General features: G+C 47.6%; 2 protein-coding genes across 11 annotated transcripts; one reads left to right on the forward strand and one right to left on the reverse strand.

Moving 5' to 3' along the window:
• The first annotated feature begins 45,615 nt into the window (after positions 1-45,615).
• Positions 45,616-107,589, forward strand: CIITA (class II major histocompatibility complex transactivator). 6 transcript variants are annotated; one of them, XM_049902882.1, is made up of 20 exons: positions 45,616-45,987; positions 75,859-76,005; positions 76,239-76,334; positions 81,497-81,559; positions 81,721-81,801; positions 84,092-84,136; positions 85,379-85,531; positions 85,940-86,083; positions 87,040-87,204; positions 88,325-88,393; positions 90,748-92,392; positions 93,489-93,647; positions 94,755-94,826; positions 98,843-98,923; positions 99,470-99,562; positions 101,940-102,026; positions 104,998-105,081; positions 105,250-105,333; positions 106,074-106,171; positions 106,700-107,589. In XM_049902882.1, the coding sequence occupies exons 1-19, from the start codon at positions 45,705-45,707 to the stop codon at positions 106,147-106,149; spliced, it is 3,627 nt and encodes a 1,208-aa protein (XP_049758839.1). In that variant the 5' UTR covers positions 45,616-45,704; the 3' UTR covers positions 106,150-106,171; positions 106,700-107,589. The 6 variants fall into 6 exon arrangements, with proteins under 6 accessions (XP_049758839.1, XP_049758840.1, XP_049758841.1 ...); XM_049902883.1 differs by having other exon boundaries at positions 81,724-81,801; XM_049902884.1 differs by lacking the exon at positions 45,616-45,987 and adding an exon at positions 56,122-56,704.
• Positions 107,590-110,003: 2,414 nt separating this feature from the next.
• DEXI (Dexi homolog) lies at positions 110,004-121,577 on the reverse strand. Of its 5 annotated transcripts, none has more exons than XM_049902891.1 (3): positions 120,668-120,819; positions 113,074-113,111; positions 110,004-110,690 (listed from the first exon to the last, which is right to left on the reverse strand). In XM_049902891.1, the coding sequence occupies exons 1-3, from the start codon at positions 120,747-120,749 to the stop codon at positions 110,409-110,411; spliced, it is 402 nt and encodes a 133-aa protein (XP_049758848.1). In that variant the 5' UTR covers positions 120,750-120,819; the 3' UTR covers positions 110,004-110,408. The 5 variants fall into 5 exon arrangements, with proteins under 5 accessions (XP_049758848.1, XP_049758846.1, XP_049758849.1 ...); XM_049902889.1 differs by having other exon boundaries at positions 120,646-120,819; XM_049902892.1 differs by lacking the exons at positions 113,074-113,111; positions 120,668-120,819 and adding an exon at positions 120,832-121,577.
• Positions 121,578-122,642: the final 1,065 nt, after the last annotated feature.

The raw sequence follows: 122,642 nt of genomic DNA on the forward strand, positions 1-122,642 counted from the left end.
GGGCTTGCTTTTTGGAAACCTCCTGGTCTCTGACAACCACCACCTTTCATTCAGCAAACAGTCTGCAGATGAGGCCCAGCCGTCCCTGTTTACCTGGCTCCTAACTCTGTCGCCATCCCAGGCATTTTTTTTTTTTTGGACAAGCCTTGCGCTGTTTGGAGAAGGAGTACTGGTGGCGCAATGGTTAAGTGCTCAGCTGCTAACTGAAAGATCAGCAGTTCAAACCCACAGCGGCTCTCTAAGAGAAAGACCTGGCGATGTGCTCATGTAAAGATTACAGCCTAGAAAACCCGATGGGGCGGTTCTGCTCTGTCACATGGGGACGCCATGAGTTGGAAGTGACTCAACAGCAATGGGTTTGGGTTTGGTGCTGTTTGGGGGGTGGAGAGTGGTCATAATCGGGATATCAGATGAGACACATCCATTTCAGGCAGGCTGGAAATGTGGAGTCTCCCATCTCAGGGCTCCAATCATCAGACCCCAACCTCTGGAAGATGAAAAGGACAACGGCCCAATCCAGCAACAAATGGAGAAAGGCGTGGGGGAGGGGAGCTCGGGTTTAAAGAAATTCTTTCATGTCTGGGTGACATGCATCTGCTTCTTGTGAACCTTGTCAGGATGCTGTTTTGAACAAACTGTGGGCACAAAAGCACCGATGAGACAATCAGGGAACGTGCCCCGAGGAGATGGTAGATAAGATTCCTGGTATTAAGGATTGTCATTGTTTTTTTAGTTATCGTGATGATATCACAGCTTTTAAGAATTGAAATATAGTTCACATGCCATGCAATTCATCTTGTTAAAGTGTACGACTCGGTGATTGTTAATATCAGTATGTTCATAGGATTATACAGTCATCAAACCAGAACCAGTTGCTCTCGGGTCAGTTCTGACTCATGGCGACCCCACTATGTGTGTCAGAGAAAAAGTATGCTCCATAGGGTTTCAATGGCTGATTTTTCAGAAGTAGGTCACTGGGCCTTTCTTCTGAGGTGTTTCTGGGTGGACTTGAACTTCTAACCTTTTGGTTAGCAGCCAACCACATTAACCATTTTCCAAAACATTTTCGTCACCCTAAATAGAAACCGCATACCCACTACCAGTCAGTCACTCCCAATTTCCCCTCCCCCAAGCCCCTGACAACCACTAATCTACTGCCTGTCTTTATGGCTTTGGCTGCTCTGAACGTTGCATAGAAATGGAATCATATAATATTTGTCTTTTTGTATCTGGCCTCTCGCTTGGTGTAATGTTCTTGAGATTCAGCTACGCTGTAGGATGCATCAGTACTGCATTCCTTTTTAGGGCTGAATAACATTCCACTGTGTGGATGTACCACGTTTGGTTTATGCAGTCGTCAGTTGATGGACATTTGGGTCGTTTCCACTTTTTGGCTATTGTGAATAATGCTGATATGAGCATTCGTGTACAAGCTTCGTGTGAACACGTTTTCAGTTTTCTTGGGTATATATCTAGGAGTGGAATTGCTAGTAGCTTTTTTTTTTTTAATAGTTTTTATTGCGCTTTAAGCGAAAGTTTACAAATCAAGTCAGTCTCTCACATAAAAACTTATATACACCTTGCTACATACTCCCAATTACTCTCCCCCTAATGAGACAGCCAGCTCTCTCCCTCCACTCTCTCTTTTCGTGTCCATTTCACCAGCCTCTAACCCCCTCTACCCTCTCATCTCCCCTCCAGGCAGGAGATGCCAACATAGTCTCACGTGTCCACCTGATCCAAGAAGCTCACTCCTCACCAGCATCCCTCTCCAGCCCATTGTCTGTAGCTTTATTTTTTAAGAGTCCTTTATTAACAACTACAACAAAATTAAAAAAAAAAAAATTTTTTTAATGTTGGCAGCATTGGAGGAAATATTGGACAAAGAAGACATAAGATGCACACACACACAAATAAATGAATAAAATGTCAGAAGTCCTTCCTCAGTGGTAATTACTGTGAATGTAAATGGACTAAATGCTCTGAGCAAAAAGCAGAGAGTGGCATAATGAATAAAAATCCAAAGACTCAACTATATGCTGTCTACAAGAGACACATTTTTTTCTTTTCTTTTCTTTTTAATTTATTTATTTTTGTTGTAGTTTAGATGAAGGTTTGCAGAACAGATTAGCTTCTCATTAAACAGTTAGTACACATATTGTTTTATGACATTGGTTAACAACACTAAACATGTCAGCACTCTCCCTTCTTGACCTTGGGTTCCCCGATTACCGGCTTTCCTGTCCCCTCCTGCCCTCTTGTCCTTGCCCCGGGGCTGGCGTATTCCTTTAGTCTCATTTTGTTTTATGGGCCTGTCTAATCTTTGGCTGAAGGGTAAACCTCAGGAGTGACTTCCTTACTGAGCTAAACGGTGTCTGGGGGCCTTACTCTTGGGGTTTCTCCAATCCCTGTCAGGCCAGTAAGTCTTTTTGTGAGTTAGAATTTTGTTCCACATTTTTCTCCAGCTCTTTCCAGGACCTTCTATTGTGATCCCTGTCAGAGCAGTCAGTGGTGGTAGCTGGGCACTATCTAGTTGTACTGGACCCAGTCTGGTAGAGGTGGTGGTAGTTGTGGTCCGTTAGTCCTTTGTACTAATCTTTCCCTTTTGTCTTTAGTTTTCTTCATTCTCCCTTGCTCCTGAAGAGGTGGGGTATCTTAGATGGCCACTCACAGGCTTTTAAGACCCCAAACGCTACTCACCAAAGTAGAATGTAGAACATTTTTTAAAAAAAAACTATGTTATGCCAATTGAGCTAGATGTTCCCCAAGACCATGGTCCCCACAGCCCTTAGCTGAGTAATTCGGTCCCTTATCGAGTTTGGATGTGTCTATGGAGCTTCCATGACCTTACCTTGAACAAGTGGTGCTGGCTTCCCCTTCACCAAAGTTACCACTTGTCTATTTAGTGTTTTTCCATCCTCACCCTTCCTCTCCCTCGGAACCATCAAAGATTGTTTCTTTTTGTGTATAAAACTTTTTAATACAGTAGTGGTCTCATACAATATTTGTCTTTTGTGATTGACTTATTTCACTCAGCATAATGCCCTCCAAATTCATCCATGTTATGAAATGCCTCATAGATTCTTCTCTGTTCTTTATCATTATGTAATACTCCATTGGGTGTATGTACCACAGTTTGTTTATCCGTTCACCTGTTGATGGGCATCTAGGTTGTTGCTATCTTTTTGCTATTGTGAACAATGCTGCAATGAACCCAGGTGTGCATGTCTATTCATATGAAGGCTCTTGTTTACAAGAGACACATTTTAAACAAAGGACATAAATAAGTTGAAAGTGGAAGGATGGGGGAAAAAAAACACTCCTGGCAAATAGTAACCAAAAGAAAGCTGGCATGGTGATTTTAATATCAGACAAAATAGCCTTTAAGTCAAAACATTGTTATAAGAGACAAAGAAGAACATCCTCTCTCTCTCTCTATATATATATATATATTTACAATCTGGATAATTGTTCTTTGAATAAACAGTAAATTCGCTTAAAAAAAAGAGTTCTTTAATAGAGATATGCATTGCAATATTAAGATGAAATGATAAGATGTTGGGGGTTTGTTTCAACATTAGCTGAGAGAAGGGAGTAGGAAAGATGGAGATGTAATGAGGGGCTGCCTATGTTGAGAATTTTGAATCTGGGTGATGGGTACATGGGGGGTTATTATGTGGTTTACTTTTATATATGTTTAAATTTTTCGTTAAAAAGTCTTTTTTAAATGTTGAGGCCCAGTTCAGTGAAGCCTTCCCTGTCCCCTTTGTAACTCTCACCCAGACCCTCTCTCACATCATGAGAGCCACATATGTAATTTTAAATTTCCTAGTAGCCGTAGCTAAAAAAAAAAAGGTGAAATTAATTTTAATAGTTATTTTCTTTAACCCAGCCTGCTCAAAAGATTACCATTTCAACATGCAATCAATATAAAAATTATTAAAAAGGTATTTTTCATTCTGTTTTTCATACTAAGTCTTTGAAGCCCCTTAAGATACATGAGCTATTACACGTATCTCAACTCAGGTCCCTGGGTGGTGCAGACCGGTCATGCTCTCGTTTCTTCTTTTTTTACTTGGCTGTATTTATCTGTCTGCAATTAGAACCTTGGCCCAAAGAGGATAAACACCCCCGGCATCTGGCTAAACACTTTCTCCCCTGTGCCTACCGGAATGTAGCCCTCAGAGTAGGGAGTGAGTGAGTGAAGGAAGAAGCCAGGAAGTGAGCAACACAGCCACTTTTCCCATTTTACAGAGGGGGACATGCCCTATAGGAGTGAGTAGAACTACCCCATAGAGTTTCCAAGGAGCGTCTGGTGGATTCGAAGTGCCAAACTCTTGGTTAGCAGCCATAGCACTTAACCACTACACCACCAGGGCTTCCGTTTGGTTGGTTTTTTTTCTGTAAAGGGCTTAGCAGCATCCTTGGAACAGAGTGGGTTTTACAACTACTGTCACCTCTGCTGCTGTCCCTCTGCTGTCCTCTCCCTGCTGCCTGGCCTCTGAGCTCCGAGCTGTCATCTGTGCTGGATGCTTGCTCCCTGCTTTGGTTGGCCCTGGCCTCGGGGGGAAGGTCTTCGCTGGGCCAGCAGACACTCCTCTATACAAACAAACAAACAAACAAAAAAACCCAAACCCATTGTCTTTGAGTCCATTCTGACTCATAGCAACCCTAGAGAACAGAGTAGAACTGCACCATAGGGTTCCCAAGGCTGTTATCTTTCTGGGAGCTGACTGCAGCTGTTAGGTTTGAACCGCCAGCCTATTGATTAACAGCCAAGCACTTAACCACCAGGGTTCCTGGGCACTCCTCAGGGGGGAAATTCCAGACAGGAGGCAAATAGGACTGCCAAACTTTGATTCCACCCGCCTCGCTGCCTGAGCAATCCGCCCTTGGCCAGGGCCACTGGGGAGCCAGCAAACTGGCCAGAGAAAGTCTGTCAGTTCAAGGGCCAGGACAAGGGCAGAAACACTGGGTAAACAGCAGGGCTGGGCCTTCTTCACAGGAAGCTGATGGTTATCACTCAATGGGCAAGATGCTTCTTGGGACTATGCCCCTTCCTGGGTCCAGTGCAGGTGCTGCCCAGACAGAGAAGAGCATATGGCTGGTCTCTCCATTGCCATGCCTCCACCAGGGGGTCAGCAACCTCCCATCCACATTCTAGGAGGTCCTGCTTGGTCAGGACTTGGGGTTCTTCTCACCTCACCTTCTGACACTCATTGTGCTCTGGCAACGCTGGTCAGACTCTAAAACCAAAAAACCAAACCCATTGCCGCCAAGTTGATTCCGACTCATAGCAACCCTGTAAGACAGAGTAGAACTGCCCCATAGAGTTTCCAAGGAGTATCTGGTGGATCTGAACTGCCAGCCTTTTGGTTAGCAGCCATAGCACTTAACCACTACGCCATCAGGGTTTCCAGGTCAGACTCTAAGTGACCCAGAAACCCCAAACACCTTTCTACCTCAGGGTCTTTGCCTCTGCTGTTTCCCTGCCAGGAGTGCCATTCCCCTCCTGATTTTCTCAGGGCTGAAAATATGATGAGGTCTTCCTCTGTTATGGATTGAATTGTGTCCTTCCCAAAATATGTACTGACACACAATGGAATACTACGCATCGATAAAGAACAGTGACAAATCTGTGAAACATTTCATAACATGGAGGAACCTGGAAGGCATTATGCTGAGCGAAATTAGTCAGAGACAAAAGGACAAATATTGTATAAGACCACTATTATAAGATCTTGAGAAATAGTATAAACTGAGAAGAACACACACTTTTGTGGTTACGAGGCGGGGAGGGAGGGAGGGTGGGAGAGGGTTTTTTACTGATTAATTAGTAGATAAGAACTGCTTTAGGTGAAGGGAAGGACAATACTCAATACATGGAAGGTCAGCTCAACTGGACTGGACCAAAAGCAAAGAAGTTTCCTGGATAAAATGAATGCTTCAAAGGTCAGCAGAGCAAGGGCAGGGGTTTGGGGACCATGGTTTGCGGGGACTTCTAAGTCAATTGGCAAAATAATTCTATTCTGAAAACATTCTGCATCCCACTTTGAAATGTGGCCTCTGGGGTCTTAAATGCTAACAAGCAGTCATCTAAGATGCATCAATTGGTCTCAACCCACCTGGAGCAAAGGAGAATGAAGAACACCAAGGTCACAGGACAACTAAGAGCCCAAGAGACAGAAAGGGCCACATGAACCAGAGACCTACATCATCCTGAGACCAGAAGAACTAGTTGGTGCCCGGCCACAACCAATGACTGCCCTGACAGGGAGCACAACAGAGAACCCCTGAGGGAGCAGGAGATCAGTGGGATACAGACCCCAAATTCTCATAAAAAGACCAGACTTAATGGTCTGACTGAGACTAGAGGAATCCCGGCGGTCATGGTCCCCAAACCTTCTGTTGGCCCAGGACAGGAACCATCCCCGAAGACAACTCATCAGACATGGAAGGGACTGGACAATGGGTTGGAGAGAGATGCTGATGAAGAGCGAGCTACTTGTATCAGGTGGACACTTGAGACTGTGTTGGCATCTCCTGTCTGGAGGGGGGATGGGAGGGTAGAGAGAGTTGGAAGCTGGCAAAATTGTCAGGAAAGGAGAGACTGGAAGGGCTGACTCATTAGGGGGAGAGCAAGTGGGATTATGGAGTAAGGTGTATATAAACTTATATGTGACAGTCTGACTTGATTTATAAACGTTCACTTGAAGCTCAATAAAAGTTAATTAAAAAAAAAAGTTAAACATAGAATTACCATGTGACGCAGCAATCCCAACCCTAGGTATGTCCCCAAGAGTCTGAAAGCAGAGGCTTAACAGATAAATACACACCAATATTCACAGCAGCACACCCACAACAGCCAAAGGTGGAGACAACGCAAGTGTCCATTAACAGATGAATGGATAAACACAATGTGGTCCGTCCATACAATGGAATATTACTCAGCCCTAAAGAGAAATGAAGTTCTGATGCGTGCCACCACACGGATGAACCTTGACAATATGACAGTGAGGAAGTCATTCGGAAAAGGACAAGTATTTTGTAATCCCACTTATATAAAATATCTAGAATAGGCAAGTGTACAGAGAGTGGTTACCAGCAACGGGAGGGAGGGGAAAGGGGGAATCTGCTTAGTGGGCACTGAGCTTCTGTTAAAGGTGACGGAAAAATTTGGAAATGGATAGTGGTAATGGTCGCATAACAAGATGAATGTAATCAATGTCACGGAATTGTACACCTAAAAAAATGTTGAAATAGCATATGTTTTGTTACAGACATATTTACTACAACTAAAAAAAAATTAAAAACTAAAAAACAAACAAACAAAAAAAATATGTACTGAAATCCTGGCCCCTGTACCTGTAAATATGCACCTGTTTGGAAATAGGTGGTTCTTAGTTATGTCCATCAGGCTGTACCTAAATAGAGTGAGTTTAAACCTAATCATGTCTGAGTTATAAAAAGAGCAGAGTAGACACGGACACACACCAGGGAAGGAAGACAGATTCTACATGAGGATCGTCTACAAGCCAAGGGACACTAAGGATTGCAGGCAGACACCAAAAACTAGGAGAGAGGCCCTAGAAGGAATCGACACAACTGAGACCCGGATTTGGACTTTCAGCCTCCAGAACTGTGAGAAAATAAATACCTGTTCTTTAAAGCCACCCATTTGTGGTTATTTCTGTGACAGCAGCACTAGGAGACTAAGATACCCTCCCAGAGGCCTTTCTTGAACCCAGCTCACATCCCACCCAATCACTCAGTCCCTCTCCAGGGACTGGGATTAAGACCACAGCTTGATGTATTTTGTTCTCTTTCTGGAACTTTCCATGACCTCGAATCATCTTGTTTTTCTTTTGGTTTGGCAGTCTTTCTCCTCTCCATCCCTGCACTAGGGTATTCGCCTCATGAGGGCAGGTGCCTCCTCTGTCCAGTTGCCCTCTGAGACCTAGCTCAGTGCTGGGCACCCTGTGGGCATCTGATGAGATCTGGTGAGAGAGTGAGTGAGTGATGAACAACTTTGGGAAATGTGACGGCAGCGAGTCTCTGCCCATTTCACAGACAAGGATGTTAGGGGTCAGGGCAAACAGAGCCTGGATTTCCCATGGGGAGTGTCTGGTCTGAGTCCAGGCCCCCTCCCCCCGCCCCCCACAGGCAGATCTGCTTCCCTTGGCCCCACCCTTCTGCCCTGGGCATGGACTCCAGAGAAGCTGCTGTAACATGACCCGCCTTCTCCCTGGAGGCCAAGCTGCAAGTGGGCAGTGGGGACCACGTTGCCCAGGCTCCAATTCAGAAGCCCTGGCCTCAAGGGGCCTGGGCCCGCCCTGGCTTTGTGAAGGAAAGCCAAGCCATTTCCTGGCTGCCGGCCCAGGAAGGTCCATAGGTCAGCAGGCGGGGAGCCACCACTTACGGGAAATGCTTGGTTTAGAAGAAAGTGTGGCGGGTTTTTTGGCTGGGGACTGGCCCTGGTCCAGGCCTGGTCAGGAAGCCTTATGTCACTTTGTCAGTCAGATGCTTGGTTCCTCCCAGGAGTAGTCTGACCAGAGGTCTGTGAGAACAGGCATCCATCTGCTTCTCCTCCATATTTACAAATAAAACAGTTTGAGGTTTGCAGTCTGTAAAGTACTTTACCCAGTGGCCTGAAATGCAGCCAAGTGTGGTGGCCAAAACAGAGACTCCAGAGGCAGCTTGCCTGCGTTTGATGCACAGCTCCAACCTTTATCAGCTGGGAGGCCTTGGGCCAATTGCTAAACCTCTCTGAGCCTCAGTTCTCTCTGTGAAATGGGGATAATAATGATACCTACTTCAGAGAGTTGCTGGGAGGAATAAATGAGTTAATATATTATCATGTGCTCAGGGCATTGAGTACATATAGTGTTTGCTAAATAAATTATATCGACCCATCAGGCAGAAAGCGAGGTGCACGAGATGCTACCCATTTTATAGATAAGGAAACTGAGGCTCAGAGAGGTTTTTAGGCAAGTGTACACAGCTAAAAGGGGCAGAACCGCCGGTAGATCTCAGGTCTTTTGCCTCCTGTATATAATTCTTCCCACTACACAGAGCTGGAGTAGGCAGTTCCTGCCAGCCTCTTAACCCAGGGTTGCAGAGTGCTCGCCCAAGGCCAAATCTGATCTCAAGACATGTGTGAGTTGGGCCTGCACAGTTAAAAAAAAAAAAGGTAGTGGAGTTAATTGCCAATGTTTAAAAATCAGATGTCCCTTTCTTCTTTTTAAGTCTACATTTCTGGTTTCTTTTGAGAAACTGGAAGTCCAGGTGACACTGAGCCAGTACCCGCCGTGGCGGGAGCTGAGCAGTGGCTGGTTCCAGTTCCCTGCATCCCGTAACCACTTCGCCCATTTACACTCTGTCTGCACATGGTAATTTTGCCATCACTGCTGAAAATCCACTGTCTTAGGGGGGGTCCCCAGAAACAGACCTTGCAAAAAGGATTTGGGTGTATATGATGTATTAGGCCCCTAGAGAGGGATTGGGGAGTTGGGCTACAAGGGCAGGAGCCACACAGCCATGTGATATCAGGAGAAAGTGGGGCATAAAGCCCCGTGCTCCCAGCTGACACATTATCCATTTCTTACCTGCCTTTCTTCTTTCAACATCTGTTTACTGAGCACCTATTATCTGCCAAAGGAGCCCTAGTGGCACAGAGGTTAAATGCTTGGCTGCTAACATTACAACCTTGAAAACCCTATGGGGCAGTTCTACTTTGTCCCAGATGGTCACTATGAGTTGGAATCGACTGGATGCCAATGGGCTTGGGTTTACTGTGTGCCAGGTGCTAGGTATGGGATACTGAGGTGGCAACAAACCCAGCCTGACCCCAAAAGACTCTTACAATGAGTAAGCAGTGCCCACAAGCCACATGGGAAAATCCATGTCCCTCCGTTAGAGTCGTGCCTTCCTTAGGGGAGAGGGCCCCTGCTGATCTATCGTCAGCACCAGGGGCCTGAGCATGGACCCCTGCCCTGCCCCTATGCTTCCCACCTGAGGCCTAGTCCCTCTTTTCAGACATCCCAGGCTTGCAGCAGCCCCTGATGGTCCCCTCATCACAAGGGATTTGGGCCAGGAAAGGTGGCCCAGGTGGGGTGTGGCTGGCTGGTTGGCTGGAATGTCATCTAGGGGGCTTGGGAAACACTTACGGTGACCAAATTTTAGCACCGAAGGTCCTGCATCCCCATAAACTCTTCGGTTCTGGGCAACTTGGACCTCATGTTTTAGCTTCCTAGTGCTGCTTTAATGGAAATACCAGCAGGTGACTTTAAGAGCAGAAGGTAGATGCTCGATACACGTTTGTTGGCTGAACAAAAGGAAAACATTGGCAGCCTTTCCAAAGGGGCCTCTCCCTCACTCCATCTCTGCCCATTACCCTTCTAGAGGGGCTTCTCTTTATACCCCTGGGCTTAAGTTTCATCTAGCTAAACAAATAAAATTAATTTCATTTCCTGTTCTGCTGTATGTGGCAAAGATAACTAGCTGACTCCAATACCTTCTTCCACGGAAAGAGAAGTTTTACCTGGCTCATGGCCCCCCTCAGCTAAAGACTACCTGTCCTGGCTTCCCTGCAGTTAGCATGGTCATGTGGCCACGGTAGTGGAAATGAATTGTGCCACATTGGGGTTATACTTTTCCTATGGTGGAATGCAGTTGTGATGGCAGGAACTTGAGCAGCTATTTTGGATCCTGAGGGGGAGTGTCATGAGTGGGGATGGGTAAGCCACAAAAGAGAGGGAGCCTGGGTTCCCACATTGTGGAGCCCCCTTTTCTGTTCTGGATAGCTTACACTTGCAGTGTTTCATGAGAAGAGAAAGACACTTCTACATTGGTCTCTGTTATAACATACCTATACATACAAATTATGCTTGCTGAAAGTGAAAAGGACTTGAAGCACTTACTAATGAAGACCAAAGACCACAACCTTCAGTATGGATTGCACCTCAACATAAAGAAAACAAAAATCCTCACAACTGGACCAATGAGCAACATCATGATAAATGGAGAAAAGATTGAAGTTGTCAAGGATTTCATTTTACTTGGATCCACAATCAACAGCCATGGAAGCAGCAGTCAAGAAATCAAGAGACGCATTGCACTGGGTAAGTCTGCTACGAAGGACTTCTTTAAAGTGTTGAAAAAAAAAGATGTCACCTTGAAGACTAAGGTGCACCTGACCCAAGCTATGGAATTTTCAGTCATATCATATGCATGTCAAAACCGGGCAATGAATGAGGAAGACCGAAGGAGAATTGACACCTTTGAATTGTGGTGTTGGCAAAAAATATTGAATATACCATGGACTGCCAGAAGAAGGAACAAATCTGTCTTGGACGAAGTACAACCAGAATGCTCCTTAGAAGCAAGGATGGCGAGACTGCATCTTATATACTTCGGACGTGTTTTCAGGGGGGATCAGTCTCTGGAGAAGGACATCATGCTTGGCAGAGTACAGGGTCAGCGGAAAAGAGGAAGACCCTCAATGAGGTGGATTGACACAATGGCTGCAACAATGAGCTCAAGCATAACAACGATTGTGAGGATGGCTTAGGACCTGGCAGTGTTTCGTTCTGTTGCGGATAGGGTCGCTATGAGTCGGAGCCAACTGGACAACACCTAACAACAACAACCTATCTATATCTTATCTCATGTGCTACATCATGTACAAATGGTTAGATGGATATTCATCACTGTGAAGGTTGTGTTTGGGATGGCTTGACTGAAGCTGCAGGCTCTGGACCTATGTTTGAGGAAGCACCTTAATGAGATAAGCAGTCATCTAGCCTCCAGAGAGGCATAGCTGGCAACAGCTAGAGGCTCTCGGGACTGCTGAGCTGGGAAAGGGGCCATCAGAATTAAGATGCTGGAACCATAAAAAGAGCAGTTTCCATATGAGTCGAGATCTGAAAGCCACAAGGGCAGACTTTTTTGTATGGACACATGTTTTCAATTATCTTGGGTATACACCTAGGAGTAAAGTTGCTGGGTCATATGGTAATTGTACATTTAACCTTTTGAGGAACTGCCAGACTGTTTTCCAAAGCCATACTGAGTTTTTCAAACAACTTTTTTTTTTTCATTAACTTTTATTGAGCTTCAAGTGAACGTTTACAAATCAAGTCAGTCTGTCACATATAAGTTTATATACATCTTACTCCCTACTCCCACTTGCTCTCCCCCTAGTGAGTCAGCTCTTCCAGTCTCTCCTTTCCTGACAATTTTGCCAGCTTCCAACTCTCTCTACCCTCCCATCCCCCCTCCAGACAGGAGATGCCAACACAGTCTCAAGTGTCCACCTGATATAATTAGCTCACTCTTCATCAGCATCTCTCTCCTACCCTCTGTCCAGTCCCTTTCATGTCTGATGAGTTGTCTTCGGGGATGGTTCCTGTCCTGGGCCAACAGAAGGTTTGGGGACCATGACCGCCGGGATTCCTCTAGTCTCAGTCAGACCATTAAGTCTGGTCTTTTTATGAGAATTTGGGGTCTGTATCCCACTGATCTCCTGCTCCCTCAGGGGTTCTCTATTGCGCTCACTGTCAGGGCAGTCATCGATTGTGGCCGGGCTCCAACTAGTTCTTCTGGTCTCAGGATGATGTAGGTCTCTGGTTCATGTGGCCCTTTCTGTCTCTTGGGCTCTTAGTTGTCCTGTGACCTTGGTGTTCTTCATTCTCCTTTGCTCCAGGTGGGTTGAGACCAATTGATGCATCTTAGATGGTCACTTGTTAGCATTTAAGACCCCAGAGGCCACATTTCAAAGTGGGATGCAGAATGTTTTCAGAATAGAATTATTTTGCCAATTGACTTAGAAGTCCCCTTAAACCATGGTCACCAAACCCCTGCCCTTGCTCTGCTGACCTTTGAAGCATTCATTTTATCCCAGAAACTTCTTTGCTTTTGGTCCAGTCCAATTGAGCTGACCTTCCATGTATTGAGTGTTGTCTTTCCCTTCACCTAAAGCAGTTCTTATCTACTAATTAATCAGTAAAAAACCCTCTCCCTCCCTCCCTCCCCCCCATGTAACCACAAAAGTATGTGTTCTTCTCAGTTTACACTCAAACAACTTTTTAATGGAAGTATAACATACATGCAGAAAAGTACAAAGTTATAAATGTGCGCCTTAATACATTTTCACAAACTGAGCCGTCCCATGTAGCCAGCACCCAGACCAAGAAACAGGACCTTTGCAGTCCTCCAGAAGTCCCCAGCAGGCCCCCTCCCAGTCACTCCTCCTCAAGGGAAACCATTGTTCTAACTTCTACCACCGCCCATCAGGAGGCTGGGCAGCCCATTGTTCATAAGGGTGACTCCACACCCCTCCCACACAGCAGCCTTCAGCCCTCAACAATCAGAGGTCACCCTTTACGATTGAATTGTCTCCCAAAAATATATGTTGAAATACTAACCCCCGTGCCTGTGCACGTGACCCTGTTTGGAAAGAGGATCTTTGCATATGTAATTAGTTAACAAGAGATCATACTGGAGTAGGGGTGGGGCCTAATCCAATCTGAGCAATATCCTTACAAAAAGAGAAGAAACACAGAGGCAGAGAGAAACCAGCCACGTGACAAGGGAGTGATGCTGCAGCTGTAAGCCAAAGAAGGCCTGGGACTACCAGAAGCTGCGAGAGACAAGCAAAAATCTTCCCACAGAGTCTTCACAGAGAGCATGGCTCAGCTGACACCCTAAATTTGAACTTCTAGCCTCCAGAACTGTGAAACAATAAATATGTTGTTTCAAGCCACCCACTTTGTAGTATTTTGTTTTGCCAGGCCTAGGAAGAGAATAAAACACTCTTCCCTACCCTAGGTCTAACAGTGCCTTCACCTTGCTTCTCAGTTTCTCTCCATTTGTCACAGTGGAAAAAGGTAGGCAAGCTCCAAGAAGGAAGCCGGCCTTGTCTCATCTCCCAGAAAACTTTCGCTGTTTCCCTGCCCTGCAGGAGGAGGCAGGAAGGCCAGGGAGGCTGGGCAGCCTGAGCTGGGGACCCACCAGGAAGGAAATCATACCCTAAGTCCTACAACAGGGCAGCACTCCAGCAGGGAGTCCTCCTCCTTGCAGCGTCTGCACTTTCCTTCCTGCTGGGAGTCTTAGGGGATTTCCAGACATTGCAGAACCAGGGAGACGTTTTCTAGAGTCCTTGGTTTCAGCTCTCCAGCTCCCACACTCAGCCTGAAACTGAAAGCTCAGACATGTGCCAGCCAGGATTGGAGCATGGGCCAGACAGACCAACCTTCACAGCTGTCATTTAGGCTGTGCGTCCTGATCAGGATGCACGTGTGTGTCTCCACTTGTTTGAAGTCAGCACTCACCTGGAGAGGGGATGTCTTAGGTGCAAATTAGACTAGGGATCGGGTCCTCCTGAGCACATTCTCCATAAGTGGGCCTTTTCAGGAATTCTTTTTTTTTTTTAATTTTTATTGTTCTTTAAGTTTACAAATCAAGTCAGCCTCTCATACAAAAATTTATATACACCTTGCTATACACTCCCAGCTGCTCTCCCCCTAATGAGACAGCACACTCCTTTCCACTCTCTATTTTCGTGTCCATTCGGCCAGCTTCTGAGCCCCTCTGCCCACTCATCTCCCATCCAAACAGGAGCCGCCCACACAATCTCATGTGCCTACTTGATTCAAGAAGCTCACTCCTCACCAGTATCATTTTCTATCCCACAGTTCAGTCCAAGCCCTGTCTGAAGAATTGGCTTTGGGAATGGTTCCCTGTCTTGGGCTAACAGAAGGTGTGTGGACCATGACCTTAGGGGTACTTCCAGTCTCAGTCAGACCATTAAGTCTGGTCTTTTTACAAGAATTTGAGGTCTGCGACCCACTGTTCTTCTGTTCCCTCAGGGGTTCTCTGTTGCATTCCCTGGCAGGGCAGTTATCAGTTGTAGCTGGGCACTATCTAGTTCTTCTGGTCTCAGGCTAATGTAGTCTCTGGTTTATGTGGCCCTGTCTCTTCGGCTCATATTTACCTTGTATCTTTGGTGTTCTTCATTCTCCTTTGCTCCAAGTGGGTTGAGACCAATAATTGGATTATTTGTCTTTTTGTAGTTGAGCTTTTGCAGTATCACCTAGATTTTAGAGATCAGACGCTGATTGGAAACGTCATAGCTAAAAATTTTTCCCAGTCTGTAGGTAATCCTTTTACTTTCTTGATGAAGTCTTTGGATGAGCATAAGCGTTTGATTTTTAGGAGCTCCCAGTTACCTAGTTTCTCTTCTAGTGTCTGTGCATTGTTAGTAATGTTTTGTATACTCTTTTTGCCATGTATTAGGGCTCCTGGTGTTGTCCTTATTTCTCCTTCCACAATCTTTATCATTTTAGATTTTATATTTAGGTTTTTATCCATTTTGAGTTCGTTTTTGTGCGTGGTGTGAGGTATGGGTCTTGTTTCATTTTTTTGCAGATGGATATCCAGTTATGCCAGCACCATTCGTTAAAGAGACTGTCTTCCCCATTTAACTGACTTTGGGCCTTCATCAAATATCACCCGCTCATATGTGGATGGATTTATGTCTGGATTCTCAATTCTGTTCCATTGGTCTATGTATCTGTTGTTGTACCAATACCAGGCTGTTTTGACTACTGTGGCAGTATAATAGGTTTTAAAATCAGGTAGGGTGAGGCCTCCCACTTTGTTCTTCTTTTTCAGTAATGCTTTGCTTATCCAGGGCCTCTTTCACTTTCATATGAAGTTGGTGATTTGTTTCTCTATCTCATTAAAAAATACTGTTGGAATTTCGATCAGAATTGCATTGTATCTATAGGTCACTTTTGGTAGAATAGACATTTTTACAATGTTAAGTCTTCCAATCCATGAGCGAGGTATGTATTTCCATTTATGTAGGTCTCTTTTGGTTTCTTGCAGTAGTGTCTTGTAGTTGTCTTTGTATAGGTCTTTTTATGTCTCTGGTAAGATTTATTCCTAAGTGTTTTATCTTCTTGGGGGCTACTATAAATGGTATTGATTTGGTGATCCCTCTTCGATGTTCTTTTTGTTGGCATAGAGGAATCAAACCGATTTTTGTATGTTTGTCTTGTATTCCGATACTCTGCTGAACTCTTCTATTAGTTTCAGTAGTTTTCTGGAGGATTCCTTAGCGTTTTCTGTGTATAAGACCATGTTATCTGCAAATAGAGATACTTTTACTTCTTCCTTCCCGATCTGGATGCCCTTTATTTCTTTATCTAGCCTAATTGCTCTGGCTAGGACTTCCAGCACAATGTTGAGTAAGAGTGGTGATAAAGGGCATCCTTGTCTGGTTCCCGATCTCAAGGGGAATGCTTTCAGACTCTCTCCATTTAGAATAATGTTGGCTGTTGGCTTTGTATAAATGCCCTTTATTACGTTGAGGAATTTTCCTTCAATTCCTATTTTGCCAAGCTTTTATCATGAATGGGTGTTGAACTTTGACAAATGCCTTTTCTGGATCAGTTGATAAGATCATGTGGTTCTTGTCTTTTGTTTTATTTATATGATGGATTACATTAATTGTTTTTCTAATGTTGAACCATCCCTGCATACCTGGTATGAATCCCACTTGGTCATGGTGAATTTTTTTTTTTTTGATATGTTGTTGAATTCTATTGGCTAGAATTTTGTTGAGGATTTTTGCATCTAAGTTCATGAGGGATATAGGTTTGTAATTTTCTTTTCTTGTGGTGTCTTTACCTGGTTTCGGTATCAGGGATACGCTGGCTTTGTAGAATGTGTTTGGGAATATTCTGTCCTTTTCTGTGCTCTGAAATACCTGTAGTATTAGTGGTGTTAACTCTTCTCTGAAAGTTTGGTAGAACTCTGTAGTGAAGCGATCCAGGCCAGAGCTTTTTTTGGGGGGGGGGGGCAGTTTTTAAATTACGTTTTCAATCTCTTCTTTTGTATGGGTTTATTTAGTTGTTCTACCTCTGTATTAGTTTAGGTAGGTAGTGTGTTTCTAGAAATTCATCCATTTCTTCTAGGTTTTCAAATTTGTTACAGTTCAATTTTTCATAGTAATCTGATACAATTCTTTTAATTTCAATTGGGTCTGTTGTGATATCACCCATCTCATTTTTTATTCAGGTTGTTTGCTTCCTGTTCTGTTTTTCTTTTGTCAGTTTGGCCAATGGTTTATCAATGTTGTTAATTTTTTCAGAGAACCAGGTTTTGGTCTTGTTAACTCTTTCAATTGTTTTTCTGTTCTCTATTTCATTTAATTCTGCCCTAATTTTTATTAATTGCTTTCTTCTGGTGCCTGAAGCTTTCTTTTGTTGCTCTCTCTATTTATTTAAGTTGTAGGGATAATTCTTTGATTTTGGCCCTTTCTTTTTGTATGTGTGCATTTATTGATATAAATTGACCTCTGAGCACTGCTTTAGCTGTGTCCCAAAGGTTCTGATAGGAAATGTTTTCATTCTCATTGGACTCTGTGACTTTCTTTATTCCATCTTTAATTTCTTCTATAAGCCAGACGTTTTTGAGCACATTATTGTTCAATTTCCAAGTGTTTCATTGCTTTTTCTGTTATTGATTTCTACTTTTATGGCCTTATGGTCAGAGAAGATGCTTTGTAATATTTTGATGTTTTAGATTCTGCTAAGGCTTGCTTTATGACCTAATAAGTGGTCTATTCTGGAGAATGTTCCATGTGTGCTAGAAAAGAAAGTATACTTGGTTGCTCTTGAGTGGAGTGTTCTGTATATGTCTACGAGGTCAAGTTGGTTGATTGTGGCATTTAGATCTTCCGTGTCTTTTTTGAGCTTCTTTCTGGATGTTCTGTCCTTCACCAAAAGTGGTGTGTTGAAGTCTCCTATTATAATTGTGGAGCTGTCTATCTCACTTTTCAATGCTGTTAGAGTTTGTTTTACGTATCTTGTAGCCCTGTCATTGAATGCATAGATATTTAGTATGGTTATATCCACCTGGGATATTGTCCCTTTAATCATAATATAGTGCCTTCCTTATCCTTTGTGGTGGATTTAACTTTAAAGTCTATTTTGTTGGCCATTAATATTGCCACTCCTGCTCTTTTTAAATTGTTGTTTGCTTGATACATTTTTTTTCGTTCCTTTGAGTTTCTAAGTCTAAGGTGTGTCTCTTGTAGGCAGCATATAGATGGATCGTGTTTTTTTTATCCATTCTCCCACTCTCTGTCTCTTTACTGGTGCATTTAGACCATTTACATTCAACGTAATTATGGATAGGTATGAGTTTAGTGCTGTCATTTTAATGTCTTTTTTTGTGTATTGTTGACAGTTTCTTTTTCCCACTTAATTTTTTGTGCTGAGTAGTTTATCTTCATATATTGTCTTTTCGTCTTATTCATTGTTTTGATTTTGTTTCTGCTGAGTCTTTATTTTTTTCTTATATTTTATTTTGATGAGTAGGATTGTTAGTCTCCTTTGTGGTTACCTTAATATTTCCCCCAATTTTTTTAAGTTTACACGTTACTCTTATTTACTTGTCTTCCTCTCCATATGGAAGATCTTGGACTACATTTCTTAGTCCCTCCCTCTTTATTGTTTTAATGTTGTCTTCTTTTATATAATGACATAGCCGTTTCCCTGTTTTGCACATTTTTTTTATCTTGATTTGTTTTTGTGATTTCCCTGTCTGGGTTGACATTTGGTTGCTCTGTCCTGTGTTCTAGTCTTGGGTTGATATCTGATATTATTGATTTTCTCACCAGAGATCTCCCTTCAGTATTTCTTGTAGTTTTGGTTTGGTTTTTATGAATTCCCTAAACTTCTGTTTATCTGAAAATGTCCTAATTTCACCTTCGTATTTGAGAGACAGTTTTGCTGGACGTATGACTATTGGCTGGCAATTTTTTCCTTCAGTGCTTTATATAAGTTATCCCATTGCCTTCTTGCCTACACAGTTTCTGCGAAGTAGTCCGAGCTTATTCTTATTGACTCTCCTTTGTAGGCGACTTTCCGTTTATCCCTAGCCACTCTTAAAATTCTCTCTTTATCTTTGGTTTTGGCAAGTTTGATTAGAAAATGTCTTGGTGACTTTCTTTTAACATCTACCTTATGTGGAGTTTGATAAGCATCTTGGATAGTTATCTTCTCAGCTTTCATGATACCAGGGAAGTTTTCTGCCAACAAATCCTCAGCAATTCTCTCTGTATTTTCTGTTATCCCTCCCTGCTCTGATACTCCAATCTCATAGGTTATTTCTCTTGATAGAGTCCCACATGATTCTTAGGGTTTCTTCATTTTTTTTTAAGCTTTTTATCTGATTTTTCTTCAAATTTATTGGTGCCAAATATTTTATCTTCAATCTCACCAATTCTAGCTTCCACTTCCACAATTCTGCTTCTCTGGTTTTCTATTGAGTTATTTAATCCTGTAATTTTATTGTTAATCTTCTGAATTTCTGATTGCTGTCTCTGTATGGATTCTTGCAGTTTGTTAAATTTTCTGTTATGTTCTCGAATAGCCTTTTTAATTTCTTCAGCTGCTTTATCTCTGTGTTCCTTGGCTTGTTGTGCGTTTTGCCTGATCTCTTTCCTGACGTTTTCAAAGGTTCTATATATTAATCTTTTGTATTCTGCATCTGGTAATTCCAGGAATGTACCTTCATCCAGAAGATTCCTTGATTCTTTGTTTTGAGAGCTTGTTGAGGCAATCATGATCTGCTTCTTTATGTGATTTTATATTGACTATTGTCTCCGAGCCATCTATAAGTTATTAGTTTATTTTATGTTTGCTTACTGTATTCTAGCTTCTTGCTTTGTTTTGTTTTGTTAAGCCCAAATATGTTGCTTAAGTGAGACAGCTTGATTATTTTTACCTTTGAAGCTCTAGCATCCTGTCACCAAATGGTTAGACCTGTTATCAGGTATATGAGCCTAAGGGTCCATTCGCTTTTCTTGTATGGATTCAGCTCAGGTGTCCAGGTAGTTGGTCATCAACTGTGTGGTACAGGCTCTGTCCTACAGCTTAGAGGGTCGGAGTGATTGGTGTAGGTGCAGGTATCTGGTTGCAACAGGGGATCATGCTCTGAACAAGGTCTGATAACCATCCCCTGAGTGTCTGTGAGGAAAGTGCATCCCTGTTCCCTAGACCGCACAGGTGGGTGGGTTCTTCAGACTGTCCATGAGCACCCAGTGCTTTTGGTTGTAAGGACTGGGAGGTACCAGTTATCCCTGGACCCCAGTCGCAGGTGGCTGGGTAATATGAGTGTAGCCTCCAGTCTTTAGGCCCCTGATGTGGGTAGGTGAGGACCCTGTGTAATAGGCAAAGTGGTGTCAAACGTCAAATACCCACCTCTCCACTGCACCACTGAAACAGTTTCAGTCTGCCAAGGGCCTATTCTCCTGAAATAGGCCCACACAGGTCCGTGCAGGGGGGAAAGGTATTCAAAGTCCATGGACCATTTATGACTGGACAGGAGCCACTTCTGTCCTGAGCTCCCAAGGTTAGTGGAGCTGGCAGATTATCTTTTCCCCCAGTTGTGAATTTATTCCTTCTCCAAGTCCGGGAGAATGTCAGGGCGCTCAGGGTGCTCAGCAGGGCCTATCTCAGGCCCAGGGAAATTCGAAAGCCACTGAAGCCAGCTTGGGGGTGGAGAGTGCGGTAAAATATATACAAGTACTTAGCTTTTGCTGAAAGTGCCGTTATTCTCCGTTTCTGGAGGTGTGAGTAAGCTGTGCAGCTGGCTGTTTCTCCCTGAGGAAAGTGCGGCCGAACACTACCACCGGTCCACCACAGTGGCTCCCTTGAGTGGTACCTGAGGGTTCCTAGCAATTCAGGTCCAGCAACTCCTCTCTGCTTCTGAACCATCTCTCCCTCCCCCTGATGCTCAGTCCATTTTCTAACTTTGTCTTTGATGTTCAGGGCTCCTAGCTTGTCATAAATATAATCGTTTCACTTGTCTTTTGGGGGTCTCTACTGTAAGAGAGATAACTGGAAGCATCTGACTACTCTGCCATCTTGGCCCCACCTTAAAGAATGTTTTAAGAGAAAGCAATGGCAGCACTGTTGTTAAGATTAAAATGAGAAGTCCCAGAGGAAGCAGAGTGCTGGTAGTTTCTGTTGCACCTCCGGGTAGACTCTTCTCCATTCCTCAGCTCTGCAGTTAGAAGGGGAAGAAACTGGGCCCCTGGGTGGTAGAACCAAAAGAGGGAGGGAGCTTGGGTCCCTGAATCAATGCTTTGTTGTTATTTGCTATTGTGGAGTTGGCCCCAACTCATGGCAACTTCATGAATAAAATGCTACCCGGTCCCGGACCATCCCCATGATCATTTGCAGATGGGAGAATATTCTGTAGTGATCCATAGGGTTTTCACTGGCTGATCTTCCAAAGTAGAGTGCCAGGCCTTCCTTCCCAGTGTGTCTTAGTCAGGAAGCTCCACTGAAACCTGTTGAGCATCACAGCAACACACAAGCCTCCTCTGACAGATGGGTGGTGGCTGCCCATGAGATCCGTTGGCCCAGAATTGAACCTGGATCTCCTGCATGGAGACTACATCAACAGGCAGAGGAGGCCTGTGTTGGAACCTAGAAGGCCTCAGTACACACACACATTGCAGAAATAGTCCACACAGGCCTTCTGAAAGTCAGTGACACCACATGATTTAGTTAGGGTAAGTAACACCAGCTGCTGCAACAAACGATCCCCAAGATCTCAGTGGCTCAGTGTAGCAGGAGTTGATTTGTCACTCATGCGAGGTTGAATTGGGCAGCCTCTAAGGTTCAATGGTATAATTCTATCCTCATCCTACAAACCCAGATGGCAGTGGTACTTACTATGGAACATAAATTTCCAGAATCTTTTCCTCTCATCCCTGTTGTTGTTGTTAGGTGCCATCAAGTCAGTTCCCACTCATAGCGACCCTGTGTACAACAGAACGAAACACTGCCCGGTCCTGCACCATTCTCACAATCGTTGTTATGCTCGAGCCCATTGTTGTAGCCACTGTATCAGTCTAGCTCTTTGAGGGTCTTCCTCTTTTTCGCTGACCCTCTACTTTACCAAGCATGATGTTCTTCTCCAGGAACTGATCCCTCCTGATAACATGTCCAAAGTATGTGAGACCAAGTCTTGCCAACCTTGTTTCTAAGAAGAATTCTGGCTATACTTCTTCCAAGACAGATTTGTTTGTTTTTCTGGTAGTCCATGGTATATTCAATATTCTTCACCAACGCCGTAATTCAAAGGTGTCAATTCTTCTTCCTTGATCATCCTTATTCATTGTCCAACTTTCACATGCATATGAGGCAATTGAAAATACTATGGCTTGGGTCAGTCTCACCTTAGTCTTCAAAGTGACATCTTTGCTTTTTAACACTTTAAAGAAATCTTTTGCAGCAGATCTGCCCAATGCAATAAGTCATTTGATTTCCTGGCTGCTGCTTCCATGGATGTTGTTTGTGGATCCAAGTACAATGAAATGCTTGACAACTTCAATATTTTCTCTGTTTATAATGCTGTTGCTTACCGGTCCAGTTGTGAGGATATTTGTGTTCTTTATGCGAGGTGCAATGCATACTGAAGACTGTGGTCTTTGATATTCATCAGTGTGTGCTTCAAGTCCTCTTCACTTTCAGCAAGCAAGGTTGTGTTATCTGCATAATGCAGGTTGTTAACTGGTCTTCCTCCAATCCTGATGCCTCCTTCTTCTTTATATAGTCCAGTTTCTTGGATTGTTTGCTCAGTATACAGATTGAATAAATACAGTGAAAAGGTACAACCCTGATGCACACCTTTGCTGACTTTAAACCTCACAGTATCCCCTTGTTCTCTTCAAAGAACTGCTTCCTGGCCTAGGTACAGGTTCCTCAGGGCACAATTAAGTGTTCTGGAATTCCCATTCTTTTCAGTGTTATCCATAATTTGTTCTGATCCACGCAGTCGGATGCCTTTGAATAGTCAATAAAACACAGGGAAACATCTTTCTAGTATTCTCTGCTTTCAGCCAGGATCCATCTGACATCAGCAATAATGCCTGTCATTCCATGTCCTCTCCTGAATCCAGCTTGAATTTCCGGCAGTTCCCTGTTGAGGTACTGCTGTCATCGCTTTTGAATGATCTTCAACGAAACTTTACTTGTGTGTGATATTAGTGATGTTGTTTGATAATTTCTGCATTCTGTTGGATCACTTTTCTTTGGAATGGGCACAAATATAGATCTTTTCCAGTTGGTTAGCCAGGAAGCTATCTTCCAAATTTCTTAGCATAGACGAGTGAGCAATTCCAGTGCTGCATCTGTTTGTTGAAACATCTCAATCGGTATTCTGTCAATTCCTGGAGTCTTGTTTTTCACCAGTACGTTCAGTGCAGCTTAGACTTCTGCCTTCAGTACCATCAGTTCTTGATCATTAGCTACCTCCTGAAATGGCTGAACATCGACCAATTCTTTTTGGTACGGTAACTCTGTGTATTCATTCTATCTCCTTTGGATGCCTCTTGCGTCCTTCAATATTTTCCCAGTAGAATCCTTCAGTCTTGCAACTCAAGGCTTGAATTTTTTTCTTCAGTTCTTTCAGCTTGAGAAATGCTGAGTGTATTCTTTCCTTTTGGTTTCTATCTCCAAGTCTTTGTCTGTTCCATATCCCCACCCTAATCTCTCAGAAACTAGTGCCCTCTGCTAAAAGGTTGATACGTTAACCCTTCTGAAGAGCAACTTGTTGTTTCTACAGGTTAGGTTCTAATGGTGGAGACAAGGAAAAGAACTTTTAACACGAGCTTTTTCTGCTTAAAAGTCACTCCATTGGGGCCAGTGGCTCTAGCCCTGGCCACACAGGGAAATTACTTAGAGAGCTGTAAAGAAAGTGTTTTTATAGTGATAAAATATATATCACAAAAAATTGCTGTTTCAACCAATTTTAAAAGTGTAATTTAGTGACATTAATCATATTTGTCATGCTGTGCAACCCTCACCATTATGAGAGTTTTAAAAACCAAGCATGGGTACCTTCTCTGCCCCCATGACTGTGATTTAATTGGTCTGGGGTGGAGCCTAAGCATAAGAAATTTTTCAATATCCCAGCTAGAGCTGCTAGATTTAGCAAATAAAAATACAGGATGTACTTTTGCATGTGACATACTTATATTAAAATTTTTCCTTGTGTACCTGAAATTCAAATATAACTGGGCATCTTATATTTTATCTGGCAACCCCAGTCCCAGGTAAGTTAAATGTGCAGTCAGGGTGGAGGACCACGAATTGAAGCAGATGCCTGTCCAGCCTCTGATGAGGGCCTAACCACACCTGAGTCAGGAAGGTTACAGTGACTTGACTCATAGCGTCTTCTCAAATAAAAAGGGAGTTCCCCGTGGCCCAGCACCAAAATGCTATGGTAATAGAAGCACGGTTGAGAGAAAGTAATTCCAATCTCTCCTTGCATCTGTCCAAGGGCATTTGAGGAGATCCAGTTAACTCGACATCACCTGCTCTTAACACTGATCCCCAATGCACAAGCCTCCAAGCCTCTCCCTCTACAAGGTGCTTCTCCGAGTGTAGTCCTCAGACCATCACCTGGGAGCTCATCATAAATGCAGAATCTCAGGCCCCAGCCCAGACCCACTGAATTATAATCTTTATTTTAACAATTCCCAGTGATATGTGTACTGACAGATACTGCTCTTTAAATCATAGGCTCAAACTTGACTGCACAGTAAAATCACCCAGATGCCTGGGTCCCACCCCCAGACAGTCAGATGTAATTGCTTGGCATGTGACCTGGGCATCAGACCTTTTAAACCCTCCCCAGTTGATTCTAATGTGCAGTCATAGGTGAAAACCACAGGTCTAAGTTCATCTTTCTCAGCCTGGACTACTGATATGTTGGGCCTCCTCAAAGTAGAGTCAACCTTAATGACATGGATGGAGTCGAGCTTTCGACACCTTCATTTGCTGATGTGGTATGACTCGAAATGAGAAGAAACAGCTGCAAACATCCGTTAATAATTGGAACTTGGAATGTACAAAGTATGAATCTAGGAAAATTGTCAAAAAAGAAATGGAATGCATAAATATTGATATCCTAGGTATTAGTGAGCTGAAATGGGCTGATACTGGCCATTTTGAATCAGACAATAACATGGTCTACTATGCCAAGAATAACAACTTGGGATTCCATTCGTTGTCAAAAAAAAAAAAAAAAAAAATCTAGATCTATCCTGAAGTACAACACTGTCAGTGATAGGATAATATCTATACACCTACAAAGGAAGACCACTTAATACGGCTATTACTCAAATTTACACACCAACCACTAAGGCCAAAGATGAAGAAATAGAAGATTTTTACCAACTTCTGCAGTCTGGAATTGATTGAACGTCCAATCAGAGTGCATTGATAAGCACTGATGATTGGAATGCAGAAGTTGGAAGAAAGATCGGTAGTTGAAAAACATGACGTTGGTGATAGAAATGATGCTGGAGATCGCATGACAGAATTTTGCAAGACCAACAGCTTCCTCATTGCAAATACCTTTTTTCACCAACATAAATGTTGTCTATACATGTGGACCTCACCAGATGGAATACATAGGAATCAAATCAACTACATCTGTGAAAAGAGACAACGGAAAAGCTCAATATCATCAGTTAGAATAAGGCCAGGGACCGACTGCAGAACAGACCATCAATTGCTCATATGCTGAATAAAATTTGAACAAGTCCATGAGAGCCAAAGTATGACCTTGAGTATATCCCACCTGAATTTAGAGACCATCTCAAGAATAGATTTTAATGTGTTGAACACCAATAACCGAAGACCAGGTGAGTTGTGGAATGACATCAAGGACATCATACATAAAGAAAGCAAGAGGTCATTAAAAAGACAAGAAAGAAAGAAAAGACCAAAATGGATGTCAAAAAAGACTCTGAAACTTGCTTTCGAATGTTGAGTAGCTAAAGCAAATGGAAGAAATGATGAAATAAAAGAGCTGAACAGAAGATTTCAAAGGGTGGCTTGGGAAGACAGAGTAAAGTATTATAATGACATGTGTAAAGACCTGGAGTTAGAAAACCAAAAGGGAAAAACATGCTCAGCATTTCTCAAGCTGAAAGAACTGAAGAAAAAATTCAAGCCTCGAGTTGCAATATTGAAGGATTCTACTGAGAAATTTTTTTTTTTTTTTTTTACTGAGAAAATATTAAATGATGCAGGAAGCATCAAAAGAAGAGGGAAGGAATACACAGTCACTATACCAAAAAGAATTGGTCGATGTTCAGCCATTTCAGGAGGTAGCATATGATCAGGAACCGATGGTACTGAAGGAAGAGGTCAACGCTACACTGAAGGCATTGGTGTAAAACAAGGCTCCAGGAATTGGCAGAATACCAGTTGAGATGTTGCAGCAAATGAATGGAGAGCTGAAAGTACTCACTCATCTATGCCAAGAAATTTGGAAGACAGTTACCTGGCTAACTGACTGGAAGAGATCCATATTTATGCCTCTTTCAAAGAAAAGTGATGAAACAAAATGTGGAAATTATTGAACAATATCATTAATATCACACACAAGTGAAATTTTGTTGAAGATCATTCAAGAGCAGTGACAAAAGCACATCGACAGGGAACTGCCAGAAAGTCAAGCCAGATTCAGGAGATGACGTAGAACAAGGGGCGTTATTACTGACGTCAGATGGATCCTGGCTGAAAGCAGAGGATACCAGAAAGATGTTCCCCTGTGCTTTATTGACTATGCAAAGCCATTCAACTGTGTGTCATAACAAACTATGGATAACATCGCAAAGAATGGGGATTCCAGAACACTTAATTGTGCTCAGGAAACCCTGGTGGCATAGTGGTTAAGTGCTGCTAACCAAAGGGTCAGTAGTTTGAATCCACCAGGCGTTCCTTGGAAACTCTATGGGGCAGTTCTACTCTGTCCTATAGGGTCGCTATGAGTCGGAATCGACTCGACGGCACTGGGTTTGGTTTTGGTTTGGTTTAATTGTGCTCATGAGGAGCCTGTACGTAGATCAATAGGCAGCTGTTCGAACAGAATAAGGGGATACTGCATGGTTTAAAGTCAGGAAAGGTGTGCATCAGGGTTGTATCCTTTCACCATACCTATTCAATCCATATGCTGAGCAAATAATCTGAGAAGCTGGACTGTATGCAGAAGAAGGTGGCATCAGGATTGGAGGAAGACTCATTAACAACCTACATTATGCAGATGACACAACCTTGCTTGCTGAAAGTGAAGAGGACTTGAAGCACTTACTGATGAAGATCAAAGTCCACAGTCTTCAGTATGGATTACACCTCAACATAAAGAAAACAAAAATCCTCACAAGTGGACCAATAAGCAACGTCATGATAAGCAAAGAAAATATTGAAGTTGTCGAGGATTTCATTGTACCTGAATCCACAATCAGTGCCCACGGAGGCAGCAGTCAAGAAATCAAACGATGCATTGCTTTGCGTAAATTTGCTGCAAAAGACATACTCACCTTGAAGTCTAAGGTGTGCCTGAACCAAGCCAAGGTGTTTTCAATCATCTCATATGCATGCAAAAGCTGGACAATGAATAAGGAAGACCAAAGAAGAACTGACGCTTTTGAATTATGGTGTTGGCGAAGAATGTTGATATCGTGAACTACCAAAAGAACGAACCAGTCTTGGAAGAAGTATAGCCAGACTGCTCCTTGGAAGCAAGAATGGTGAGACTACATCTCACATACTTGGTAAAGTAGAGGGTCGGCAAAAAAGAGGAAGGCCCTCAATGAGATGGATTGACACAGTGGCTGCCACAATGGGCTCAAGTATAACAACAATCATGAAAATGGCTCAGGACCAGGCAGTGTTTCATTCTGTTGTACAGAGGGTTGCTGTGAGTTGAAATCAACTCGAGGGCACCTAACAACAACAATTCTTTGTTGTGTGTGTGTGGCGGCAGGGGGCAGGGTGCGGTCTTATACATTGTAGGATGTTTAGCAGCATCCAGGGCCTCTATCCACTAGATGTCAGTTGTTTTAACCAGGCATGTCTCCAGGCATTGCCCAATGTCTCTTAGAAAAGTAACATCAGCCCGCCCCCTCCACCCCGACCCTGCCCCACTGAGAACCACTGTTGTAAATTTTATACCAAATCCCCTCCTCTCACACAACCCAGTGGCTTTTCTGCTTTTTCCCTCTCTCCTTTGTCTGGTAGCTAAATTTTCTCTTTCCTGTAATTGGTACAGCTCTTGGATTCTCTACTGCAGTGGCTCTCAAAGTCTGTTCCCAGGACCAGCAGTGTCTGCCCGTATCACCTGGAAATGTGTTAGAAATTCTCAGATTCTCAGGCCCCACCAGACCTATTGAATCAGAAGCTCTGGGATTGGGGCCCAGCAATCTCTTCAGGGAATTCTGTTGTATGCTAATGTACAACAACCCCGTGGGACAGATATTCTCATCTCCATTTAATAGAGGTGAGAGCTGGGGTTAGAGGAGAGGAGTAAATCACTTAAGGTTACAGGAATGTTAACCTAACTCTACCTGTCTCCCTTTCTTTCCATAATTCTGCTTATAAGGCAAGAGAGCAGCTAGGGCTGAAAACCTGGGCAGGTACACAAGCCAGGTGGCTCCTCCATCCCCTCTCCTGGGGTGGGGGGGGGCTGCGTTTATGGGTCTCCAGGCTTAATCACTTCATCAGCATGATTTATAAAGAAATGACCAAACAATGAGGGAAAGGGAAGGGAGAAAAAAAAAATGGGAGAGGAGATAAAGGCGGACATGAGAAATCAGCATATTTTAGGAAGATATAAGCTAATAGATGGGGATAGACTAACAGAGTTGTTGTTGTTGTTCTTAGCTGACATTGAGCTGGCCCTCCACTCATGACAACCTCATGCACAATGGAATGAAACATTGCCCAGTCCTTCACCACCCCTACGATGGCTGGGGATCAGACCACTGACAGACGAGTGGCGGCTGTGCATGAGGTCCATTGGCCAAGAATTGAACCCAGGTCCCCACGTGGAAGGTGAGAATTCTACCACTGAACCACCTCTGCCTCCAACTAACAGCAGAGAAAGAGGAAGCCTGAGAACAAAAAGGGCATCAGCTGGGTTGTATCTCACATCCCAGAAAGCAGAGTGAAAGGACAGAGATGCAGAAACAGGAGAGGAAAGGTAAGAAATAAGAGGATCCATCCCGAATGCCTGATGTCTGACTAGACAAGGTAGCAGAAAGAGAACTGAGAAAACAGAAGGGAGGAACTTATCCATGAGATAATACAAGAAACTTTCCTGGAACTGAAGGATATAGAGCAGCAGATGAATGGTGGTTTTTAAAATATCTCACTCTGACGAATGAGGTGGAAAGGTTGCCTGTAGATGGTGGGTTTGGCAGCCAAAAGCAACTCTTAGCCTCTCCATAAGAAACTTTTTAGTAGCTATAATAAACTCGAACACCGTCAGGGGCAGAGAGGTGATGCAAATGAGTGAGGCTGGATGTGTAAGGCAATAGGGATTGGTAGAGATTGTGTTTGGTTGTAGAGAATATACCCACCATGAGGACTTTCCCTTTGACATTAAAAAAAATTCCTTTTGCCTGCCAGCCACATCAGGGGGTTGAATTCGCCCCTCAGAATGCCAGTTTGCAGCCCCTGCTGCAGCCCCTTCATTGATTAAAGAATGGTGGGTGATAGATGAGACTTTTTCCTAGGTACGGAAGCAAGCTTTGCTGCAGTTTGGGTGAATTTTTGTCTCTTGTACAGTTCCAATTTGGAGAAGCAGATTAATGCATTTATTTGGAAAGGAGAACTCACCCCTGTGGTTTCTCCATCTTGGGAGGAAGTTCTGTGGGAAAAAAAAAAAAAATCTGTTGTTTTGAAACACTTTCTCCCAAAGTATTTTCAATACTTACTCCCCAGATGGTGTGCGAAGGAGCCCGGCAGAGCTGAGGTTGGGGACCGGAGACTCACAAAGGGCTGAGTCAGCCATCTTCTAACCCCGTCTCAGGGCATCTTCTGAGTCTCTGTAGATGGTCACCATGAGCACTTATTATTACCCACTCTGGAGGTGGCAACTGCAAATAAGCAAGCATTGAGTGCCTGCTGAATGCAGAAACTTTTGGTGGTAGGGGAAAAGAGGAGGCGTGTGAGTTTGCGTTGGTCAAATGCTGGGCTAGAGGTCAGGGGACTTGTGTTCTAATGGTGGCTTTGCAGTCTTTTTCTGTGAGATTGTGAACAAGTGACTTGGCCTCTCTGAGCCTCAGTTTCCTTCTTTGTGCCTTACCTATCTTTAGGGCTGCTGGGAGGTACATGTGAAAACCTGTATGAGTATGCTTTCAAGAGTCACCAAGGCCTGGGAAGCACAGGGTATTGTCATCACTGTTGGGTGAAATCTGAAATCTGAGACTGATTCAAAATTCATGTGCAAGATGAACATCAGCACGCATAAAGTAAAACACCGGAAACAGAATCCCAAAGAGAGGCAGCGAAGCATAGCAGAGAGGCTAGAAATTTGGTTCGAGGTCGGCTCTGCTACTGTGACCTGAATTGCTTCTTGGCTTCCTCACCCATAGATGAGGTCAAGATATCCACCTTGCAGGGTCATTTCAAAACAACCATAATCATAATATATATTTGGGCACATACTACATGTTTTACATACCATCTCTCTTTTAAGCCCTGCAGCAACCCCAAGAGGTAGGAATTTCCACTTCTATTTCACAGATAAGGCTCAGAGAAGTTGGCTAATTTGTCTAAAGTCACACAGCTTGCATATTGTGTACCATTCTGTGAAAATGTTTATGTCAGGCCCTGAGCAAAGCTCCAGTGTTGTCAGCAATCACAAGTGCTACCGCCACCCCAGCAGAATAAGGAAGTGCTGAGCGATGGGGCGGGCCAATCCCGGAGGACTTCCTGGAGGCATGAAGTCAGAGCCTGAAGCTGGATAAGGGCCACTGACAAGTGAAGAGTGGGAGAATTCCAGGTAGGAGGAATGACAGGAGGAAGGGGGGACTGGCAAGCTCTGTGCATGGTCCTGGAAGTAGCTTGTCTCCTACTAGAAGGTCCTGGAGGAGGGGGAGCTGGTGGTGAGTTGAGGTAGTGTTAAAATGTTGAGTGGAAAGAAATTATGAAAGCAACCACAATAGTGTTAACATCTATTGAAGGCTTCCCTGGTGCAGGGGACTTTGCCAAGTGCTTAGCTTCAAGGTACTTAACCTCTCTAAACGTGAGCTTTCTTATCTGAGAACAGAGAAAATTACCACTTATCTCACAGGGCTATTCTGAGGGCTCGACAGTATGTCGTCATTAGCTACCGTTGAGTTTATCCGTCATCTGTTGGTGGACGTTTGGCTTGTTGCCACTTTCTGGCTAATGAGAATAGTGCTGCTCTGAACATACATACACAACTTTTGTGAACATACGTACACAACTTTTGTTTGAACATCTGTTTCTGTTTCTCTTGGGAATATATCTAGGAGTGAACATTTAATAGTTTGAGGACCTGCCAAACTGTTTTCCAAAGTGGCTGCACCATTTTACATTCCCATCGACAATGCCCAAGGGTTACAGTTTCTCCACACCTTCCCTGACACTCGTTACTGTTCGTCTTTTTTGTTATAGCCATCCTAGTGGGGCCCTGGTGACGCGGTGGTTAAGCATTTGGCTACTAACCAAAAGGTGGTAGTTCACATCCACCAGCCACTCCTCGGAAACCCTATGGGCCAGTTCTACTCTGTCCTATGGGGTCGCTATGGGTTGGAATTGACTCCACAGGAACAGGTTTGGTTTGGTTTTTTAGAAGGTGTGAAGTGGTAGGTCATTGTGGTTTTGATTTGCATTCCCCTGGTGACTAACAATGTTGATGTTGAGCATCTTTTCATGTGTGAGTTTGATATATTTGATGCATCTACTAGATGCCCAGATGGAGGTGATGTATAGGCTATTGGGCATGCAAGTCTGGAGTTCATGGTGGAGTTCTGGGATAGAGACACAAATTTGGGAGTTAAGGGCATTAAAAAAAAAAAGTTGCCGTCAAATTCACTCCGACTCATTGCAACCCCATGTGTGTCAGAGTAGAACTGTGCACCATAGGGTTTTCAATGGCTGATTTTTCAGAAGTAGATTGCCAGGCCTTTCCTGCAAACCTTTAGTTAGCAGCCGAGGGTGTTAACTGTTTGCACTACCCAGGGACCCCCAAGGGCATAAAGATGGTATTTGAAGCCATAGGACTGAATGAGATCACCCAGAAAGTGAGTGTGCCTAGAGAAGAGAAGATGTTGAAGGACAGAGCTGTGGGGTACTCTAACTTTTAGAGGTGTAGGTAAGGAAGAGAAGATAGAGGAGGAGGAGCAAACCCAAGTTAGCCAAGTGTTTCCAGCAGAGAGTGAGCGATTGGGCCACGCACTGTCGGTTGGCCAAGTTAGATGTGACCTTGATTTTAACAGCGTGGAGACAATGGCAAACTTAACAAGTGCAACTGGGTGGAGTGGTAGGAGTGAAAGCTTGCTTGATTGGAGTAGGTTTAAGAAAGAAGGGAGGCACAGAATTGGAGACAGGAAATATAGTCAACGCCTTCAAGGAGCTTGACTTTAGAGGGAGCCGAAAAGTGGGGTTGGACCCAGAGGGAGCGCAGACAGAAGCATCTCGGAGGATGGGGTTCTGATCATGGCCCTTTTTAGCTCCCTACTCCACCCTCAGTTGGTATCCAGCATAGGTTTAGCACTAAATGTTTATAAAATAAAACCAAAACTAGAAAGGGCCACATAAATCAGAGACTACATCAGCCTGAGACCAGAAGAACTCTACAACCAAAGACTGCCCTGACAGGGAACACAACAGAGAATCCCTGATGGAGCAGGAGAACAGTGGGACGCAGACCTCAAATTCTCATAAAAAGACTAGATTTAATGGTCTGACTGAGACTAGAGGGACCCTGGAGATCATGGTTCCTGGACCCTGTGCTAGCCCAAGACTGGAACCATTCCCAAAGCCAACTCTTTAAACAGGGATTGGACTGGATTATAAGACAGAAAATGATATTGGTGAGGAGGGAGCTTCTTGGCTTAAGTAGACACATGAGACTATGTGGGCAACTCTTATCTGGAGGCCAGATAAGAAAGCACAGGGGGACAGGAGTTGGTTGGATGGACACAGGGAATTCAGGGTGGAGAGGAGGAGTATGCTGTCTCATTAGGGGGAGAGCAGCTAGGAGTACATAGCAAGGCGCGTATACGTTTTTGTATGAGAGACTGACTTGATTTGTAAACTTCTACTTAAAGCACAATAAATAAAATTAAATAAATAAAAAAAGACCCAAAGCTAAACCCAATGCTGTTGAGTCGATTCCAACTCATAGCGACCCTGTAGGACAGAGTAGAACTGTCCCATAGGGTTTGAGGTGCAAGCCTGTAAATCTTCACGGACGCAGTCTGCCACATCTTTCTCCCGAGGAGAAGCTGGTGGGCTTGAACTGCCAACTTTTTGGTTAGCAGCTGAGCGCTTAACCACTGTGCTATCAGAGCTTCAGTTGTAAAATAAATAATGATTATTACAGCAACACATCACCAGCTCAAATGTTTCCAAAGGTTGTTAAGGAGGCTGAAAGTACAACAAAAGTAGATAAGGAAGTTCTTTGTAAAGTAAGACTCAGTCTTCCCTTGTAAAGTCTGCATCATGTTCGTTGGTAATATAGTTGCATTTTTCTTTCAAAAGACTCAGCTTCACGGCCCGGCACTGTAGTTGGGAGTATAAAAATGGATGCAACCTCTTGGGAAGGCGAATTGTCAACAGCTACCGGCTTTGGGCACCAACATCTAGGAATTTAGTTTACGCTTATACTCTCAGCATAATGTGTAGGATCATTGCAGCGTTGCTTGTAACACAACTGGATCCACATGAATGCCCGTCATTAAGGGAAACTTGTTAAATAAACAGCCATTATCTATTATGTGCATTATTATACAGCTATTTAAAAAAATGAGGGAGAGGTAAATGCACTAGACGACAAATGTGAAAATCAGGTTGCAGGATAGTATCTAGAGAACGATGCTAGAGCATTCCCTCCGTTGCCTCTAGGGAGAAGCACTAAGAGTAGGAGAGAGGTGGCAAGCAGGCTTTATTTTTTATCAGTTTAATGCTCTTCTGTACAGTTTGAAATTTTTACCCAGAAATGTTAACTGCTTTATCTTTATTTGGGGAGGCTTTATTTTTATTATTACTTCATTTATCATTATGAATCAGTGTTTCTTCACCTTCTTGTTTTCTTTAAATAAACTTTTAATTTAAAATAATTTTAGATTTATAGAAAAATAAGATAGTACAAGGAGTCCTCAAGTACCCCATACCCAGTGTGGCACATTTGTCATGATTAGTAAACCAATACTGATACATTATTATTACCTAAAGCACATACTGTATTCACATTTCCCTAGTTTTTACCACATGTCCTTTTTTCTTTTCCCAGGGTGCCATCCAGGAGACCACATTATATTTAGGTCATCAGGTCTCCGTAGGTTCCTCTTAGCTGTAAATTACTTTTTATACTTTCCTAAACTTTTTTATTTTGAAGTAATTATAGCCTCTTGAGAAGTTGTAAAGATAGGATCTAGCCATGTAGTGTGCTGTTTGTCCAGTTCCCCCCAAGGTAACATGTCGTGTAACTACAGTGCAGTCTCAGACCAGGAGGTCGACTTGGCCCAATGAAATTAACGAGATGACAGTTCGTTCTTGGATTTCACCAGTGTTTTCACTGTTGTTGGCTTCCGTTGAGTCATCCCTGCCTCACAGCCACCCCATGAACAATGGAATGAAACACTGTCCAGTCCTGCACCATCCCCATAACTGGTTGCAGATTGAACTGTTGTGATCCATAGGGTTTTCACTGTCTGAAATTTGGAAGTGGATTGCCAGGCCTTTCTTCCTAGTCTGTTTCAGTCTGGAAGCTCCAATGAAACCTGGTCGGCATCATAGCAACATGCAATCCTCTGCTGAATGATGGTGGTGGCAGGGATGGATTACCCAATAAGCAAGGTACACACAGGCTTACTTGTACTTACTTACTAACCTGTAGTGCACAGTTTCACCTGTTTTTCACCACATCTTTCACCCATGTGAAATTGTGCACTACAAGTAGGCCTGTGTGTATCTTGCTTAATGTAACTCCATGCATGCCTTTCTTACTGGTTAATCTACCCCTGGTTGGTGGCTGCACGTGAGATGCATTGGCTGGGAACCAAACCTGGGTCTCCTACATGGAAGATGAAAATTCTACCACTCATCTTTTTAAAAATATTTTTTAAAGCCAGTTACTAATTTAAATAAATATGTGGCCTCACAGCCTCTGGCAGAGTAACACAAGCACTGGAAGAATGTGCTTCCACAGAGCATTTAGACTCTCGGATATTTCCGTGATGATGGTGACTATACCACTCTGCCTGTCTTGCACCAGTGGGTCTGAGGGAGAGGAAGGGAGGCCAGGGAAGCGTAAGGAATCAATGTTGCCACTCCATCTGGAGCTGTTAGTTCCTAGGGGGACAAAGTCAACTCCTAAATCCCCTCACCGAGCCTGAGCCACATGGGGAAGGGCTGATTTTGGTTTCAGGGAAACTTCCAGGGGCCCATGGAGATGGCTTCACCCAACACTGTGTTTCCCCAAACATTGTTGTTGTTGGGTGGCCCCACACGACAGAGTCCCATAGAGTTTCCTAGGCTGTAATCTTTACAGGAGCAGGTTGCCAGGTCTTTCTCCCATGGTGTCACTGGGTGGGTTTGAACCAGCAGCCTTTCAATTGGGAGCCAAGCCCTTAATCACTGTGCCACCAACGCTCCTTGTTCCCCAAACATGTTGTTCTTGTTGTTAGGTGCCATCGAGTCGGTTCCAACTCATAGCAACCTTATGTATAACAGACCTAAACGTTGCTCAGTCCTATGCCATCCTCACAATTGTTGCTATGTTTGAGCCCATTGTTGCAGCCACTGTGTCAGTCCATCTCATTGAAGGTCTTCCTTTTTTGCACTGACCCTCTACTTTACCAAACATGATGTCCTTTTCCAGAGACTGGTCCCTCCTAATAACATGTCCAAAGTAAGTGAGATGAAGTCTTGCCACCCCTGCTTCTGAGGGTACTACCAAACATAACATACCACCCCTGAAATCCCCCAAGCTCACCATACTGATTAAGGAGGCCAGGAAAGGGTATGTAGGCAACTGTCATATGACTGCACTTGCTAAGACAAAACATCTCCTGGAAATTAGATCCTTTGGGTTGGCTTCCCATCACCTGGGGCAACTGTTATTGCAACTGAAACTCAAACAAGGCCACCTCCAGAGGAGACACCATGGGGACCATTCTTCCCAGGCATCAGTTATGCTGGGACCAAATTAGAACAAAGGTCCCTTTGTTCATTTCTTTATTCATTCACTCATTTATTTGTTCATTAAGTCTTTACCAGGTACATAATCTATGTCAGGTCCTATGCTGGGTATTGGAAACAGAGTGACTAATAAGACCCATTGCTGGCCTTTAAGGAACTCAAAGTCTAAGGGGAAAGGTAGGTATTTAAATAAATAACTATAATTCCACGGAAAGATTTAGTGAAAACTCAAGTATTCATTATCTGCCTCCTACACCCCATCCCATGAAGAGATTGCCTAGTGCTGTGGATTGTATTGTGTCCCCCCAAAACGTGTCTCAACTTGGCTGGTCCATGATTTCCAGTGTTGTGTGATTGTCCACCATTTTGTCATCTGATATGATTTTCCCATGTGTTGTAAATCCTACTTCTATGATGTAATTGGTGGGATTAGCTGCAGTTATGTTAATGAGGCAGGACTCAATCTACAAGATTAGGTTGTGTTTCAAGTCAATCTCTTTTGAGATATAAAAGAGAGAAACGAGCAAAGAGATATGAGGACCTCATACCACCAAGAAAGCAGCTCCAGGAGCACAATGCATCCTTTGGGCCCAGGATCCCTGAGCCTGAGAATCTCCTAGATCAGGGGAATATTGATGACAAGGACCTTCTCCTAGAGCTGACAGAGAATGAAAGCCTTCCCCTGGAGCTGGCACCCCGAATTCAAACTCCTAGCCTCCTAGACTGTGAGAGAATAAATTTCTGTTTGTTAAAGCCATCCACTCGTGGTATTTCTGTTATAGCAGGACTAGATGACTAAGACACCTAGGAAAGCAAAAGTCATCATTACAAGAAGATTTTAATTAAGGATTTATAAGTTTAATTTATACGTTTTATTCTCATGCAAACTGCTGAACAGTAGCATCAGGTACCGTGCATCATATCAACAACACCCTTTTTGGGTTGATCAGTCTCTAAGTATTCGCAATCATTCGCAAAGTGAAATTGCCATCTTTGCACAGGTTACAGGATTTCCTGAAGTTGATGTAAGTGATGCTGGAGAGCTATTCCATGCACCTGCAAAGAGACTAGCAAATGAGGATCTGGCAAACTTAAACGAAGAAACAGCTGAAGAAGAGAAAATTGACAAGAAAGCTGGGTAGGTGCTTAGAAGAGAAAAAATTGATTCTGAAAATACCAAAAAGGTCTGTTGGAAAATTGACGGTATCCCCTAAAATTTTTGCAAAAATGACTCTCTGTTAGATCATGATATGAAACTTGTAGAAAAAGATGTCACATCATGCTTTCAAACAAATTTGTCAGGGGAGAAAAATCAACCCAGACTTCACCCTCTATTCATTCAAAGAATTAGTGCATCGCTGCAATTTAATTTTGTTAGCTAATGATAAAATAATTCCATACATTTTAGTTTCATTTTTTTAAAGTAGAGGCTCAATCAAGCTGCACCCCTCACCCCCATATTTACTATAAAATTTTAGTCCCATTTTAACTGGATTCACTTTCAGTTGGCTTTTTTTATACTAATGATTCTCAAAGATCAAGTAGTTCTTGCCAGGGTATTATAGGGCAAAAGATACAGTGACCCCCATGTCCACCCCCCTCCCTGGGCCACTCTTCTGACTCCCACTTCTGGCCCACGCAAGCCTCCACAGATTATGTCATCATCTTTAGACTGCGTGCCAGCCCCCACCCACTCTGTCTCACTCCACCTTCACAGGTCCTGTGAACTCCACATGCCTTGGGGAAACCCAAGAAGAAAAGGCAACAGTCCACATCCCCAGCAGTGGCAAGGGTGACTCAGGTCTGTGGGCTGACATGCAGCGGCCACAGGGATCAGACCTGCCATGCTTACAGGGCCTGTGGACAGGAGCTGGTCTCCTAAGCCTCTCAGGCGGAAGCAGCCGGCCCTGCACACTGTGCTCCCCACCCTCTTCTTTTTCACACCCTCAGCCCGACATCCCTCCCCAGGCTTCTGCCCAGATTCCTGCCCAGGTTCTGTGACTTTCTGTCTCTGGGCCTCACCTGTAAAGTGAGACCAATAATGCCTGCCTTGCAGTATGCTTGGTGAGGATGAGACTATACACAGAACGTACCTGGTGCTCCACTATCCTCACTCCAGACATGGTATCTAATTTTTTAAAATATATTATTATCTTCATCACTGATCTTCAAGCCAGAGGAGCAGGAGATAGAGAGAAGGCGATTGCCCCTTGCTCAGGAGGCTGGTGACCTCAAGGGTGGCCTGAGCCCTAAGCCTTGATGGGGGGTCCTAAGCATGAGTGCTTTGCATCTAACCCAGCTGCATTGCCTCATTTCAGCAGATCCCTGGGCACTCCTTTTCCCCTGCTTCTAGTCCCAGACCACAAGTTTCTCATTCCTAGGTCCCTTACTGCCTGAGAATCAAGACCCCATGTCTTGATTTGTGACAGAACCATGACCAAAACCCCAAACCAAACGCATTGCCTTTTTGTCAATTCTGACTCATGGCGACAGGTAGAACTGCACCATAGGGGTTTCTTGGCTATAATATTTACAGAAACAGATCACCAGGCCTTTCTTCCAAGGCACCTCTGGGCAGACTGGAACCACCAAACTTTCAGTTAGCAGCTGAGTACATTAAACATTTGCACCAGTGTATATACCCATTCCTAAATAATACTTCGCAGACTGCAGTTGGTTTTTCACTCAGTGAGTTTTTGAGCTTTGCATATCAATAGATGTAACTCTAGTACATGGATTTTAACTTTTGTGTAGGATTCAATTATAGGAATAGATTGCAATTTGTGTACCCATTCTACTGTTGATGGACATTTAAGTTCTTGGGTTGTTTTTTATAACCCATGAAATGATTATATTCTTCTATTGATTTTTCTTCATACATGTTAAGTTTCAACTTTCAATGATAAAGTTCAATAAATTTGATTCCTTAATCATAAAACCTTGCTTTACACATTATTTTTCATGTTGCCAAAGCTGACAGCCATGCAAAACATCACAGTGGTTTAATTAACTTCATGCATAATAATATCACACAGAAGGAGGAGGAAGTAATCAAGTAACATATGTCCAAAGATTAAACTGTAGATGTGCACAGTGCATTTGGCACTGTTTATAAATAGTATAATGCCTTCCTCTGAGAGAGAAGTATTCTTAAGCCTTAGACATAAAATATAATAATTTACTGCTAGCACCAAAACCATGTAACTTTGTAATAGTAATTAAAGAATTTTAAGAAATATAGAACACAGCCAGCATTAGAAATGGAATTCAAACCCTCTACTTTTCTTCCCCACCACCTGTCAGTTTGTCATACTGTGGTGGCTTGCATGTTGCTGGAAACTATGCCACCATTATTTCAAATACCAACACTATCACCCATGATGGACAGGTTTCAGTGGAATTTCCAGACTAAGACTAGGAAGAAAGGCCTGGACTTCCAAAAATTAGCCAGTAAAAACCTTACGGATCACAACTGAATATTGTCCAATTTGCTTGCTTTGGGCATGTTATCAGAAAGGATCAATCGCTGGAAGAGGACATCATGTTTGGTGAAGTAGAGGGCCAGCGAGGAGGGCCTCAGTGAGGTGGATTGGTACAGTAGCCACAATGAGGGACCCTAACATGTTGGCAACTGTGAGGATGACGTAGGACTGGGCAGCATTTCATTGTTCTGCTGTACGTGGAGTCTCCATGGGTCAGAGTTGACTCAGTGCAGGGCTTTGAACTGGGTTGTTCTAGTTGGACCCCCCTGCTGAGAATATGCATTTCCATCCCAGATATGCTGAATCAGAATCGATATTTTAACAAGATCCCCAGGTGATTTCCAGAATTTTGTTAAAACATGGATTCTGATTCAGTATATCTGGGTTGAAAATGTAAATTCTTAGCAGGGGGTAGAATCAGAATGAACCAGTTCCAAGCCCTGACTCGATGGCAGCTGTCTATCTATCTACCTACCAGCCTACCTACCTAACAAACTTTTTGCTATGCTCCAAATAGATGCCATCCATAAAGCAGGTTTAATTTGGTAATTTTTACCATTGTGGGGATTGTCAAACAATTTAAAGACAGTATTCTTCAGTACACATGAAAACTAACACTTTTCTTAAAAATTATCAGTTTTTCATGGGAATGCAGTCAAAGCAGGTCCTATTTATCCGTTAACATCTGATGATTCTGGTAGGAATCATAGGTCGCTCAGGAATCATGAACGGCCAATGCCATTAAAGCTGTGGAGATTGTACTAGCAGTTTCACTCACGTGGAGAAAATTCTAGAATGTCTATATCTGAATTCAGAACTCTTAACAACCCGTTTTAAGGTTCTCTTCTGAGGACGATAACAACCTCAAGTCACAGTTTATGGATTTACTTTACGGGTAACACTGTACTATTAGGGAATGGAAGGAGAAAATAGAAGTATAAAGACTCAATTATTAAACATTTAGCAACTTGGACTATATCCCAAAGTGTAATTTAATTGAATAACTTCATTTTAAAAAAAAATTTTTTAACAAACATTAAATCTCTTCTCTTCGATTGGGCCCATTAAGTTTAATTCATTAAGGTCATACATACTCCACAAGGTTTATAAAAGACATTTATGTCTACTCTTGTGTTGATTTTTGTTTTTGATTTTTTTGCTATCACAAATAACACTGCTTCACGTGCCATGATGCAGGTATGTCTTTCCCTCGTGTACCTACTGAGGTGTAGAAACGCTGGGTGCGTACTTCTTCCAGCTTAAGAGATGTTGCCAAATAGTTAACCTAAATGATTGCACCATTCTACACTTTTTCCACCAGAATAGACGACTTCCCGTTTTTCTACATCCTTACTGATACATTTTTATTAATCTGCTAATGCAGGAGAGTTTCTGTTTGGTGCTAGTTTGTCTTTGATGCTTCACTACCACTTGCCAACCTGCCTTTCTCTCAGAGATTGGGCCTTGGGGTCAGAAACTTCAGCAAGCAGTAGGATCTAAGCTTTCATATTATCATCTAATTTTGTGTTTGTTTTCCTGTGGTTGCCTATTATTCTTGCACAGGTGATACTGACTTTTCAATTTTGGTAGAGAGATGGAATTTTCTTTTATAATAAATAAAGGTAAAAAGGTCAGGTTAAAGGAAAATATTAGGTGACTAATAGTACCAATTCATGTGATGATGAGAAAAACCATGCAGGGGACCTGAATGATTGAAGCAGGGAAGGCTGCCCTCCTGATTCATTACAGGCGAAATATCGTCGAGCTCTGAGACTAGTAGGTTCTGCAGCTGGGAAAAACCTCCCCAAGAGCTGCAGCATTTCGGAATTGAAAGAAATCCTGGGGGTTGTGTCGTCTGACTTACTTGTTTCACAGGTGACGAAATTGTGGCCCAGAGAGGGGAAGTGTTCTTGCCTGTGGTGGTACGGTGAGTCAGTGGGGAAAGGGGAGGCTGGCGCCCAGGTTCTTCTGACTTAACATGTGATGAGGAGGTGGTGGCGGGATGATAGGAAAGGGAAATCACTCATACAAGTGACAAAGAAAACCTCCCCTCATCCCTGATTCTGTGTGTTTGGTGTTTCATCGTCAATCTCCCCCAGCTTGGGATGCTCAATGATGCAAGGAGAAAAGTATAAAGACTCAGTAATTAAACCTTCAGCAGCTTGGGCAATATCCCAATGTGTAGTTTATTTGACTGACTTCATCTTAACAAACATTAAACCTCTTTGATTGAGCTCATTAAGTTTAATTCGTTAAAGTCATACATACTTCAGAGTATTTATAAAAAGCCTTTCTCCATTCTTGTGTTGATTTTTATTACATCTATTCTTATGTTGATTCTCTTGGTCTGGTCCCCTCTCAAAAGATGCATTGTATTGGGCAAATCTGCTGCAAAGGACCTCTAAAGTACTTTTGATGTGAGGTACTTAAGAACCCAGTTTCCTTATCCCTCCTCCCAACCCACTCCCACCAGCTCTCCACAGCCATAGCTGAAGATTGTCTGCCGTGTAGTCCATCTGTTACAATTCTCTACTAGCCTCTTTTCTACCTTCTAAGTTTTAAGCTCTTCAAACCTTCCCTTTTGCTCTCACGACTAATTGATGGCATTACCATCTTGTCCAAGAAACTACAGTGTCTTCTAACTCCTAGGGAAAGAAATCTCAGAAATAAAGGATGGAAAAAGCAGAAAAGGTTCCCTCTTCCTCTCTGACTGCAGCAAAGCAGTCACTGTTCTGCATCACAAAGTTAGTTCTGATAAAGTTTAGACCATTCATAAAAGTACCTATATACATCTCTTTCACCATACTTGTTCAATCCGCATACTGAGCAAATAATCCGAGAAGCTGGACTATATGAAGAAGAAGGTGGTATCAGGATTGGAGGAAGACTCATTAACAACCTGCGTTATGCAGGTGACACAACCTTGCTTGCTTAAAGTGAAGAGGACTTGAAGCACTTTCTGATGAAGACTAAATACCACAGCCTTCAGTATGGATTACACCTCAACATAAAGAAGACAAAAATCCTCACAACTGGACGAATAAGCAATGTCATGATGAACAGAGAAAAGGTTGAAGTTGTCAAGGATTTTATTTTACATGGATCCACAATCAACAGCCATGGAAGCAGCAGTCAAGAAATCAAAAGATGCATTGCATTGGGCAAATCTGCTGCAAAAGACCTCTTTAAAGTGTTGGAAAGCAAAGAAGTCACCTTGAAGGCTAAGGTGCGTCTGACCCAAGCCAGGGTGTTTTCAATCGCCTCCTATGCATATGAAATGTGAGTGATGAATAAGGAAGACCAATGAAGAATTGACACCTTTGAATTGTGGTGTTGGAGAAGAATATTGAATATACCATGGACTGCCAAAAAAATGAACAAATCTGTCTTGGAAGAAGTACAGAGAGCATGCTCTTTAGAAGCAAGGGTGGTGAGACTACATCTCACATACTTTGGACATGTTTTCAGGAGGGATCAGACCCTGGAGAAGGACATCAGGCTTGGTAAAGTAGAGAGTCGGGGAAAAAGAGGAAGACCCCCAACAAGATGGATTGACACAGTGGCTGCAACAATGGGCTTAAGCATAACAGTAGCAAGGATGGCGAAGGACCGGGCAGTGTTTCCTTCTGTCGTACATAGGGTTGCTATGAGTCAGAGCTGACTCAATGGTACCTAGCAACTACAACGACAACATTTTCCTGCTGCAATTTCCTATCTTTTCATTTTTATGAGTATATTGTTATGCTTTTTTCATTAATGGTTATAATCACTGCTTTAAAAATCTTAGTTTTTAATTTCTGACTTAACAGGTGATGGGGTGGTGTCAGGTCTTACAAATCTTACTGTAAGACAGTCTTACAAGTGTCTAAGAAAACTTCCCTCATTCCTGATTCTGCGTATCTAATGTCTGGTGTTTCATCCTCAATCACCCCCACCTTGGGATGCTTGGTTATTGATTCTCATGGCCTGGTCCTCAGCCACGGGATTATCTTGGGATCAGTTTCTATTGATTACCTTTTTCTTTTGAGACTGGATCCCTTTTTCCTGTGTCTTCATATTCAGGTAATTTTGGATTGTATACTGGATACTATGAACGATGTGTTGTAGATACTCTGGATTCTATTATAATCCTCAAACACAGTGTTCATTTTTTTTTTTTTTTTTTATTCAGACACTTAACTTTGCTGGAATCAAACTTCAAAGTTCCCCTTCCTCCCCATAATAGCTAGCAGCCCAAATGTCAGTTCAGTTCTTTTAGCCTTAGCTGAACTGCCTGGAGTGTGCCCCATGCATTGAATGCATGGGTCAGAGGTCAGCCAGATATTTGGGCAATTTTTGCACAGAATTTGGGGCTACCCTTCCCTACCTCAAGAAGTTGGTGGGTAGTGCAAATGATTGACTACTAGATGAAAGGTTGGTGGTTTGAACACACCCAGAGGCACCTTGGAAGACAGGCCTGGTAATCTGCTTCCTAAAGGTCACAGTGTTGAAAACCCTACGGAGCAGTTCTACTCTGTACACACGGAGTCACCATGAGTCAGAATCAGCTTGGTGGCAACTAACAACAACAACTCCCTACCTCTCTCCTTTATGGGGCTTATACTCCCACATTCCAGTGGCTGTTGTTGCCCGAAACTCTGTCCTCTGGTTACTCAGGACAGTAAGCCTGTCCTCAGGCTAAACTCATGAACTGAGAAATTCACCAGTGACATTCTCGTCTTCCACGTGCTGACTCCCCTCCAGGATCCGCCTGTTCTGATCACTGTCCAGTGCTTTCAGATAGTTGTTTTCTATATTTTCCCTAGAGTTTATAGTTGTCTTCTGTGGGAGGGTTGGTCCAATAAGCTACTCAGCCATACTGGAAGTAGACATCCTTCTTTGTCTCATTTAAATGAACAATGCAAATGGTCCCATCTGAGAGATGGCAAAGCAGAGGCCAGGAGAGGAAACAAGGTCACGGTGTATTCTAGAAGGGGTAGGTAGAGCAATCAGTTATGGTAGATAAAATAGGTTTGGGAGTTTTTAGGGTAGAATCCTAAAACAGACTGGCTTCTAGTCAAAGCCTCTGTTTTCTTCATTAGTAAATTGGGGGTAATTTTAATAAAGCAAATGTTCATTAAGTGCTTACTAGGTCTACTGCTAAGCCGTTTACATGCTTTATCTTGTTTGATCCTCAAGACAACGCAGTAAGATTGCTTTTGTATTGGGGGGCTGCTTTTGTGTTGGGAGGCTGCTTTTGTGTTGGGGGGCTGCTTTTGTATTGGAGAAGAGATTGAGGATTAATGAGGTTAAGCCCAAGGTCATACAGAGCTGTTGGGTGATTAATCAATAAAATGATAACAATGTCTCCTATTTATTGAACATTTATCATGTTCATAAATGTTGTCTCATTTAATCCTTACAACAGCCCTATGAGGTAAGTACTGTTATTATCATTCCGCTTTTGCAGATAGAGAAATGAAGGCTAAATAAAGTTAAGTAACTTGCTCAAGGTCTCATAACTTGCAAGTGGTGGATCACAGATTTGAACCCAAGCCCACTTGCTTAACCTCTGTGCCCTACTGCCTTCTTGTCGTATGGTGAAACATCTACACAGGCCCAGCGCATCATGGGTCCTCAACAGAGGCAAGGCCCCTTCCTCTTAGTGAACTCTGGATTGGCTGGAATGGAATGGACAGACTGCGGGTTTCTCATGGACTCCTCCAGGGTAGACACATGGGTGGTACCCAGGGAAGAACCACGGGGTCTGATTCACCAGAGAACCCATTTCCATCCGTTCAGCAGGCTCCCCAGCCTGTAACGCAAATGAGGAAATCTTCCTAAGCAGGAATAAACAGCAGAGGTTCCCTTGTCCTGTTTTTCACTTCATGTTTTGGATGCTGCTGGCCGGGTGAGCAGAGATCCCAGGCTCTGGCCCAGGGCAGCTGTCCTGCCTCCAAGTGCTGCCATGATCCGCTTCCAGACCATCCTGACTTGGGTCAGGACCCTGCTCTCCTGCCAGCTGCCCAGCCAGGTACACGCCCTCCTGGACAACCTGCTGGAAGCAGAGCTCCTCTCCAGGGAGTACCACCACGCCCTGCTCCACGAGCCAGATGGTGAGGCTCTGGCCAGGAAGATCTCCTTGACCCTGCTGGAGAAAGGTGACCCGGACTTGGCCTTCCTAGAGTGGACCTGGCGTGGGCTGCAGGTTCCAGCGGCCGAGAGGGTCCCCAGCCACAGGGGCCATGGCGGTAAGTCAGTATCCCCTTTGCTCAGGGGACAACGGCTGGCTCGAGGCGATCTGAGAATATCCCTCCTCTCTGAAAGGGGAGTCAGTGTGATCGTCCCTGTCCCAAGATGGGAAGAGAGTCCTGGACAGGAATCAGGACAGAAACCTCTGGTTGAGCTGGCAGGAGAAGAGAGCACTTGGAGAACCCTGTCTCTGATGCTGGGTGTGCTGGAGGTAGCCAGCATGCTTCCCACACTGCTTAAAGGGGTAACATTCTGCGAGCTTAAGGCTCAGTGCCTGCTCAGTTTACTTTCTGAGGCCTCTCAATTTGCCAGGCACCATGCTAAGTTCGGAGTGTGCAGAGATGGGCAGGTGGGCCCCTGCCTTCAAGAGGCCCACAGTCAAGCAGGGAGATGGATGCAGACACAATCAGTGTAGGTCAAAGGGGAGGAATGGGGGCTTGGAGAGGAGGAGCAGACAGAGCCGGAGAGCAGAGGGCACCACGTGCGAGTGCACATGCACACACACGCATGTGTGTGCATGTGTATGTGTTTGTGCTCACGTGGGCGCATGCGTATGCATGTACGCGCTTGTGTGTGCACGCATATGTGTGCATGTGTGTTTGTCACCACAAGATGAAAATGGAGAGACAGAGGGAGTGAAAGAGGAAGAGGGAAACAGACATAGAAAGAGACAAAGAGACAAAGGGGAGAAAGGGGAGAAGGGAGGGAGGGAAAGAGAAGAAGAGAGAAAAAGATTAGGAACCAGCTCAGAGGAAAAGAGTATCTTATTTTTAAAGAATATTGATGATACTGTATGTCTCTTAAATCAGAAAAGTAAACCTGCACAGGCCCCTGCGTTGCCACTTGTCTTCTTAGCTGCTCACCCATCTGAGGTCCTTCCAGTTACAGAGAGGTTCTCACTTTGTCACAAACCATGGGCTTCCTAAAGACACCGCTTTGTTCTGTCTTATTCTCTTTGCAAATCTTCTATGCCTTTCCTATAATATGACTTAGGATTATAAATTCTAGGCCTTCTTGGTCCCCTTATGGTTTCAGAATTACTTGAAGATTGAGACAATAACAATGGTTAACTTTTATTGATAATTTGTTATTTGTCAGGCACAGAGTTAAGCATAGTCCAGTCTGTCTTATTTAGTCCTCACATGGACCCTCTAAGGCAAGACCTTTTATGGTCTCCATCCTCATTTAACACCTAAAGAAGAAAACGGAGACAGGTCATCCCGGAGTGAAGTGGTAGAGACTGGATTTTGAAGCGGACAAGCTCTTATCCTCAACCTGTCCTTGAGGTGCTAAAAAAGCCTTTTGGTGGCCTTGACTTTGGCACCGGAGTGTTGTAGGTACTTGTCCAACTCTTCTGCCAAGTTTATATTGGGCTGGTTCTTCCTGTGGTTGAATTCTCACCCAGGTGCTTGCCATTGGTCTCTGGAACATACCTTCCACTCTCTCACTCCTAAAAGACCCCTGGGGGAGGGGGAAGAGTCATCTTTACTACCTGGAATGATCTTTCCCAGCTTGTCAATGGAAGTGCAAGCAGCGGGTGTGGGCACGATGAGGGTGCAGATGCCTACCTGGGAAGGGGGATCAGAGCCCACCTCTCTTCCTGAGCCCCTCCATATTCATACTTTTTTTCAGGATCTCAGCCCCTCCCTCCTTCCTCTCTCTGTAAGTGGTAGTTCCTATTATTTAACTCCATTTCCTCCCTGGGGTTGTAATGTTTTTATTTCCCATCCCATATGACTCCAGAAAGTGGAACTGTGCCCATGTAGCATAGTCCTCAGGGAGCTGGGACTACGGCTTCTTCTCCTGGCCCCCTTCCAGTGGAAGACACTGCACGGCTGGACTGAGGACAGCTGGTCAGGCTTCTGCGGGGCCAAAGCGAAGGAGCAACCTCAGTCAATGATGCCTCTGGGCTCCAGAGGGTGAGAAAGAGAAAAGGGAAAGAGAATTGTGTGGCTTGTAAATAAAGGGCCCCAGCTTTCACTTCAGTGGGGGGTTCAGGCTGGGAAATCATCCTCGTGGAGGTTTGTAACCCTCCCAACAATCCTCCAGTGATCTTGGCCCTCGCTATTCAAAACGGTGCACCAGCTCCCATTTCACCCAGAGGAAGAGCTAACTCTGGACCACGGCCCACGAGGCACTTCATGATCTGGCCTCATCACCACTCTGCCCCACCTCTTTCTTCTCTCTGCCTGGCTCTCCATACTCCCCCCATGCTGCCTCCTCCCTGCTCCTCAGACATCTGAATGCTCCTTTGCCTCAGGGGCTCTGCACATGCTGTTCCCACCTCCTAGAGCGCTCTTCCCCAGCCCAACGCCTTACCTCCTTCAGCTCTTGCTCAAGTGCCACCTTCCCAACTAGGCCCACCCTGACCATCCCATTTTGAATTGCAACTCCGCCTCCATACTCTGACTCCCCTTGCTCATACTGGCTTTTTTTTTTTTTCCTACCTTCTGCATATTTTACTTTTGTATTATGTTTATTGTTTCACGTCTAACTCTCCCACTGGAAAATAGCCTCCATGAGGGCAGGGATTTATGTTCTGATCATGGATACATCCCAAATGCCTAGCACAGTTCCTGTACATGGCAGGTGTGCAATACGTATTTGTTCAATGTTGGATGGATGAATGGATAGATGGATGGGTGGATGAGAGGGATGGATGAGAAGGAGTAGAAGAGGATGGACGAATAAAGGGATGAGTAGAAGGGCGGGAGGGTACATGGATGAATAGATGAAAGTGGGGTGGGAGGATAGATTGATGGATGAATGGATAAATGAGGGGCGAATGAGAGGGATGGTGGGAGGGAGGATGGATGGATAGGTGCATGAGTAAAAGGATTAAGGTACTACCATTCAGGTACTTTAAAACTGAGGAAACTGAGGCACAGAGAGGCTAAGTGGCTTGCCTCTGGTTACATGGTAAAGGCTATGGGCCTCATGAGTTCGGATCCACTGCAGTACTTTCTGCCTGGCTGCCTTTTCTAAACAAGCCAAGGGGATACCGTAAACCTGCCAAAAACAAGTTGACACTCTTCAAAACGAAACTACCTTGATGAGTCAGAAGGCACCTTCACATATGGCAGTGCCTCAGGCCCAACTATGCAGAAAACCTATCTCTGGGGATGTGACCTTGGGGGTTTGACTCTGTGCCACCCAGACAGCACATGTGCACCCAGCCCAGGCAAGCTTGGGGGAAGCCTGAGAGTCAAGGTCATTGTCCTGAAAGAGCTCAGCAGCCTCACTGGGAGCCAGAACAAACATTTGGGCAGTCTTCAGTGGACAGTGGGTGACAATGCCTTCAAGGACAGTAAAGGCCAGAGAAGGGAGAGTTAGGATGGGCAGTGATGGGAGGGGAACCAGGCTGGAAGCTGGACAGCAGGGGTGGACTATCCAGTAAGCAAAGTAAGCATGGGCTTTCTTGTGCTTTTTCACTAATCCGTAGTGCACAATTTCACGTGGGTTTCACCACAAGTTTGATACAGGGAGAACAGGTGAAATTGTGCACTGCAGATTAGTAAGTAAGCACAAGTAAGTCTGTGCTTACCTTGCTTAATGGGTAATCCAGCCCTGTCAGGGGCTATAAATTTGAAAAGAGGCATTGATTCATAGCAATATGCCATGGGGTTGGGAGAGAGACAGATGCCAGCCACACCTAGAAACAGGGTCTTTGGTGCGGTGAAAAAATATGAAATTTGGAAAGCATGGTGCTTACCTTTCCTGTTGGTTTGAGGCCATGCCCTGCTACTTACAAACTGTGTGACCCTGGGCACATGACTCAGCCACTCTGAACCTCAGTTTCTTCATCTCTGCCATGGGGGCAATGATATAAATCTCCCCGGGCTATAGGGTTAAATGAGATGGCAGTTGGGAAACTCCAGGGCAGTGGCAGGTGTGGGGTAGGTACCGAATAACCATCAGACAGCGATCAGTGTGTGGGGGACACAGCAGGAAGAATCAGACAAGGGAACATAAATCATAGGTCTGGGGTGCTGAGAAAACAATCATGTCTGCAGCCCCATTGGGGGCCCCAAATAATACCTGTACACTGACTCTATGCAAAACATGGTGATGGGCTCTCAGGTGCCGTGCACACCCAAGAAATGGGCAGTGCCTGAGTGACAATCCTGGCTCCTCCATTCCAAGGGGTATGACTCTGAGCATGTCCTTGGAGCAGCCTGGGCCCTAGCTTCCCCATCTGTAAAGTGGAGGCGATAATAGTACCCAGAGTCACTATGGTGAGGATTCAGTGACATCATCCCATGTAAGGCACATGTATTCGGGGCAAGAGAGCTGGTCCTAGCTCAGCAGCCGTTCGGCTGGCATTTGAGACCACCAGAGACCCGTGGTGAAGGGGAGGAGGGCAGGACCAAGGGTGGAGCAGCAGCCGCCTTGGGTCTGTGAATGGAACGTGGGGCCTGGCCAGGCCTTTTTGGATGCTTTCTCAGAGGCTGAGGGACATCCCTGCTCCGGTTTTATAGTTGATGAAGCCAGCCTTACCCTAGGATCTGAACTCTTTGTCTCAGGTCAGGGTCTAGCCTGACAAAGTCCTCTCACAACTGTGGGGGCTTCATTAGAGTTGCCCTTTCTGGGGTCCCCTGCCACATCCCAGAGGAGGAGGAGGCATTTTGGGGGCATCTTTGGGAAAGACGGGCTCCTTGCAAGCCGGAGGAGCAGGAGCCATGTTGTCTTAGTCTCTTATTGTTGTCTTTGCTCTACTTCACTTCTTGTTTCTGTTTTGCTATGTGATGATTTTGCCTGAGAGGACTCAGTTCTTGGAACCACAGAACAAAGGCTCCATATAGAACGTCACCTGACTTCTTGGAAAGGAGGGGACATGCCACAGGCTCCCCAGCCCTCTGCCTCCAGCTTCCTTCCCCTTTGGCCCTTAGGATGAGGGAAACCAGACTGAGACTGAGGAGGAGGAGGCCTGTTGGTAGAGGCTCCCTCCCTCTAGGCTTCCTTTCCCAAAAACCACTTCCTGTTGGTATCTGGGGAGCTTCCTTTGCCTCTTGGAAGGAGAGATGTTGGCAAGGAGGGCCATTGTCCCTTTACCTTAGGCTGCTTCTCAGCCAGCTCAGACCCATGTCACCTTCACCCCTGGGAGCCACAGAAGAAGTACCTGCACCCGGAAGTTGGCACTTCTCCATGGGTTTCCCCTGGCTGACCACACTTAGTCGGGCACCAAACCTGATACCTGGTACAACCAGGGGCAGTCTCTGTTTTGTGTTTATGTTACCTTGAGGAGTTCACCTGGCTCCTTACCTATGGTCTACTTGTCTATCCAGCCACCAGCCCATCCACCTACCTGCCTGCCTTCAAACCTACCTGATCTACCCATCCTCCTACACACCTACCAGTCTAATTACATCTACTTATCAATTTATCAAGGAGCCCTGGTGGTGTAATGGGTAAGTGCTCAGCTGCTAACTGAAAGGTTGGTGGTTCAAACCCACCCAGTGGCTTCTTGGGAAAAGACCTGGTGATGCTTCTGTAAAGATTAAAAAAAAAAAAAACAGCCTAGAAAACCCTGTGGTGCAGGTCTCCTCTGTCACATGGGGCCACTCTGAGTTGACATCGACTCAACGGCACCTGACAACAACAACATCAGTTTATCAACTTTTCTACTTATCTACCTACCTATGTATGTATGTATCTGTTTATCTGCCTTTCTACCAACTAACCTGCTTGTATGTCTACCTACCAGTTGGCCTAGTTCTCACACACTCTTCTGCCTGCCTACCTAGTTTGGATACGTACCAATTTTATCTACTCACCTACTTCTCTATTTACCGACCCCTTTTCCTTCCTTTCTTACCTCCTCCTTAATCATTTATTTATTTATTTATTTATTAGGGATTATGCGGAAACCGTGGTGGCGTAGTGGTTAAGTGCTATGGCTGCTTACCAAAGGGTTGCAATTCGAATCCTCCAGGCGCTCCTTGAAAACTCTATGCGGCAGTTCTACTCTGTCCTATAGGGTCGCTATGAGTTGGAATCAACTCGACAGCACTGGGGTAGGGATTATGGGGAAACCCTGGTGGTGCCGTGGTTAAGAGCTATGGTTGCTAACCAAAAGGTTGGCAGTTTGAATTCACCAGCTGCTCCTTGGAAACCCTGTGGGGCAGTTCTACTTTGTCTTACAGGGTCGCTGTGAGTCGGAATCAACTCAACAGCAACAGGTTTGGTCTTTTTGGTTTTAGAGATTATGGAAGGAGACCTGGTGGTGCAGTGATTAAGCGCTTGGCTGCTAACTGAAAGGTCAGCGATTCAAACTCACTAGCCGCCCTTTGGGAGAAAGATGTGGCAATCTGCTTCAGTAAAGATTCCCAAAAAAAAAAAAGCTAAACTCACTGCTGTTGAGTTGATTCTAACTCATGGTGACCCCATAGAGCTTCCAAGGCTGTAAATCTCTGTGGAAGGATACTACCACATCTTTCTCCCACGGAGCCACTGGTGGTTTTGAACTGCTGACCTTTTGGTTAGCAGTCAATGGCTTTAACCACTGTACCACCAGGGCTCCTTCTATAAAGATTACAGCCTTGGAAACCCTATGGGGCAGTTCTACCCTGTCCCATAGGGTCACTATGGTTGAAATTGACTCGACAGCAACAGGCTTAGGGATTATGGTGGGGGACATTGATGGTTAAATGGTAAAATTCCTGTCTTCCATGTGGGCGACTAGGTTTGATTCCTAGCCAATCCAGCACATGCACAGCCACCACCCAGCACTCAGTGGAGGCTTGCACATTGCTATGATGCTGAACAGGCTTCAGTGGAGCTTCCAGACTAAGACAGACTAGGAAGAAAGACCTGGCAATCTACTTCTGGAAATCAGCCAATGAAAACTCTATGAATCCACAGCTGATCATGGGATGGCACAGGACTGGGCAGCATTTTGTTCTCTTGTGTGTTGAGTCACCATGAGTCAAGGGTCAACTTGAGGGCAGCTAACAACAACAACAGGGATTATGGTGGTTACACATAAACATAAGACAAACATTTACAACCTAATAAGGGAGGACTGGAAACCCTGGTTGTGTAGTGGTTAAGAGCTATGGCTGCTAACCAAAAGGTCGGCAGTTCAAATCCACCAGGCACTCTTTGGAAACCCTGTGGGGCAGTTCTACTCTGTCCTATAGGGTCACTATGAGTCAGAATTGACTCGACGGCAACAGATTAGGTTTAGTTTTTTAAGGGAGGGCTGTCCATCCATTTGGAATTTTAGGATGCTTTGATCAAACTCCATCCATTCATTCATCCCGTCTTTGAAAGGCTCAGCTTAGCTTTGAAAGGCATTGGGAAGGGGATGTATAAGAAGACAAAGACCTGGTCCCAGACATTAACAACTTCGTGATCTAGTTGGAGGCAACAGGAGCTATACTTATGAAATAAGAAGTTTATGAATTATTGCCAAATATGTGGCAAGTAGTTATATAAAAATGAATAAAGCAGAAGATTATTGTTAGCTGGAAGGGTGACAAGGGTGAGAACTTAGGTCCTCAGGATGGCTAAAATATGGGCTTGATAAGGAGAAGGCAGAGAGCAGTAGTGGGAGAGGCCCAGCTGAGCAAAGGTTCAAAGGTAGGACTGAGCAAGGTCTGTTCTGGGAGAGACTGCCCCAAGGAACGGCAAGTTTTCTAGAATGCTCATCTTTACTTGGAAGATCAAATTCCTTCCCATCTCCCCTCTCTGGGACTTGGCAGGGTACCCCAGGAAGAGCAAATTTTTCTTTTTTAATTGAACTTTAGATGAAGGTTTACAGAGCAAACCAGTTTCTCATTAGACAATTAATACACACATTGTTTTGTGACATTGGTTGCCAATCCCAGGACAAGTCAACACTCTCCCCTTCTCGACCTTGGGTTCCCTATTACCAGCTTTCCTGTCCCCTCCTGCCTTCTCATCCTTGCCTCTGAGCTGGTGTGCCCATTTAGTCTTGCTTTGTTTTATAGGTCTGTCTAATCTTTGGCTAAAGGGTGAAGCTCATGAGTGACCTCATCACTGTTAAAAGGGTGTCTGGGGGCCATACTCTTGGAGTTTCTCCAGTCTCTCAGACCAGTAAGTCTGGTCTTTTTTTGTGTGTTTGAGTTAGAATTTTTTTCTACATTTCTCTCCAGTTCTGTCAAGGACCCTCTGTTGTGGTCCCTGTCAGAGCAGTAGCTGGGCAGCATCTAGTTGTGTTGGACTCAGTCTGATGGAGGCTGTGGTAGTTGTGGCCCATTAGTCCTTCGGACTAATCTTTCCTTTGTGTCTTTGTTTTTCTTCATTCTCCCTTGCTCCAGACGGGGTGGGATCAATGGAGTATCTTAGATGGCCACCCACAGGCTTTTAAGACCCCAGATACTAACCATCAAAGTAGAATGTAGAACATACTCTTTATAAACTATGTTATGGCAATAGAGCTAGCTGTTCCCCAAGACCATGGTACCCACAGCCCCCAGCCCAGTAATTTGGTCTCTCAGGGAGTTTGGGTGTGTCTATGGAGCTTCCATGTCCCATGTCCCATGGTTGTGAGAGCCCTTTGTCATACTAGACCCTGACTTGAGACAAAGAATTCAGATCCCAGGGCAAGGCTGGCTTCCTCAGGAGAGAAGTGACTTTATCCAAAGCAGACCTCATCTCAGGAGAATGGCCACCACCTCTTGGGGGGTTCCTAAGAGGAAGGTGAGCAGAAATCTGGGAAGCACTAATAGGGAGGACTCCTGCCTGCCTTGGCCCCCATTCACTGAGACCCTGAAGCTTCTTCTGTGCCATCCTGCACCCCTCTCCCCATCCCACTGCCTCTGCTGAAGTGGAGACCCTCCTCAGCTCCTGGCTGGGTGCCATCAGGCACACACAGGCTGGTGCATGTCATTGCTCAGCTCAGAAATCTTCTGCCCTGACACAGGCATGGTCAGGTTCAGGGCTTGTGGGGGGAGGGCCAGAGGAAGTCAGGGTGGACATGGAGAGCCCAGGTAGAGGGCTGCTGCTGCCACCAGGTGAGAGATGATGGCAGTGCCTAGGCAGGTGCACACAGGCCTGGCCGACTCTGGCTCCAAGCGCTGTCCTGACAAGAAGCTGACCCAGAACTGTCCTGGCTACCGGTGGCAGGCAGAGGAGGGGAGGCATCTGAGCTGGCTGTCCCTGAGGTCGGGAAGGGACCCCATGAGGCCCAGCCCAGGGACAGCTGAGCAACCAAGGAGCCCTCTCTCTTGACACCAAGTCATGGGAGAATGAGGCTTCTTGGGATTTCTAATATTCATCATGTCTATTTTTCTATTTCGTTAGCCTAACAAGGCAAAGCTTGGTTTCACATTGACTATTGGCACTCTCATTTGTCTGCCTATTCCCTCCCACCACCACCCCCACTCCGGACATCTGAAAATAGTGACTGTTTCAAAATAATCACCATAAAAAGATACCACCATAAAAAGACGGGCAGCATTCGCCTCATTTCACACATGGGAATCTAAGGCCCATGCAAGGGAAATGAGGGGTCCAAGGTCGCACATCTGTTAGCAACAGCAGGGGCTATGCCAGTGCTCTTTCAGTGGGAAATGCGCGCACCCATTGCTCCCCCCACTTCATTCCTTTCGGTAGCACCTTCACAACCGTGGCCTTTCCTGCACACCACCTATACCGTCATTGACAGATTTTTTTCAAGTCACTCACATTCTTTACTCAAAGGAAATTTAGGTCCCACCGTAAATGAACAGGAATGCCACAAACAGAAGGTAACTATGAAGCAGGAAGGCAAACGGTGTTATTAAATTGTAGCCAGACGATGTTCCCACTGAAGGCTCCGAGGCTCAGGGGCTGCTCTGTGTTAAATGGACAGAGCCTGCATTAGAGAGGCGGTCAAGACACAGTAGCACCAAACTGACACTTTCTCCTTGATGCCACTAGGAGGATGGCCAGACTTAAGAAGGCACTCACTTTGTTCCTCTGCCTGTCAGTGTTATTTAATGCCACGTGTGTGTGTTACCCCAAAGCATCTGGCTGTGAGTATTCCATATCTGGGGTAATACTCTTTTATGTGTAGTTTATATTTCAGTCCAATGTCTTGGAATAAAATGATGGGTGATTCACTCACGATATCCCGGGAAATTCAGGGCACTTTGGGGTGGGGGTGGTGGAGGGGAATGGACTCTAAGAAGTCTGCTGGTCCCAAACAGAGGCTCTGTGCTCATCTTGAGGCATTGTGGGGCTGTGGTCCTGGCCCCATCCTGCAGAAGGTGGCAAATAGTGGCAGCTAGTGTCGGTTTGGCTCCATCCTGGTCTCTGTCATTTCAGGAAGGCAGAATGTTGAAGGACCCCTAACAGATAACTCACTATCTTCTGTGTTCACCCAATTTGGTCTATAAAAGGAACTGAAATTAACATCAGAAGCATGGTTTCAGGGAGCAGAGGCAAATTAGAGCACGTCTAGACACAAGAAATCTAACAGCCCCACGTCCCCTTGTAGGGGGAGAGTTTTGTGCTGCTCCCTAGCTGGCTTCATTTGCATGCTGACTTACCCTCGGCGGGCTCCTGGCGTTGTAAGAACTGAGGCTAGAGATGAGGCTGCCTGCTTCTGAACTGGGAATCTGATCCGAGGGCAGACAAGCACCGCCAGGTAGGCTGAGGGCACCAGGAGGGGCTGCCAGACTCCTGAGCCGCTGCCTGGCTGCAGTTCCCACACCATGCGTTGCCTGGCTCCTTGCCCTGCAGGGGGGTCCTACCTGTCCCAGCCCCAAGGTAAGAAGGCTGGATGGAGGAAGTTGGGACTGCAAATGCTTCTTAATTTAGAGTGGGGTCTCGATAGCCCTGCCACCCCAGATAAACAGAGACACCACTCTGAGTTGGGGTACAGGGCAGGGAGGGAGAAGTGTGGTAGTTGGCTATTTCCTTCCACTTGAGGCACCTGGAGTGTGAGAGGGCTTTATCAGCACTGAAGGGTTCTAGAAGCCAGCCCTTCAGAGGGCGTGTTGTTAGCTCTCAGCCTCCATGGCCTGGCTTGGCCAACCACAAGGTCCGTCTCTCTGCCAGGTTCTGCCTTTGGGTAAACAATGAGGGGTGTTCCAGCAGGAGGGCCCTCTACCAGATCCCACTCCATTCCCGGGAAGCAGGGAAACCAAGCTGGCTGGGGACAGCAGGTTGCCTGGGCAAATGCTGCCCCCTCCCCAGTTTCCAAATGGTATCCTTTGAGAAGAAATGGGGAGATCAAGAGAGGAAGAGGGTGAGAGTGCAGCTTAGCACAAATGTCTGGCACTGGCTCTGAAGGCAGCGAGGCAGGTTTGAATCCCAGCTGCCCTGTGACCAGAACTCTGAGTCTGTTTTCCTCCTCTGTAAAATGGGATAAGGGGAAACCCTATATGATGGGATAATGGTGAGGCATCACTGTGATATACCACAGTGCCTGGTACATTATGTTTTTGTTAGGTGCCATCGAGTCGGTTCCAACTCTTAGCAACCCTGGGCACAACAAGAATGAAAGATTGCCTGGTCCTGCGCCATCCTGACAATCGCTGTTATGCTTGAGCCAATTGTTGTAGCCACTGTGTCCATCCATCTCATTGAGGGTCTTCCTCTTTTTCACTGACCCTCTACTTCACCAAGCATAATGTCCTTCTCCAGGGACTGGTCCTTCCTGATGACATGTCCAAACTACATGAGATGAAGTATCATCATCCTCGATTCTAAGGAGCATTCTGGCTGTACTTCTTCCCAGACAGATTTGTTCATTCTTCCCGCAGTCCATGGCATGTTCCATATTGTTTGTCAACACCACAATTCAAAGGCGTCAGTTCTTCTTTGGTCTTCCTTATTCATTGTCCAGCTTTCACATGCATATGAGGCAGTTGAAAATACCATGGCTTGGGTTAGCCCCACAGGAGACTTCAAAGTGACATCTTTGCTTTTTATCACTTTAAAGAAGTCTTTTGCAGCAGATTTACTCAGTGTTTGATTTCTTGACTGTGCTTCCATGGGTGTTGATTGTGGATCCAAGGAAAAGGAAATCCTTGACAACTTCAATATTTTCTCCTTTAATCATGGTGTTGCTTATTAATCCAATTGTGAGTATTACAGGAGTTGAATATCACCAAAGTAGCGAATATTACTGGTATTGCCATTTTGCGTGATTGAGAGGGGTGAGACCCCTTTTCTCAGACTCCCCCAAAACGTGCTGCTTACTTTGAATCCACAGATGGACCACAAGTTTGCTTTCTGCCATTGGATGCAGTGGGCTGTGGCTGGGGGGTGGTGTGAGGGGGAGAGGTCAGAGGTCACCTTGACCCACCCCCTCAATTCCGGATGAGGAAATCCAAACCTGGGAAAGCAAAATGACCTCCCCAGGTCTCCCTGAGCACACCAGGTGTCCTGGACCTCTGGAGGAGGATAGGCACTGCCTGCAGGGCATGTGGTGCTGGGAGCACAGCTGGGTTTCCTTCCTGCCAAGGTCTCCGGGGAATTTTCTCCACCCCGCAATGTTTTCTTTCGAGGAGACCATGGCTCAGGCATCGAGTCTCAGATCCTGTGCCTGCAGGAGTGGTTTGCCACCTTCATGGTTGGGCAGAGAGAAACCGAGAACCACCCAGCAGTGGGACCCAGCTTCCCTGCAAGCCAGGGCTTGTACCCGCCTACTCGCGGGAGTCCTGACTCTGAACCTCGAACCCTCTCCTGGACGCAGGGGCATCTGGGAGAGCCCGGGGGTGTTGGGGTCCAGCGGAAACACTTCTGAGAAAGCACGTGGTGGGCACAGTGGCAAGAGGGCGCTGTAGGCGCTTGCTTGCTCCCCAGCTTGGCCCAGGCTCCGCAGAAGTCAAAGAAAGTGAAAGGGAAAGAACGACGGTCACAGGAGGGTGGAGGTGGAAAGATCAGAAGGCTGGCCGGCCCAGGTTCCCTGAGATCCCAGAGCCGGCGGGAGGGAGAGGCCACCAGCAGCACGCGGGAGCCCGGGAACAGCGGTAGGTGACTAAGGTTCCCTCTGCAGCCCCTAAAACCGAGCTGGAAATCGAGGCTCAGAGACTGGCAGCGACTTGCCCGAGGTCACACAGCAAGGCTGAGTATAGAGGGGAGGGAGTATGTAGCAGTGTAGACCCAGGAAACTCCTCGTTTTCATTATCCCTGGAACACTCCACGCAGGAAACGGGAGCTGTGCTGGAGTGCCCAGAGTGCGGGGGCTGAGGGGAGGTGGCGAGGGAGAGGCGGGCGAGTCCGGCGGGAGCGTCTGCAGAGGGCTTAGGACGCGGACGCAGTTCGCCGAGCAAAGACAACGCCCGGACAAGCCCTCCGTAGAACGCGCGCCCTAGATCCTGCACAGGCCCGCGGAGCGGGGATACTGGCCCACCCTCTATGGGGTACCCTGGAGCAGGGCGGCCCTTCTCTGAGCCTGTTTTCCAGTTGGCTCCTGTGCTCACAAGTCTTTGCGCTCTGACGCTGGAGCCTGGGTGCTGGGCACCCCGTAGAGAGTCCAGTGAGAGGAGGAGGGTGTAGCCAACCTTTAGCCTGCAGGTTGGAGAATTCTCCCCTCTCTTTGGCTATCTAGAGGGGTGGGGGCCTTCCCTGGACAGTCTTTGACCACCTGCATCTCTACCTCACTTTGGGGTCCTGCGTCTAACCCTTTAAGGAGAGAAAATAAGGGGCCCAGAAAGGGGGGCTGGCCTCTGTGGGGTCCCAGAATGCCAGAATTGGAGTTTTTTTTTAAGCTAGCCTTGTCTGGGACCCTAAAAGTTCCCTTAAAGCCCACAGTCCTCCTCTGAGTCCCACAACCCCTATTTCTATCTCAAGTGACACAGGGGAGGGGACAGAAGCCCAGGAGCCCCTCCATCCCCAATGGGGCCAGGAGTTCCTAACTTTGGCAGGAAGTCTTCCCCTTATCCCCTTCCCCAAATTGAAAAAAACACTCCTTGCCAATCAGAAGGGTTAGGAAATCGGTGGTTCCTGTACTTGGGCCTGGTGGGGCTAAAGGGAGAGGGCAGGACACCCCAGTAAATTACCACCTTCCAGACCTCAGGCTCCCCTGGGCAAGGACCTGAGCACAAAGAATCCCACAATGTGCGGTAGAAAATGTCCTCTGAGAAGATGAGCCCAGGGTCCCCGGCTTCCCATTGGTGAGAATCACTTGGGGAGGCTGTTTAGTGTGCAGATTCCCAGGCCCCACCCCCAGACCACATTGGCTAGGCCAGGTGAGGCTCAATCACAGGTCAAACTGCTCTCCAGGTGATACTGATGTCACTGAGAGGCACTAATATGGTCCGATCCCTTTCTTTTCTCCATGTTCCAAATGGGGAAACTGAGTCTCAGGGAGTTTTTTTTTTTTTTTTTTTTTTGCCAGAAGCCACATAATGAGCTGTTGGCAAAGTCAGAATTTGAACCCAGTTTTCCTGAGAGCCCAGGCCAGTGCCTGGGGGGAGGAGGTGTGAGCTTCCACACAGCAGATCCAGGGTGGTTAGAGAGGACCTGCCGAGGCAGCAAAGTTGGTCAGATGGCAGGGGCCCAGTGCCAGCTGGACCCCTGCTCAGTTGCTGGCACTGGCTTTGTGAGATCCCAACACCTGCTAACTTATGAAGGGCAGAATCAGAAAAGTAATGCAAGAACCTCCCCTCGGTACACCAAGCCAAGGCCCTGGGACAGTCCCTGGCAGTCAAAGAAGTGACCCAAAGGAGGGGGAAGCTTCTGAACTTGGCTCTCAGACTGGCCTTCAGTCACCCTGGACAAGCCATTTCACCACTGTGAGGCTCATCTATAAAACAGGTAATATGTGAGCGCCCTTTTTAAGGATCACCTAACACACACGGGCACGTTTTGGAAAACCACCAGGGAAATACACATGTGTGAGGAATAACAATTGTAGACTCTATCTGATGTGATTGTTTAGAAACATCTGAGAGGAAGCATGGGCGGAAGGGAGGTGTCCAAAGTGGTTTCCAAAGACAGTTATCAAAGAGGCATCAGTTGACACTGACGTTACTTCTTAGCTCAAGAGGTGCCCCAGTAGCATAGTGGCTAAAAGCTCAACTGCTAATCAAAAGATTGGCAGTTCAAATCCACCGGCCACTCCTTGGAAACCCTAGGGGGCAGCTCTAATCTGTCTTATAGGGCCACTCTGAGTCAGAATCGACTCAATGGCAATGGGTTTTCTTAGCTCAAGGAGAAAAAGTCTCCAGTTTTGTGTATAAGTATCTTTAACAGCTCTCTAATACTTGAATGGTTTGCTCACAGCTACTGATTGAAAGGTTAGTAGTTCAAATCTCCACCCAGAGGCTTCTCAGAACAAAGCCTGGAGATCTGCTTCCGTAAGATTACAGCCATTGAAAACCTTTCTGAGTGCATCTCTGATACACATGCAATTGCCTTGATTCAGGATCGACTCCATGGCAACGGGATTGTTTCTTTTTTAAATACTTGCCAATGCCACTTTTTAACAAAATGATGGGGCAGTTGATGCTATTTGGATAACATTGTTTTGTTTTCAATGGCAAGTTTTGTTTTGTTTTTTTTCTTCCATTCCAGGTAGTGATAGAACGTTTTCCTTTAAAATAAATATATTTCTTTAACAATTTAGTTTAGAGAAAACACTAAGTATAGAATGACAGAAAAGTGTAAAGGTGGCAGATGACTGCCTGGAGCGTGGGAGACTCCAGGTTAGAGAAAGGATGTAGGCACTACTGTAAAAATCTAGATGGAGTGCTGGGGGTGAGTAGATCAAGGGAGGGCAGCAGGAGCAGCTGAGAGACTTTGGGACGGAAAAAATAAAGAGGAGAGGAAGTGTCCAGTTTGATTCTGGGGTTTCCAGCTGAGAAGTGGAAGGCTGGTAGAACTGGGGGGTCTGGAAAGTTCAGTGGAGGGGAAGCAGGGAACTTGGGTTGTAGACCTCTCAGTGTTGAAGAGACGCCGCGCAAGCTAAGGGCAATGTCCTCTTGGCAAGTGGAACCTCATGCAACTTGGGAGTTAAACCTATGTTATTTCTCAGAATCACTGTGGGGCAAGTGTGTGCATGGGGCGGGGGGAACATGGGAGGGAGCAACTCATTTAAAACTACAGATTCCCAGGGGGCATAGTGAGGGTAAGGAGCACCCAGGGGTGATCTCTAAATTTGACCTCCCCCCCATTTCAAGATGAATATAGCAGCAAAACGTGAACAGAAACACCTTCCCCCCTTTTGTCCAGCTGCCTCAGTCAGGGGCCTTTCATATTTGTGGCGCCTCGTCTGGCACCCCCTTGGGCTTGTGCTTGGGGCAAGTGCCCCCCTCGCCACCGCCCCCCCCCCCCCACCTCTGGATGTCTGCTGTGCTTGAGGAAGGATGCTGGGCTGTACCGGGTTAATAGAAACTGCTCAGTGGCATGCACACACCCCCTTAAGTGGCACCCAGGACACCTGCCATACCTTTGATACACCTCTGCAGATTTCTGGGGCCAGCCCCAGACTTACTGAATCAGAACCAATGAGGGTGAGGAGGCCCAGGATGCTTCGGGTTTAACACCCTCCCCAGGTTGTTCTGATCATGGCCAAGCCTGCCAGCCACAGGTGCGTTGTCCAGGGCCCACTGTCCGAACCCAGCAGGCAGGGTCTGCGTGTCCTTCATCTGGGCAGAGGGCCTAGTGCTGTGTTAGTTCATGCTGGGGGGTCAGGACTGGGGCTCAGGGGCCTGGCTTTGCTAACTGCAGCTGCAGGCTCCTCATTCCCCCCCACCCTACCCCAGCTTTTGGCTCAGGTTCCCTTCCAGGAAAGAGAAACTTGGATTCCTTTCTAAGCCATTAACTGTAGATGAGAATGTTGGGGCATGCAGAGGGAAGGCCACCTGGAACTGGGAGAAGCAGGCAAGCTGGGAAGGGGCTCTCATCCCAACCTTGCATTCTAGATCAGGGCTGAAGTCACCCTTCTTCCCTGGCCACCAGACCCCAACTCCCATTGACTTTGCCATTTATAGGTATACTTGCAAGCCTGGGCTGTCTCATTTGATTTCAAGACTTTCCAAGTTGCTATGAGGTGGGCATCCTTCATTGGAGTCCAGAGAGTATAGGTGGCTTGCCCAAGGTCTCAGAGGGGGTCTCTGTGGTCCTTTTGTGATGTTCGGTATGACTCTCAGGCTCCACTTGGAGAAAATCAAAACCAAATTGTCTCAGGTTGGATTTCCTGGGAAGCAGGCTCTGAGATGGAGGTTTGCACACGGAAAGGTCACTGAGGAGATTCATAAGATCAATACCACGTGGGGGACATGGGGGTGGAACAAAGGCAGGACTGGGCAGAGTGGGGAGTTGGGCTCTTGAAGTCACAACAAAAAAGGCTTCAATGAATCCCATGGGAGCTCAGCAGCTAGCTGGGATGGACTGCAGGGCTGTCCTAAGTTGAGATAAGGAGAGCACATCTTTGTACCTTTGTACCCCAGGTATTCACTTGGGCCACGCCTAGAGAAAGAGTGGGACCTTGGATAAGGTGGCTGGCTTTTATTGTTGTTGTTAGATGCTATCAAGTTGATTCCTATGTGACAGAGTAGAACTGCCCCATAGGTTTTTGTTTTTTATATAATCTTTATGGAAACACATCACCAGGTCTTTCTCCCGTGGAGCTGCTGGGTGGGTTCTAACTGCCAATCTTTCAATTAGTAGCAGAGCACTTGACCATTGCACTGTCAGGGCTTCTTTAGGTGGCTGACTTTGCTGAGGGCAATTCATAGAGATGTTGAGCAGTAAGCTGCCAGCAGGTGGAGGATGAGGGGCTAACTTAGGCGGCAAGCCACAGTATCCACTACGCAAGTTGAAATGCTCAAATCAGAGAGAGCATCTGAGGCCATGGACCTAAGCTGTCATCTGCACCTGTGTTTTTAAACTGGACTCTGTGCAGCCCCTTTTGGGGAGGAGAGGTTCTGAGTCTCAAATCCCCTTCAAGTGACAGCTCTGTCTATACCTGTCTTGGGATTTGGGGTCCTTGTAAAATTTCATTTGGAAGCCACTGCCCCAATATGACCCTTTTGTTTAACAGATGAGGACACTGGGGACCAGAAAGGGAAAAGGGCTTGCCCAGGGTCACATAGCCTGTCCCACACAGAGCAGGGCCCAGATCTCAGGTCTTGACTCCCAGCCCTGTGTTTCTTTCGTCCCACTGGACTGTTGTGAATTCAGCCACTTCTCTGAGAATCTCTGTGGATTGGAACCAATCTTGCTTCCATTTCCAGCTTCCCTACTCTGAGGCTCCTTTTTCCTGTCACATGCTGGTTGCTGCAAGCCCATGGGGGCTAGGGAACTGTGAAGGAGATGCCAAAGTTCTTTTTTTTTTTTTTAATTTTTATTGTGCTTTAAGCGAAAGTTTACAAATCAAGTCAGTCTCTCATACAAAAATTTATATACACCTTGCTATATACTCCTAGTTGCTCTCCCCCTAATGAGACAGCACACTTCTTCCCTCCACTTTCTGTTTTCGTGTCCATTCAGCCAGCTTCTGACTCCCTCCGCTCTCTCATCTTCCCTCCAGACAGGAGCTGCCCACATAGTCTAATGTGTCTACTTGACCCAAGAAGCTCACCCTTCACCAGTATCACTTTCTATCCCATAGTCCAGTCCAATCCCTCTCTGGGGCTTTGGGAATGGTTCCTGTCTTAGACTAACAGAAGGTCTGGAGACCATGACCTCTGGGGTCCTTCTAGTCTCAGTCAGACCATTAAGTCTGGTCTTTTTACAAGAATTTGAGGTCTGCATCCCACTGCTCACCTGCTCCCTCAGGGGTTCTGTGTTGTGTTCCCTGTCAGGGCAGTCATCGGTTGTAGCCGGGCACCATCTAGTTCTTCTGGCCTCAGGCTGATGTAGTCTCTGGTTTATGTAGATCCTAAGATTCTTGAGGGTGCTGGAACTGTGGAGGGCGAGGCTGGGCAACAGGCTGGTCACAGTAGAGATCAACTCTCTGTGTCCTATAGCTCCAGACAGCTCTTCTCTTTGACCTTTCGGCCTGCGCTGGCCCCAGAGCTGGGAGGGCACGCCCAACACCACAGATGCTGCAACTCCAGAGCCTTCTGCTCCTTCCCATGTGGAACTGGCCAGTTCGGGTTTTCAGGCTACTCCCCTCCAAGTCCTTCTTTAGGAAAAGACCCTCCTCTGGGTTTCAGTTTTCCATCGCAGGGCCCCCACTTAACCATCCATCCCAAACCATCATCTTTCTCGCAGGCCAGAGTGTAAAGAGACCTTAGAGGGCCTCCAAACCCAAATGCCTAAGGGGCCATAAGTATGTAAGATGAAGCCAGGGAGAAGGCAAATGGGAGGGGTGGGGCCCCTGGCAGCTATCAATTATCTACTCTATGTAGATACCTTGTGAATTTAATTTACACGCACACACACCTTCCAACCTCCCTGCTTTGAGAAGTGACCAGAGGCTCAACTGCCTTTCAGCTCCACGAGCTGTTCAGTGTTGCCATGTTCTTCAGTTTTCCCTCTGTCTCGGGACCTAATCAAGCCCCTCCAGGAGGTGAAAGTCTTGAGTGGAACCAGTAGTTTTCACAAGTCCTCTGTCTCATTTTCCTGGGACACCAACGCTGGGCAGGCAAATGGCAGGAGAGCAAGGGGCCTCCTCCTTTGCAGATGGTACCTTCCCCAAGGACTTCTCTAAGTCCCGCACCTTCTCATCTCCGCCTCCAGGACCCTGGGCTCTCAGGCACAGATGAGCTTGTCTCCAGACAGCCTAGAGGGTGGCAAGAACACAGGTGTGGAAGGCATTCCACCGACAGTTCCCATTTGAGCATCTCTGGGTACCAGGCTCTATGAGGCACTCCACCCCACGAAGCCTCCTGTCTTGTTTTCTTTTAAACCTCTGGAGCAGAGAAGTGGGTTAACTTCATACTTTGGTTCTTAGTATACTATGATCTTTGTTCCACATGAGTCACCTCTCCCTCTCCCTCTCTTTTTTTTTATTTTATTGTATTTTTAGTGAAAGTTTACACAGCAAATTTGGTCCTCGTTTAACAATTTCTATACATACAGTTCAGTGACATTGGTTACATTCTTCATAATATATTAACATTCTCATTGTTTCCATTCTGGTTGTTCCGTTTCCGTGAATCTAGCTTCCATGTCCCTCCTGACCTTCTCATCTTTGGTCTAGGGTAAATGTTTACTGTTTGGTTTCATTTAGATGATTATTTAGAGTAGCACAGTACTCACGGGTGATATTACTTATTTTATGGGCCAAACTGTCATTTGGCTGAAAGGTGATCTCTGGGTGTAGTTTCAGTTCCAAGTTTAAAGGGTATCCTAGGGTGATAATCTCAGGCATTCATCTGGTCTCTACCAGTCCAGTAAATCTAGCCTTTTTTTTTTTTTTTTTGTAATTTGAGTTTTGTTCTACATTTTTCTCCCATTCTATCTGGGACCATCTGTTAATCCCTGGTCAGAATGGTCAGTAGTGGTACCTGGGCACCATCTAGTTCTCCTGGTCTCAAGGTTGGTGAGGCCATTGTTTGTATAGATTGTTAGTTCGGTAGTCTAGTTTCTTCTCTGAGTCTTTGGTTTCTGTAACAATGGTGTGGGTGCAGTGTCTGACCTCCTCCAACCCCACAAGGGGGAAGAAGAACCATGATCAACAGCACAAGGCTGGCTCCCACTCTGCCATCTTTACTAATTCTGACACCAACTATCCCTCACACAGCACTGCTGGGTTCAATAATTCATTTCAATGGCCACACAGAACTCAAAGACTGTACTAACAATTATAGGGTTTATTATAAGGGAAGTAACAGCTACAATTCAGGCTCCAGAACACTTGGGATACAGTTCTTTCATCAGGACAGCCTCTTCCCAACCGTGCTCGCAGGCATGCTTCTCCCTGGCCCTAGGACTCTTCCCCAAGGCACTTAGCTTTCTCTCTCCATGGGCCGGAAAGCCCACTGTGCTGTCTTCTGCTGCCAGGTCTCTCCTGCCGCCATTTCTCACCATCTTCAGGGTTACAGCTTGGTGCTTGTCTCTCCCTAGTTTCCTGTTTCCAGGAGCGTCTCAGCATAGGGATCCCAGGTCTAAAGGATATACTCTCTGCTCCTGGCTGTTCTTGCTTGGTGGTGGTAGGATCTTCCTCTTTGCTCTGGAATTGGCTCTTTTTTAAGGCACAACTAAGTGACCATCTCCCTTGGTAGGCCACAATTACCCTATCACACAGTCCCACCCAGTCACCTGGGTGGGAGTTACAAGACCATGGCTAGAAAGGCCACACACAAAATTAGTCAATTGCACTATAGCTTCCGTGTTTCTCTTTTGTTCTGGATGAGTAGAGACCAATAGTTGTATCTTAGATGGCCACTCTCAAGCTTTTAAGACCTCGGACGCTATTTATAAAACTAGGATGTAGAACGTTGTCTTTATGGACTATACTGTGCCAATTGATAAATTTGCCCCATGAGACTATGGTCCTAGCCCCTAATCCCAGTAAACCAATCCTGTGAGGTGTTTGATTATGTCTAGGAAATATCCATAACTGTGCCCCCTATGTGCTTTGTTCTATATCTGAATATATAGAGGCATCTCTCTTAATTTTCCTCTCCCCTTTCTTTGTTCCCCCTCCTGGGCACCTGTTCTAGTGCATGGAGTCCTTGCATGGTGCAAACGGTTAACACACTCAGTTGCTAATGGAAAGGTTGGAGGTTTGAGTCCACCCAGAGGTGCCTTAGAAGAAAGGCCGGAGATTCTACTTCCCAAGAAATGAGCCACTGAAAACCCTATGGAGTACAGTTCTACTCTGGCACGTGCGGGGTCACCATGAGTTAGAGTTAACTCAATGGCAGCTGGTGCTGGTACTTGTGCTCTAAGGCATTTAGGATGGATCCTTTTGTTTGTATGTGTTCTTGTAAAACACATCTTGATTTTTCATGTGCATGAATGTCACTGTGCACATCCAGAATTGTGCTGAAAGAGCTCATTCTGTTTCTTACCTTTTCGCTGTGCACTGTTATTAAGACCCACCCACGCTGCGAGGTATGCCCTTGGTCAGTTGCGTCTAATCACTGCCTTGTTCTCCACGGAGTGCTGCTGCTCCTTTTTTACCTGTCCACCCACACTCCCCCCACCCAGCGATGGGCACCCCGGTGGTCTCCAGCTGCCTGTCAGCACAAATAACAGTGAGCATCTTCAGGTGGAAGATGTGGGAGCATTTCTTTGGGTTGTGAATATCCAGGAACTGAATGGCTGAGTTATAGGATCTATACATCGTCAGGTATTCTAGTTGGTCCCAGGATGCTCTTGAGAGTGCTTGCATCAGTCTACACTCCCACCAACCATGCATAAGGGCTCCTGAATCCCCATATCCCCACCCACATTCGGCATTTCCCAGCTTTCTAATTTTCACAAGTTGTAAAGTGATACCTTGCTGTTTTAATTTGGGGACATACTTTTTCTGGGGTGGATAACTTTAGGCAAGTCACAGTAATTCAATGAGGCATGTGCTATACCAACCAAAGGTGGTAGGTACTACAGCTCAGAGAGGTTGAGTAATTCACATGAGGTCACAGGTTTTGTGTAGGACTGGGATTTGAACCCAGAGCCCCCACTCTTAACCACTACATGATTATCATGTTTTGTCTGTCTCCTAAAACACCATCTGGGTCTAGATTACAAGCTCCTTGGGCAGTGAGTGCTTTTTAAACCTCTCTGAGTCCCCTGGAGAACTGAGCCCAGTGTCTTTCTTGTAGGAAGTGCTTGGTAAATCATTGTTTTAAAGATGTGGAGGAAAAAAGTGGAAGAGGTCTTTTAGAGTTTATCTGGGAGACTTCAGGGTGCAAGAGAAAAAGGGGAACCTGCTTGCTGCGTTGTCCCCAAAGGATGTGATGGGGGCTGGTCATGGCAGATAAGTGTTCCTGGGCCCCTGGCTTCCTGCCGTCATCTGGCCACCAGAAGCAGCTTGTCATGAGGTTGGAGAGCAGGTTGGCATTGGGGAGCTTTGGGGGAAAGGGACAGGGGAGAGGTTGGTAGGCAATGAGGAATCCAGAATCCCAAAATGCCTCAACCTCAATGGTCTCTCGCACCCAGCTGGTGAAACTGAGGCTCAGAAGGGTAAAGAGATTTACTCAAAGTCAAAGGCAGAGCTGGAACTCAAACCCATGTCTCTATACACACGGTTCAGTGATTTTCCAGTATATCCTCAGGAGGAGGAGAAGTTCATAGTCAACAAGTAGGGAGATATTCCTTCTGCTCTCTTCCACAGTGCGGAATAGGACAGGAACTCCTTCCTCCCTCTCAGCACCTCCTCAGACCCTCAGGGATATCACTCCCCTTTTCTGGGAGAAAAGCACTGGAAAAACACCCTACCCTCAGTGTCATCATCTGTAAAATGGGTATGATTGTACCAATCTCAGAGTTGCTGTGAAGATTGAAACAAGGTAATAAATACAGGGCATCAGCACAGTGCCAGCCAGGAAATAACCTCCACAGAAGAGGTAGAGTGTTATGTTGGCTCACAGAAGAGCTCTGAGATAGAACAATCCAGCAGCACTCGATTTCTCTCAGGGGAGAGAGAAATGAATTTTTCTTCAGAAACCAGTTTGGTATGTGTGTTCTTTTTAAAACCCACAGGGTAGTGTGAAGTAGGAATGGAAACAAACCCCAAAAGGGACTTTTGGTGACAAAAAAAAAATTAGGAACTTTTTTCTCAAGTTGGATGTGGAAGGTGGTGGCCCAGGGGGAAGGGCAGATTCAAAGAGGACCTTCTAAAAATACTGCCCTTCTATCAAAAGGACACACACCATTCTTCTGTGTTCCCCATACATCTCCTCAAAAGGAGACATCGTCTTGTTGCCCACGCCTTCCCTTTCTGGGCGCAGGCACCTCCACAGATGGACTGCTGGGTGCCTGGCAGCCAAGAGCTTTGGTGTCAGGCAGTTGGGTCAAATCCCAGCTCCTTCCTCACCTCTCTGAGCCTGTTTCTCCGACTGGAAAATGGGAATATAAATAGCTAACAGCTACGTTAGACTGACCTGCTGCTGTCAAGTTGATTCCAACTCATAGCAACCCTATAGGACAGAGTAGAACCGCTTCACAGGATTTCCAAGGAGCGGCTGGTAGATTCCAACTGCCGATCTCTTGATTAGCAGTCGAGCTCTTACAGAGTACTCCGTAGAAGCAAGGATGGTGAGACTTTGTCTTAAGTACTTTGGACATGTTACCAGGAGAGACCCATCTCTTAAGAAGGACACCATGCTTGTTAGAGAGTCAGCAAAAAAGAGGAAGACCTTCAAGAGATAGATTGACACAGTGGCTGCAACAACGGGCTCAAACATAACAAGGATTGTGAGGATGGCGCAAGTGGGGTAGTGTTTTGTTCTGTTGTACATAGGGTTGCTGTGAACCTGAGCGGACTCAACGGCACCTAACAACAACATTAGACTAAAAGGGATGATGTCTATAAATGATGTCACTGGGCTTCGGATACAAAGTGAGCACCTAGAATTCTAGTTACGTCTTCATTGATTTGAGGGAGACAGCCACCACATGCAGGTCCATGCTGAAGGCTAGGGACAGTGAGCTAGATGGACAGTCCCTGCCCTTATAACAGAGTGGCTGGCCTGTTATGATCTGCCCCGTGTTGGGGCAGCCGAAGGGGACTCTATCCTCTGCAGTTGAGTGATCAGGGTCATCTTTGCTCCCAGGCCCCTCTGGAATTGGAGGTGGGGGAAAGAGTCCAATTAAGGGGCCTTTGAAGTATCTCCTAGGGGTCCCTGGGTGGCGCAAACAGTTCTCACTTGACTGCTAATTGAAAGGCTGGCAGTTCGAACCCACCCAATGGTGCTGGGGAAGAAAGGCCTGGCAACCTGCTTCTGTAAAGATGACAGCCAAGAAAACCCTATGGAGCAGTTCTACTCTGTAACACATTGAGTCGCCATCAGTCGGAACCGGCTCACAGACAACAGATTTGGACTTATCTCCTAAGCATCTGTAGACACAGAAAACACAATGCTAGGAACCCTGGGAGATCCCAGGCCAAGATCCACTTAGATCACACACATGGGGGCAGCTGCGCCATTGTGGGAAGATCTAGATTGGGAGTGTCATCTCAGGCCTGAGTCCCACCTCTGATGCACCCTAACGTAAGGGGCTCCCATTGACTGTGGGCCTCCCTTTCACCTGGTGCATCACGCGTACGCCCTCCTCACCTTTTGATGGTCCTACGAGGTAGGCTTCATTATCCTGATCTAACGATGGGAAAACCAATTCTCAGAGATGTTAAGGCTGTGAATCCTCACAGCCAGGATTTAAACTCAAGCTCCCAAATTAGGTGCCCTCGGATGAGCCATCTCACTGAGGCACTACCAAATGGGCATAATAATATCGTCTGATTGCACAGAGACAGAAAGTAGATTGTGGTTACCAGAGGCTGGGGGAACCTTTGCTTAACGGGCACAGAGTTTCTGTTCGGGGCGAGGTGAAGCTTTTGGAAATAAATGGTAGTGATGGTTACACAGCAGGGTGAAAGTGGTCCATGCCATTGAATTGTACACTAAAAAGGGTTAAAATGGCACATTTTATGCTCTATATATTTTACCACAATAAAAAAAAAACTTGTATGCAAATTTCATAATGGCTTTATCCATAAGGACCAAACATAAGAAACGCCCCAAATATAAATCAGCAGGTAAGGGAAATGGGCATAATACTCCATCCTGCCTTCTTCCTCGGGCTCACTGTGGGCTCAGGTGGGGGGATGGGGGCAGAAGCCCATTGTGAGCTGCAAATTCCTGTCTACCTGAGAGGAAGTGCGTGAGGCACAGGCTTCAGCCCCACGGAAGCAGGAAGGGAGGTGCTGAGAGGTGATTTCTCCTGGTCCAGGTTGAGCCAATGACACAGACCTCAGACCCTCAGACCCTTCTCAGTGGTGGTAATGGGGTACCCAGACCATCCAAGTCTCCTTACTGGCATCAGGGGCTTTCTTGTTCTTACAAGGTCTGTGGGGCCTCCTTACACAAAAGAACAGAAATCTTGGCTTCATAATGTGATGACTCAGGAGGGAATGGAAGAGAAAAGATCCATTTGTCAGCCTCACAGAGGTAAGAGGCAAATTAATAATAATAGCAATATGGCTACCACCCATATTGTGTTTGCCATGTGTTGGGTGCTGTTCTAAGCTACCATCCATTAGGTGCTTATTAAGTACCCTTCCCCTCTTCTAAGAGGTCTACATGAATTAGTTCACCTACTCCTTACAAGGAGCCCTGGTGGCGCAGTGGTTAAACATTCAGCTGCTAACTAAAAGGTTGGCTGTTCAAATCCACCACCTGCTGCTTGGAAACCCTATGGGGCAGTTCTACTCTGTTGTTTAGGGTCTCTATGAGTTGGAATTGACTCGACAATAATGGGTTTTTGTTTTTTTTTTTGTTTTGTATTCCTTAAAACAAACCAAAACCTCTTGCCGTTGAGTCAATTCTGACTCATAGTGACCCTAAAGGACAGAATAGAACTGCCACCTAGGGTTTCCAAACAGTGGCTGGTATATCTGAACTGCCAACCTTTTGATTAACAGCCGATCCCTTAACCACCGAGCCACCAGGGCTCCTTGGCAATCCTTACAAGTTATCAATTATTGTCATTCCCATTTTACAGATGAGAAAACTGAGGCTCAGAGAGGTAGAAAAAAGAAAAGATCTTGCCCCAGATTGTGGTGAGTTAGTAGGTAGGGACGGTTTCAGAGTCAGGCAATGTGATTCCAAAGGTCACAGGAGTTGCCTTCTTTCCCTTCTGTCTGTATATTTCCCTGACTCCATGATTAACTACATTTGCAATGTTGTCCAAAGTTCAAAGCTGAGCCTGCAATAAGTGAGGCTATAGCTAAACTTCCTTGGGCCTCTCCCCACTGCACCTCGCACAATGCCTCATCTGTGATAGAACCAGGTCCCTGTTTCTGGGCCTGGGCAGGAAGGACAGTTCTTCATTTGAATGGAAACATTTTTCTTGGAAGGCAACAGCACTGGACTGGGAGGCTTGGGCTGAGGGATTTGGTGCAGGCTTAGCCACCAATAGGCTGTGGAGTCTTGTACAAGTCACATCCCCATTCAGGGCCCCAGTCTTCTCATCTGTAAAATGCAGGATGTTGTGTCTGATAAACATGAAGGTCCCTTGCACGTCTGATGACCCATGAGAAAACTGAGAGTTTTGGTAACTTGTCCAAGGTCACAGAACCCATTCATAGAAGAGCTAGAGTCAGTCCTGAGCTGTTGCCAGCAGATCTCACTGCCTGGGAAAAGAGGCAGACTAGGGTCACCATGGGTTGGAATCGACTTGACAGCAGCTAACAACAACAGCTACAATGTAGGCTTTCAATAAACACTGTAGGCTGGATAGGCGATGTTTTCTCACCACCCTGGAGAGAGCAGTAGGTGGTGAGACAAGGTATTGGGAAAAGTGGAGTCCCCTTCCCCACTCCAGCCTTGGCCACACTCCAAGAAAAGGACGATGGCCACATCTTTTAGTTCTGCTTCCTCCAGTCATGGGTGGCTGGGCCCATGCTGCAAGCCTGTTATGTTTGAGCGCCTTCGGCCCTCACCCCAACCTGTCATGAAGAGGCAGCCCCAACCAGGGCCCCGCATGGCATTGGGAGGTTCTTTCTCAGTGATGTCTGGGTCTGTGTTGAGACCCTTCGTAGGTGGTGAAAGGTGTCGGTGCATGAAATGAAAACGAGCAGCTGGAAAGGGGTGGGGAGCTGTGTGATGGTCTCCCACGGTCATGCCCCCCCTCTGCCCTTGCCCACTTCAGCTCCTTTCACTTCTGGGCCCAGGTCAGGGCACTCAGAAGCTGCCTCAGGTCCTCTGTCCTTCAAGGCCAGCTCTCCTCTCACTTCCTCCAAAAATCTTTCTCTGATCTCTTTCAGTGTTTCTCTGGGATGAGTTAAATGGTGACCCCCAAAACATTCACATAAATCCTGAGGACCTCTGAGTGTGAACTTACTTGGAAAAAGTCTTTGCAGATGTAATAAACTTAAGGACTTGAGATGTGATCATCCTGGACTATATGGGTAGGCCCTAAGTCAAATGACAAGTGTTTTTATAAGAGAAAGACAGAGGGATATCTGAGACCCAGAGAAGGGAAGGTGATGTGATCAGGGAGGCAAAGACTGGAGTGATGTGACCACAAACCGGGGAACACCAAGAAGCCATCATAAGCTGGAACAGGCAAGGAAAGATTCCCCCCTAGAGCCTCTAGAGGGAGTGCAGCCCTGCCAACATCTTGATTTCTGATTTCCGGCCTCCAGAACTCTGAGAGAATAGATTTATGTTGTCTGAAGCCACCCAGTTTGTAGTACTTTGTTCCAGTAGCCCCAGAATATACCATGGAATCAGAGTACCTGACCCAGGGAACAGGAAAGGGCATGGGAGCCACACAGATGAGACTTCAAATCTACCCGGCACCCGCCTCATGGTATTTGAGAAGGCTGCTTAGCTTTTCTGAGCCTCAGGTTCCTCATCTGCAAAATGGACACAAGTATGCCTACCTTTTGGGGTCAGATTTTTGTTTTATAACAGCTTTATTGAGATATAACTCACATACCATAAATTTACCCACTTAAAGTACACCAAAAAAAATTTTTTTTTCTTTTAAAGTACACAGTTCTGTGGTTTTCAGTATTTTCAGAGAATTGTGCAACTTCCCCCACAATCAGTTTTGCAAATTTGCATCACCCCCTACAAAAAATCCCTTTACCCAGTAGCAGTCACTCCCCGTTCTCTCTCACAACACCCTACCCTGGCCCTAGGCAAACACTAATCTACTTTCTGTCTTTATGGATTTGACTATTATGAACATTATATGTAAATGGAATCATCCAAGATGTGGTCCTTTGTGACTGGCTTATTTCATTAGGCATAATGTTTTCAAAGGAGCATGTGTTAGTACTTTATACCCTTTTATGGCTGAATAATATGCCATTGCATGGATAGACTACATTTTGTTTATCGATTCATCCATTGATGGACATTTAGGTTGTTTCCACATTTTGACTATTATGAATAATGCTTCTATGAACATTTGTGTACAAGTTTTTGTGTGAACATATCTGGGGTTATTTTGAACATTAACTGAGGTAGCATCTAAAGTATTTGATATGCCATTCAACAAAGGTAATGATGATTATCAGATGGCTGGGGGGATCTTGGAAACCCTGGTGCTGTAGTGGTTAAGATCTACAGCTGCTAACCAAAAAGTCGACAGTTCGAATCCACCAAGCACTCCTTGGAAATTCTATGGGGCAATTCTACTCTGTCCTATAGGGTTGTTATGAGTTGGAATTGACTCAAAGGCAATGTGTGTGGGGGGGGGATCTTAGAATCTTCACTAACCCCTTCAATTTACAGATTAGGAAACTGAGGCACAGAGAGAGAGGGGCACAGACTTGCTCAGGGTCACCCAAGGTAATAGAACATAACATAAATGCAGGTCTTTCAGACAGACTGTCCAGATTCAGATCCTAGTTCCACTTGGACCTGGGTTACCTTGTGTAAATCACCTCACCTCTCTGAACCTCAGCCTTCTTGAATGTAAAATGAGGATAGTAATAGTACCTGCTTTTCATCTCGTTTATGTGAAGATTAAAGGTGCCAGCCCATGTGCCTGGCACACAGTAGGTACATAATAAACTTTAGCTGTTACGTGGTAGAGCCAGAAGAGGAACCCAGGTCTCCTGATTCCCAGGTGTGAGATCTCTTGAATCTGTACTCCCTGACTTCCTTCTCTGTATCATGGGCATCCTTCCAATGTGATTGTAAGTTCCTTGGAGGAGAGAAATGAGGCTTCTTCTCCTCGCTGCCCTGAGCGTGTATGAGCTGAACAAACACCTTTGTTCCCCTTCTTTGCTCTCGCCCCTGGCTCTCACCAGCGTGGCTGGGAACTGTTGTTAGGTGTTGTTTTTCCGCATCTTTCCAACCTCATGAGATGGCTGAGCATGTTTTCCCCTCCAGGCAGTGGGCAGTGTGCCGCCATGGAGTTGGGACCTCTCCAAGGTGGGTACCTGGAGCTTCTCAACAGCAACGCCGACCCCTTGCAGCTCTACCACCTCTATGACCAGAAGGATCTGGCTGGAGAAGAAGAGATTGATCTCTGTTCAGGTGGGCCCCCTCCCTTTGGCCCCTCCCGGCTTCATTCCCACCCCTCAGCGGCCTTAGAGACGGTCAGCTCCAGGGGAAGTACAGAGTTCTGTCAGCACCACAGACAGCTCCTGACTGCGCATGGCTCTTTCTCAATAGGGACCCCTCCCAGCCCCCATCCTGCCTCTCCCTCCGTTCCCACCAGCCTTCTTTCCAGATCCTTCTTGCTTCATCCAAAGACCTTTTCCTCCCAGAGCCCGACACGGATACCATCAACTGTGACCAGTTCAGCAGGCTGTTGCGGGAGATGGAAGGTGATGAAGAGACCAGGGAGGCTTATGCCAATATTGGTGAGGAAACATCTGCCCAGGGCAGTTGAGGGAAGGGGGTTCTTTTCTTTTTTGTTAACCTTCATTCACTGAGCCAAAGTAGGCCCCTCCTTCAGAAATCAGGGCAAGGGAATGTTGAGCAAGAGCTAGAAGAACAGAGACTCCAGGGAAGAAGGGAGCTTGAGCATAAACCAAAACCAAACCAGTCGATTCCAGCTCATAGCAACCCCATAAGACAAGACAGAGTAAAACTGCCCCATAGGGTTTCTAAGGCTGTAATCTTTATGCAAGCAGACTGCCACATCTTTCTCCCGGGGAGCAGCTGGTGGATTCTAACCACAGACCTTTTGGTTAGCAGGTGAGCACTTAACCACTGTGCCTCCAGGGCTCCTTAGATTGAGCATAGTGAAAGAAATAGGCCCCTTCACTAATGACCCCAGGCAAACAACATATCATTTTACTATCCTCTGCCTATTTCTATACCGTTTTCTGTTTCTTGCTCCCCTTTCCTTCCTTCCCACAAAGCCCCAAATAAACACCCCTGTCTTTCTCCCCAGCTCCTAAGCCAAACTACTACAGGATTTGTAATAACGACCATTTACTGGGCATTTAAGAAAAACCTGTTGCTATCAAGTCCATTTCAATTCATGGTTGCCCTGTGGTTACAGTGTGCTGATCACTATACATGCATTATCTCATTGACTCTTAACAACAACAGAGGAAGCAGATGCTAGCAGCAGCCTCATTTTACAGATGAGGAAGTTAAGGTTCAGCAAAGAAAATCCACTCACCCAAGTTTACATTACACATAGCAAGTGGCAGGTCTGAAAGTCTAGCCTAGGTCTTTCTCAACTCAAAGCTCTTGTTTACAACCACAAAAAGGAAAGTATCTGGGGAATGGGGAGGTTTGCTAAGGCTTAAGCTGACCAGCTGGTTTTCAGTTTTAAAAGATAGCTACAGCTTTTAGACAAGGGCAGAACCCCTTGAGGAGAGGTCATTTTTTTGGGGGGGATGGTTACTACTACCTCATACAGAGACATTGTTGGATTAGAAAAGGTGCCCCCTTCTTGTGGGGGATACAGGTCCCAACAGGATGTACAAGTTGGCCAGCAAAGTACAGGCTGGATTTTTCTGCCCCTACTTGCCCTGTTAGTTGGGCATCCTTGTGCAGTGAACAACCTATGCAGCTGTTCTTTGTGGCCCATTCCCTGGCAACCCAGGAACCACATCATTCAGAAGGCCTGTGCTGTGTGCGAATGTGGCCAGTCTTTCCCCAGCCCACATCTATTCCAGCATCACACAACGGCACGGAAGGGAGAACAACAGCTACTGTGTGTCTCAGAAATTGTGGAACCGAGAGCCAGCCTGCTTCCTTCCCTTATGGGAATTTACTTGGGGGAAGCAGAAGTGTTTTGGAACCTAAGGCATTCACATTTCCTTGCACCTGGAGGCAGTAATTAAGGATTTAGGCATTGCTTGGGATTTGGGGGCTTTTTATTTTTTTTTCCTTAAGGTCATCTCCATAGAGAGTAGAAGCTGCATAAGCAAGTGGAGGGAGGCCCTTCATCAAAATCTGTGGGTTTTCTCTGTGCTCCTAGAAGGCCAAGCACTGGCCTGGGCATGCAGTCTTTTGCAGTGTCCTGAACTATTTATTACCTTGGCTTCCATAAGTGTAAAATGGGAATAATAATCACACCTGCCTCTGGGATGGTTGTGAGAATTGAGAAAGATACTGTGTGAAGCATTTAAAACAGGAATTTGCACAGAGTAAGCATTCAATAAGTGTTGGGTATAATCTTTACCATCATTACCATCATCATCATCACTGTCATCACTCCATTTCTCAGCTCAGAAGCCATCCATGGCTCCCCATTGCCTATAAGATCAAGTCCTAAATTTTTCTAGCATGAAACTTCTACTGTAGTAGTCTCCTGTCCCTCAGAGTTTTCCAAAGACACTGTGAAAACACCTTTCCTTGTTCTGTCCTCATTACCCAGAAAGCCCTCTGCTCTCTACCTCTCACTTTCTGCCCCACCTTTCAAGGCCTCGCTCCAGGGCCCTTTTCCCTGGGAAGCCCTCCCTGATTGGCCATAACTCTCTGCTCTGACCTCTTGCCATGATAACTGTCTTCCCACTGGCTCCTAGCCCTGTACCACTTCATATAATTAGCCACTATTTACTGAGTAAGGAGCCCTGGTGGTGCAACAGTTAAGCACTCAGCTGCTAACTGAAAGGTCAGTGGTTTGAACCCACCTAGTGGCTCCGCAGGAGAAAAGACCTGGCAGTCTGCTTCCATAAAGATTATAGCCTTGGGAAACCCTATGCAGCAGTTCTACTCTGTCACATAGGATTGCCATGAGTCAGAATTGACTCAATGGCACACAACAACAACAATGTATTGAGTACCTACTGTTTTGGATGCTTTGTATGCAGGGCCTCTAACCATCATCCATCCTTGGGCAGAAGGTATTATTTATCTTCATTTCACAGATGAGGAAACAGGGGCCCAGAGAGGTTAAGTAACTAACCCAACATTGCACAGCTAATAGGGCTAGTGGGGGGGGGGTAGAGCTGGAATTTGAATTCAAACCCCATGCTGACTCTACGACTCTGCCTCTTGATATTTTATAGTAATAGATAAGTTCTCATGGGTACATACCCCATTCCTTCAGTCAGATTAAATCCATGAAAGCCATCCACCTATGGATAGCTAATCTTTGACAAAGGGCCAAAATCCATTAAATGGGGGAAGAGATAGTCTCTTTAACAAATGATGCTGGCAAAACTGGGTATCCATCTGCAGAAAAAATGAAACAGGATCCATACCTCACACCATGAGTAAAAACTAACTCAAGATGGATCAAAGACCTAGATATAAAACCTAAAACTGTAAAGATCATAGAAGAAAAAAATAGGGGCAAACCAAGGGGCCCTAATTTATGGTGTAAATAGACTATCAAACACGACTAAAAATGCAGAAACAGCAGAAGATAAACTAGACAACTGGGACCTCCTAAAAGATATTAAACACTTATACACATCAAAAGACTTCTCCAAAAGAGTAAAAAGAGAACCTACAGACTGGGAAAAAAAAATTGGCAGCGACATATCTGACAAGGGACTAATCTCTAAAATTTATAGAAAGCTTTAATCACAAAAAGAAAAACAATTCAATTAAAAAATGATCAAAACACATGAGTAGACGTTTCACCAAAGACATTCCAGTGGCCAAGAAATACATGAAGAGATGCTGGTGATCATTAAAACTACAATGAGATACCATTTCACCCTGGCAATATTGGCAATGATTAAAAAAACAGAAAACAATAAACGTTGGCGAGGATATGGGGAGATTGGAACTCTCATACACTGCTGGTGGGATTGTAAAATGCTACAACCACTGTGGAAAATGGTATGGCACTTCCTCAAAAAGTTAGAAATAGAAATACCATATGATTCAGCAATCCCACTACTAGGAATATATCTTAGAGAAATAAGAGCTGTGACACAAATAGATAACATGCACACCCATGTTCACTGCAGCATTATTCACAATAGCAAAAGATGGTAACAACGTAAGTGTCCATCAACAGATGAATGGATAAACAAACTGTGGTACATACACACGTGGAATACTATGCAACGTTAAAGAATAACGATGAATCTGCAAAACATCTCACAACATGAATGAACCTGGAGGACATTATGCTGGGCAAAATAAGTCAGTCACAAAAGGACAAATACCGTATGAGACCACTGTTATAAAAAGTCAAGAAAAGGTTTACACACAGAAAGAAACATTCTTTGATAGTTACCAGGGAAGGGAGGGAAAATCACTAACTAGGTAGTAGACACGTATTAACTCAGGTGAAGGGAAAGACAACACGCAATATGGGGAAGTCAGCACAACATGACCAAGACAAAGGAAGACACTAAGAGGTACGCGTGAGTGTAAGGCAACAATGGTAAATACTATTATATACGCAATCTTGCAGTAACGGTAATAACAAACAATAATTTATGAGTGGATACATAGGTAGATTTCGAAGGTGAACAGATGTGGGATGGTGTATGCACACCCATGAGCATATATAAGTTTGGCAGAGCATATTTCTACATAAGCATTTATATGTGCTGCAAAGATATCCATGTATACAGTAGAGCACGCAGGGGGCGCAGTTATGAAAACTTCTTAGCCATAAGCAAACACCTCAAGCAAATGAGTCGCTGGGCTTGAGGGCTTAGGACCATAGTCTCAGGGGACATCTAGGTCAATTGGCATAACATATTCCATACAGACAATGTTCTATGTCCTCCTTTCGTGAGTAACAATTGGGGTCTTAAAAGTTTGCAAGTGACCATCTAAGATAGAACTATTGAACTCTTCCCATCTGGAACAAAGAAGAGTGAAGAAAATCAGAGTCTCAAGGAAACAGTCCAAAGGACTAATGGACCACATGAACCACAGCCTCCACTAGCCTCAGACCAGAAGAACTAGATGGTGCCCAGCTACCACTACCAACCACTCTGATCAGGATCACAATAGAAGGTCCTGGACAGAGCAGGAGAAAAGTGTAGAACAAAATTCAAATTCATAATCAAGACCAGACTTACTGGTCTGATAGTGACTGGTGAAACCCCTGAAACGATGGCCCTTAGACACCCTTGAACCTGGAACTGAACCTACTCCCAGAGGTCACCTTTCAGCCAAACAAGAAACAGGCCTATAAAGTGAGCAATAGCACCCGTGAGGAAGGTGTACCTCAGAAGAGCCAACCATATGAGACCAGAAGGGCAGCATTTGCCCAAATACAAAGCTCAGAAGGCAGAAAAGGGTAGGAAAGATCGGCAAATGGAAATCGGGAACCCAGAGGAAGGGGGTAGAGTGCTGTCACATTGAGGAAATTGCAACTAATGTCACGAAACAAAATGTGTATACATTGTTGAATGGGAAACTAATTCTGTAACCATTCACCCTAACCACAATAAAATATTAAAAAAAAAAAAAAAGTCAACATTCATTCATTATTTGATCATCCATTCATTCCATAAACACTTAATGAGCCCCCACTGTGTGCCAGGCCTGGAGGTCCACAGCCCCCTGGTGCCTAGTCCAAGCCTGGCACACAACAGGACTTTAGTAAGATCTCAGTGATTGACTGTGCTTTGCCTTGTCTGGGCAGCGGAACTGGACCAGTACGTGTTTCAGGACTCCCAGCTGGAGGGCCCAACCAAAGACATTTTCAGTAAGTTGGGATTTTCTTGGCTCAGCCTGCATTTCCTTCCTTCTTCCTTGGGAAGTTCCATAATACCAATTGCCACCCCACCATGGGTGATCAGACCCCTTCTCCCCGACCTTGGACTTCTGTTGATGGTGGGTGTTTGTCTTTCTGGCTTTTCTCCAAAGTAGAGCACATGGGATCAGAAGAAGTGGGCAGTGACAGCGTGGAAGCACCGGCGGAAGCAGGGCAGAAAAGTCACAAAAGACGTGAGTGAGCAGCCACCAAGGGCAGGGGCAGCCTGCTGCCCCCTCCATGATCCAGCCTTCGCCCTGCTTGGGACCTGGTCCTTCCTTGGCTCCCAGTTGCTTCCCTCATTAAGTCTGGGTTTGGGTGCTCCTGCTACCCCTCCTTGTACTGCTGCCCCCGTGTGCAGTGAAAGTTACCAGAAAGGAAGCAGATGGCCCAGGTGCAAATGGCCACTCTCCGGTGGGTTTCTCTCCCTGGCTGTTTAGATTGCCATTTCCGAAAGGACCTCTGGGTTCTGGCTTCTCCTTCATGCTTAGTCATCACCCCCGTATTTGGGAATGTTCTCTTCAAGCACTGGTTCTGGAGGCAGTAAGAACTGGGTTTGAATCCTGGATGTGTTGTGTATGGTCTGTCTGTGTGGCCTTGGGCAAGTTTCTGAGCCTCCTATGCAGTCTCCCTTACCTTCTTAGTCTGTCCTCTCCTGGCAACCAACATGAGCTTTCAAAATGCAAATCAGGTCATTTCACTGCCCTGAAAACCACATCCCACAAGGGCCTGCAGGACCTGGCCCTGACCACCTCTCCAAACTCACCAGGTGTTATGCCCCTTCCTGCTCATCACACTCCAGCCACACTGGCTTCTTTCCATTCCTGCAGTCTACATCCCTTTTCCAGCCTCAGGGCCTTTGCACTTGCTGTTTACTTTGCCTGGAATGTCCTTCCTCCAGATCTTCCCATGGCTGGCTCTTTCTCATCTTTTAGGTCTTCACTAAAATGTCACCTATTCCTGGAGGCCTTCCCTGTCTACCCTTTCCACATACCTTACCTCCCTCATTCTCACATTGTTTGTGCCTGTCCTAGACCTCAGCACTTGTCTCAATCTGGACTTATTTCTTACTTTTTACTCAGTTCCCCTGCTGTGAGAACAGAGACCTTATCTTTCTTACTCATCACTGTATCCCCAGCTCCCAGCATAGTGCCTGGCAAGTAGTAGCGCCTCAATCAATATTTGTTGAATGAAAGCATCTGTAAAATGGGGATAGCAGTTAATCAAATGCTTACTATGTGCCGGCCTTCTGTAAGCCCTGTAGTTATTTATTTGTTTATTTTACTTATTTCTAAACTGGTAGTATAGGTGCACAGTATAAAAAAATCAAAAGTACAAACAATATTCAGTGAAAAAAAAAATCTCTTTCCCACATCTTCCCTCTCTGGAGACAAACATGGTTACCAATTTCCTCTGTGCCTTGTCAGAAATAGCCTGTTCATCTACAAGCCAGCTCTTTTTGGCCCCCTCACAAATGGCCACATTTTACTCTCACACTCTTCTGGCGCTTTGCTCTCTTCGTGTAACATGCTTGGGAAGTCATTCCCCTATCACTGGTGGGGAATACAGGATCCAGAGACTTCCTCTCTCTCTCTTTTTTTTTTTTTATTTGATATCTTCCCCAACCTTTCATTATGAAAATCTTCCAACATACAGAAAAGGTGGAAGAATTGCGCTATGAACACCTGTACACCCACCACTGCAACTAATGTTTAGTTCCACTTGCTTTATCACTTACCTGTCCATTTGTCCAACCTTCTATCCATCTGTCTATCCATCCACCCGTCCACCTGTCCACTCACCCACCCGTCCATCCATCCGTCCGTCCATCCGTCCATCCACCCACCTGCCCACCCACCTACCCACCTACTCACCCACCCACCCACTTTATTTTTGGTACATTTCAAAGTAAATTGCAGACACCATACACTTTCCCATTGTTACTCAGCATATTTGCTCTTTTTGAGGCCTGTGTGGGATTTGGTATTTCATTGAGTGAATGAACCATTATTCCCATAACCAGCCCCTTGCTGAGGGACACAGAGATGTTTCCTGTTGATATGCTAAGTGTTGATACTCACTTGCTGATTCCCAATGTGTTCCTGTGAAGTAGGAATCACCATGTCCATTTCACAGCTGAGGGAACATCGCAGATGACTCTCAGAGATGCTAGGTTGCAAAGTCACATAGCTAGGAAGGGATTCAAAAGCAGATTTTTTTTTTTTTTAAACTCTAACTGTGTTTTGTCCCCTTTGTGGCTCTGCCTCTTTTGGGTCCTTACTGTGCTGGGTACTTCGAGGTGGGTTTGGGCTCAAGCAGACAAGCAGGGGCTGGAGATGGTCAGAAGAAGGGGAGGAAATAAGACCCCCAAGGCCACATCCCAGCCCTTTTAGTGAAGTCCATGCAGCCTGCTGCAGTGTGTGGGCCACCTGGATCCTTGGACCACCCCTCCCTGGGGTGCTGACCAGTGTGTTCTCTCTGCAGCTTTCCCAGAGGAGCTGCCTGTGGACCCGAAGCACAGGAAGATAGGTGAGCAGGGAGGGCAGCCCAGGGAGATTCTGAGCCAGAAAACATGGGGCCTTCTCAGACAATTACAAACTAGCATTTGAAAGCCAAGGCTCAGAGAGATAAATTCATTTACTCAAGATCACACAGCAAGTGAGAGGTGGAGCTGGGATTTGAACCCAGATCTTCAGGATTCCACAGTGAGTGCTCTGCAGCTTGAGGGCTGCTGGGAGGTCTAGCCTCTCTCCTAAAACCCTTCTTCCTAATTTGGAGTCAGCTGAGACACCTCTCGGCCCTCCCCCCTCCCATCCCATGGCATACTTCTCCTTTCAGAGGCTGCAGCCACCTGGGGTCAGCTGGCCACCAGCCCCTCCCACCTTCCTCAGATCCCCATGCCTGAGCAAGCCTCTTCCCCAAGCTGTCCAGAGCAAGCCTCTTCCCTGAAGCTGACCATTTCCCCACACCAGATGCTTCTTCCCCCTCCTCTCCTCCCACCCAGTTGTTATTGTAAAGGTGGAGAGACTACCCCATGTATGGAGCAGACTGAGGAGTGAGAGGCTCAGAGTCTGATGGAGGAGGCCTAGTCCTTGCCTTCTGGAAGTTCCCAACTGATGGGGGAGACAGGGTCCCTGCCCATGAAGACTCCAGGATGATGGAGAAGTGGTCCTTGTGCTCAGGAAGCTCCCAATCTGAAGGGGAAGACAGGAGCCCTACTCTCCAAGGTCCCCAGTCTGGTGGGGGGGATGGGTGCCATGTGCTCCAGTTGCCCTCTTAGATGGAATGTGCCTTACCCTCTTATATCTCCCCATCAGATGGGGGAGATAAGCCCCTGCCCAAGTCTAATGGGGACACAATGTGTCCCCTGCCCTTCTTTCGGCAGAGCCTGGCTGCTTGGAGGGGTCAGTGACTGGCTGGGGAAGGTAGTAGGACCTGGAGCCCACAGTCCACTCTCAGGCTCTGGCCCAGCTCCAGCTCTCCACCTGGGGCTTCCAGGACCTACCCATCCTGCTTATCTGATGAGGGAGACAGGAGCCCTACTCTGTAAGGTCTCCAATCTGATGAGGGAGACAGGTGAGTCCTGATGAGGGACCCCAGGTGAGTCCTCAGGCCCCATTGCAGAAGAAGGCTGGTGGCTGCCTGGCACAGAGCAGCTGCTGATCAAAGCAGCTTCAGCTGAGGAGACAGAAGTTTCCCTCCACCACCAGGGGTTAGCCACACAGCTCCTAGGATCTTACCCAGCCTCCAACTCGGCTCCTTCCTCCACAGCTGAGTCCACCTCTAGACCCACAGTGATTGGCAGCTTCCTGGTGGGGCTGGGGAGCGACTCCTCGGCCTTGTCCTGCCTGCGGTTGCCTCTTATGCTCAACCAGGAGCCAGCACCCGACCCGACCTGGCTGGAAGAGACTGTCCAGATGCCTGGTATGTTACGGGGCTTCAAGAGGTGGGCTTCCTGCCAGAGGTCACTGAGGAGCTGGAGCTGAGACAGGACCATCCTGCCTCCATCAGCAAGCCCACCTCTGTCCCAGCAGGTGTCATATTCAGGGCCCCCATCAGCTCAGCCCATGCCAGAGACATAGCAGGGAACCCCCACCACTTAGGGGCTACCCACCAGCCCTGTTCATCGGTCAACTATTAATTGAGTAACCTACTCTGTACCAGATACTCTGCTAGGTGTTAGGCACCCCACCACGGGCAACACAGACACAGCAGCTGCTATGGGGGAAGTTAGAGCCCCACGGGGAGCCGGACATGAATGATCATCACAAAACACAATTATAAACATAGGTGCTACGGAAGCCCCCAGCTCACAGCCTTTGTCTCTTGCAGTGCCCCCTTCCAGGCCCTTGTTCAGCTGCCTGAATCTCCCTGCTGGACCCATCCAGATCATCCCCACCATCCCGACTCTGCCCCAGGGGCTCTGTCAGATCTCAGGGGCTGGGGCTGGGGTCTCCAGCATACTCATCTACCACGGTGAGTGTGCGAGGCCCGTCTCCCTGCATCACTCGCTATCTCCGTCCTCCCCCCACCCCCGCATTTGGCAGTCATATCCTAGGGCCTTGTCATACCCCACCCCCCTCAGCACACCCCTCTCTTTTCCCCGTTTCCCAAAAATCAAAGCAGAGGAAGAGAGTTCCCCCCGATGGTGTGGGTGAGTGGCCCACCGAGTAGCTCTGTGGCCTTCCATGAGTCACTTTCCCCTGTGACCTTTAGTTTTTCTTTATTTTTCTCTCTGTCTCTCTTTTAAATCTTATTGTATTTTTAAGTTAGGAAATTAACAATGCTCATTAACAAGCCAAGCACTAAGAGATGCATACGAGTTAACTGAGTGTCCACCTCATGCCTTTAGCAGCTGGTGTGAATAGTCTGGTGTGCATCTTTGCACAGCTTTCTCTGAACTGACCTGTTCCCTGGTCTGTAAAATGAGATTAAGTGGTCCCTGCTGACCTGCCACACCAAGGGGTTGTGAATTGTATGGGGAAAGGCTAGTTTGGGCTCTCAGGGATGGGAGGGGATGAGGTCAGGTGTGTTTCCACTCAACTCCAGGAGCATGTTTTGAAGGTGGCGTGCTAGTTTCTGTATAATGCATTGGGGTCCCAGAGGCAAGAGAGCAGTTCCTGACTTTGAAGAAAATGAGTGCTGACCACACAGCAGGAAGGATGCTGCAGTAACAGCAGCCCTAAGCTCCCCTATGAGCTAGGCACTGCTATTATGTCCATTTCTCAGATGTGGAAACTGAGGCTCTGGGAGCTAGATGTAACTCCAGAGCTGTTTCCTTGGCTGCATGCTGAAATGTCTTCCTTTGGAAGCTCCCCTCACCTTTACCCAGGCTTTCCAAACTGCGTGGCCTGCTTTGGGGTGGGTGTGACCCAAGTGGGTTCCTAGACGGACACCTGGTTGTTCTTATACTCTTCTCCCTCCCAACATAGGCGAGTTGCCCCAGGCCAGCCAAGCGCCCCCTTCCAGCAACCCAGCTGTCCACAGCCTCCCGAAGTCCCCCGATCGGCCTGGCTCCACCAGCCCCTTTGCCCCATCTGCCGCCGACCTGCCTGGCATGCCCGAACCAGCCCTGACCTCCCGCACAAACAGGACAGGTAGGAACTTCAGCCCGTGAGAATTACTAGAAGCAGAACTGAGGCTCTGAGGGGAGGAATTGCCTCAGACAAGGCCCACAAACAGAGCTGCCTGCAGGGACAGTCAGGCCATGTTCATGGGTAAAACCAGGCAGGGGGAGTCTCTAGAGAGTGGAGGACATGGAGGGGGACCAGGAGAAGACTTGGAGAATCCGTGCCCGGCCCAAGTAGGGTCACCAGCCTCAGCTGTTTGGTGCCCTGCCAGAAGGTGGGCCCAGCTTGGCCAGATCCAATTTGTCAGGAGAATCTGGATATCAGAATTTTTCAACAGATATTGCAATTTTTTAAACATTAGTGAAATCCTTAAAAGTACAGCTGGCCAAAAAGTGGAAACAACTGAAGTGCCAATCAATAGATGAATGGAAAAACAAAATGTGGTCTAGACGTATAATGGAGTATTACTCAGCCACAAAGAGAAATGAAGTCCTGATACATGCTGTGACATGGATGAACCTTGAAAACATCATGCCGAGTGAAAGAAGCCAGACACAGAAGGCCAAATACTGTATGATTGCACTTATGGGAAATATCTAGAATAGGGTAACGCATAGAGAGCAGAGTTTGTTAGTGGTTACCAGGGACTGGGGGAGGGGAGAAAGGGAGTTATTGCTGAAGGGATACAGAGCTTCTGTTTGGGGAGATGAAAAGCATTTGGAAATGGATGGTGCTGATGATCACATGGCATGGTGAATGTAATTAATGCCACTGAAATGCATACTTAATGGTTAAAATGGAAAATTGTACTGTATATATATACACACACACATAGATACATTTTATACATATATATATATGTATACATATATATATATGTACATAGATATAAAACTATAACTTTAAAAAAAAAGTACTGTTGGCCAAGAAAGATGTCTTTGAGCCAGATCCTGCCTTGGGCCACCATCTTACAACCTCTGTTGTGGGGAGGCTCAGTTCGTGTGGGTTCTGCCCTGGGCTGGCTGATTTACCGAAGCTCGGAAGTCTGAACGCCACAGAAGGAGGGAGTCCCTGGGGGTGCCCCAGAGGGAGGGTGTCTCCAGGGGCACCCTCACTCCGACTTTGACACCAGCTTCTTTATATCCAGAGGACAAACTGTTCCCCACCCAATGCCCAGCAGATCTTGAGGTCTCCGGCAAGATTCCAAAACGGTCTGGTGAGTGGTGACGTGATCCCTCTGCTCCACTGGGTGGGAGCCTGGAGGCAGAAGCCCAAGTCTGGCTGTGCTTCACCCCTTCATTAACTCGACATTTACTCAGTCCCTTATTTGTTGGCTCACTCATCCATTCATTCACTAACTCATTTGTTTACTCCACCACTTAAGCATTTATTCCATCACTCACTTTTTTAATTGTTCTTATTTCTATTTATTTTTCAAAAATTTTAATATAATTTTATTTTGTTGTTGTGGGTGAGAATATACACAACAAAACATACATCAATTCAGCAGTTTCTACACATACTACTTAGTGACATTAACTTTGAGTTGTATAACTATTCTCACCCTCCTTTTCTGAGTTGTTCCTCCCATTAACATAAATTCACTGCCCCCTACAGTTTCTATCTAATCTTTCCAGTTGCTGTTGTCAGTTTGATCCCATACAGATAGTTCTTAAAAGAGCATAATGCTCAAGGCAGACATTTTTTTTTACTAGTTCAGCTAAACTATTACTTAGTTTTAAGAAGACTTCTGGGATATTTTTGACTTAAGGTTTAAAGATGATCTCAGGGCAATAGTTTCAGGAGTTCACTCAAACTTCATGGTTTCAGGAAGCCTGGAGTCCATGAGAATTTGAAATTCTGTTCTACATTTTCCCCCTTTTGATCAGGATTCTTCTATAGAGCCTTTGACCAAAATGTTCAATGATGGTAGCTGGGTATCACCCAGGTCTTCTGGTCTCATGGCAAAGGAGACAGTTGTTCACGGAAGCAATTAGCCACATATTCCACATCCTCCTTCTATTCTTGATTCTCCTTCTATCTCTGTAACAACAGAGGCAAATGAGACCAATTGTTGTGTCTTGGATGACCGCTTGCAAGCTTTTAAGACCCCAGGCACTACACATTGAAGTAGGAGGTAGGACAGAGGCACTAAACATTCTGTTAGGCCAATTAACTGAAATCCCCCATGAAACCATAACTCTAAACCTCCAAAACAAGAAACCAAATTCCATGAGGTTTTTGGTTTTACATAGCAGCCTTAGCAGCTACTCTTTTTTTTTTTTTTTTTGTCGTTGTAAATATATCTCACATAGTCCATCACTCATGGAAGTAATCAAGCCCATCTAGGTGTTGACATGTAGTTTGTGAGGCTGAGAGACTGAATGAGGGAAGAGTGGGCGACTGAGTGAGTAGGTGAATGAAGTTGATGGGTATGGGAGAAGGGTAGAAATAAAAGAGTATATAAGAGAAAGGCTGAATTACTAAGTGCTTACTCTGTGCAAGGTACTACTCTTGTTATTATCGTTAGTCACTCTCAAGTTGACGCCAGCTCATGGTAACCCCATATGTGCAGAGTACAGCTGTGTTCCATAGAGTTTTCAAGGCTGTGAACTTTTGGAAGCAAATCACCGGGCCTCTCTTCTGAGACTCCTCTGAGTGGTTTGAACCACCATCCTTTTGGCTAATAGTTGGATGCTTAAACATTTGTGCCACTTAGGGGCTCTGGTACTACTCTGAGCACTTAAAAAAAAAAAAAAAGCAGTTGCTATTGAGTTGATTCTGACACATGGTGGCCCATGTGTGTTAGAATAAAACTGTGCTTTGCAGGGTTTTCAGTGGCTAACTTTTTGGACATAAATTGCCAGACCTTTTTTCTGAGATGTCTCTGGGTTGACTCAAATCTCCAACCTTTTAGTTCACACCGAGTGCTTAACCATTTGTATCACCCAGGGATGCCTCAAGCACTTTAGATGTATTGAATCGTTGAAGTTACTAATGACCCTATGAAGAAGGCACTATTACTATCCCCATTTTACAGATGAAGAAACTGAGGCATAGTGGGGTACATAGCTTGCTCAAGATTACACTACTGCTATGTTACTGAATAAATAAAGGAATAAGTAAAGGAGTAAAAGAAGCGCATAGATAAATGAAGAAGAACAAAACCCATTGCCATCAAGTCAAACTCCAACTCATAGTGACCCTGTAGGACAGAGTAGAACTGGCCCACAGAGTTCCCAAGGCTGTAATATTTACGGAAGCAGACTGCCACATCTTTCTCCCACGGAGCAGCTGGTAGGTTTGAACTACTGACTTTTTGGTTAATAGCTGAGCACTTAACCATTGTACCACCAGGGCTCCTTAAATGAGGAAGAAGATGGGTGAATGAATGGCTGTGGGAATGAATGAATGCATGAGCAATTGTGTAGATGACTGAATGAGGCAGTCAAGGAAGAAGGCAGTAGAGGAAGACTGCATGGGGAATGGATGAAGAAGTAACAGTGGCAGGGTTGCCCTCATGGTGGGCATCCTATCACTCAGCACCCCCCTACCCCCTGGCCATTGCAGAGGCGGTGGAGCGCTTCTGCCACTTGCTGCGGGACCGGTACCTGTCTGAGCCCGCAGGCCTGGATGGCATCCTGGTGGAGGTGGAGCTGGTGCGGGCGCGGCTAGAGAGGAGCAGCAACAAGGGCCAAGAGAGGGAGCTGGCCACCCAGGACTGGTCAGAGCGGCAGCGGGCCCGCGAGGGTCTGGCGGAGGTGCTATTGGCTGCTGGTGACCACCGACGGCGGCGTGAGACACAGGTGATTGCCGTGCTGGGGAAGGCAGGGCAGGGTAAGAGCTGCTGGGCCCGGGCTGTGAGCCGGGCCTGGGCCCGTGGCCAACTGCCACAGTACGACTTCGTCTTCTACCTGCCCTGCCCCTGTTTGGACCATCCGGGGGACACCTACCGCCTGCAGGATCTGCTCTTCTCCCTGGGCCCACAGCCATCACCCACGGACGAGGAGGTCTTCCGTCACATTTTGAGGTGGCCCGACCGTGTGCTGCTCATCCTGGATGCCTTTGAGGAACTTGAAGCCCAAGACAGCTTCCTGCACAGTGCATGTGGCCCCCCGCCCACAGAACCCCGCTCCCTTCGGGGGCTGCTGGCCGGCCTCTTCCAGCGCAAGCTGCTCCGGGGCTGCACGCTGCTGCTCACCGCCCGGCCCCGGGGCCGCCTTGCCCAGAGCCTGGCCAAGGCCGACAGCCTGTTTGAGATGGCCGGCTTCTCCGCTGAACAGGCTGAGGCCTACGTGATGGGCTACTTTGAACGTTCAGCTGAGCACCAAGAAAGGGCCCTGAAGCTCATCCGTGGCCAGTCGTTCCTCTTCAGCCACAGCCACAGCCCCACACTGTGCCAGGCAGTGTGCCGGCTCTGTGAGGCCCTGGTGGGGCTGGACGAGAGGGCCCAGCTGCCCTCCACGCTCACAGAGGTCTTTGTTAGTCTGCTAAGCCCGGCTGCCCAGGATGGACCCCCAGGGGCCCTGATGAAGCTGGCCAAGCTAGCCTGGGAGCTGGGCCGAGGGCACCGCAGCACCCTGGAGGAGGCCCAGCTCCCGTCGGCGGAGGTCAAGGCCTGGGCCATGGTGAAAGGCCTGGTTCAAGCCTGCCCGGGGGCTCCGGGGGCCGAGCTGGCCTTCTCCAGCTTCCTGCTGCAGTGCTTCCTGGGAGCCGTGTGGCTGGCGCTGAGCAGTGAAATCAAGGACAAGGAGCTGCCACAGTATTTGGCGTTGACCCCACGCAAGAAACGGCCTTATGACAACTGGCTGGAGGGCGTGCCATGCTTCCTGGCTGGGCTGATCTTCCAGCCGTACTCCCACTGCCTGGGAGCCCTGGCTGGGCCGGCAGCAGCCACGCAGGTAGACAGGAAGCAGAAGGTGCTCATGCGGTACCTGAAGCGGCTACAGCCTGGGACATTGCCGGCCGGGCGGCTGCTGGAGCTGCTGCACTGCGTCCACGAGGCAAGGGATGCTGGGCTCTGGCAGCACGTGGTGTGTGGGCTCCCAGCCCACCTCTCCTTCCTGGGCACCCGGCTCACACCCTCTGACACCCACATGCTGGGCAGGGCCTTGGAGGCGGCTGGCCGTGACTTCTCCCTGGACCTCCGCAGTACTGGCATTGACCCCCCTGGACTGCAGAGCCTCGTGGGACTCAGCTGTGTCTCCCGTTTCAGGTGGGGGCAGGAGAGGGGCTCCTTTGGGTCAAGCACTTACTGTGGTCTTGATGCTGTACGTAGTGTTTGCTCTACGGGGTTTCGCTTAGTATATGTAGCAGGAGCAGGGGGAGGGGCAGAACTGATTTCTCCCATTTTTAAAAGGTGGAAGCTGAGGCTCAGAAAGGGTCAGTAGTTTGTCCAAGGCCAAACAGCCAGAAGAGGCAGCATGATTTACTCAACCAATCTTGGAAGTCCTGCTATGTGCCAGGAATGCCTCAGGTGGCACAAATGGTTTGCGCTTGACTACTAACCTAAAGGTGGAGGCTGAAACTCACCCAGCAGCTCCAAAGAAGAGAGGCCTGGTGATCTGCTTCCATAGAGACTGCAGCCAAGAAAACCCTACTGAGCAGTTCTACTTTGTAACACAGGAGTCGCCATGAGTTAGAATCATGTTGATGGCAATGGGTTTTTTTGTTTACATGCCAGGCACTAGGCCATGTCTAGACTCTAAGACTGATCTGGATTCAAATGCATTTTCTTCTCTCTGTCCTGTGAGCAAGCCACCATTTCTCATGCTTGCATTAAAGTCACAGCCTCCGTTTGGCCTCCCTGCCTCCATTCTCTCCTTCACTTCACTTTCCAGTCAGCCACCAGAGCAGTCTTCCCTGGACTCAGATCTGATCAGATCCCTCCTCTGCTTACAACCCTTCAGGTCACTCTACCACACTCAGGATGAAGTTACTTAATTCCTGAATTTGGCTCATTTAAGTCCTTCAGTAATCTGCATAATCACTAAACCCTAAACTCCAAAGAATCCCTCCTGTCTTCCTCCCAGACATACTTTACTCAAGCTGTAAGGTTCTACACAATTGTCGTGGTTCCAACAAGAATTTAGCTCTGAGCTTCCTGATGGTCAAAGTAAAAAGGGAAACAGAGCCACTGCAAGAGTTGAGCAAAAGGAGGAATCAGTAAGGGCTAGAGTGATCATAGAAGGCTTTCTGGAGAAGGTAGGGGTTGGGCTGAGGAAGGAAAGCATTTGACTAGGTAGGGAGGTCCCTTCATGAAGTGGTTTTGCCCAGTCGTGGTGCCTGGGTCTGAGACCCTCCCTCCACAGGGCTGGCCTGAGTGACACGGTGGGGCTGTGGGAGTCCCTGCAGCAGCGTGGGGAGGCCAAGCTACTCCAGGCAGCAGAGGAGAAGTTCACCATCGAGCCTTTCAAGGCTATGTCCCTGAAGGACGTGGAAGACCTGGGCAACCTCGTGCGGATCCAGAGGTGAGGGGGAGATGGATGAGGGGTATTGCTCCTCCCTGCCTTGCAGGTTGAAGGAGTGCAGGACCGAAAGTCAAGTTTGTCCTCAGCACTTTCAGCGCCTCCTCCCGTTGGTGACACCCTGTGCCCTCCCCCTGGGCAACGGTGACTCAGAACCTCTCACTGCAGTGGGCCACCCAAGCAGAGACCCCAGGACTTAAAGCTTTGTCCTACAGCCAAGGAGAAACTGTCTTAGTTTCTTAGGACTGCCATAACAAACACCACAAAGTGGGTGGCTTAAAACAACAGAAATTTTTGTCTCTCAGTTCTGGAGGTCAGCAGGCTGAATTCAAGGAGTCGGCAGGGCCACGTTCCCTCAGAAGGCTCTAGAGGGAGATCCTTCCTTGCCTCTTCCTAGCTTCTGGTGGTTCCTGGCAGTCCCTGGTGTTCCTTGGCCCATGTCTGCCTCTGTCTTCACATGGCCTTCTTTCCTGTATGCATATCTGTGTGTTCTCTCTTCTTATGAGGACACACCAGTCACTGGGTTTGAAGCCTACCCTACTCTAGTGTGACCTTATGTTAACTGATAACATCTTCAGAGACCCTATTTCCAAACAAGGTCACGTTCATGGACACCAGAGGTTAGGGCTTAAACATATCTTTTTGGGAGACACAATTCAACCAAAACTGAAGCTGTCCCCTGCTAGGAGTTAATAAGGCTGCCTTCTGCATCTAGTGACAGAAGCCGCACCTCTAGCCAGCCTTTGAGGAAGCAAGGACCAGTTCTGCCCCATTTTACAGATGGTAGAGATAAGGTCCAGGGCGCAGAAGAAACTTGAGCACAGAACAGGCTGTCTCGCTCATTACTTCACCACACATTTGAGCACCTACTATGTGCCCTCTGGGCTAGGTGCTGGTGCCTGCTCTGAGACTCTTTTCCACAAAACACATAGTCATCCCTGAATAATGTCTTTGTCCTGAGATATTTCTTTTCAGCAGGGCAGCAACAGCCCCTAGGACAGTACTCCTTTCGGGTAATTCTGGCCCCAGAGGCAGGTATCATGGAGAGATAGGTAGAGGCTCAGCACAGGTAAAGAGCCTGCTCCCCCTAACATCACCTCTTCTCTCTAGGACAAGGAGTCCCACAGAAGATGCTGCTGGGGAACTTCCTGCTGTCCGGGACCTAAAGAAGCTGGAGTTTGCGTAAGCAAAGGGGTGGTTTTTCTTCAGTGCTAACTCAGCTTGAGCTGCCAGAAGGGAGATGGGTCCTTAGAATCATTCGTACCCTCTAGCCAGCTTCCAGCAGCTGGGGATGGCTGGTCCGAACTACTGGTGGAGTTTTTTGGGTGGACACTACCTGGCCTATTTGCTGGTTAACATGCACATTTGCTTATTCATTCACTCATTGTGGGTAGTTATTGAGCACGTACTCTGTGCGAAGCTCCAGAATGACCAAGGCCCCTGTCCTCAAGGAGCTTACAGTCTAGCGTAAATAGACAGTTACCAGCTACTGTGATGAGTGGCAGGATGCATGAGGGTTGTAGAGCTCAGACTTGAGGGAGGCTAGGGGAGCTTCCTGGAGGAGGTGGTATCTGCATTGAACTTTGGCAAACAAGTCTGAGTGAGCCAGGTGGGGAGGCCATCAGGGGAAGAGGGGAAAAGATTTTCCAGGAATTGTCATCTTCCAGGGGTAGGAGAGGGCCCAGTGTGGCTCCTGCCCACGACCTCCCTTAGGAGGATGTAGCCGTGACCACCATTTGAGTCCTTTTCCCTGGTCTGCTCACAGACTGCACAATACCCGCTCTGCCTGAGCTTGCTCATTTCCAGACATACTTTATCTGAGCTAAGGTCCTACCTGATTGTAACAGTGCAACCAAGAATTTAGCACTGAGTTTTCTGGTAGCCAAAGCAAAAAGGGAAACAAACCACTGAGAGCTGAGAGACAGGAGGAACAAACAGGGGCTGGAGTGGTCAAGAAAGGCCAAGGGTTGAACTCCCCAGAGGAGCATAACAGCCCTGGTCAATACCACCTTCTAAACCCCAGATGTCTGGCCCACCCCAGGCCTTGGTTCTCAACCCTGGTTGCACATCAGATTTATTGATGCTTTGAACATGCAAACTCTCAGATCTCACTCTCTACCCAGGGGCCCAGACCAAGGAATCTCCCCCAGTTTGGAGAACCCATTTGAAATTTTGATGTACGGCTAGGGTAACCAACCATTTTGGCTTGTCCAGGACTGTCCTGATTTTAGCACTGAAAGTCTCACAGCCCAGAAAGCCCCTCAGTCCCAGGCAAACCAGGATGGTTAGCCACCCTAGTGCAACCAGGGCTGGGTGTTGCCATCCTTGGCAGTGCTGCCAGGGTGACAGAAATGGAGATTCAGTGAGCACTTGGTAGCCCAGCTGCACCTAGGCCACTGCCAAGGGGTAGTCCATGGGCACAGGGTCTGTGAGGGAGCAGCACTAATTATCATTATACTTAGGTCTGTCTGTCCGAACAAAGCCTTTCCACTTGCAAAGCACTTTCACCTCTATTGTCTCTCATGATCCTTTCTGGGGGCATTGTTATCTCTCCATTGTACAGATGCAGACACTGAGGCCTGGAGACTTTGAGTCATTTGTCGAAAGTCAGAGAAGTCAGATCAACTGAGCCCCAACAAAGGAAAATGCTAAATTAATGTTTGGTCCTAAATTAGTGTTGAGGTATAAAGTTTTCTAATGATGAGTGCATTTACACACACACACACACACACACACACATTTTAGATGTATGTGTGTATATATACGTATAACGTATACATACATTTAAAACACAAATACATACATGTATACAAATATACATACATGCTAAAGCTGGAACCTGTGTAAAGTAGAAACCTGTCAGAGAAGGACAACTCAAATTTTATTTTCCACTAAAACAAGCAATAGAAAAGTGGTAAGACTACACTCTGTCAAAGGTGGAAATCTTTTGAGATCTGGAAAAACAAGGCAGTCTCATTGAGTTCCAGCTCTTACAGGTTTCGCCGTATGTGTGTATGTATGTGTATGTGTGCATAGTGGTTAAGAGCTATGGCTGCTGACCAAAAGGTTGGCAGTTAAATCTACCAGCTGCTCCCTGGAAACCTTATGGGACAGTTCTGCTCTGAACTATAGGGTCACTATGAGTTGGAGTCGACTTAACAGCAACGAGTTTGGGTTTTTTTTGTATATGTACATACATATATGCACATATATATGTAGGAACCCTGGTGGCATAGTGGTTAAGAGCTATGGCTGCTAACCAAAAGGTTGGCAGTTCAAATCCACCAGGCACTCCTTGGAAACCATATGGGGCAGTTCTACCCTGTGTGTGTGTATATATATATATATACACACACACACACACATACACACACACATATATATACGTGCATATAGAGAGAGAGAGAGAGAGCCCTAGTGGTGCAGTCAAAGTGCTTGGCTGCTAACCAAAATGTTGGCAGTTCGAAATCCACCAACCACTCCAGGGGAGAAAGATGTGGCAGTCTGCTTCCATAAAGATTTATAGCCTTGGAAACCCTATAAGGCAATGGCAGTGTGTTTTGTTTGATATATATATATGTATAGAACCCTGGTGGCACAGTGGTTAAGAGCTCGGCTGCTAACCAAAAAGGTCAGCAGTTCGAATCCACCAGCCGCTCCTTGGAAACCATCTGGGGCAGTTCTACTGTGTCCTGTAGGGTTGCTGTGAGTCCAAATCAATGCAACAGCAACAGGGGTGGTTTTGGTTTTTTATGTATACATGTGTATATGTATTCATATACAAATATTTATGTATAATCACATTAATCTCAAGAGCTGCTCTGGGAGACAGTCATTATCTTACCCATGTTACGAATGGAAAAGCTGAGGCCCAGTGAGGTTAAGTGATTGGTCCAAGGCCACCAGGGGAGCTGATCACTGCTGCCCTGTCCCCCAGAAGCCTCAGAAAAGGCCAGGCGTCTCTTGTTTTGAACAGAGATAAGGTGCCTTATTTGTGCAGAGGTAAAAATATTGCTGAAAGAGGAAATGTGTGAAAACCATCACCGAAGGCCCCTCCTGGCTATGAATTATTTTCAGCATAAAAAGCCCCTAGTTCAGGGCCGGAACTATGCTCTGGGGAACAGCAGCTGTGAGTGGAACAGCCTAGAAGCAGGAAACCAGCCACTTGTGGGCAGGAAGCCCTGCAAAGATTCCGAGGAAGGAAGGAAGGAAGGAAATGCTATTTTGGTGTCTCCTCTGGCAGTCACTGTGCAGGGCACCTCATAGGCCTCATCCTACCCAGCAGATTGGGCCACTCAGCTGCTCAGAGGCCTTGCAGTGGATCCCCTTGTATGCAGGACTCTTCCTGCAATAGCCCCCATTTACCTCCTCAACCTTATCCATTGTACTCCATGAGGCCCACCCCAGCCCAGCCACAGGGGCCTCCTTGCTGCTTTGCACCCTCACCAGGCTTGATCCTGCTGCAGGGCCTTTGTGCTGGCTGTGGCTTTGCCTGGAACGTTTTTTCCCCAGACATCTACACAGCCCATGCCCTCACCTCCTTGGGGTCTTTACTCTAATGTCATCTTGGTGAGGCCTGTTCGGCAAGTACAATCTGTACTCCCTCTCTTTTCTCCATGTTGCCCTCTTGCTATCTGACACACCAGATAGTTTACCATTTCTTTGATGACCTGTCTTCCCCACTGGAATATCAGCTCCATGAGGGTATTTTTGTCCGTTTTGCTCACAGCTGTCTCCACAGGGCCTGGCACCTAATAGGGAAGCAATACCTATTTGATGAATGAATTTCTTAACGCTTCCAACAACCTCATAAGTTTGGGCTAAATATTCGAGGAGGCAGAGACTCAGGTGAAGGGATTTGCCCTCAGCCCCAGAGGAAGTCCAAGGCAGAGCCAGGATTCAAATGCTTGCGTGTGCTGGGAGGAGAGAGAATTGGGTCCCCTCTCACATATGAAAACCGGGGAGCCTCCAGCTGGGAGCTCAGCTGGCTGCTTGAGGGGCTTTGTGAAACCTGCCCTGAAGGGAAGGGACAGTGGCCCCACCAGATGGAGGTGGTGGGGGATAAGGGCTGGGAAGATAGGTAAGGGGAGGAACCTCGGACCAGGCCTGGCTTTTGTGTCCTGGTCTCCATCCACGCTGGGGCAGAATTGAGGGGCCATGACTGTTTCAGGGTCTCACCCCTGCTCTTTGTTTCCTAGGCTGGGCCCTGTCTCAGGCCCTCAGGCTTTCCCCAAACTGGTGATGATCCTCACAGCCTTTTCTTCCCTCCAGCACCTGGAGTGAGTATAGACCCTGGACTGGTGTTCCTCCTTGCCCTGACCTTGGGCTTTGACATCCCCAACCCTGCTCCCAAGGCACATGCAGAGAGAAGGCCCTTCTCTCTGTCCCTTTCTCTTTCCTCTGCTGCTTCCCCAGTGTGGCACGAGTCACCCCATGACCCCACTGCAGGGAAGGGACAGTAGATGGGAACCACCAGTAATAAAAACATTTGGACCCTTGCCCTCTGTGGCCTCCCTTGCTGCTCCCAGCAACCCCATCAGGGAGGTGGGGTAGGGGGCGTGCCCCCCTTTACAAGTGAGGAAATTGAGGCTCAAAGGGGTCCAGGAAGTTGCCCAAATTCACAGGGCTCCTAAGGACAAATCAGGGGGTCAACCCCACCAGGAGCAGAACCTCGTCCCCCAGCTCTCTGACTGGTGCCCTGGAGCCAGCTGTTAGCCTACAGTGTAAACAGGGCTGGAGGGACAGAGGGGTCCGGTGTCAGGGGAGGAGGGGTCAGGTAACCTCCTGGACACTGGCTGATGGCCCCCATCTGATTCCATCTGCAGCCTGGACTCACTGAGTGAGAACAAGATTGGGGACAAAGGTGTGGCACAGCTCTCCACCACCTTCCCTCAGCTCAAGGCTCTGGAAACGCTCAAGTAAGTGGACCAGGCCTGCCCTTCCTGCTGCATCTGAACCCCAAAGCCCAGCTGGCTTTTTTTATTTTTTCATTCACTTATCTATTGAGTCATTCATCCACTCAATCAATCATTCACTCATTTAGTCACTCATCTATTTGTTACAGGGCAGGGCTTCCCAGCTCGGGACTAAGCTCCGCTTAGGTTCTTACTTTCTTCTGACTAAGAGTGACCAGGAGAGGCTCAGTGGTTCTACGTGAACAAAGGTTTATTAGGGACAGAAAGGAAGTAAAAGCCTCGCAAGGGAGAGAGGGAGAGGGGTTTCACCTACGCTAGCCTCCAGTCTCTCACTGGACAAAGGATTCCCTAGGGCTTATAAAAGTTTTTAGATGGGAAAAAGGTATTATCTTTATTCATTAGATGGGTGGAGATTTCTAGGAGAAGGGGAGGGATTATGAAAATCAAACACGCATATAGTTAGAATTCAAGATGGACTTCCTCGCAGAGGTTGCTGGAACCAAGATGGAGTCTGTCACAAAGGCTGCTGGGAAGTTGAACAGAAATTATTCTGGGATGCTATATATGTGTGATGCCTCTGGGTCTTGGTCCGAGCCCCAGCGAGGGGTCCCTGCTCGTGTTTGTCTCATGTGGAAGATCATTCATAGGCCACGTTGACCTTTACTGCGCACGCTCTGCACCTGGCGAGGCCTTGAAAAACAACTCAGGAAGGTTATCAGTAATTTATAGCTGGTCAAGCACACAGGGCCTTGAAATGTAGCCCCTTATCTTGTCTAAGCCCCTAGTTTGTTAATTGCAAGTAGTTCTCAGGTGCCAGCAGCAAAAGCTATATGATGGTCTGCACTTAGGGTTAGATTTAATTTTAGCTGGTTGAGCACACAGGGCCTTGAAATGTAGTTCTTACTTAATTCAGCCATATTCACTCATTTAATCATTTTGCTCATTCATTCATCCAACCAGTGAGTGGTTACTCATTCAGTCACTTCATTTGTTTAATGATTCAATGATTTAGTCATCCAGTGACTCATGTTCAATCATTTAATAAACAACAGGCACCGTTCTAGGCCCTGGAGAGCCAGCTTTGAACAAAACAAAGCCCCTGACTTCAGAGATCTTAAATTTTAGTGAGGAGAGACAATCAACAAGCAAACGAATGAATCTGTAATTATAAAGTATACGGTAATAAAGATAAACAATGTTTACTGGCAGAAAATTACATGTGTGGGTGAAACAGGAGAGGTAGATTGGGATGTGGAAGTAAAACACTCTTGTCAAAGCAGTACATTTGAATTTTTTTTAAATGTCCTGGGCTTTGGCAAGTTGAAGATGAATAAGATAAAGGAGGATCAACAGGATATTTTATTGAACCTAGAGAGTACCATCAAAATCTGACCACATTTCCTTTCATAACCGTGGTAAGGAGGCCCCAGAATTCACCAGAATTCACTGAGCAATTTCCTTGATTGTAGGACACTGAGACATCTCTAGTGTTTTATACTGTTCCAGGTAACACTGTGAACAAACTGGACTTCCCTCCCTCACTCCTTCTTTCCTTCCTTCCTTCCTCCTTACCTTCCTCCCTTTCTCCCTCCTCCTTCCTTCCTTTCTCTCTCTCTTTTCCCCCAGGATTAGGCAACATTTCATCCTGTACACATAAGGTTTAAGGAGCCCTGGTGGTGCAATGGCTAAGCAGTTGGCTGCTAACAAAAAGGTTGGCAGCTGCATGGGAGAAAGACCTGGCTATCTACTTCCGTAAAGATTTACAGCCTAGAAAACCCTATGGGGGCAGTTCTACTCTGTCACACGGGGTTGCTATGGGTAAAAATCAACTCCATGGAACCTAACAACAACAACAACATACATAAATTGCTATGAGTCTGAGCTGACTTGATAGCACCTAACAACGACAAAGTATTTATTGAGCACCTACTATGTGCTTGGCACTGCTATAGGCACGGGGTACAGCAATGAACAAAACAGACCGACTCCTCTCCTCATGGAGCCCACGGTCTGAGCAGGGAGAGAGGCCTTCTAAAACACCACGAGCACTTGTTTAATTACAGTGTGGAAAGTGGTCCACAGGGAAGAGAGGGAGTGCTATGAAATCATAAAAAGGGTGGAGAGGGGAGAGCCAGTCCCCTCTCTGCACCCTTGCCCTGGCATCCCACTCTGCCGCAGGAGTTAGTCCACGGCACCATTCCTGTTTCCTTACCCATGGCTCTCACTGAGGCCGATTGTAATGTAGTACTTGGTGCAATGGGTCACCCTGTGTGGAAAGGAGTGCCCACAGCAGGCCTCATTCAAGCCCAGGGTGGATGGATGCCTGAGGGGGAGAGGATCCAAGTTGGGTCCTGACCCCTTTCCTGCTGTGTCCTGGCAGCCTTTCCCAGAACAACATCACTGACGTGGGTGCCTGCAAGCTTGCTGAAGCCCTGCCCTCACTGGCTGCATCCCTCCTCAGGCTGAGGTGAGTGGGTCTGGTCATGGGGTCAGGTGCTGAGCTGGTGGGCTAGGGGTGCAAAGTCCGACACTGGGAGCCTAGAAGCAACACTACAGGTGGTACCACGGCATTGCTCCATTCCTTACAGGGAGCCATCTACCAAGAATCCATTGTGAATACCACTCACCTGGGGTTGCACAACACAATGTTCTGAACATGACCTTGGGGAAAACAGCATTTGACAAGTCCTGGGCAAGTTGCTTCCTCTTTCCATGCCTCTGTTTTCTCATCTGGAAAATGGGAACCATCCCAATACCCTCCTCAGAGAGTTAAATCAGGCTCCCGTGTAAAACGCTTGGCCTAGCCCTAGCCCTGGTGTACAATAAATATCAGCCCTCTTCCCCCAGGGGAGCCCTGGTGGAACAGTGGGTTAGATGTTCGGCTGCTAACTCAAAGGTGGGCAGTTCAAATCCCCCAGCTGCTCCTTGGAAACCCAATGGGGCAGTTCTACTCCTTCCAATAAGGTCGCTTTGAGTTGGAATGGACTTGATGACAACGGGTTTTTTTTTGGTTTCTTTAAAAAAAAAAAAAAAATTTTTTTTCAAATTTTTTCTGGAGTCCATAGCTGGCTTCTGAAAAGCTGACTCTAGTCACTCACGCTTGAGTAAGTCCTTACACTGCCACCTTCTGGTGGGCCCTGGGGTAGCACCTCTTGCTTTTGGGTATTTTACTTCTAGCTCAGCCCCTGGTGGTACCAAGACTCAGGACTTGCCCAATGCCTCATGGCTAATGAGGGGCCAAGCTTGGTCCAGAGCCCAAGTTGTTCAACTCAGCTTGCCAGCTCTCCTCCCTCCCCAAACTGGGGGAAACATTCCTCCCCTCCCTCCAACCCTCACCACTGGCCTAGGATAGCTGGAGTCTCAGGGAGAAGGCATCTAGTCCATCTAGTTATTGAGTCACCCATCATTTATCCTTCCAACCAGGGCCAGGACATGCAGCTGTACAGGTTGTGTACTGCACAGCTCGTAATTTATGTGATTGGCATCCTGAGAGTTGTGCAGGACATCCAATATTTAACACTCACCACGGCCCGGAATCTATGCTGGGAACTACGATACAGCTATGAGTAAGACAGAGGTGGTTCCTGCTTTCGAGTTTCTCGTATATAAGCAAGTAAATATATGCATAAGTAGAAGATTTTACTGTAGTGATTCATGCTGGGAAGGAAACCAAAGAGGGCCCAGGGGAGTACGGTGGGAAGTATCACATTCACTAGGGAGCTTGGGCACCTCTGAGGAGGCGATTCTTTTGTGAGACCCAGAAAGTGAAGAGGAGCTGGCTGTGGGAAGCTCTCCAGGAAAAGCATTCTAGGGAGAGGGAACAGCAGGTGCAAAGACCCTGAGGTAGAAAAGAGTTTGGTTCTTTGAGGGCCAGAAGGGCTGTGGTGGCTGGCATGTAGTGAATGAGGGACAGAAGACAGGAGGGGAGGTGGGAGAGGCCAGTAGAGGCCAAATCATGCAGGGGATCCTCGTAGGGCAGGGGGAGCTTTTGGAGGTTGTTTTTTTAGCGTGCGGAGAAGCAGGTGGGGCAATTTACACTTATGAAAACATTTCCTGGAACCTAAGACGCCATCATCCGTTGTAAGACACCTTTATTTTGCATGCCATCAAGAGAACAAAAAGCTGCTAATTAAACTATGACACTCCACTGGTTACAAGACACATCCTGGTCCTGCTGATACTAAAGTGTGAATAATGTGCTTCTGGGCATCAGCGGAATAGGCTAAGATTACTCTCCCTGTGAGGTGGAGGTAGAGCCTCCTGCATTCTAAGACCCACCCCAGGAAGAGACAGCGAATCCCCTGCCTGGTTCCTGCCCGGGTTTATCCTGGATCCACTTTGCTGCAGTGCAGACCTGCTACTTTTACAAGCACCCTGGCAGGCCATGGAGCCCAGTGGCCCTGAGGCTGTCACACACCAGATCAGAACAGTGGTGGCAGGCCCAGCACCTGGCCTGTTAACAGAATGCTGGTCGTGAGCATTCAGCCTGCTCGGCACCAACAACGCCCTCATGCTATTTTTGATGCTGCTAATGATGGCTGTGTGTACATTGCAGAAGCCCGAGCTGGCCCAGTGACTCAAGATCCTTACTTCCCTACCGCAAATGCTGGTCACGTCTTAGGGCAGAGTCTCACAAATAGCCCTGTGTGGTGGTCATTATCTAAGCACGTTTAACTCATTCCACGTGCTGGGCCCTGTTCCAGGTGCTTTACCAGCATGAACTTGTTTACTCCAACCCACAATTTACTCTATGGTTGTTGTTAGGTGTTGTCGAGCCAATTCTGACTTATAGCCACCTTACGTGACCCAGTAGAACTATCCCATAGGGTTTCCTAGGCCCTGGTGGCACAGTGGTTAAGCACTTGACTGCTGACCAAAAGGACAGCGACTCAAATCCAGCAGCTGCTCCCCAGTAGAAAGATACGGTGGAGTGATCCAGTAAAGATTATAGCTTTGGAAACCTTACAGGGCAGTTCTGCTCTGTCCTATAGGGTCGCTATGAGTTGGACTTGGCTGGACAGCAATGGGGAATCTTTATGGAAGCAGATCACCAGGTCTTTCTCCCAAGGAGCCACTGGGTATGTTCTAACTGCCAACATTTTGATTAGCAGCTAAGCACTCAGCTGTTGCACCACCAAGGCTCCTTCCCACAATTACTCTATTATCCCCATTTTATGGATGAGCAAACTGAGACACAGAGGAGTTAAGTGACTTGCCCAAGGTGACATAGGCAGGAAGTAGCAGAACAGGGATGTGAACCTGGGAAGTTGTCCTCCCAAGAGCTTCCATACTCTCAGCCGTTCCTCTCAGTCCTGCTACTTCCCTGGACTCACTGCATGACCATGGTGAAGCCTTGGCTGCCCCTTCTGTAAAATGGGGACAGTAATCCTGGTTGGGCGTGGATCCCTAGTCCCTCTGCTAATCTCTGTTTCCGGCAGCCTGTACAATAACTGCATCTGCGATGTGGGAGCCAAGAGCCTGGCCCACGTGCTTCCTGACATGGTGTCCCTCCGGGTGCTGGAGTGAGTATGGCAGCCTGGGCAGTGGGTGGCAGGGGCCCAGGGTTTGGGGAGGCCAGGGGTTCCCCACTGGGCTGGGGTCAAGTTGTCATGCCTGGGCATGTTGGCCTTGGTCTGGGGCTGGATGGTCTCCAGGGCCAGCCCAGGCCCAGGATGGATTTCTCTCTCCAGTGTCCAGTACAACAAGTTCACGGCTGCTGGGGCCCAGCAGCTCACTGCCAGCCTGAAGAAGTGCCCTCATGTGGAGACGTTGGCGTAAGTCTTGGCAGCCCTGGCACATGGAGAGCTACCCTCTCTCCAGGCGTTCAGGTCATTGTGCTGCCCCTGAGTTCTAATCCTGCTCCACCCCTCACCTACGTGTGACCCTGGGCATGCAGATACTTCACCTCACTGACCCCTGGATCTTCATCTGTAAAATGGGGGTGAATATAACATCTACCCCCAAGCAGTTTTGTGACGTTTAAATTAGTCAGGACACCTAACAGTGTCTGGCACATGAAAATGTTCAGTAAATGCTATATTAGGTTGAACCATATGAAATTGCCTGTATCCAATCATTTTGACCTACAAAATTGGCAGTTTTGTATAGTTCAAACTAGTTTATTGTTGTTGTTATTTTTACTATTATTACTATTAAGCCTCCATGAAGTCTCATGGTCTAATGGTACTATACACTCTTTCAAAGCATGTTCATCTTCATAATAACTTGCATCTTCTAAGATAATAAGGAGGGTCATATAAGACCCATTTTACAGATGGAAGAATAAGGCACAGATATGTTAACTAACTCTGTTGAGGCCACACAGCAAACCAGCAGTGGAAACAGATCTAGAGAAAGGGGTTTCCAGGCTGAGGTTTCCACTTTTCCCACAACCCCGCCCCGGTCTGCTTCCTGATAGGTGGAACGTTCCCGGGGTCCTAGGCTGGGTGGGAGGAGGGACTTGGGGCAGGTTGCACCCTGGCCTCTGCCTCGCATCCCCCATCTGCCCTTGCAGGATGTGGACACCCACCATCCCATTTGGTGTCCAGGAGCACCTACAGCAGCTGGACTCACGGATCAGCCTTCGGTGACCTCAGCTGAGCCTCGGACAAGGTAACTGGGTTGGGCCCAGGAGGGAGAAAGGCTGCCCCCCACCTCAGGTCAGTGTCTCTGGGAAGGCAGGGCATCAGGTGGGTGCTGGGTGATACCATCAGGGACCTCCCCCGTCTTCATGCTGGGCTTGGAGGAATGGCATAACGACTTTGAGGACTTGGGTCCTGGGAATCGTCCCTGTGGTCAGGCTTGGAGACTGGAGGGAGGACAGGATGAATCAGGCCGTCCATGTCCCACAGCTCTTAGTATTGGGAAACTCTTCCTTCGGGGACTTCCGAGGCATTCTTGCTGCCTTCTGAGCCTGTGCTGGCTGGCCCTGATGTCCCCGGGTTCATCCTCATAGCAACATGCTCTCTAAGTTTCCTGCCTCTCCCTGTGCAATGACTGCCCACCCTTGCCATGCTCCCCCCAGTCCTCCCCCCACATGCCGGATGGCCCCGCCCCGCATGCCCACTGTTTTCTCCACCCTGACCTTGAACAACATGCTCCCTGCTTCCTGGCTCACCTCCCTCTCTTGACTTCCCACAGCATGTTCCGAGGTCACTGACCACTCTGCACCTTGGACTGATTGGCTGTGGACACAGCTCTCCTCCGGCGTCTCCCACACGCCTTGGTGTCCTGGCGTCCAGGCTCAGGGCTGACCCCAGCCCCACTGCTGAGTGAGCCATGTCCTGCTCTGCTGACAGGCCCTAGCCGGCTCCAGGCTCCTTTTGGGCCTAGACTGATGCCAGGCTCACCACTGAGGCTGCCTGCTCAGCAGCTGTGCGGCCAGGCCAGAGAGAGGGCCCAAGGCAACAAACTCTTGCCTCCCCAGGCCGGTGCCCGCTGGGGAGGAAGCATCTCTCCAAGCAGACACCCTGACAGGGTGTGCCTGGAGCTCTGGAAGCAGCAGAGGGCAGCCTAGCCTGCCAGTTCCCCGAGCCCTGACATGATGCGCCGGGATCCACGGCAGCTGGTTTCTGTCGGTGGGACTCAGTTTTGCACTTTGTTTGCCAGAGGCCAAAGCCAGGCCTGGCCAGCTGCACTTGGCCTTGGCAGGAAACAGCTAATGATACACTAATGGGGGCGAGGAGGAGACTGGTACCATATCTGCCTTTTTGCCTTTGTATCCTGTCTTTTTTCACTACATTATAAAAGTTTCATTTAATCCCACAGGCAGGTCCATGTTTGAGTTTATTCCATGATCAGCATTTTGGGGCCCACCATTCCAGTTGTCTAATGTATAAAAAACCACCACAGAATACAGTGGCTTAAAACCACTTCTCACACATCTGAAATCTGGGCAGGGCTTGGTGGGGATAGCTCATCTCTGTCCCCCCTAGAGGCAGCTGGGGCAGCTGGAAGGCTAGAGCTGGGGTCACCCGAAGGCTTGGTCCCTGGCATCATGTCTGGCACTCAGTGCTGGCTGTTGGTTGGGGCCTTAGTTCCCCTAAGGAGCTGCCACCTGGGGTCCTCTCCATGTGGTCTCTCCATGCGTGGTAGCTTAGGCTTCCTCATGGCATTGTGGTTGAGTTGAAGGTGTGGGGAGAAGGGAAAGGGGAAAGGAGGGAGAGGGAGAGAGACAGAGAAGGGAAGGGAGACAAGATGAGGGGAAGGGTGTATCCTTTTTATAACGTAGCCTCCAGTCACCCAGCATCACTTGGATCATACTCTATTGGCCAGTTTGCCAGGGGCCACCCCCTCCTCCCAGCACACACCTATCCACAAGCACACACGTGCACCCCAGAGTACACCTTGGCTTAAGTCCTATGTTTTCTGAAAGTATTTTCTTTGTGGCTTCCTTTCCAAGATTTGGTGGAAAATTTATTATTTGGGGATCAGAGAGGTTCAAGTGCCGCAAGCCGTTCACAAAGGGAATGTTTTCCTCTGCCTTGACATACCACTCTATCCTGGGAGCCGGTTCTGAGCCAAGTTGGACTGCTGCCTTGGCTGCAGTGAGCCTGGAAAGGACTTGGTAGCTCCGCTCTCCACCCAGAGCTGCCTGCTCAGCTGCTGTCCTCACTCAGGCAGGGCCTGCTGTCGGAAGCCTGACTCGGGAGAGCGTGGCTCTCTGGGTGACAATGGGAGCTGTCTATCCGATCCCGGTGTGCAGCCCTACAGCTTGATCAGCCTGCTTCCCAAACTCCCTTCCTGTGCCAGGAAGTGGCAGTCGGGGTCTGGAGGATTAGAAGGGTTTAGGCCTGCCTGCCCATTGGCAATCTTGGCATAGGTGGGTGCTTCCGCCTTGGCACAGCTGCAAAGAGCATCAGGAGTTACAGCCCAGGCTTGGATTTAATAGCCCAGGTGTCACTCCTCAGTGTCCCTGTACTCCTGGACTCCACATGGGCGTGGGCACCCAGGCACTCTCTGAGGCTGTGCTTGCTGTGACTCGAGTCTCCCGTGCCACTAGCCAGGAGAGCAGGCGCTCCCGTACCCGTTACTTTGGGTCTATCAGAGAGGACTAAGCTGAGGCCAGAGGCTACGATTATTAACAGCAATACTTTTTCAATGATGTCGTCGTTGTGAGTTGCTGTAGAGTTGGCTCTGACTTGTGAGGGCTTCATGTGCTATAGAACAAAGCATCGACCAGTCCTGCACCATCTTCACGATCTGTGGTATACTCGAGCCCATTGTCGCAGCCACAGACACGCATTTCGAGTGCTCATCTCCCCGCAGTGTATCAGATGATATTCTGTTGTGATCCACAGGGTTTTCATTGGCTAATTTTTTGATGGGATTGCCACTTCACTTTCTTCCTAGTCTTGTCTTAGTCTGGAAGCTCTGCTGAAACTTGTCCACCATGGGTGATCCTGCTGCTATTTGGAATACTGGTGGGCATAGCATCGAGCATCATAGCAACACGCAAGCCACCATGGTACAACAAACTACCATTTATTAAATGAGTAACGCACTTATCATAGTGCAAGGGATATAGGAAGTTAATAAATATTAGTGATTATTATTACTATGTGCCAGGCACTGGGCTAAGCCCCTCATACTCAAGAAAAAACATAGTCTAGAGGTCAGCTGCCCAGACTCTGGAGCCAGATGGCTCAGTGCCTAGCTCTACCACTTCTTCGTGCAAATTACTTCTCTGTGCCTCAGTCTCCCGTATGTAAAACGGGCATACTCACAGCACCTTCTTCATGGGGTATGTGAAGATTCAGTGAGCTAATACGTTGAGAACAGAGCCTGGCACACAGCTCGGTATGTGTTAGCAGTCATTATCACATCTGTGTTTTATTCTTGCCTCTGCCTGGATGTTCTTCGCAGCTCTCCACATGGCCAACTTCTCTCATCCTTCAGGACTCAGCTGAAAGGACAGCTCCTCAGGAAGGTTTGCCCTATTAAACACAGGACACCACCCCATGCCCCACTTGCCAGCCCCATCACGATTTCATTTTTTTCAGCCTTGTTTGTTGTGTTGTTTGCAAACTGGAGGGAAATATTATTTTTTCATGAAAACGGCAAGTTGACCTATTTCCACTCATTTGTTCATTTCATCCCTTGTTCACATATGCCTACCATATTTAATGAGGGGGTCTGCTGTGTGTCCAGCATGCGGGGATCCCACACTTTCCACTTCTGTGGGATTCTGCTTGGTTTCCAACCAGATGTCCAGGCCTTTCCCACCACACCCAGCACTGCACTGGTGCTGGTCAGGCTCGCAGAGGCCAGGAGGGAAGCAGGTGGTCTGGGATTCCCACACCAGCCCAACTTAGCTAATTCTCCAAACCCTGCCAGATCTCCATACTGGGAGGCCCTGACTCTCCTGCCCTTTGTCAACTATGAGGTTCTGTTTCAGGACCCCTTTCCTAAACTTCAAAGAAAAAAAAGGCAGGCGCCCCAGGAGTCAGAGTTGCATACAGTTTTAATTGAAAGAAGTCAGCCTCCTAAGTATTGCTGTTACAGGCTTATCGAGGTCGAGTATTCACGCCACCCACAATTTCGAAAAAATATCTCTGGCCAGAGAAGCATCTTAGCACTCCCTGGCATGATGTGTCAATTCTGTCCCAAAGTCTGACCAAAGACCTCTGCCAGACTGATGAAGAAGCAACTTGAAATGAGTACATCAAGACCCTACCCTCAGCTGCCAGCATGCTCCTCTTGCTCTGAGTCACTTTCTGAAACAGCTACCACACCTAAAATAAGACTAGCCTCGGACCATAACCAGCCAGGCTTAAGGCTCAAAGGGCATCAAACGACGCTGTGAGTCGCTTTGTGCGCGTGTCTGCATTCTGCAGTGTCCTCTCGAAGGTTAAGTGGGGGAAGCAGGTACAGCTGGGGGGTGGAGAGCAGGGAGGCAAACTCTGGTCAGGCTCCTGTAACCTCCATCGCAGCGGTGACAGGTTGGATACCAAGGCCAGGCTATGAGGGTGATGCTGCAGGCTGGCGAGGTCTTTGGACGGCCCTGCCCGCCTCCTTCTGTCAGTGCCCTTGCCTTCGTACCCTCGGCCCTCAGTCCCAGGGTCTCCTTCCCGCTCTCCTGAGTCTGCACAGGAACTTTTCTGTTGGCACGAAGCTTTTGAGGGGAGCAGGCCTAGTGAGAAGGAGAAAGGGGAGTTACCGACACGGAGGCCTCGCCCTGCCACCATTTTGGGGGCAATCCGAACAGTCCTGCAGTTTTAGGAGGGGCACGGTGGGAAGTCTTCCTCCCTCATATTTGGGGAACTGTCAGCTCCCCTGGATGCTAGCTGGGGGCGTTTTCCAACCACATTTATTAAAAACTCTTTTTAATGACTTTGCCTCATTTCTAAAGGCTCTGGGCTGAAGAACCGGTGCTAGCTTCACGGGGAAGGGGAAGGGGAAGGGGAAGGACTGTCCCATTTACCAAGGAGGAACAGGGAGAATGCTGGGGCTGGAGCAGGAGGCTGACCTGAGGCTCCGGGCAGCTCTGCAAGCTCTGGGTAGTGGGTGGGGCTTGGCAGCACCTCCCACCTTGCCCAGAAAATGCTTCCCAAGCCTACTGGAAGGCTCTGGCCGGAACCAAGCCACTCAGCAGCCCCAGTTGGCTCGTCCTCCTCAGGGCCTGGCCCTTAGGCAGGTCCTCATTTCTGTTCCCTTCTTTCCCTGAGTCCAGCGGATGCCTGCATGTATGCAGCTTCTCAGGTTCCCAAACCTACCCTCCTCACGGCCCCTACAAGTCCTGCTCTGGCCCTGGGCTTCATCTTTGTTGGCTCAGACCATTCCTTCTGCAAACTTCTTCAAGCATCGAATAGAAACTTTTATGTTAAACCCACCACAGGTATTGTTGCTTGACAGGGGTGCTATCGACATTCTGGATAGGACAATTCTTTGTTGTGAGGGGGCTGTCCTGGCTACTACATGATGTTTAGCAGTGTCCCTGGCCCAAGCCCCTATTACCAAGGGCCACCTCAGGGGAGAGAAGTGCTTCTATCAGGAACCACGCATCTCCCCCATTTTATAGGCCAAGAAGCTGAGTCTCACAAAGTCACGTGACTAGCCTGGCATTTCACAAGGGGCAGGTGGCAGAAATGGCACTGGACCGGTAAAATTGGTGCTGGGAATGGCCATCATCAGAGCAGCCACCGCTTGCTGAGCCCTCCTCTGTGCCACTAGCCTGCAGCCAAGGCTACAGCGCCTAGCCCCACACCCTTCCCTCGCCCTCTCTAGCCTGCCTGGCACTGCAGGGAAGGCAGGCTGCAAGTGCAGGCGCATGTGGGGAGCTGTGGCCTCACAGCAGCCCTCAGCCCTCGGCAATGGACAGAAAGAAGGTGGTGGATCAACAGCCCAGCCCCTTCCCCCAGCTGGTATAATTCTACATCTACACCCGGAGTTCCCCAGCAGGACTGAGCGCCAGGGGCTACAGTGGTAACCTACTCAGAAAACACGCCCTTTACTGGCTTCCTTCCTTTCTGTGTTACTTCCCTGTCCCCCTCACAGTGCTTCCTGGGGTCACCGCCCAAGTAAATGACTTGGATGCAAATCCTTGTCTCAGCGTCTGCTCTGGACTAAGACGGAGCAGCACACGGATTATTTCATATAATCCTCCCAGCAACCCGAGGAGTTAATTATGATGCCATTACACAGATGAAGAAGCTAAGGTTCAGAGAGGGTAACTTGTCTAAGGATGCTCAGCTCAGAAGATGACACAGAGGCAGGCTCTGATTCAGGCTTTGTCGAGATTTTAAAACACTACATAATCTTGTATCTCCTTCGTGTCTGGTTCTGAGCTGGGCACAGGGCACATGGTGATGAGCACAGTGCAGTCCCTGCCTTTGAGACACACCACCTAGTGAGCAACTTCGACAGGAGGTAACGCGTCCAACAACAGGAGGGAACACGGGATGATTTGTCAATGGAGCCTAGTCAGTGAACGCTGCACATGCAGGGCTCTCTGGGGAGGGGGTAGCACGGCAGGTTCGGGGAACCTCTGTGGTTTGGTGTGGGGGGTAGGAGGCAGGGGCCCCATCAGCTGCATTTCTCATGTCCTCCACAGATTCAACGCATCCTTCCACTGCTCAGAGACCTTCTTGGTTCCCACTGACAACACAGGCAAGAATATCCACCCTTGGAGGCTGGCAGGTGTTAGGGGGAGGAGGGGGTGGTAGCCAGAGCATCAGAGAGTTGACCCCCTATGTGATCGCAGGCTCCCTCCCATCCTGCTGCTTCCTGCAGGCCTCCCTCCCCACGGAGCCCCTGGCATTTCCCATGGGGAGCCAGCAGGGGTGCCCTTGAGACACCTCTGTCCAGGAACCTGGAGAAGTATTATTTATTCAGATTCACAAAAATTGAGGGACCCTCATGGGCGTTGACTGCAGCGATCCCAGGGCCAGGGGATTGGACCTGAGCCCATTTCAGACGTGTATGGACGGTGTTAGAGAACAGAGCCCCCAGTGGGGACTCGTCCCTTTCCCAGCCCTTGGAAATGAGCAGCATCAACCCTTTAGATGGGTGCTCACCTGGCTGGAGCACGTCTCCCCACGCTGGCCTCTGATCCCTGTGTGGACAGAGAGAGAGCTGGCCTCAGGCTCAGAGCCCGCAGGCACTTCTCTGGCTGGGATTCACAGTGCACTTCCGTTCACTGTGTTTATTTGTAGGGTCACCTCTTATTCGTGGCATGTGATACCAGCTTTCCATTTCTGGTAGTAATACAAAACTTCCTCTCTTTTCAAACCATTTCACTTTAAAAAGAGAGCTGATTTAAAGAAAACAACTATGTAAACAATAGTTCGAGTGACAGGCAGATACAGTAAAACGTTGTCGTATGAGGTTTGGGAAACCCTGATCTAAGTGCGTCCACTCACTCCACAATGGACAATGAAGAGGCCCAGAGAGGGCACCGACCTGCCTGAAGTCACACAGCAAGCTGAAGACAGACATGACCCCAGGTCTCTGTATCTGTGGCTTGAGGATGTCAGGGTACACAGTTCAGCCTCTCATCTCTGCCACCCTGTTTGGCTGTTAAAGGTCAACCTCCGTATTTCCTCAGCTTGCAAATCCAGCCTCAGCAAACCCCCAAATGACAATCATGATGACAGCTGACATTTATCAAGCACTTGCTTTATGCTCGACATCGTACTAACTGCTTTAACTCACATCTTAGCTCATGTACTACCCAAAACAGCCCTAAGAGGTGAGGCCATCATGACCATCATCCCTGCATTTCAGGGGAGGCTCAGAGAGGTTAAGGTGTGCAAGGGAACAGAGCTGGCACATGGCGGGGCCGAGATCTGAATCTCAGCAGTCTGCCCCTGAAGCCTTAACTCCTCTTTGCACCTTAGGTTCATCCCTTTCCTCCAAGGCATCAAAAGCCCCACATGGAAAAGCCTTTGGAGGCACAGCTTATCCACTCGGAGGCACCGGCTTCACAGAGCTTCCTAATGTCATTAGAGCTGAGAGTTAATTTATTAGCCATCCTTTTTTTTTTTTTTTTGAAACTGTAACTGTTTCTGTACAGGCCATTCCAGGCCACTCGCTCCAGGTGGACAGAGGGTGCAGCCGACTGTCTCCAGTTTGTCTCATCAGGATGACAGTTGGGTACTTGGTTCATTTTAAGAAGCATGCCCCAGCTCGATAGTTCTGTGGACCAGTTGCCTAGCTCGGGGGCTGGTGGGGTGCTGCTCTGGACACGCTGGAGATGGATTCTATTCTGCCGTTCAGCTGCCCCCCCACCCCAGGCAGATCACTTCATCTCTCTGGGCCTCAAGTCTCCTCATCTGAAAGTGGGGACAAGGCCTACCTCATTGGGCTGTGGTGAGGGTTGGACGAACTGGCGCCAGTCGAGTGCCTGGCAATACCCTGCCCCAGTGCCTCGCCCCTCCTCCTCCACCTCTACTCAAAGCCAGAGGCCAGGGCCAGGCAGAGAGCCCTTCTCCACGCTCAGGCTTTCTGAGGAGAACAGCACTTTTCCTCCCCACAAGACCTTGCCTTCTAGAAACCTTTCTCCACGTACCTAACAACCAAGTAAGGTGGCTTCGGGAAAACATTGCCCAGACATGCTTCACCCTGTGTCTGACAGCTCGTCTCCAACGATCTTGGTACCCCGCCTGGTCTAGCTGCTGAGTGCACAGCTGTAGTCTGGCCATCTCCCAGCAGCTGACAGGGGATGAGGACGGAGAAGCTGCCCGTCTCTACAGGAGTGTGTGTCCCTGGTAGAAGCTAGTGTCATAGCAAAACAAGGACCGATTTCTCAACTCTGGATTCTGATTTATATGTTCGCTGCTGAAGCTCCTCAGTGTTGGTTTTTTGGAAATGCTCAGTCTAGGACGGACCTCCAGCTGGCCAGTGCCCAAGGCTCCAGAGGCCTTCAGGAAGGGCAGCCTTAGCCTCCAGCCATCAGTTTCACCACGGCCAAGAGCCATCTGGACTATCATTTACTTAATATTTTAAATCAATGCCCTTTTTTAAATTCCAAAATTTTTAAAGAAACCTTTATGTCACTATAATGCATAAAAAACTGTATTATTTGTCATAAATAGAAGGCAACCCTAAAAATACAGTGGAAACAAAACCACTATTCCCAGCCAAATACCCAGGGCTGGTTTCTCCCTCTGAGAGACGTCAAGAGCCGGTGGCACTCAGTGTGGCTATATGTCTAGCCTCCGGGAACCCCTGCGACGGGGTACCTCACTGGGGGAAGCGCTAAGACAGGGGCTGGGTAGCCTTACTCGGCCACCTCATAGCTGGGTATCTGGAGAAAGTCACTGACCCTCCCCAAGCCTGTTTCCCTCCCCATATAATGGAGCTAATGAGCTCCACCCTGCCTCTTCCCAGGGTGCTGCTCACAGGAAGCTTCCCTGCCAGGAAGGAATGCCAGAAATGATGCCTTACCCTTCTGGTGTCCAGCACTTCAGGGTGAGGGTACCAACGGTCACGTGCCCTTGGGCTGTTTCAAAGGCTACCCACACAGACACACCCTCCCTGATAATTGGCTGAGAAGAGTCAGGGCGCCCAAGGAAAGGCTGCTGGCTTCCTGGGCTCCTGCCACCTCTAGGGCTGACACACCATTAACGCAGCCAGTGTCATTTGCTCACCACTGACTAGAAGTCCTTCACCCTCTCATCTAATTTGCATAAGCTCTTATCGTCATTTTCCAGAGAAAGAAACTGAGGCTTGGGGAACGAAGTCACTTGCCCAAGATCTTGGTGGAGCTGGATTTAAACCAAATCTTACTCCAAAGCCTCTAAAAACAATCTTAGGGGCACATGGAGATGGCCTTAAATACCACTGGAGCATCAGTGATTCTCTTGCTTGTTTAAGCCTCGTGATTACTTTCAGTAGCAAGTCCCAGTTTGGTGCTGGTGTGTCCTGCCACCTAGCAGTTGCTAATCTCCCTTTTTAGCAAAGACAGAGCGGGTAGAAGGCCCTGTGCATCGAGCTAACATTAGTATTTGGCCAGAAGTGAACGACTCTGGTACTAATTATTTGTATTCATGCCAAGTGATGCTGGTTTGCCCTTTACAGTGATGTAAACATTCTTTTTAAAATAAATTCACATAGAAAAAAGATTTTTAAAAAATGAGGCACTAAAACCAGTGGACTCAATCTTAAAGGATAAACTATAAAGAAAGATAGTAACCTGATAGTGGAGAGACCTGGCAGACACCACCTTAGCCAAGTGGTCGAAGTGGGTATCACCAGCACTGGGACAGACGGACACCACATGCCTTCCAGTGTGACATACTGAGGACATACTCACTCCTGCCAAGAATGCACCTCCTGAATCTCATCTCAAGAGTGAACATCAGACAAACCCAAATTGAGATGTTCTTCAAAATACTCTCCCAAAATGTCAGTGACATGAATGATAAAGACAGATCAGGGATGCTTCAGATTGAAGACGCTGGGCTGGAGATGGGGCGGAGCCACGCACAGCACTCCCTCTTCCCTGCCCTCAGCTATGACAACAGAATGCCACGAGTGATGTGGGATCAGTGTAGGCCCTGCCTGCCCTTGTCTGAAACCTCCAGTTTGCATCCTCATAACTCAAGGCCAACGAAGAGGGGCCCTGGCACCCTGGCTGTCTTGAGATCTGTACTAGGGTCTCCTCTCCAAAGGGGCAGCCAGTACCGAAGTGCCCTGTGGCCAGGCCCTTCGGGTGAGTCCAGCCAGGCCTCTAGGTGTACTTGCCTCCCCATGCCACCTTCATCTGTCTCTTGCCTGGATGACAGCCACAGCCTCCTGCCTTGTTTCCTCACCTCCGACCCAATCCATCCCCACAGGCTGCCCTGACCATGGGATCTCCCATGCCTCTGATTATCCCCGCGGAAGGTTTGGGTTTCTGAGCAGGGCAGCACAAGCCCAACCTGGGTGTTGAGATGGTAGCATGGCTGCAGATTGGCATGGTGAGGGACCAGGGCAGGAACCCAGCCAGGACAGGACTCAAGCCTGGGAGACCCTGTAACAGGACACACCGAGAGTTTGGTTACCCCTAGTTCCTATTGGAGCTATGCCAGGTTATCTGACTCTGGCAATAACAGTCTCCTCTCTCTGTTCCGGCCCCATCCAACATGCTGTATGGAAATGACCCATGGGCCGCCCTCTGTGCCAAGGGGGCTGGCAGGCACCAGCTGCTCTCATTAGTATCTGGGACAAATCGATCCAGGGAGCTGTCTCTGCATTGGAGCTGCTGGTACAGGAGGACTCTCCTCCGCTCCCAGGCCAGCCCTATCTCCTGGGAAGAAGCCCTGAGTCCCCACTCTCTGTGCCTGGGTGATAATTAACACTCTAAGAAAACTGCAGCACACAGCTTTTCAAGGCTTCCCATCTGGTGCCCTTTGGAGACCACAGGCCAGTGGAAATGGCCTCTCAAGGGTCCCCAGGCAGGGAAGGCCCAGTGAGAAGCCAGACCAGGATCTATGCGGCTCTCAGGCAGTGGGGCCTCTTTTGCTCAGCATGATATACATATATTCATACGCATACATGTTCACAGAGCCTGAGTGTACACTTTCCCTAGGTCTGATTGCTAATGCCAGTGGTTAATATCAACGTATCACTTACTCTCCACAGGAAAGTCAAAGCACTTTACGCATTTCTCGTTTTATGCTCACAGTTACTCAGTGAGCTCGATTCTATAGAGAGGTAAACAGAAATACAGGGAGGTTAAGTGGTACGCCCAAGGCCACGGATAGCACTGGGATTTGAGCCCACGTAATCTGATCCGGAGTTCCTAGCTGGTACAAACGGTTAATGTGTTCAGCTGCTAACTGGAAGGTTGGAAGTTCAAGTCTACCCAGAGGCACCTCAGAAGAAAGGCCTGGCAATCCACTTCCAAAAAATCAGCCATTGAAACCTATGGAGCACATGAGAATGAGTGAGAACTGACCACCGGTGTCCCCTGGCTTATGGAAAGTGACGGAAAGTGTGGAGGTACCTCAGATCATCTCCAGATCTTTCTCCCATGCTTCTCCTGGCTCCTAGCCACCCCTCCCTCACCTCCAGGACTTGGGGGTGGGGAAGAGGGAATGCTATGTGTGGCTCCACCAGGTCTCCAGGCTCCATGTCTTTCCCGCAGCCACAGGCCACCTGACTTCCCAAGGTCAGGCCCTGTCACTTTGAGAGCTTTGCAAGGGTGTCCCTGAGACACACTCTGTGGTGTTTCTGTGTGAACAGTGTTTGCTGCAAAGTATGTGAAAGCATTTGGGCTTCAGTTTTTGGTCCAGAATATGCCAATGTTTTCATTTGGAAGGGGAAGTGCTTCTGTTGATGTGACAAAGAGATAAAAATAAGACATTCTTCACCAAGTTATACTCTATGAAAGTCAAGCGCTTGGCTTTGGGGCAGGGATTCATCTTGGGATCTCCAGCACCTAGCACAGGGCCTGGTAAAAGAGCAGGCAGGCACACCGTTTGTTCAATGACTGAATGAGTAATATGCAAAAGGCCCAGGACCAGGGATGTTATACGATCAATACCCAGTGTGGTAAGCAACCCTGTAGGTTCTATCTACAAAAGGTGTTCTTGGCCTGTCCATGTTTCTCCATCTTTACTGACCTTGCCCTCACCCAAGCCTGCCACCTCCTGCTGGGACAAATGAACAGTCTCTTAACAGGCCTCTCTGCTTCTGCACTTACCCCTACAGCCAGTCTGCCCATAGCCACTGTCATCTTTAAAAACGTGAACCAGATGACGTTATGTCCTGCCTGAAGCCTCCTGATGTCTTCCCATTGCTCTCAGCCGTGGCCTCCCAGGCCCTGCTGGCGTCCCCTGGTACCATCTCCAGTCATGCTGGCAGCCTTTCAGTCACTGGAGCAGCCAACCCTCTCCTACCCCAGGGTCTTGGCCCTCACGGTTCCTGCTGACCGCCTGGGTCACCCTTTTCTGCATCTTCATGTCTGGCTCCTTCTGCGAATTTAGGGCTCAGCTCAAATGTGCCATCTCCTCAGAAAGCCTCCCTGACCCTCTATCTAAAGCACCCCATTGCTAGTCTTCTGTTTCAGGCACTTGCAAATATTTATCGAGCATCTACTAGATGCCAAGCGCTGTCCTAAATGCTGAGGAAATAGCAGGGAACATAATGGAGGGCGGGATCTTGCCTTGCTGGAGCTCGCATTCTTCTTACATGCTTTCACAGCTCTTAAATCTCTGAGTATCTCTTTTTGAGTACCTGCTTGTCTTCCTCACCAAGCACCAGGGGGCTGGGGCTGAGTCTGTCCTGTTCACTGTATTCACTCACCAGGCACAGCAGGCACTCACTGAACATGTGTTCAATAAAGAGCAGATTGGTTGGTGGGTGGATGCACAGATGATGGTTAGACGGACAGACAGAAGGCAGGCAAGCAGGCAGAGAGGTATACAGAGCACCTGGCACAAACTCTACCTGGCACCTGGTTCTCCCTAAGGTCTAGCTCAGGGACATCCCTGGCCCCCAGCACTGCTCCAGCAGGTCCTGCCCTCCCCTGCATCACCCTTTGACTATGGTCATTTTGGCAAAGATGGGTGACAGAGGAGAAGGGTAAACTCGGCCTGCTCTGGGTGAGTGGCATTAGTGTCTGTTTCCTAAAAGGGGTCCCTGAATGCCACCTCATCCTCACCCTCCATTGCCATTCAAGGCCCTGTGCCCAGTGACATGTGCCCAGTGATACACAAGCACCCTCCAACCAACGGGTTTGGCCAAGGAGCTATGCCTGCCCGGCAAACCCTAACCGAACCTGGTAGCCACCCGCCTGCCTGCCTGTCTCTCTCTCTCCCAGGGCAGCTTCCTTTCTGCCTTGCTGTTGACATTGGCCAACTTTTTCTCCTCCCTGGACCTTTATTTCCCCATTTCTAACACACAAGGTAGGGCTGGTCATACCCCAGAGGCAGGACCTCAGTGCAGCAGTCCTGTAGTCCCTTCTCCTGGTGACCCAAGAGCTCCTGAGGCCTTGTAAACACTGCAGGCAACGTCAGCGCCAGCCCCACCCCCAGCGTGTCTGCTCCATGAAGGCAGCCTGCAAACCTGGCAGCCCCTGCAGACCAGAGCTGCAGAGCTGGGGCACCCTGAAACCCGACTCCAAAAACTGCAGCAGAGCAAAGCCAAAAGGAAGTGCGGGTTCTTTGCTGAATGAGGTTGCTCCTCTCCCAGCTTCCGCCTGGGGCCCCTGCACCGAGTCCCGACCCAGTCCCCCGAGGGGTCACACTACAAAGGCTGGCTCCCTATTTCTGACACCCCAAATCTTTATCCTCCCAGGACTAGTGAGAATCCCCAGAAGGCCAAGGTCACCATCAAGCCAGGCTAAGGATGGGGGGAGGAGCTGACAGCTCTGCCTCAAATGGATTTGGGTGCAAGGCTTTTTCCACACTGCTGTGGTGGTAGGTCCCATGGGTTCCCGCAACACCATTTAGGCCCTGCCTCCCCCTCCCCCACTCAACAGCTGTCACCTTTGCTAAGGGAGAATTTTGAGCCCCAATTAAGGGTCTAACAGGGGTCCCACCATTCCTGGCGTCGGCAGATCTGGAGGAAGTGGGCGGAGGTGTCAGAAGTCTGGGGGAAGGGTGTGTGTCCGGCCTGGCCATGCCTCCCTCTCTGCCACCAACGTCCCAAACCGCCCTCACCTCGAGCAGCCAGGGCACTTACAGGCCTCGGAGGCCCGGAAGGACCTCGCCTTGGGGGATCCCATCCCCAGCCAGACGGTGCCCCCCAACGGTGGCGGCGGCATGATCTGGGCGGCTGGTGCGGGGTCGAGGGTGATGGGTCGTGGTGGGCGGGGGAAACGGCAGCCAGGGCCCTACTCCAAGTACCCATCCAAGACGTCGAACTCCGAGTCTGCGTCGTAGAGGCCCGAGCCGGGGTCCGAGAGCACGCCGAGGTCCACGAGCGCCTGGTCCATGTCCTCGGGGAGGAAGACGAGGCCCACGTTGAGAACGATGTACTCCATGAGGAAGGCGTAGTACAGGATCAGCACGTTGACGAAGAACAAGCCCACGTAGAACATAGAGGGCAGCAGCGGCGGCGGCACGTAGGGGGCCAGGGGGCCCAGTGCGTCCAGGTGGGCCGCGACCCGGGCGCCGGGCATGCAGTGGGCGGCGAGGGCGGCGGCGGCCCGGCGATCCCCGCAAGCTCAGCCGCTGCGGCGCCCGAGCGGCTGGCGAGGGGGCAGCTCAGCCATCCAGGGGCGTCCCGGGGCTCGACGGACGCGGCGCTGGGCCCCGGCTATGTCCCCTGGGGCTGCGCGGCGGCCGCTGCGGACCGGCCTCGAGACGTGCCGGGCGGTGCCCCCACAGACGCCACACGACTCTCCCGACTGCCTGGCGGACCCCGAAGTGGCCGGCAGCTGCCCGGCTTCGCCGATGCGCCCCGCTCACGCTCACAGGCCCTCTCAGCGGCGGCGGGGACCCACCGCGGCTCAGCGTCGAGGGCCAGTCCCCGGTGCCGCCTCTCGCGACCCGCCCGGCTCTTCCGCGCGCCCCCTCCGCGCCCCCGCAGGCCCAGCGCCCATGGCTGCAGCCGCCGCGTCGCCCTCCTGGTCGCGTTCCCAGCACCGCCTCCAGCGCGGCCCGGAGCTCATTGGCCCGCCCGCCCCCTATCCTCCCCCTGCCCACACTCATTGGTCCGCTCAACGCCCGCGCTCATTGGCCCAAGCCGTCTAGGGGCGGGTACTTCTTCGCTCCGCCCCTCCGGTCGCTCGTGTCCGGGTTGATTGCTTGTTTCGGGTCCCTAACCCGACCACAAATTCAATTCTCTGAGTCCACGGAGTAGAGAGAGGAAGAAGGTACTGAACACAATTCAAACCTAGACGTACCCTAAGGCTACAAAATCTAAAAGAAGCCACAGGCTTTCTCTGCACCTTGCTGAACTGGGGTATAGCGCTACGCCTCTTTGGAACTCAGTTTCTCCAGGTGAAAAAGGAGGTGAGGTGGGCCAATGGGAGCGACAGACATTTCCGGTGAAAATTTGGGTATATCCCAAAGCGCCGATTTTTCATGGTGGGGAAGATCTATCAGTGCCTCCCTCCCCTCTCCAAATTCTGGCTACTGAAGGCCTGCAGGTTTGGGGGTTCTGCGTCAGAGGGGCCGCACGTCTCAACACCTAGGTAAACAGACTTCCAGGCAGGCCAGGCCAGCCAGAAGAGTTGCTTTTTGTTTTGTAAACCGTGTTTAAAAACAGTAGTAATACACGTGGTTAAACATGCAAACAACCAAGAATTACACAGAGAAAAGTAAATCTCCCCTCCACCTTCTCATGGGCCGGTTGCGCATTTTACCTAAAGCGCTTCCGAAAGCAGTTCAACAACCCTTTAAATATCAGGCATCACTGAGCTGAGTGCTTTACATGCATTGTTTAATTTGGGCCAGGCAAGGTGGTGTAGTGTGTTACTCTTTTTTACAGATGGAGAAACCGAAGCCCAGAGAAATGGAGAGCCCCTGAAAGCTGCTGGGCTTGTGCCTGTTTGCAGGACAACTTGTCCTTCTTTCTCTTTCTTCAACATCCCTTTCCCCCACCCATCGCCCCTCTGAATGAAGTACGGGGCAAACCATTAACCCTCCATTGGTCTCTTTTTCTGTAACTGCCAAAGGTGGAACAAACCTTCATTCATTCACTCATCATTCTG

The sequence above is a fragment of the Elephas maximus genome, chromosome 12 (assembly GCF_024166365.1).
Source record: "Elephas maximus indicus isolate mEleMax1 chromosome 12, mEleMax1 primary haplotype, whole genome shotgun sequence".
In the NCBI taxonomy this organism is placed as follows: Eukaryota; Metazoa; Chordata; class Mammalia; order Proboscidea; family Elephantidae; genus Elephas; species Elephas maximus.

Bases quoted from the DNA above. Each gene is read 5' to 3' on its own strand.
- CIITA (XM_049902882.1), top strand. From the start codon at position 45,705: ATGATCCGCTTCCAGACCATCCTGACTTGGGTCAGGACCCTGCTCTCC. The intron at 76,335-81,496 runs GTGAGGAAACAT...TTGTCTGGGCAG, and splicing joins GGAGGCTTATGCCAATATTG to CGGAACTGGACCAGTACGTG. The intron at 81,560-81,720 runs GTAAGTTGGGAT...TTTTCTCCAAAG, and splicing joins CCCAACCAAAGACATTTTCA to TAGAGCACATGGGATCAGAA.
- DEXI (XM_049902889.1), bottom strand. From the start codon at position 120,749: ATGCCGCCGCCACCGTTGGGGGGCACCGTCTGGCTGGGGATGGGATCC. The intron at 113,112-120,645 runs GTGAGGGCGGTT...CTGTCCACACAG, and splicing joins AAGTGCCCTGGCTGCTCGAG to GGATCAGAGGCCAGCGTGGG. The intron at 110,691-113,073 runs GTGAGCACCCAT...CCTTCTCACTAG, and splicing joins GGGAGACGTGCTCCAGCCAG to GCCTGCTCCCCTCAAAAGCT.